This window comes from Coloeus monedula (assembly GCF_965178545.1).
Source record: "Coloeus monedula genome assembly, chromosome: 1".
Classification (NCBI taxonomy): domain Eukaryota; kingdom Metazoa; phylum Chordata; class Aves; order Passeriformes; family Corvidae; genus Coloeus; species Coloeus monedula.
Window position 1 is genome coordinate 125612207 of NC_138781.1, and position 123679 is coordinate 125735885.

At 41.0% G+C, this 123679-nt stretch overlaps 1 protein-coding gene across 1 annotated transcript; it reads right to left on the minus strand.

The window, feature by feature from the left end:
* Positions 1–427: 427 nt before the first annotated feature.
* Positions 428–78445, minus strand: SLCO5A1 (solute carrier organic anion transporter family member 5A1). Its single transcript, XM_082287936.1, has 9 exons — positions 77098–78445; positions 44434–44566; positions 36765–36985; positions 28282–28446; positions 23929–24127; positions 15940–16099; positions 12065–12306; positions 8790–8854; positions 428–7734 (listed from the first exon to the last, which is right to left on the minus strand). Exons 1-9 carry the CDS (start codon positions 78032–78034, stop codon positions 7289–7291), a joined length of 2568 nt encoding a protein of 855 aa, XP_082144062.1. The 5' UTR covers positions 78035–78445; the 3' UTR covers positions 428–7288.
* Positions 78446–123679: the final 45234 nt, after the last annotated feature.

Here is a 123679-nt window from a genome sequence, read left to right on the forward strand (position 1 = left end):
CCCAATCCTGTTTGCGTGCTCTAACATGATTTTTCAGTGAGAACTGATGTGCAGTAAACGGGGTACGAGCCAGAGAGTCATTTCAGAAAGGATGCGTGACACCCGAGGGGCCGCAGTCACAGCCGGACCCGCCCGGGGCTGCCTGGAGCCGCTCGGCAGCAGGGTCAGCGCAGAGCCTCTCCCGGAGCCGAGCCCCCGGGCTGCCAGCCGAGCGCTGCGTCCGGCCGGCCTTCAACCTGCAACAGCACCCACGCGGTGGTGTGCTACAAACCTAATGCCATCCACCTTCCCTGCCTTAACAGCTCTGGTCTTGGACACTGGCGACGTGCAGCGGGATCTGAGAGATGCTTTTTTGTCTGGTTACATGTATTGGAAATGAAAACACCTTAAGTCTTACTTTGAACTGGGAAAGAGGATGTGGACCCAATCAACATGATATGCTATTTTTTATTTCCAAGTATCAAGTATTCAAGAGTTTGTTTTGTAAACACATGTTTACAACAGATGCTGACAGTAGATGTCATTAAATCCTGGGTTATACAACTTTAAAATTATTCTAAGCTCTGCTGAGAAATAAATATCAATTTAAAAAAAACATACAGGAGCCTAAAGTATGCAAAAATACCCAGCATAAACCAATTATTCTCTTTTTACCACAGCACAGCAGCCACACATTCATACGGTCAGACATACTCTACAAATTTCCTTAATACTCTACACATTTGCTTAATAATGAGTTTTTTAAAAACTAAACAGTTACAGGCAGTGTGCCCACTCCATGCTCCTACTATACTACCCAGACTGTTGCTGTTCTGCACAAATCATTTGGTAGAGGTATGCACTGCAGCCAGGGGCCAAACTCCCATGTGCTCAGCTGGTGAAAAGAGCAGGAACCTTCCTTCAGGAAAGCCTCCACTCAACCATCGATCTCACTGATGCAAAATTTTCTTTTTTGCTCTGAAACTGAGCTTTGGATCATTTTGTACATATTTTTTTGTTTTGTTTTGAAATTTCCCTCCAAGTTTTCCAACATGGAGTTTGCTACAGAGGTAAAATTTCTGGCTTGTTAGTTGGAAGTGTGATTAGTGCTATTAGTGCTTTCAGTGCTACTGAGAATACAGACACCTGTCCTGCATGAGCAGCCCAGGTACAGTAACACAAAAAAATTATGATTCAGAATTCAAAATGGAAGGGAAAAAATTTTGTCTTCAAGATTGTAAAACCAAACCCCTCTGTTGTAAATCATAGCTCACTTCAAAGTCAACCAGGTTTGGCCTTTTTCCATTCCTAGAGATAGAATTTGCTCTTATTCTGCCCCTCTCTTTCCAATACTCCATGAACATTCACATTTCAGATCTCAATTCTCATTTTAATTCAAACCCTTGCTAACATTGCTTGGTTAAGTGGTTCCAGAATTTAGCCCAGTGTTTCTTATCATTAGTATAGAATTTATTTTTAGCCCCTGCTTAAGCAAAGCAACTAAATAAAGTAGCATGCTACAGCAGGCTGAATACATTGTACACAAGACTTCTCTGTGTAGCTTTTACTTTACCTGTTAGTGCTGGGCCAGATCCTACACAGACTCCTGAAAGTACTTTCCCACAGAAGAGCTAGGCAGGAATTGGCCCACCAGGAATTACAAACACTGTCTTTGTCGGAGCAGTCCAGACTTCAGGAACAGAAACACATGCACTTGCATCATTGACATGCCTTGAATATGTCATTTAACTCATAGTGGATACATCATAAAATACTTCAGTACCTATTAGCACCACAGTGTTGTTTAGTCATTTGTCCAGAGATTATGAAGCTGTCTCACCCTTCCTCAAGGTGAACAATGTTTTGGGTGTTTTTGTAGCCCTTCATTAATTCCACAGCTTTTCATCTATTCTATACAATGAACATAACATTGTTACAGAATAACATTGTGACAACTGCTTTGAGGTTGAAAAAATAAAAAAATACAATACACACAACGGATAATGCAATAATTAAAACAGTAGAATGGTACCTGGATAAATAAGCATCTGTTCTGTAACACTTGAAGTCAAGAAAACTTTGGAGCTACTTTGAAATTGCAGAGTTATGTCTGTGTTTAACAGGCTGTATTAATAAAAAAATACCTTAACTGAAGGACTGGAAGGGTGACTGCTAAAGTTACTAACTTTAGTTATTAACTGCAGTTTAATGTAATGGATATGGCCACAGGACATGGGTAGTGTTAACTTTCCTCCTTGATTTACACAATAAATTATGAGGAAGATACAGGAAAAATTTCCTTCCTGAGGATCAGGTAGGCTTTCAAACCTTTGGGCACACAGTAACATGTATTAGTGATACTCAGTGTAAAGAAGACAAATCATGTGAACCCTGGCCATACCCTGTCCTCACACTGAAGGTTCCACATCTCTACTCTGTGACAGTGTTTACATGCAATCTTTTTGAACTGTTATTTGTCAAACAAGATGTTAAAAGAAAAAAGAAGAAAGCCCTAATTCCCTGCCAAAGAATAAATCTACCACTGTGACGTTGACTGCTCACTTTCTAAGCACTCTAAAGAGATGAAAGTGTCCAAAAATCAAGTCCAGTATGTGAAATGTGTTGATTACAGGTTTAATATCCAAGTAGCAAAAACACTGTCCAAAGCAATGATTGTTACGGTCCAGGTAAATCTCTGCTACCAGGTGTTTTAAGCCCTGGAAAGCAACCACAGCTGGATAGCTTCAGCTGGCAGAAGCCAGATTCTGAAGCATGCAGCATGGCATCTCCTAAGCCAGTGGAGAAGACACATTATTGAGAAAACAGAAAAAGATAAACTTGTTCAGGAAGTTTTTTGTCTTTGATCTCTGAAAATAGTAGCAATAACCAGTGAATAGAGTATAAAAGCTAAACAAGCACTTGATGTTCCCTAGTTCACACACACTTGCTAAAGCACCAGCTTGTTAACTTCCAGCCCAAGGTATGGCCTAGTTCTTCAGCCTCAGCATTGACTGATGAGGCAAAGAATCTGGCTACAAAATAGCAGTAAGACACTTTGGACCTATTTATCATCAGTTTTGTATCAATATAACACCATGAAGTGGTATCACATGCACAGAAAAATGTAGTAAGGCAGCAATTATTCAGGCATTTTGGGGGAAAACCTGCAAGAACAGTGCAGAAGGTGCTGACCCCTGTCCCAGACATGCTCTCTGAAGCAGTGCTCTGCTCTGTGTGGAATACTGAGTTTGTCATCTGAACCTCTAGATCCAAATCCTGTGAAAGGGCACAACTTGAGTCTACAGCATTACTTGAGCAATTTCATTGGCTCTAAGGTCAGAAAGATGCCTTTATTTAAACTATCTCCCCATGTAACACACAGGTGTTCAGCCAGAAATTCATAAAATAAGTGAATTGCAGGAAGAGCTAGAATTAATCTTAGACAAATTCCCACAAAATATTTTGAATTTGAATTCTACTTGAAAATGACAGCCTTCCTCCATTGCTGGATATGTAAGCAGACACACCTGAATGCCACAGGAGAGTACTCAAGTGCTACTTTGTGCTATTCTGGTTACAATTACCACTGAACCATGCGAGGAAAAGCTCATCATAGAAATACTCTTTGGATAAAGGAATTCCTTTTTGAATGCAGACAGGATTCAGTCCCATACTTACATATGTGCATTATTTTTAAGTGCATGACTTAAGCATATAAATTTACCCACATATTTAAGTGTTCTGCTGGATCAGAGCCATAATGAATGCATAGCTAACAGTACAAATTAAGAAGCGATATTAAAAAAGAGAGGGAAGGTGGCAAAAATTACAGCCTAATAGAATTTTATGTTCTGTGGTGAGAGGATTTCACAGGAGGAAGACAGCATGGGCCCCTGCACTGGATGACAGGCAAAGTTCTCTTTAGTTCTTGTGAAGTCAGTTTAGCACCAAGTGTCGACTGTGACTACTGCCAGGGATGCACTCCATGTCTAGAGATTCTGTTTCCTCCAGCAGTGACAGCCTCAGAACACAGTGTTTGCTCAGCAGGTCACACCACCTGTGTGACAATGCTGGAACTGACATTTCTAGGAAGCTGATATGTTTCCCCTGCATACCTTTATTGGCTTCGTTTAGACTATTACAGCTTACTCACAAGAAACCCTCCTTCAGGAATCAATCAAAAACTGGCCAGAGTTTGGGTTTTCTTTCTTTCAGAGGACACTGACTTAATTGATTTTATAGAAATTTATTCGCATTGCCAAAATTATCTATATTCAAAAACAGGAACGAATTTGTTTGAAAAGTAAAGAATTACATTTTGTTTTGCCTATAATTCTCAAAGAAAAAATAAAATTAAAATTAAATTTTTAATTAAAAATATAAATTGAAATGATGTAAAGAAGGCTTTTTCAGATCTCTGAAGTTAGCCTCTTTCCTTCTACATTTCACTTTCTCAACCATTTAGAAAATACGAATGTTCTTAGAAGTTGAAGGGTCAGGATATCCTAAAAAATAGATGGTCTCCAGTGCAACAAGCTCTGAATTCCCTTGAAAGCTCAGAAGCAGCAGCAGCTGCAGAAGTGTCACTTTCATTGCTCTCATTCTTTAGTATCAGTGCCATTAGTTCCTGACAATTCTAATCTGCTCTCCCTTGGTTTTTGTATGGAACAGAAGCACACAAGGCATGAAATAGAAGAGATCAGGATAGATGATTAATCTTCAGTCTTTTACAATTCCCTATATGCTCTGTTTCTGAGGTATTTGAAAAGATTGTCAGTCTTCACTTCTCCCTGTGTTGATTAAAATGGGGAAGCGATAAAAATGGTTGAGAGCTGGGCTGCAATTACACCTTGTCCCACTACTTTGCCCATTTTTGCCATGGCAGAAAATTCTTGGTGCAACAAGTACTTGAGACTGAAACAAAAGGAAATATTTTTGTCATCTATTCTGATCTCCTACAGGAAATATATATATATATATATATATATATATATATATATATGCATATATATATATATATATATATATACACACACCAAACACCTTTGAGCCAAGGAAATTTATTTCTCGAGACAAGAAGTGTAGAAGTCAACATCTCAGAGAATGTGTGCTGACTGAGGACACGTTGTATCTGGTGGCTGCATAAAAGGAAAAAACATTCTCAGGCTTAACCCAAAAAAAGCTGTTAATACGGACAGAATAGTAGGAGGTGATCAAAAAATGTTTGGGGTAGAAAAATCTGAGTTTCCAGACAGAAAGAGTAAGAATTGTTACAAACTACATAAATGGACTGAGACATTCTGAAATAAGCAGCCCCATGGGTAGTCCCATGTGCTGGTCAAGAGAATCCAGGTCATGACAAAAGGCAGTTGGCAAAGGCAGAGAGGGAAATCTACTCTTCCCAGGACAACTCAGTGGATGCCAAGGATAGTACTGCCTTTATTTTCAAGGATGTGGTTCCATATAATGTTTGATCAATATACATATTCTAAATTGAAAAATTAAATCAGGAATAGCTCTGTTCAAAAATATGTAGAAGCTCTGCTCTTTCCTATTTATTTTCACACAAGTTCTTTACTCAGCAAAATCCAAACCAGACTATCACTGAGTCCTCTTAAAAGACTGCTTTTAATTTCCTACACTTCTAAGACTTCCCCTGCAGGGCACAACACAGCCTTGACTTCCTAGTGTCCAACTGAAATAATTTTCTGCCCTTTGAGACATCATTAGTACCTCATGAGCATGGCACCACAAAGCCTCCAGAGCAAGAAATGAAATGCCAAGCACGTTTGATTATTAAGTCTCAGCATCTCCCGGGGAGAGAACACACTACAGTAATTTGGAATAAGCAAAGGCCACATCACATCTGTGAGTCCACCCTTGCTGACAATTCCCATTAGCTCTTCACCTGGAAGGCCAAAGCAGAGACAAACTCACCCTTTGCCTTCACAGGAACTTTCAGAGAAGCTGAGAAAAGGAAAGGCTGCCATGTGTGGGACAAACCACACAACCAGGATCTCCAGGCCTGTCCGACCAGCCAGCCCAGCACCAAGCAGCCGGAGAGGCAGAAGTGTGGCAAAAAGAGAGGGTCTGAGCCAGCCCTCCCTTCCCAGCTGTCCTGGGTGCCAGGGTGCTCAGTGCCTCGGCGGTGCCAGGAGTGCAGGGAGAGCCTCCTAGCTGGCACCACGGTGGGCAGGCTGCTCGCAGCCCTCTGGAGGGGCTCCTCTGCTCTCTCCTGCAGCAGGTGGGAGCAGCACCCGCCTGAACTCTGCTGCTGCTGGCTGCGAGGGACCCACCAGGTCCCAGACACCAGACCAGGCCATTGGCTCTCCCTCGGGACTTTCCCACTGAAGCTGAACTAGACTGGCACAGAAGGACAGCCAAACTTCCTATCAAGCTATAACCAGCTGTTTTGTTCTTCAGGAAAGTATGGATTTGGTGCTAGTAACAGCCATCCAAATAACATCACAGAAATATGCACATATCTACTCTGGTATGTGTGTATGATTCCTACATCTTAATGTTACTATAAACCAATACTGAAGTTTTTTACTTCAAGCATTACAGTATCCTATATACTTTGTAAAGAATTACTACATCCCATCAAGTGAAAATTAATGCACATTTTGACAGGATAAAGATGTTACAACTCAACATTTGCAAACATTACCTGATGCATAACTCTTGTATGGCTTGACATGTTATTAACAGTACTTTAAACCCTATGTTATTTTTTAATTTAATGATTATGCCTGAAAATAGCCCCTTTCAAATTCAGTTGCAGTAATGTCTTTAAAAGCAAGCTTTAAACTTAATTTGCTGCACATACAATTATCCAAGTAAGTTGCATAGTTTAAATAAGTTCGGTTGTGCTTTGTAGCAGAACTCACAGTAATTACTCATCTCTTAGAAATACAATTTGAGGATATGAAGTTGACAATACATTTAAGCATTTTTCTGAGTCTAGACATCAACAATATGAGTTTTTGTCACTCTTCCACTGACTTCTGCTGTTCATAACACCTCAACTTTACAATGGTATTAGATCAGAGCATGGACATTTCATGGACACATCTGAAATAATTACAAACACAATTTTTAAAACTCCATTGTCAGGAGGGGAAAAATAAGAACTCGGGTTGGTTTGAGGTATCCAGCCCTCAGGAACATATTATGGTTGTTTGCATCAAGCTTTGTTGGTTTTATCACATGTTACATTTAGATTAAAAATAGAAGGCACAGGTGTTTTACAAGGCGCCGTAATTAAGTCAACCAACAAAACTAAGTATTACATTACCAAGCCAGGGGTCTATATCTCAACAGTGACTTCTTCCAATGCATTTTCATTTGAGGAATTTATTGCTTCTGAAAAAGGGCCGGGGTAGGTCTGTGCTATGCAGTTCATTCCTTGTGCTACACTGGTGTCTCCTCGGGAACTGAAGGTGGGGCAGGATCTAGTCCGTGCATAGTTTTGTTGGGGTCCAGCTTGTCCAACCATCTCACTCACAGTGTTCACCGGCGAAGCCCTCCAACTCTGTCTCTGCAGTTGTTCTTCTTTACACTTTATGGAATACCAGGCCAGGAAAATAAAAAAGAATCCCACAAACTTGAGAGCAGCTGCCAACCCAAAGTAGACAAAACGAAACGAGGTGACATCGTATTCCCAGCAAGATCCTTGTACTCCGCAATCCTGTTGCCAAAGCATGCACGTGGTGTCAATAACAGCCCCAAAATAAATTGGAGTGGGAATGTAAGCTGAAGCAAAAATAGCAAGAGAAATAATATGTGTTAGCATATTGTGGAAAACTTCTAAAGAAACTATATGCCTCAGCCAAAGAGTGTAGATTGAACATTTTCGAGATTTCTACACTGCTGTTCTCACATGAAATGTAAAACACGGAAAACCGGTCAGCCAGTCTTCCCACCAACACTATTTATCTCACACATGAAACCTACCACAAATGGAGAGAATTCAAACAAAGAAGCCCATGCAGCAGCACCTTCCAACAGGTACTTCAATCTGCTGTTTTTGAAGACAGATGTAAGTGGTAAGACCACTAGGATTATAAATTTCCTTTTAAATACATCTTCCTAAGAAACAGACTAACTTCTAAGGCAGCTAAAAATGCAGCCAGTCCACTGAATGCTCCCGCTTTCTCCAGAAATACGTCTTTAAGATGAGATTGAAACATCCTTCCTCAAACAAAACCTGAAGATACAGCTCTATGGGCTTCTCTTGTTATCTTACAATAGACCTTGCTTGCTCTAGTCATGTATTTCATAGTAGCTGAACACCTGGAGTGTTCTCTATAGGCAGTATTTTAGAAATTCAAGAGCTTGAAAGAGAATGCTTTGAAAAATAAGGACTTTTAACATTTATCCATTTTTGCTTTGAAACACTTGAAAGACATTATGTAATATTAGAAGAAAGACATTAAGATATTAAGTAACAAATGCTTATTTTAGAAATTAGAAAAACCTATTGTTATTGCTAAAAGCAACAAAAATCTGTTTCTGAAAGTTAAAAAATCCTTATAAAATAATATTTAGTAACTATTAAATTTTAAATACAATTTGGAGTTGTAAAAATGTATCTTTCTGGGACAACAGTGTTGTTCTAGAAAGTCAGTAACCAAAAAAAGTAAATTAACCACATTTTCAGATGCAATGTTTCCAGAAGCTATTAATTTTAGGTTCCTAATACAGTCAGTCAAGCAATTAGTTGCAGATTTATGGAATTTTAATACTTTTATGGTGCATTTAAGCTGAACATGGCCTTTATGGAAATGCTGAGCTACTGTAAGACTTACCAAGAGTTCTTAATAAAACAAACTGCATTCCTAGTGCAAAGGGCCGCTCCCCATCTTCCACAGACCTAGCAGGTGAACAGAAAACAGCAGTAAAGAAACAGTCATAACCAGTAATCATCCTGCTATGTTCTGGCTCTACCTCATGGCTTTTTTCTGAGCTATAGATAATCTTTGTCTAAATTTCTTCTCTTTAGCTTCTACTCCTATTGCTAGGAAAAAATACAGCCAGCCCCTCCTGAATCTGTTTAATCAAAATGTAAGTCATGGCCTTTTGATTTTTCTTTACCTGTGTAAGGCCTGAAGAATTTGATCCAAAACCATTCAGGAAATTTAGAGAATCTACACAAAATGTTTATGGCTTCTCATGATAGCCTTCTATTATTTCATATGTCTTAATTCATTTTTCTTAGTATTTTTGAGGTAAATTAAAATTCATGGATAACTAAATTGCTGAAAGCTGGACTCAGTTTCTGAATTTAACAGATCTTTTTTGTACCATAAGCATTTTGGAATTGCTTTAGGAAAAATATCAGTACAAACATCCAAACCATCTCTTAAATATCTTTTCAATTCAAATAATACAAGACTCCTTCCACTGGTTTCAAAAGAAAAATGTCAAGCTTAAAAAGACTAGATACAAAGTAACAAGATTCCACACTGCAACTACAATTTTAGTAAACCACAAATTACCTACTGCTTTTAAAATATTTTTAATTCTAAATCTAAAGGTCTTAAGATAGACAGCTTCTAATGACACTGAAATACACTATAAAAACACACAAAAAGTCTGCAGTCAAAGGGATGCAGCTGTAAAATCAAGTTTTGAAGTCAAGAAATTGAGAAATTGGAGAACCAACTTGGGCCACAGACCTTGGACTGATGCACAAAGCACTATACGTGGTTTGGGACAGCAGGTGTCACTGTCCATGTGTGTGAGCCACCAATTTTGGTACTGAACATTACAAAACCCTCTTGGAGATGTCCCTTACGTGACTTACGTCCCTCACTATTGTGAGGTTCACTGCTATATTTATCTTCATTTGCCTTTGCATAATTGCAATGCAAGGGCAACGTTTTTTAATTAGTATTGTTTTACATGTGGGAAATCCAGAGACAGAAGGAATAAAGTCAGAAGTCTCTGTATTATAATGATGCTGTGCACGCAAGAGTTGAGGTAAGGCTGAGCAGCTGGAATTCTGATGTGCCAGCCCCAAGCGCCTGACTTCAGTGTCCTAACAGTGATCTTTACACCCCTTCTGTGCATTTTTTGAAAAGCAAACTGGAAGACAAAATTCCACAATGTGACACAGCACAGTCCTCCATGTGTCAGCAGCAGGCTCCTGCATAAACCTCAGCCACCTGAGCTGAGAAAATGTCAGGAAGAGAGTGCTCGTCCTTGGAGGGGGTGAGACAAAGATTCCTGCCAGAGTGTTTCTCAGCTGTGCTCATGACTGAGCCTAAGGATACCAAAGCTGAGTCCTGACCTGCCTCATGTTTTCCAAGGTTCTGTGGCCTATTACAAAGATTTGCCATATTTATTATTTTTATAGGGGGCTAAATTTCTCCCAGAATATCAGAGTGAAGATCTAAAGACAACACTACCAGAAGGAAATCCCACTTGGTCGGGAGGACCATTCTCACAGAAATAAAAGGCCCAAGACTGGTTTTAAAAAAACCTCAATTTGAAGACAGATTTTACACAAAACCAGGACAAAAGATGTCTCTATGTTAGCAGTTAATGCAGCTAAACAGCTAGTGCTGAGACAGGGGACAGGTACACCACAAGTATTTCAAGCATTTGTAGGATTTACTTCAGATCAGCTCTAACCTGGTCTCATGGACAGGATGCCCATTTCCATCTGGATCATTCTGGGTGTGCTTCTGAAGAGTACCTCAAACACTGGAAGAGGCTTCCTAGAGAGGAAGCCGGCTCCATGCCTGTCAGTGCTTGGACAATGCCCTCACTAACAGGTTTTCATTTGTGCTCAGTCCTGCAGTGGTCAGGCAGCTGGACTGGATGATTAGAGTATTTACCAGAGCATGTAGGGACAGGACAAGGGGCAATGGCTTCAAACTGAAAGAGAGTAGGTTTAGATTAGATATTAGAAGAAAATTCTTCACTGTGAGGGGAATGAGGCACTGGAACAGACTGCCCAGAGAAAGTGGTGGATGCCCCATCCCTGGAAGTGTTCAAGGTCAGGCTGGATAGAGCTCTGAGCAACCTGGTCTAAGAAAGGTGTCCCTGTCCACAACAGCAAGTTGGAACTAGGTAATTTTTAATGTCCCTTCAAGTCCCTTCAGCTTCTACAAGTCTGTGCTCACTGTAGGTCCAACTGAACTATTTTATTCTATTTTTTCTATCTTCCATCTCGTCTTCATTTGAAAAGAACTTACTTCTTGAACTCTGAGCTCTTCATCTTCAGATCCCAAACCAAATAGATATCTTTAAACCATTCTTTGTCCTCCTGTTACCAGCAGAACCAATGCTTATGCGTACGCTTTGTAGATTCTAGCAAATAATTATATAATTTTCCTCTAATTTCTCCTTCTCTTTAAACAGCAGCAACATAGATTATACAAATACAGATTTTAGCAGTTTATATTATATTTATATAATATAACCATATTATATTTTTTCAGCTCACTTTTCTTTAAAAATCAGCAGAACTTCACTTACAGGAGCTGTATTTCAAATGGACAAAGATGTTACAGGGAATGATTATGTTTATCAACTTAGATGGCAGAGATGGGAAAAGCAAATCCAAAAATGAATGCTTTTTTTCAAATTGACAAATAAATGCCACTGCCTTTTTCCTACAAAGGCAGTGTGTTCTCTATCCTTAGAGTAGTGGCAATAACACCACTACTACAGTACAAGTTCAAAATTCTTGTGAAGATAAAAAAGGAAGACTCAAAACCAGGCATGTGGCAGGAATCAGCATTGTAAGAATGAGAAAAGGATAATTTTAAGTGCTAACTTTTTTCATTTGCATTTGAAAATCCAAAACCATCGCTCTAAGAAGGTTGAAAATTTTTCAGGAGTAATCATTTTCTTCCATGATGTTTTGCTTGTTTTCTCTTTATAGCACCTGGAATTCACTGCGCACTTCATGTTTCCTAAAGTGGATTATCATATCACATATTCTAAATACAAACAAGCTTCGCCCAATCCCTGTCAGCCCCATTCTATTCACTTTTTATGACACACAAGCTTGACAGGCACTGGTGATAGCAGGCATGGCAAAAATACTTACAGAACTCAAGTGAGCTCTCACCTGAGTGTCACTATGACTGCTGATGGCTGGGCACATGCTGTTATAAGGGTTACAATGAAGAGAAATACGAGGAATGGGATGAGCGTGTTGCAGGTTCGATCACACTTCCCAGACACCGCGTAGCCGTTCTCATTCAGGTAGGTTTTGACAATCACCAGCCGGAGCTGACTGCGCTGGCCCACTGTCGGCGGAGTGATCACCTGGCGACTCTGCACACAGGCACATTCTGTGTAATTTCTGACCTGGGAGAGCAAAAAAGAACATTTCCACATAAAAAATATGTGTAAGGAAGACATTGCATAGAGACATCGTATGACAGTCCTGTGGTACTTCTCAATTGAGAATCTTCTGCCTTCAGCATCATTACCCCAAGCACAAGCGAAGTTACGTCTCCAAGTAATTTTAAAGCTGGCCAGGACTCTCTGTGATGAGGTCGCCTTTCCATTGCTTTATTTAGTCTGAGTTTAAAAAAAATCTGGAATATATTTGGGAAATATTGACAAAACAATTCAATCACTTCCAGCAGGTAGGCTAGAGAAAAATATTGTTTCTACTGTACTACAAAAAATGTGAGGAAATGCTCTTCAGGCAGCAGTGACAATGCCATATTCTGAAACTTAGCAACTGCTGACTTTCATATTCAGGCAATGTCTTCTGCCATGTTAATGGAAGGCTACCCAGATCTGGTCAAAGAGCAACAAGCTGCACTTCATGCTTGAAGCTCAAGACCTTCCACCTGGATATGGGTGTGGATCTGGACAGGAGCTGAAACAGAGAATAAAGGGAACGCAGAGACTAAAACAGTGAGACTGGAGGACATGAGAGATTCCTGAATGAACAAAGAGAATGAAATTAAGATGAAGGACTGAATAAAGAAGTAGCATTTCACAGGCAAAGGGGACTCTGATCTGAGCAAGGTGAGGAAGAACTAGATCAGAAACAGCCATCTTTCACATTTATGCTACTTCTGTTTTCATCTGATCAAATGGCAAAGGGGTGTGTAGCAGATCAGAATATTCCAGTGCTACAGAAGAAGATCAGGGACATATGTGACATTATAGGAAGAAGTTTCTTGTTTCAATTTCTGCACTCATCAAACCTTAGACCACACATGCACAGGAGCTACAAAATCATCTCAAGATTGTAAATCTCAGCACTTAAGACATCAGGACGTATCCAAAACATGGCTGTTTTGTCAATTTTAATGTATACCTTTATATGCATCCGTGCCATCATGTAGCCTCATACTTTTTTCCCTATGGGACTTAGCTGAACATCTTAATAATGTATCTATTTATCCAGTATTTTACCTCCCATTTAAAAATGTGACTTCAGGTATTTTTTTCCTCACACTAAAAATACTCCGCTACAAAGATGGAATGACTCACAGGTCATTTGGATTTTTCTACAGCACTCACTATTATAGTTTAACTCTTTCAAAAAGGAGTCGTTTATCTTCAAAATTTATGAGGTATTGATGCTGCTATCTCTATTTATTTGATGTTGTTATCTCAGGAGTTAAGTAACTGAAACAGATCAAAAATTTCACAAACACAGGTGACTAATTTGAGACAACTGGATTCCTTTTTTTCAGAACATTTTCCATTATACCCAGCTAAATATATTCAAAATGTAACTTTTCATGCCTTCAAATACAGATTTAGGCAGTGCATCTACAAGTGGCACTTCTTACTGCTCATGTTCATCGTCCAGAACATGAAGAATACAAGACTTAAGACCAACTGGAGAAGTTTTGTTTAAGTAACTTGTCCAGTGTCGCTTAGAAACAAAGCCAATGACAGATTCTGGTTTCCCAAGGCAGCACTCCACTCTAATATCATGAGTATTTGATTTCTTTCTGCAGTACCTCACCCTAAACTCCTTACTGCTTCCAAATGAAAATGTCAAATAGGAATTCTACAGAAATTAGTCCTCTTTACTACACAATCTTGGTTCATCACCAGTGAAACCAAGTCTGTGTATTAGAGACAGACATATCATGGCAGAAATGTTAAGAGTATAGGAATAGATATATGTATAAATATATATTATATATATAAAACAGGTATGAACTGTCCACTGGTGTCCTTTCCTCTTAGTCTGAACTCCTGAATGGTTAATTTTGAAAACACTCTATGTCATAAACTTAAATCAAAATATTATACTTTAGCAACATTTTGTGTGTTACACAGTGGCACTAACCTACATTTATTGTTTTTAAAAGTACCCTACAAAAGGATTATTTAATTAAAAAAAAAAAAAAAGCCTTTTCCAAGCAATGTCAGCCCTATTCTGTTCACCATTAGCTACTGAGTTAAAACTTCAGGCCACAAAACGTCTTTTCTTAAATCATAAGATGCAAAAGTATGTTTCAAAATCTGTAGTGAAGACCACATATTCCCAGAGTATTTGCCTACTAAATAAATTAATAGTGCCAGTTTGATATTAAGTGAAACGCAACAAAGTTCAAGCCTATGTGTCAATTCAGGAAAACACAAATTAGATTACACAGACACTGAAATTTAACCACAGGCTCACACTGCAGGCTTTTCCAATTGGTCAAAACAATTTTCTACTAAAACTCAGCAGGATAATCTAAAAAGGAAAAAAAAAAACATTTAAAGGAAACTAATCTGTTCTCAGTGGCATCTATGTATGAATATGCTTTTTCAGACCACTATCCAGGTGACCTGAGAAAGCACAGTGCTGGACCTAACATCCTCCTGCTTCACAGGCTAGCTCAGGACTGCAGATCAGGAGGCTGATACTTCATAAGTAAGCTTTCTGGAAAGCACAATCAAGCCCTAAGAAAATCAATGTTTACATTACTTCTTGTCTTTCTTAACTATCCCTTTTTAAAGGACAGTTCCATAACAGAAGAATTAAAGAGTTCATTTTTTTAATGAAACTAATATGACCATAATGCTCTGTTGATACTCAATGCAGATTCTACTTTTCAACTGTCTTCCTGTGCCCAGTCCTGGAAACTGCCAAATTTCCATGGTTTGGTTTTACCAGCAGGATGTCCTCCTCCAGTTCAGCATAACTGGAATGCTGGGTTGTAACAAGTATTTCCAAGAAAGAAAGTGGATTATTAACATCCTTTCAGTTCTTGAGTTTCATGACAACTTTCATTTAGCCTGGAAGAGGTTTAGAAAAGGGCCATGGGACTGGTCAAACTGTTTTACAAGAGCACAATACACGGGCAGTCTTCACCTAGCCAGGCAAACCACAGACCTATCAGTGCACTGGTGCAGGTGCAAGACCTACTTGGGCAAAATGACAAGGCTGACACAAACACCAATGACTTTAAACACGTCCTAACTAAATTTAAACAGGAGTTGAAAATAATTCCAACTACCTGAAGAGTTAAGTTTTTCCTTCAATTCAGAGAGGGAGTCACAAAAAACCCCAAACTGCTCTGAAAGTAAGACTGAACTTGGAGAAAGACAGTTTGACGTGTTGGCAGAAAGCTGAATTAGATGACACTGACTCAAGGTACCCCCTCCAAGCCCTGAAGGAACAGCAGGCATGCAGGCCACTGCCACCAAGGTCTTCGGGGTCTCTACTGGAAACACCAGCCATCCCTATCTCATGGCATTTTGCACTCACTCAGCTGGAGCATTCACTTAGTACAAATGAATTTGCACCTCAAATTGGTACAAAACTAAAGGAAGTGGGTTGGGAACATGCAATAAAAGCATTGCCAGTCTTTCAAAACATGGAAAGGCTCAGAGATCAACGACTCAGCTGTAGAGAACTTATCTGAAGCTTACAAGAGGGATTCTTTAGCTAGGAACAGAGAAATCTTCGATCTGCAGCGGTCACGAGGGGCTACTCAGGGGTTGTGTGTGGATGGTGGGTGAAGCACTTACCCCTGTACTGTGGTTTCCACCACTGATGCAGCCAGCTAGGCAAGGATTAAAATAGGTTATTCCATCTGATCCACAGACAGGCTCGTACTCATGAATCTTACATCCACAGTTAACATTACAGCTTCCAGTCAGATTCCTGTGGGCCATGGCAAGAGTGGGACTGAGGAAAGGAAAAAGAACATGCTAGTAGAGCACGCACAGATATCCATATCATCCTGTACAGAGGGAGCAAACATCCTACTCATTAACTCTGGAACTGAGAGTTGATTCTTAGACAAAGACTGCATTAACTCTAGGTTATGTATGTGACTTAATATAGAAGAACACTCAAGTCATCCTTGCCATCAACTAAAAACAGGATAAAAAAAAAATACCAAAGTTTAGTATTTGTATTGTACTTGGCTAGGTAATAAGTGTATTTCCCCTCGGTCTTTTTTCCTCTGTGAGGTAAGACACCACTATTTGATAAGTCTGTTCTTAGCTGCAGCAATTTCTTGTTGATTACTAATGAAAGACTCGGTGACAAAATGTAAGGATTCTGTGAACTAATGTGAACTAATAGGCATCTGTTCCCACATACCAACAACTGTTCAGAAAACTTAATGCTTATATGAATATGTGAAATCTACAGGAAGCTCTCTAGATGTGAAATACTGCTGTGCTTTTACTAAATGTCTGTAAATGAACCACCACTCTGCTTCCCTAGACCATTCTCCAAAATGTGGCCAAAGCCCAAATCCCTTATGGATTTGGACATATTTCAAATGCTTCCTTCCCAACCTTGAATCAAGGCAGTTTAAACACCTGTACCTACATCGCTCCCTAAAACTATACAAATCTATGCTTGGTGTTGGAGAGCTCCGGCCAAAATGCAAACAATAGCTTACTTCACTTCAGTAGTCCTTGAGAATTGGAAACTATATTAATGTCTGAGAATTATACTGGAATGCACAACCACTCCACACCGGGCACTACAGTGTAATATTGAATTAACTGTTCTGCCTTGTTTGCGCTGCTCTTAGTACTGCTCAATAGGCACTGCTGTTTAAAACTACCTCAAGTACCTCTGCTCTAAGCAGATCAGTAGATATCCAGGGAATTTCAGCACCTCCTCAGCCAGGCAGGAACAGAATGGAATGTGGATTGGGTTTGTGGCTGCATCCTCAAGATCCTGTACATATCTCACAGACTGCCATGGCTGCAGAGCCTCACGAGGGCTGCTGTTGGCTTGTCTTCATATCCGTGATGCGCAGGCAGGGCCAGTGTGAACATAAACAACTACCAGCAGACTTACTGCATCTCAGCTACCCCAGGGACCACAAGGGATGTTCTTCTGCTCCCATCTTCTACCCCTGATGAGACCAGAGGTGAGGCTCAGAAGCCGTTCTGCACACAGAGACTGTCACCCCTGCTGTGTGCCACCTCACCTCCTGTCGCTAGTGACACTCAGTAGCACGACTGCTGCTCAGAGCATTCCACTTGACTGGTTTTCTTGTATTTATACACCACTATTTGCTTTTGCTGAATATGCTTGTCTTCCCAACTGTGCACTTTAGCAGACAATTAAATATTACTAAGTAGCTTTCAAATATTTATTGACTGTCTACTGATCACACAAATCAGGTTCACAAATTTAGCTCTTGGAGCTACTTTACACTTTATGGTCTAGTTGGATGCTAACCAAAGCCTTTCTGAGTGTTTTGTTTCTTGCTCCATAAACAAACAAGGTACACTTTTAGAAACAAGTTGCAGCTTGAGCAGGAAGTTAAATATCCAGGACTGGTAGTGGTTCTGCCACCTTCTGAGCTATCACCTGAAATTTGTCATATTATATCCTGCTGGATTTCAATAATCAGTGTGCAACAACACATCACATAGCAAAGGGCAGACTTTTCCAGTAGTCTCTCAACAGAACTTTTTCTCCAATGGAAAAAACACCAAATCATCAAAACATTCCTCAGGAACATACAGATTTCAGCAGCACAGTGAGGAAAGCTTTTCGCACCAACAGGAGAGGCAGCATTTGTGGAGTTTTACGAAATCCTAGTCAGCCTGCTGAGCTGGATGTCCCAGATGCCAGAATACTTGGCATAAGAAGAGACTGAAGGCCCTTGTGCCCATGTTCCTGTCGACAGCAGGGCTCTGCCACGTTGCACAGGATCAGGTCCAGGGACAGCCCAGACTGCCAGGAAAGGCACAGCTCGGGTTCCACACTCCAACCTCTCCCACCATGCAGGACACATTCTTCTGACCTCTTATCCCTCCACCACCTAAAACCCTTCTCAGCAACAGGTGGGTAGGGTTGTTCCCCAGGCAGGAGAACCCATTCCCCGTCTTGCTCTGCTTACATAGCTAACTCCCTGCAGCTGCACTGCTGAACATTACCATGACACAGAGGTTAGGAAACCAGCTTTAAAAAAAAGGTGAATGAAATCAGGCGTGCAAGAAATGAGAAGCATGAAACTGGAAACTGAACTGAGATCACTATGATAATTTAATCTCAGGGGCATTTTTTCCTTTGTCCTGGAAGAAGATTTAAGTTTACACAAAGCAAATATGCTCAAATTAGTAACAAGTTACTGCAAGCTCCATCTCTCCAGATTTCACCACCTTTTGCCCCCAGCATATCACCTATTTGAGGAATTTCTTTTTGTTACTTAGAGTAAATACCTTCCACACAGAGAGGTTTGTGTTTTTTCATCCTTTCAAGAACATGTAAAACACAAAATCATCTATTAATTGCATTTCCAAAAGTTCATTATCAGACAGTTGTACGAGGCTCATGCTTTCCTCTTCATTACCTTCTCTGTTTACTCATTGTTCACTCCTCTTTCAGTGGTGGCAAAAAAATGAAGGATGAAGGAGTTTCAGATGCTGGGGACATGAAATCTCTACTAACAAGTGTCTATGTAACCCCATTTTCATCATATGGGATCAACCACATAGCATATACTATAACAGTTTTCTTGAACACTTCTCTCAGGAAGGAATCATTTTTTCTTGAAGGTATGTCTTTTTCAGGAAGTAAGCTGAACCAAAGCACTCTACTAATCCTGCCTTCTGGCACTGGAAGGCTGCCTACTCTCCACAAAGGAAAACAGAGCATTTATCCCTGAATCACAGCACAGCACATCACAAATTTACCTGCATCTGCCATTAAGAGCAGGTTCTTAGGGAAATTGCACCACAGCTAGTTTGTCCTGCTCATGAGCTGATCTGTGGGAAAAAGCAGCCTAGTTTCAATGCAGCAGCTGCTGTAGAAACATGGGATGTCTGAGAAAGAGCTGCTCTGCTTGTTTCAGCAGGTGCAGATGATGCCAACTTGCAAAACTGCTTCACCTGAGCTGCCAAGGACACCAGTCACGCACGAGCACACGAAGAGAAACCAGCCCCAAATGACAGCACTTCCTGAATTATTCTTTCAACTACAAACAATGCTGCTGCTGCTTCCATTAATAAGATTCAACTAACTGCAAGTTTGCTAAACGTGTGCTGGGACAAAACCCAGAACCCCATCTGACAAATTGCATTTGTTCACTTCTCAGGGAGACTGTTCTGTGTCTCCATGACACAATGCTAGTAAAGCTGATAAAGAGAAGACCTTTATTAGATGTGACTAACAATGAAAAGGACTCTACTCTCTAGCATTTTTTTCTAAATCCTGTTTTCCTCTCCAACTATTAGTCCAGGCAAGGTTTGTGGTATGGGAGTAAAGGGAAAAAAGGGAAAATATGAGACTTATTGCCTGGAGTTTTTAGAGCTGTGACCTGTTATTTCACATACTTAGGCCTGGATGGAAACATCACTGTACTGGCAATCAATGAACATATATTGGGGGGAAAAAAAGTGGACCCTCTTCCCACAAGGCTACAATTTAAATTAAATGCAGTTTAAAATAAAAAAGTCTGACTATATTTTGGTAACATCTAAACAAATAATTGATTTTGCACATGGTTTTATTTGTATCACTGTAGTAACCTACAGGACCAAGGAAATACAAAGGGAAGGAGATAACCTCACCACATAATTTCTATAAGCTAAATATTGGGCTATATGATAAAAAGGATCATCTTAATTTGATAGCAATACTTTTGGTTTGGTATTGCAGGATATTCTGGATGGTAGAGATCTGCAGTCTCCTTGTTGGCAAGCAGCTGGAATTGTAGCAATGATGCAATTTTTGTGTAGCTGTCAAACAAGGGACCCTCTCACTGTGTTAGCTGGATTCCTTCTTTGTTGCTATTGTTCTGACCCAATTAGTCACTGCTTTCAAGTTACGGGATCCCACTGGCTGATTGGACTGAAATAGATACAAGAATAATAGATACTTGAACTGGTGGTACAAGAGGAAGAATATAAATATTTTTAATGTAAAATACATCAGTAAGTCAATTGCATGCTTTAACTAAACTTTAATTGCACCAAAACAACACAAAGCAATCAAAAAGAGTCTGCTTTAATTCATTACATATCAGAAATGTGAGAGATGGAACTGAACTAATCCAGGAATCTGTCACTATGAGTAAGCTCACCACGGAGGCTGTTTAGCTGCCTTATACCACAATACATGCAAGAGACAGGTCTGAAAAAAAACAAAGCAGCTGATGTCTGCTATTTCCCTTTTGTTCAGTACTGGTGAGGCCACACCTGCAGTGCTGGGTTCAGTTCTGGGCTCCCCAGTAAAAGAGAGACATGGACATACCAGAGAGAGACCAGTGCAAGTCCACTAAGATGATGAAAGGACTGGAGCATCTCTCTTCTGAGGAAAAGCTGAGAGAGCTGAGACTGTTCAGCCTGGAAAAGGCTCAGGGGGATTTCATCAATGCCTATAAACACCTGAAGGGATGATGCAAAGAGGATGGAGCCAGGCTCTTTTCAGTGGTGTCCAGGAACAGAGGCAATGGGCGCAAACTGAAACACAGGAGGTTCCCTATAAACACCAGGAAACAGTTTTCACTGTGAAGGTGACTGAGAGGTGACACAGGTTGCCCAGGGAGGCTGTGGAGCTTCCCTCCTTAGAAACATTTAAAAGCCATATGGACAAGAAGACAATTCACTGGTTCAGGGCTTCCCACCTGGGTGCTGTTACAGTGCAAGAGAAGGGATGCCATATTGTGGTCTGACATAAGGCTCCTTACACTGCAATTCAAATACCAAACATGCCTTCAGAACAAGGCAGGGGCATGGAACAATAGGTTCTAAAATGCTGAGTGTATAACACAAAGGTGCCCTTGATCTTCCTGATAACAGAAATGCTGATGACATGCCAACACCAGGAAAACTGCTTGTGTCCAACATAAAAGAGCAGAAAATCCTCTCTAATATATTCTAATCTGTGCATGCCTCCAGGTCCCATCCACTTCCTCAGAGCCAGAACAGTTAGAAAAATACTGAGTTATGAAATATACTGAATTATAAAATGTCATTGCCTACTTTTCTGAGTATTACTATCCACATACTTCTATATTAACTGAAACCCAGGTCATCCCTCTCCTTTGTAGTGGTTTACAGCTCAGTTCACCAAACTAAAAACTGTACGTTTAAATGTATATAGATTGTACACATAGATCTACATGTAAATGTAGAAATGAATATATTTGTCCAGAAATTATCCTGCAGGGTATGTCTACACTGCCCACTGCAGCTGAGATCTCTGGGTTGCTGCCAGTGCAGGTAGTTCAGGTATCAGGCCTGGCACTGCCATGTTAATGGCAATTAGAGCATCATGCAATACATTTATCCCAAACCAGGCAGCTATACTGCTTTCCCTATCCAATCCTGCCCATTGAACTGCCCTTGATGTCCATATGCTGCACTACATTCAAAGCAGAAAATGAAGTATGTGTTTTATTAAACCTCGAAATGAAAGCATGCTTTTTTATTCCATGACCAACAACATTCTTTGATGGCTGAGTTAAAGAATTGCCTACTAAGTAAGTGATTTGAAGATATCAAATGAGGATTAAGAGAATGTTTATCACATCAGATATTCAAGATTAATTTATGTGTAGTGCTGCCTTTTTATTATCATTTTGATAATAAATAAATTTCTGCATTACAAAAATCCGGCTGAACCATGCTTTATAACATGCTGATAATGCTCAATTTCTGATGACATTACAGCCAGTATGATTTTTATACTGATTTCATAGAACTTATTTACATCAAAATTTGTGAGAATTTCGCCATTACTATTTCTCATCTCTTTTCTCAGTAAGAACAGTAAGATGAACGTGGTAAGGAAGTAATGCTATTGCAGACTTGCACAACAGCTGTGAATTGATGCCTATTTCAATTCATGCTATGTATTTACTGCAAACACTATTACTTACTAAAAAAATATTAGATACTCTTACAATTCCAACAGGAAGGCTATATGTTCCACGGCAATAGTATGCCTTGTCTTCAGCTTAGAAATAGATTTAAACCAAATGGGACTTTTCCCCAAACAGAAAGGTACAGGCTTCTCATCAGTCAGGCAGGGATATTCTGACTTGCCACACAGATCGACTAATTCCTATCTGAAATTTATGTTTTCATTCCTATTAACTCTCATTTCTTCATCTACACCTACAGGCTGTCATAAACATTAACAGCAGGTGGACAATCAAAGCATTCCACCCCCTTCCCATCCCTCTTCTCTCCTTCAGCCCACTAAACTCAGATGAGGCTATATCACCATGCTACTTCCTTCTACTGACAGCCGCTCAGTAGCAAGCTTTAACTCTAGGTCTTAGGAATACAAAGGAGCAACAGCTTTTCATCAGCTCTTGACTTTGAGCTGCTGGTTTTCTTTGTGCTAGCATTAAGGTTTGACACCAGTGTAGTAACACCCAGCAACAAGCAATGCAAAACATTCTCTGTGTAAATAGTGCCTATTTTCTTCCTTCCTTGCTTCCCATTTTACCTCTTTGTTTTTCACTTGCTATCCCTCTGCCCCACTGTATTTTTCCTCCATTTCATCATCTCTTTTCCTGCTCCACACTCTTTAGTCTCTTCAAAATATTAAGAGTCCAGAGCTGAGCCCTAAAAGCAAATATACATATAGATCTGATACCCAGCACCCGGTCATAATTAAAAGGCAGACATGGCTCTGATGTAAAAGCAAAGGGAAATAACATTCCTTCAGACAGGTTCACACTCTCCAAACACTTACTCTGTTCCTGTGTTTAACCTACATGAACAAGGCAGTTTTGAGGAAAATCTCATGTACAAAGTAAGAAAGAAAATAAAAGCTCATGATCAGGCTTCTATGGAATCCCTTTCCAGTGAAAATGTCTCAAGTTTTACCACACTGCTTTCCCTCCTTTTTCTTTTTTTTTATGCCCTTCCATGCATTTCTTAATGCCAAGCCTAAATTCCTCACTCCCAAGTCCTTCCTATATCCACACCTTCTACCTCATTGCAGTTCTCTCCACTCTCTATGTAACTTTAGGGAATATGGTCCAGTTGCTGTCTTGATGATGATCCAGCAAGCGCTGGAGGACATTTACACAACTATTACGGAGTTCAGAAGCAGTGCACAACACTAAGGTTGACAGCACATGCCCAAGTGATTCCTCTCAAATAGGGACTGTAAACCTAAGACACTATTAAGGTGGTAATTAATAAACCCATTCAGAAATAATCTTCATAATCCACTTAGTTTTCTCACAATTTTTATGAGCAGAAAACATTTTGAAACACTAAGTAAATTCTAAGTAATCTACAGAGGACACTATTCTTATTTTTCTGCATCACTGAAGGCCATTCTAATGCATTTTCTCACCCCTCAAAAAGGTGAGTTACTACATAAACTACATAATAAACCAGATGTAAAAAACAAGGGCCACACACTCACAGCACATGTTTATATCACAATACTCACTAAATTCTCATATGAATATGTGGCTTCCTTAGTACACCAGCTATCAGCATTTTTTTACATTTCTAGATCAGGCTTACTGGAAAAAGCTGGTTTTGCCAGAGATAATCATCCAAGATACTTACCCAGTTGTGTAGGGTATATTTATTCCCCCTAGATTAATGCTTTCACATCCAACAATGAAGAGTGTTGAAAAGCACAGCAGAGAGACACCACTGCAGATCATAGCCAACTTTGCAGACTCTCTTGCACCGAGTTTCAGCTTTTTTATAATGTAGCCACCTAGGACAATACCAACACCAGCACTTGGGACAATAATCACACCTACCAGGAAGAAATTCAAACAGCATTAAAACAGGACCTACAGAAATTGTATAAAACATAAATATTGGTTTCATTCTGTAATTAGATGACTGCAAATGCTGCACTAAGGTCTCCATTGTCTGATTCTCTGCTAGCAAACTGAGTCAGGCTTTTCAAACCTCTGGAGTGTTGTCAAAGAATTTATAAAAGCCTCCTTATCATATCAGCAGCAGCCAAAGCACTATAAGAGAACTATTGTACTTACAAGCAGAAACATTGTTTTGTATTTATTTTAGAATGGGGAGAAGGGCTACATATAGGTCCAGTTTAACTAGTGAAAATTTGAAAAAATCCAGGTTTGGACACAAATGTTCCTCTTCCCACTCTCATGATTAATTCCAGTGAAATGCAAGCACTAACCCCAGGCAGGACCCCAGAACCCTGCCCAGCTGGGAGTGCACACGAGTCTGGCTGCAATTTCTGCCTTCCACATACTTTACTTAAGCTGAATAGCACTTTCATAGGCAACTAGCATCAGGACAAGAGGAAATGGCCTCAAGCTGGGCCAGGGGAGGTTCAGGCTGGACATCAGAAAGAACTTCTTCACTGAAAGGGTGGTTAAGCATTGGAACAGGCTGCCCAGGGAGGTGTTGGAGTCACCATCCCCAGAGGTGCTCAAGAAACGGCCAGAAGTGGCACTTGCTGCTATGGTTTATTGACATGGTGGTGTTTGGTCCAAGGTTGGACTTGATGGCCTTGGAGATCCTTTCCAACCTTAATGATTCTGTGATTCCACGATTCCTACCTCAGCACTCCATCTCAGCACAGTTATGTGGAGTGCAAACTGATCAAACACAATTAAAGAAATTAAGATAATAGAATTAGGGTACGTTTAAGACACAAAAGACGTGCCTATTAAACTTCTGTGGCTCTGCTGCTGCAGTTATAAAGTTCAGCAACACATCAACACTTGTCAGGTCCTGAGGTGGTGGCAAGTCAGCAAATGTCTTGCACTTTTCTTCCCTTTTTTTTTTGCTTCTCACTGGCATGTGAGAAGGTCTTTAAATAAGGGCTTTGCCAATAAAACCGCATTCCACAATAACATGGAATTTGAACTACTTTTGGCAGCTGCATCTACTGAGAAGCTAAACTTAATAATCTAAATTGTTAAAGATGCTGGTCTTTTAAAGAAGCCAGTAAGACTATCACTTGCAAATACCTTTAACATTACTGAAAAGCATACTCATTCTCTGCTAATATGTCTGAAGGTGAAAGGGACATTATATTTATCAAAATGTTGAGATTGTGGAAGCAAGAATAAGAGGGAAAAATAGGTGGCAAGTTAATTAACCACCAATGACATTACAGAATAAAATGTCATTACATGGCGAAGATTCTGAACAATAAGTCTTCACAGAATCAAAACCAGTCTTTCTCCCAAGAGCAGAAACTAAATGTAGAAGCTGCACAAGTTCAAGACATGAAGTTTGGCACACAGTGTTTTTTGATGATGATTAATGCCAGCGCCTTTTTAAAACAGAAAGAGATTGAGACTTAATTAAAAAATTGTTGCTTAGGAGACAAAAAATTACCAGTAAAATCTTTATCTGAAGAGATTCAGGAAGTATATGTACTCAGCTAGCAATGTATGTATTAAGCATAGATGTACAATGTAAGTAACATGTAAATTCTCCTTTTACTAATCAGAAAATCTGTGAACTTGTCATGTGTTTTACTGTATTAGCCAGTAGCAATCTAACACAGAATTTCCAAGTTTCCCTTTCCCATCCTTCCCACAAAAAATATTTATAAAATTCACAACTGTTGACTTCAATGCTAAGTTTAAGAGTTAGGATTGTAGAAGCAGTGCCCACTTGTCTATGTTGCACATCCAGCCTGATACATTTCATCTTCTTCTGGTTCATTATATAGTCTTTATCAAGTAATTTATAACAGGGGAAACAACAGATGTTAAGATCTTCACACTCTGGGCAAGCTCACACCAGTTTTCCAGTTTTAGCTCTTTTAATGTACTGGCTGTTGAGTGCTTTTTCTGACAGGAATGTTTCTGGTTTATCCTGAGAATGAAGCAAGCTATGGTGTAGCCATCCCATCAACACTCATTACAGCAGAACTCCTGTGTGTGTGGCTACCCTAAGCTTCAGAGAGCATCACGGTCTCGTGAGTCAGTGTTTCCTCCTTATATGCAGAACACAGGGATTTCATGCCCTAAAGAAAATCTCATCCCAGAAACTCTCAAATAGAAAGCACCACATGGTGCTTCTCTGACTTTTCCCCTCCACACTCCAGAAATTCCTTGCATTTCTTCCAGCTACTGCAAGCGACAAATTCTTCCCATGTGAGGCTTGTGTGCCTTCCTTCTTCCTTCTGCCACTTTTTGTCTTTTTTTTTGACAGATGTGCCTGTGCAGCTTCACCCCATACTTCACCTGTGTCCCCACAACTCACTCCAGTCCATCACTCCTTGGGCACAGTACCTGGAAGTATGAGGGAGCAAAGAACTAACCTGCCTAGCAATTAGCAGCCCTTCTATATGAAAAGCACTATGGAGAATTTAAAAAGATGTTTATAAAGACAAATGTCTTTGGTGCAGCTAGAGGAGGAGGAAACTCATCTGCACGACACAGGCCCCAATTTTGCACAATATTCTGGCCTCTTTTAGTAGCAAAGTTCCCATCTCTCCCAGTCACAGAGCAGTGTAAAGCTTAAAATTTTGTGGTCTGTAGTGCTATTAAAAGTTGGATGTGGCTGTATGTCGCAGCGGGGATTACTGCAACAAGTATGTTTCAAACCAGGAGTCCCGTGGAAATGAAGTATATATGGACAGATTCGTGGTAGATGTTTCAGAGATGTTTCTTTCTCCAGCCGCATGGCCGGGGCTCAGCTCAGGAACTCCCCCAGTCACGAGACCCGAGGGTCCTTGGCCACACCGGGAAACACAAACCAACCAATGGGGAATGAGGCTGACCAGGGGCAGGGAGACCCCGTGTCTCCTCCCCAGGGCCCCTCTCCCAGGGCTCCATGGCAGGGGAAGGGACCCCAACATCTCACCCATTTTATTTTAATAAAAGGAGAATGAAAACAATTGGATAAACATAACAAGAACAGTTTCAAGACAAAACAAGCCACCCTCCTGAGTCTTTAAATGTCCAAACAGATTCTGTGGAACATCTTAGGGCTGACAGAAGGGAGACAGAACTCTCCGGGCATGCTCTGTGGGGAAACTGAGGCAGGAGAGGGTTTAATTTCTTCCCTCCCTCTTTTCATCCCCCCCCCTCGGCATTGGAGAGGAATTGTAGGGAAATGGAATTGTATAGGGAAGCCATGGGGTGAAAAACGGATTAGGAATAAACTGGGGATAGGGCAAACTTAGGAAGGGGTTCATATTGGGTATAGGGTAAAAGGGGGAAGTAGGCTGTGGGTAGGGAAGTTGCTGGGATGGATATTGTTTATAATTTTGTGCATAACGGCTGCCTTTGACTGGAATACCCCCAGGCCCAGTAACATTTGCTGCTTGTAAACCCTTCTTTCCTTGCACTATATCAAATTGTACAGCTGTACACTGGCACAGCAGCGGAAGAACCACACCTACTGAATAGGGGTCTCCTGAAATGACAGGTAGGAGAGAATTTGGGGAGTTGTGCCTAGACTAGATTGCTGTCTCAATGTTACTAAGTAAATAAGGAAAAACCAGGACCCTGGAGGAGAGAGATAACTGAAGGATGGGACAGATAAACAACTTGTCACTGAGGGAAAAAAAGATAAAGATATTTTAAAGATCAAAGAGGAATTAAAATTCACAGAAAATAACAGTTTTAAGAGATCTTTTAAAGCACACAAATTGCAGTAATGTCTGTGTTTTTTCTAGATTGTTTTTGTTGGTTTTTTTCCCCCTTGGAGACCATCAACAAATGAGAAAACGTCTGGCTAGGCTTATGCAAAAAAAAATCCAGCCCTTTAACAATATAAATGGGTTCACATTTTACAAAATATGTGTAACAAACATCAAAAAATAGTCTGAATATCTAACCAAATGCAGAAAGCTGGATCCAATCACCTGTTCGAACAAACACATTTTTGGTTCACTCCTACATTGACTCATTCCATTAGCCAAAGCCAACCATTGCAAGGTAACACTATGTGGCAATGCCTTACCAGTGTAGATGCTGGCATTGGAAGCTGGGATGCCGAACTGTGACTCGATGAACTTGGGAATGAAGGTAATAAAAGCTGTGACAATGGCACTCTCAGCTGTGTATGACAAACTCACAAAAAGGAATGTCATGTTGCTTAAGATCCTGACAGCTGCTCTTGGAAGCTCTATAAAATGACAAAAATGACAAACGAATGTTATAAAGAATGAGCGAGAAACAAAAGCAAACTGAAACAAAACCAATTGATTTTCTTTGAGACAGACTGGCAATAATGGCTTGCTAGCAGCTGGTATGTTTGCTAGGCAGAAGGGAGAGTGCATACTTGGGATTGCAGCCCCTGCTCTCTGCTCTGACCCCATCTCACCGCCTCGCTCAGTGCCACGTTCCCACTTGGCACAAACACAACTGAGGTATGTATTAAAAAACTATCAGAAGAAACAGGGCTTACATAGGAACACCATAATAGGAAGAAAAACAGCAGAAAGATGTACTGATTTTGGAGCTATTCTGATATCTTATTTTGAGATTTTCTGTGAGGTAACACATATCACACCACTGAACTGACAGTACTGAGTTTTGCACTCCAGAAGAGGAAAAAAGATCATATACTCCCCCTGTTACTCTCTGCTTCAAGGACCATGCTTGGAAAGCTGGGGTAATAATACTCTAATTTGAAAGGGGAACCAAAATATTTTTAGTTAAACATTTTTCTACATGATTTAAAAGCATTTACAATGATGCAGACAAAGCATAATGAAAAATTACATCAATGATATCAAGGAATCTCAACATACATTACATACCACTCAATATTCTCAGAAGGGATAAAGCAATCAATTAAAAATGAGAATATGTCATTAACTTAAACTGAAAAAATATTCATAGATGTTGCAGTTATTCTCAAATCAAATACCAAACCCCCATGAAATTCAGCACTGTAGTTAAATTAAACACTTACATACTACTAATTTAGTCCTGAAGTGATGTCAAATTATCATCAACCTATTCAGCACTTAATTTTTTTCAGATTAGATGCTGTGATTTTAAACACATCTTCTTTTCCTTGGGGCTTTTTTTTACCCAAGATCAATTTTTTTTTAAGTGTTATATCTAATCTTCTATAGTTCAGATTTTTTCATTTGCTTTTCACTCAGTACAGAAATGGAATAGTGCTTGAATCAAAGCCAGTTGAATTCAATGACAAGAGCACCCATTAGAAATACATGTTGAACAAGAACAACTGAGTGAGAATTGTATTGATGTTGAAAGTTGTCAAGACAAAAATCTGTATCACTTTCTCCATTGACTCCAGTAGGTTATCTGTATAAAAGCAAACAGAATTTCACTTGTCATGTCAAAACTCATCAAGCTGCAAATTAGCACTTAAGTTGTCTGACTGCATCCAGTCTTAGCTTATGCCAGCTGTCAAAATTTACACTGAATTCATGATGAGTACTGGGTTTATAATTTTAATGTAGTCAAATGCTCTTCTGCTACCTCTATGAAGAAACATATTAAATGTTAAATACAAAATTTGGTGGAAATAACTAATGAATAAACCATATTAAGAAGCACTCATATATTTGAATTTTAATGTTTTTTACCACCTACAGCTTTAAAAAAAAAAAAAAAAAAAGGGCGCTGTTCACAATAGAAGCAACAGGAGCAAGCAGTTATGACCATGCTGATGCTGCTGTGAGAAAGGACTCAGGAAGCAGAAAGGAGGATTGGTCCTGCTGGAAACTGAGTTACTTAGAGGCAGCTGCTCACCTGAGTTGAAAATATGAGAGAAAATAAGGTATTATCACAGAGAGAAAGATAATTTTATTAGGATGATGAACTGAGTGCTCTTTGTAGAAATGAACTGGTAGTTCTTGGCCAAGAGCTGAACTCAAGATCTTTGCTAAATCCATTATTTTAAAGAGTCTGGTCCAGACATCATAATACCTGGTAAAGTTTAGCCCCTCCTGGTAAAACTGAGCTTCAGGGAAACGTCTGTTTTAGAATTTTCAGTCCTAAAAAGAATTTAAAGAATTAATTTGGCAAAGAACTGCAGAGCTAATGAACATTTTGCTCTGGTGTTTATATCTAGAGCTGTACTTCTGCTGACTCGTACTTACATCTCATCTGAGCACTCGGGCTAAAGGTCATTACTCGTTTCAAAACTAATTAGTATTTTGAAATGGGATTTCTACTGATAAGTAGATAAAATGTAGTGTCTTGGAAAAAGCATAAGTTCCCTTACACCCGTGTAGAGGGTTCTACAGAGAACAGCTTTGTTGATTACTGTGAATTTTGGCATGAAATAGTGAGTTTATTTCTGCATGCCACACTAATACACGCCACCTGGAGCACTTGAGAGTTGAAACTCTTCATGGTTTATAAACAGCAATTGTCTGGCATACAAGGGAAAGTTGCTATATAGTAAGATCTTGGAAATAAAAACACACATTCAGAGTTAGGCTTTCCCTGATTTCCTCCCATGATTACTGTCAAATCCTGTGTGACAGCATCTACACTACACTTCTGAATTTAAAAACGTATAATAAAAAGGTACTATTAAATAACTCATTATCTTTCAACCACGGTAATTGTAGTAAAAAGCAAGAATGCTAAAAACTTTAGGGATCCTTTATACTACATAATCAATCACGCTTTTAAAACATTTCTATGTCAAACTCCTTTTGTGTGGCTAGCCATAGGCCTAGGCTTTCATTTCAAGGCCATTATTAAACCTGTCAGGTTTGATTTTTAGGAAAGACATCTTCAAAAGACATTGCATGTTTTTGCACACATGCATCAGAAACAAACCTACAGGAACTTGCAATTTCCCTCATTCTGTCATCTAAACTAATAAACCTCTATTGATCACACTCCTAGAACTAAAACAATTTTTTAGCATGGCTGCAAACATGTTTCTATTTCTGTGCAGTAATTCAAATCTTAAACATCCTCGGGTTTTGGGTTTTTTTTCCCAATAACCTAACATATAACTAAGAGTAAACTGAAACTTGCCTTGCTGGACTGGTTTGCTAGTCTACTGGCAATTTTCTTCCTTTCATGATCTTTGACAGTATTTTTTCTCTGGTCAGTATTCATTTTTCTTTCACTCATGTGCTGGACCACTGCTTGATATATGGTAAGGGAAAAGCACATGAAAAATCTGCAGGTAATACAAGTATTCATAAATATTTCTCTAAGCACAACTTTTAAAGCACTGCAAACAGAATTTCAATAAAAATGCAAATAATTCTGACTTCACCTCCATTTTTCAACACTGAATATAGTTTATTTTATCCCTGTTTCTGCACACCCAGCCCAAGGCAATGCAATGAATACCATCAGGGGAATAAATCATCCCAGTCTACAGCCCTGTCCTTTTGCAGCCCATCAGAAAAGTCCCTTGTAAGGGTGAGGCAGATATTAGCTACAAGACCTCCTTCTGCTAGTGCTCCCAGTCTGGACAGCACTACCCAAGCCTGCAGCTTTGGAGAAGGCTGGTTCCACACCGAGGTTCTCAGGAGCGGATTCCACTGTTGTGCAGTACAAAGCAGAGCTGAGATGTGAGCCAGAATTTCTGGTTTGTTTATCAGAATGGAAACTAGCAAAGTGACACACAACTACTTCAAATATATCCTGCATGGAGCTAATCACTAATCTCTAGAATAGTATTTTGCCACTTCATTATCTACTCACACACCATTTAAACAACCTCATTCAACTCTCAGGACATGCCTTAAGCACCTGGGTGGTGGCTGCATCGTTGAATAACCCCTAATATCCCATCAAGAGTGGAGGGGTTCAGAACCAGTTTGATATGAATATTAGTTATTTAAATTTGATTTAGAGCAGGTCCTCGAGGCTCCAGTTAGCACTGCCCATCACTGCATGGAGCTATGCCAATCTTTTCTATTTTGAGCTCTTCAGGACGGCCTAAGAAAGGACAAGAGGGGAGCACCTTGCTCAAGGTCAGTGGCACTGCAGGATCTCCAGCCCGTGGGCTGCTGAACCCTCTGACATTTACAGTGCCCACCAAGCGCCCCCCACACACAGTCCACTGCTTCCCCTTCCCCTTCTGATCTCTGTCAACCAGTCTTCAGGTAGCACAGAAACTCCAATCCAGATCCTTGGAAAAGCACCTCAGTGGGCTTATCCTGCAACCATGAGCCCCTCAGGAGTTTCTTTTATGTCTGCTGATACTCTGACAATCATTATTATCCTGTCTCTGTCCTTCACAGGAACTCACTGAGAAAGGTATACGACAGCTGGTAGATGTGAAAAGGCAAATGGGAATATTCTACATTTAGGAAAGGGCTGTACATAGGGACAAAACAAAAAAACCCCAAAGGCTACAAAATATATGTAATTAATTAATTATTTAATTCAGATTAGATCAGCCTATTTTAAGAAATATATACATTTGCTTTCTTTACACTGCTCCTTAATTCAATTGCACATTAAGTTTAATTTATAGTAGTAAATGAAAGGGACTGCACATACAGTTTCCATGGTACAAAACCCGAAGGCTATAATAAATGAGAACAGTAGTTTTGTCTGCTCAGATTCATGTAGTATCTACACGTATGGGATTGAACCATAGTTTCTTCATTATAAAGCTCCTCTAGCTCATGTAATCCACACTACCTCTATTTTTCCCAATAAACTACATTCAATTTTCTTCCTCCTGTGACCTACTTACTGTTTTATTTAATACGTTTGATACCTGACTCAGAAGCATTCTTCAAACCGCATTTTCTACTTGAAACGTAAGTAAGAAAAGACTGAATTCCAAGCCCTAGCAACTTGAAACATGTGAAAAAGCAAAGTTGTATCTGTATTTTTATCCGATCTCAGCTCTACCATGGGCCAAAATAAAGCTCTGGTCACTGAAGTTTGAGGCTACTTGCAGATGGAGCCAGTTTTGGTTTATTTCTTCAGCCTATACTGGCAGTCAGTGCAGAAAAAAAGACTCTCATTATGACTTTTCGATACCTTTTCATTAGCCTAGGCAATTAATTAGGAAATTAGGACAAGTTACAACAACACAAAAATCATTTTGCCAGGCTTCCCAGGTAAGATGACATCATACTGGAAGAACAAAACGGTTACCTTCCTTACCAAAGCTGCATGGATTTCAGAGATTTGATGGCACTGACCTCTGTCATGGCAGACTATGACATCATTGACATTTATTAGTACAGAACAGAAGATATGACCTACTAAATCATCAGTCTCCTGGCTACTGCCTAAGTGGAGTTTCTGCCCATAGTGCTATAAAAAGATGAAGCTCTGAAATTCAATGGGAAGTATAAAATGTTCACTGCATCTCAGAAGAAGCAATGCTAAATGACTTAGACACATATGATCCTTTTTTCCTTCCCATTATAAACAAAATTACCTCAGCTGAGAAGCTTGAGGCATGATCTTATTCCATAAAGCCCACTTAAACCTGAAAAATAATTAAATGACAGTGCATTCCTGCTGCAGGCCTTCCTAGCTAGAGTAAATGACACCAAATGGGAAAGCTATCATCAGCTTATAGCAAAATACTTTTTTCTGCTTATCTCAACTCGCTTGCTATCTTTCTGGCATGTTTCTTTTCACTGTTCCACGTGGTCAAGTTTCTTCCCTAGAGAAACTTAAAAGTTTTGTATAGTAAAAGCGCTAATTTGGTAGCGCCATTAATATATTAATATAGAACTTTATAGAATGTATAGTATACTTTTAGATAGATACATACCAAAGAAACACTTGCCAAAATGAGACATACATAAGTTTTTCTTTCTGGAAAAAAAAGTCCTAGGAAACATTCTCCCAAGCAAATACTTGTTTTTTCTGTATCTGCTGTGCCTGCAGGGACAAAGTGGCCTGGAAGGTGAAATTATGCATCAAAACAGAGAACCACTGTTGGGGTTTTAGGAGCTCTCCTGGTTTGGTTTTTTTTTTTTTTTTTTTTCTGTTAAAGGAATTTTCCCCATACGTGTTGCTAGGGGGACAAATTGCTGGGTACTTCAGAAAAACAAAGACCTAGCCACTGCAGGTGGGGTGCACCTGGCTACTCTTTTGTTTCACCTGGGTGTGCGGTCAGTCGGTCCCTGGCGTTTGGACGGAGAGGGAGGCTGCTTTCTTTGGCTGCTTTTCCTTCTGCTGGAGAAGCCCCGGGATCCCAAGCCCGCCTTCCCTGCCCCGCTGGAGGCCGGGCTGTGGCTGCCCTGCCCCCGCCGCTGCTTCGAGCCTTCGCTACGCTGTAGCTCTGCTCGGTCTGCCTGCCCAGACCTCCGGGGGATTCCCCGTTTGGATACATCTCATCTGCCACCCGGGATTTGTGCTCGTCCCTGCTGTTCCAGCCTGCTGTTCCTGAGAGTCCAGCCGGACACTGGGATCGGCTGCCCAGCGGTTTGTGAAGCCTTTGTCCCATCCCTTCCCGGGATCCCAGGGCGCCATTGCCGCGTGCTCCCCGAGCTCGCTCCGGAGCGCCCCCTGCAGCCGCGGGGGAACCATCGCACCTGCCCTGCTCACCGGGAGCCGCCAGCGCCCCTGCCGGCTGCGAGCGGAACTGCACCCGAGGGGAAAGGGCCCGACAGCCGAGAAGGCTGGGACTGGGTTTGTGATTGTTTGCTGGTACTGCCATAGTTATTGCTGTTTGTTTGACTGGTTATACACATATAGATATATAATAGTAAAGAACTGTTATTCCTATTTCCCACATCTTTGCCTAAAAGCCCCTTGATTTCAAATTATAATAACTTGGAGGGAAGGGGGGTCGCATCTGCCATTCCAAGGGAGGCTCCTGCCTTCCTTAGCAGACACCTGTCTTTCAAACCACGACAACCACCATCAGCAAACTCACCCAGATGCAGTTTGTCTGTATACCTGTATCTTTATCAGGCACGTCTAACAGTGAAGCAGTCCCTCTGCTGTGACACTGCCTGCAATGATTAGGAAGGAGCCCAGCAAAGACTAGACTCACCCAATTCCCTAGGTTACTGAGAAAATCTTGACAGGAGTTAACTCTGAACTACTTCCACTAATCAGAAGCCAGTAGGTTTGAAGGCAAATAAAACCCACAATTAGTTGTATGGATTGTCAAGAAAATATTATGCATTGGGACTCAGAAATATGGAGAATAAAGAGTCTTCAAAGGAGGAAGGAACATGCTTTTCTTACTTCTCCCCCACGATTTCAACTACTTCGCCAACAACGGGTCTGAAAGATCTGATATTTGAGGTTCACTTTGCTTGCTCTGTGCTTGCTTTGTACCTTGATCAAGAAGTTGATTTGTAAGCTAATAAAATGACCCCAAGAAAGTTCTGGTATCCTCTTTTTCTTTATTTCTGTAGAAATTAACAGTAACTTTAGATACCCTGAAAAAAACAGTGCAAATGTAATGCAGAGCAAATCAATATGTAGGTTGCAAACATAACTTAAAATTACACTGGATTTAGTCTAAAAACACCTGGTTTTGCTAAGCCTTGTCTATTCAGCATAAAGAGTGATCATAAATGTGTCATTAAAAAGTCTGTCAATCATTATAGCCTGGACCAATATCCAAGTAAAAAATAACACTAATGTCTACTTCAACAAACAAAAGTTTTGAGTTCAGATTACATCTGATGGTACAATAGATATTTAATGGTTTCTCCCAGTCCCACTGCATTTATCAGGCTACCACAAAATGGCACAAACCAGCATTTGTATTATAGAATCCAAGGAGGACACAACAGCACTGACAACACATTGACATTAAGGCACATTCACTCTTGTCCTGTACTATTCAATTTTATGATATTGTTAAGTCTGTATTGTCCATTTAAATTGTATATGGTTCACATTAATCAATTTGTAGCAACACTGCCCTTCTTCCCCAGGCAATTTGTCAATAATTATTACTGTTAGATTTTACATTAATGGTTACTCCTTGATTAAAATAAAAATCTATGCTACTTGTCAATCTTTTGATCTCTTCTTCTTCCAAAATTAGCACAGGTTTTATTTGTCTCAGCCTTCAGAAAACAGCTTGCAGTACAAAACAGACAGGAAAGGAATATGAAACAAGTAATCTTTCTCTATGAACTTACCCAAATGCATGAATGTAATTGAACTCACATACCAGAATTCCTTCTATTTGTTTCACTTATATTGTAGAAGAGCACTTTATTCCATGAAATTCAGCTTATAAAGCAAGTGTGACAATTACGAACTCTAAGGTGCCCAAATACATGTGGTAATAGGGGTCCTACAGCTATAGAAATAGCCTACCTGTTTGTTAGAGGTACACAAACCCATCGACAATTGAAGGAAATGGATGTCCCACAATCATTGCTGCATTCTGTCATTTTAGAGGATGACCGTCTATTAAAATCTCAATAGCAAAACATAATAGCAAATATAGGATGTCAAAACTGCCTTCAGTTACACTCATACAATCCTAGATGACCCTACATACAAAATTTAAAGCACATAAAAATTAAAAACAAACTTTACCTTTAACATTCTCTCCAAATCCCATAGAGGCAGAAACTGAACTGTCTGTTTCTGTTTTGCTACTTGTTTTCTCCTTCATCACGTCATCATCACTTGAAACATCATCAGAGTTCATCTTTTTTTTCTTTTTTTTATGTCGAGGAGGGAGCTTTTTCGGAAAGGTAAACATGGGAAATATCACAAGGAGCATTGCAATGGCACAAAGGAGAAATCCACTCCACCTAATGCCAGGAAAACAGGAATGGAAATAAAAGCAAACACATTACATGAAATCAAAAATCAAAGTCACTATTAGAGGCTGCACTGGCTGGAAAGAGACATTTGCAAAATATGAAAAACTGATACTAAGAGTAAAGAACTGGAGTGGGAGACAGCCTTCACTGCCCTAAATTCCTTAATCAGAAGATGTTTCTGTTGGCTTATTTACTGAAAGGTATTTATCCAGAAGCCACCAAATTTTATTAAATAGTGTCAGCTTTAAGTTCCCACCATTTTTCAGTTTTGGTAATTATTCAGTACCAAGTGCTGAGAAGTAGATACTCACTTTGACTTAGCATTTCATGGATAATTCCCAGTAAAACAATACAGTATTTCTCTGGAGAACACAGAAAAATTATCCATGGCATGAGAAAATAAAATGTCCTGACAGATACACAAGGGCTAAATCTGTTCTGCTTTCCAGTGCCTACCTCTCACTGCCCTGACTGTCCAGTTCTCCCTTCACAATTGAAGAGTTCCCAAAGCCTGATTGTAAACAACTGATGTGCTACAATTCATGCCAGGATTTATGCTCAAAATACGGTTGGGTTGTGATCGCAACCTGAAATGGCTTTGACAAAGAATTTCCTTCTCTCTCTGTCTTTTAAATTTGGGATATAAAAAAACCCCTAAAATGATCCCTTGGCTCTCAGGGAATGACCTGGGACATACTCACAGAAGGGACAATGTGTGGGATACACAGAACAGAACTCTTCAGCTGCAGGCATACAGTTGTCCTCCCTGCAGCCAAAAAGCTTCATGGACTTCACCATGGCACCACAGATGGGCAAAAGGGCTGTACTAGAAAGCACTCTAGAGTTAACTAGAATCAGCAGCCAGAACACTGACAGTGTGTCAGATAACGTAATTTCTCCTCTGAGTTCTAACAGTGAAAGACTAAGGGAAACATAGCCTCACATAACTGGTTCCATAAAGAAGGACATCCACCCACAGAGTTCTTCTTACATACTGGAAGTGCAGTTTTCACTACAGACTCATCTCACTGTACCAGGTTTACGTGGCAAGGTTTTGGTAGCAAAGTGGGGACTGCAGGGCTGCTTTTGTGAGAAGACACAGTGAGCTGTCCTATGCTAGACAGAGACAACTCCAGCCAGTTTTAAAACAGATACACCACTAGTCAATGCTGAGCCCATGGGAATGCTTGTGGCACTTTGGTGTTCACTTATTTAAGAAAGGGAAAAAACACTGCACAGCAACTGTGTGAAGGGAATGAGAAAATATGGAAGAAACAGCCCTGCAGACCCAAGGTAAGAGAAAAAGAGGAGAAGGGTCGCCAGGCACAGAGATTCACCTGCAGGCCCAGAACAAGACCATGGTATCCACCTCCAGCCTGTGGAGAATCCACGCTGGAGCAGTCTCAAGCAGGAATTGTGGCCTGTGGAGAAAAGCTCCCACAGGAGCAGGTTTTTGGGCAGGACATGTCACCCGTGGGGGATGCTGCATGCTGGAGCATTCTGTTCCTGGAGGACTGCACCCCATGGAAAGGACCCATGCTGGAGCAGCTAGTAAAAGACTGTCTGAAGCAGAGAAGGAGCAACAGAGACAAGGTGTTATGAACTGACCACAACCCCCTTTCCATAACCCCCTATACCACTCCAGCAGAGGATGTAGAAGAGTCAGGAGCGAAGCTGAGCTTTGGGAGATGGAAGGAGCAGGCAGGAAGTGCTTGTAGATTTCTTTTTAATTCTTTCTATCCTACTCTGTTATTAATTGGTGATAAATTAATTTCCTCAAGTCAAGTCTGTCTGGCCCATGACAGAAATTAGTGAGGATTTTCCCTGTCCTTATCTCAATCTATGAGATTTTCATCATATTTTTCTCCCTGTTCTGCTGAGGAAGGGGAGTGAGACAACAGCTTGGTGGGCACCCAGCAGCCAAAGCCAACCCACCACACAAATCTACCCTAGTGCTTGGAAGTTCCAGTGAAGTCAATCACATTACTATAATATCCAACCACAACAATGAAAGCTTTTTCATTTGAAATCAAATTTCCAGAATCACAGTGCGTTGACCCTGGCTGGATGCCAGGTGCCCACCAAAGCCACTCTTATCACTCCCCATCCTTGACAGGACAGGGGAGAGACAATGTAACGAAAGGCTCCTACTAGCTGCAGGGGAATCTCTGCTCTGGCACCTGGAGCACCTCCACCTCCTCCTCCACCTCTTCCTCCTCCTCCTCCTTCAGCGATGTGGGGGTCTGCAGAGCTGTTTCTATTGCATATTCTCATTCCACTCTCTTCTGACTGCTGCTGGTGTTGCACCTGCCTTTTTTTTTCCCCCTTCTTAAACATGTTATCCCAAAGGTACTACCACCACCACTGATGGTCTCAATCTTGGCCAGCCTCCTCTTGGAGCCGGCTGACATTGGCTCACTTAGGCAGAGGGGAAGCTTCTGGCAGCTTCTCACAGAAGCCACCCCTATAGCCTTCCTGCTACCAAAACCTTGCCATGCAAACCCAAAACGAGAACAATTTTTACATATTTTTGTACAACCCTTACACTGTTAATTATATATTTGTTCAAACTTTAAACATTTAAAATTCTGAGTAGACAGTATTACTTGCACAAGAAACAAAAAGCATTTGGCCTCATATTTGTAATGCAAAAAGATATTGCAAACTTTATTTTTCAGTGAAGACAAATTCATATCCAGTGCTTTGTATGGTAAATGATTACACACAGGGAAACAATAAATAAACACCCATGTATAACACAATTTTTATTAGAAGCTTACAGGAAGCTTTTGCAAGGCAAATATTAAGTGACTGAAAGTTTTGACTAATTTTGATATTACGTAAACAGAAAATCCTCCATTCATTTTAGCTGATAACATACATGGATTAGAAAGCAGACTTTTAGGAGGATTAGTCAGCACTGTCAGACGGAATAAATCCGGAGTCTGTATAAAAATGTAGCAGGATCTCAAAGGCAGAAGCTGCAAAGGCTCTGATCAAAGAAACAGTCTGTGGCAATAATACACAGAAATCTGCAACCACCCCCTCAGGAGGAAGCAGCAAAGGAGACAGGGCCTGTAATGGAGCATGAGATGAAATTCAAATCCAAAGGGACCATTATGACAGCATACCAAATGCTGGAGATGTCACAAATGCAGCCCTGGATGCAATTATCTCACCATCTACACTTCACAACTTCCTGGAGAAATATCAAAGAATTGGAAAACAGACAAAAGACAGTATCAAAAATAACAAGGACACCTACAATGGGAAATCGAGAGGTCGGAACAGGAGCTATATTAATTTTAAAAGTCCTTGATTTTCTGTCTTCTAAAGTCAAAGAAAATATGCAGAAGAATACCTCAAAGGCATCCGCACAAGCCCTAGGACCTCAAATAAAGCAATTAAAGCTAAGGAAGGACCAGACAATGCTGAAGGAATTCCTTTAAACTTCTTGAGTGGAATGTTGATGAAAGACTATATAGGGAGATCCTAGTATTAAACAGATTCTGAACTAGGAAAATACTCAGAAAAGTGTCAGCAAAAGAAAATTTGATTCAAAGCACCTGACAGACCGCCAGGGGCTACTTCAAAGCTAATGAGATCCCTATATAGCACATTAACAGTTCTCAAAGAGAACAACATGATGAATGATTTCAAACAGATATCCCTACAGTTACCACATTTGAATAAAAAACAGTTTCAAACATTTGATGAGCTGGCATAGACAGCTGGCTTGCAATTTAGCCCAAAGCACCTACAGAAAGCCCAGGTGTGCAAAACCCAGGAGCAGAAATCCAAGTCCTGTGAAACTCAAGGAATAATCAGATCAGAAATAACCCTGAAAAATAACCATTTTACTTTACCGTGTTGCATGGGAGATAGACCAAATTACATGTCCTGCAGTATACCTCCTAGAAAGGAACAGCTTAAGGAAAAAAAAAATTACTATTTTTATTTTGGCCATATATCATAGTTGCTATACTCCCTATTTTGTCTGTAAGCATTGCCTCCTTTAACAATGGAAACTGTTAAATTGGGTTCCATTAGGAACCTTACAGCTATAATAAAGAAAAGATAGGAATCAAAGACACTAATTCACTTCAAAGGAAACAAGACTCAGAAATCTCATATATGACTTCCCATTAACTTATCACAATTGAACCATACTTTTGAAGCGTGTCAGCTGAAGTAAATGTTGGGCTACTCTTACATTTCAAATTGTTAGATTGCATAAATAAAAATAAACTTGACTACGCAGCACTTCCCTGCAAGGAGAAAATGTCACAGTCCCAGAAAACACATTTCAGTGGAATGAAAGTCTACACTTCATGAATTCTCTGCAACCAGGCAGTCAGTGAGTAGCAAGGGGCAAAGGTTTAACCCTCACACCATGGGAGTCTTGCTTTTAATGGGTAGACATAGCCTCAGAAAGAGAAAAGAGAGTAAGACACAAATGAACACCATTAAACTTTCATGAGAGGCCACCACAGATTGTGCAACAAATTATCAGAGATCTGATAGCAGTTGATACTCTTTATCAGAAGAGTATTTTTAAGAGAGAAAGAACTGACATAACCAAAAATGAAAGAGAAATAAGAAGACCTGGAATACCCTTCAGGGAAAGCCAGACCCTACAGATTTAACCAACATGATAGAAAAAGAAAACTTTGAATGACTTTTACTGACTTTGCTGCTTCGACTATTTTACTTTTGCTGAAGCTAAAACTCAGTTACATCAGTGGTTGTGTGTATTGGGTTGACCCTGAGTTGATGGACAGTCTTTAAGACCAATTACGCTTCTCACAATTTACATATTTAAGCCGCACAGAAAGGCGGGACTTCCCCTTTTGGTCGGAGCTCGCTTGCTGGAAGGTGGGGACAGCTCGGAGCCTCCCGGCCCCGCCGGGCCGGGCCGGGGCCACTGCCCTTTTCCCCCTCTCCCAATGCTGCGGCACGGACCCTGGGTGGCTGGGGGGGAACTGCCTCAGAGCCACAGGCAGCTAAACCCAGCCATGGACTGCTCACAGCTAAACCCAGCCATGGACTGCTCACAGCTAAACCCATCCAGCGCGGCTTCTGGGGACCGGCGGGTCCCTCTCCTCTCCATGCGGAGCCGGCGGAGTCAACGGGAGCCGGCAGAGCCTCCTGTCTGCAGCCAGCACACTTCGTGCTGAACTGAAGAAGACACCACGCAGCCAGCAGCACAAAGGGAGCGAGGCTTTCCCCACCGTAAAGCCTGAACAAAAACACTCTTCAGCATGGCGGCGTCAGAGTCAGAGAGAAAGAGAAGTGAGTCACGTGGGACGGAGCTGAGCATGGCGACGGGAGAAAAGAGGGCGGTGCCACGATTCTGGCGCGCAGCTTAAAAGAAACCTTCTTGCATGCCGTGGTAAGAAAGTGTAATACCACAAACTGTTTGTCTCTTTAATCCATTTGAAGAACATGGGGGGATGGAGTATCTTCGTGTGCCTGTGAAGATTGTGAAGAATGCCGATGCCAGGCTTTATAGTAGTAAGAGGCTGCTAGAGACTTGTGGCAAACAAAAAAAAGCTTTTGTGTGCAGGCCAAAAGAACCTATCCTTAAAAAGATGAATAACCCCATGTGATGGCCCATGTTTTGTAGTGTGAAGGAACTGTGAGATTTTTCATGGGAGAGATGTTCTACACACAGCAGATTGTTTGTTTCCGGGCGGATCTGCTGTTGGTGGCAGTTTGGGAACCACCTGCAACTGAAGGAAAAACCCTTTTTTCCCTTAAGCATAAGAGAGAGACTTTTCAAGAACTGGAACACTGACTAACATCCCATGTTCTGTTATCCTTGTGTGAGCTGGGTAAAAGGAGAGAAGTGCTGGAGGGGGGGGGGGGATTTGCTTTAATTTTGTTTTGTTATTGTCTCTTTACTTTTAATTCTATTAGTAATAAAACTCTTTCATTGTACTGCAACTGTTTAAGGTTTGTGACTGCTTTGCTTTTCTCCTAATTCTTATCTCACAGAAGGAAAATAAGTAAGTAATGAATATTTTGAACCAAAACCACTACATTTAATTGGTGTTTCTGCCCGGTTTCGAACTCAACCCGCTACATTGTGTTACAGATAAAGTCAAAAATTTATCCCACATTTATACAGCCCCACTGATTTCAATTAAAAAATATATTTATGGGCCTGTTCACAATTTCTGTCAAAAAGTACTGATCAGATTCTGATTACCGGTTCTGACAAGTAATTAGAAACACATGAAGTGTAGGAATTTTACAAAGAATGTATAATATTTTGCTTTGATTTCAAATCTTTTATCCTAAATAGTCCAAATTTTGACATTACTGCACACCCACGTAACAGATCTCTTCAGTGAGATAAGTCAGTAGATAAATCAGCACAGAGCTGTTAACCCCAAGGCTGCACTCAGCACTCAGCTTTGCCTTTCTCTCACTGAAAATTCAACAAAACAGTCCTGTGCAGCAATGCTCTTGGACTAAGTAAGACAAATAAAGCAAGACTAAATCTTAAAAGGTTTAAGAAGACTCCAAAGAGACAATTTTTTCGTATCAAACTGTCAGGAAAGATCACTGCAGAATAAACAGAAACAGACTGTCTGCAATGGCACAGTGACAAACACTAACCCAGGGCATGAGAGCTGACACTGCACCTTACACCAACAAATTCCTGGCATAATGAACTTCAGGTTTTTTCTGGGCTTGCATGAAAACTTCAAGGCTGATTTATGATTTATCTGAGAAAGGGCAGTTAAAGGCTCCTCAAGACCTACTTCCTCAAAGAGAAATTTCCAAGGAGGCCACATCTCAAAGGCTGCCTGAAGACATCAACTAACAATTCCAGCTGCTACATCTCAGAGCTGCTGCAAGCCTACTCCTTACTAGAGAATAATGTGTTGGTTTACAGCATCTGCTGCCTAAACACAAGCCATCACCCTGAGAAACAAAGACTGGAAAGGGCACATTTTGACCCATCCTATCTCCTTCACCTGAAATAAGATCAGTGAAGTCTACTGTTTCTCATCTGGGTAACAGAGTTCCATGTTTCATGCTGCCTCCTCTGGAAAACCAAAGAAAAGATTAATCCACCTTCCGGTAGGAAGGGGTTGGTTCTGGGCAGCAGGGATCCTCCATGGCCTCCTGCAATACCAGTATCCTGCCCTGCCATCCCTGTGCTGAGCACTGTCAGTCAGTGCCCACTGTGGTCAGGGACAGTCCTGGAACAGCCAAAAGTTGGGGGTTTCCCATGGACTGTTCCTGTGCACTCCTGTGGCAAACTCTTCCTCTGTCAGAGGCTAGTGTGTAGTAATCAATAGAAATATCATCTTCCTCTGCCTCCTACAACCTTAAACAAGTCCTCAAGGGATAAAATCTTCCAACCTGTCTTAATTCCCTACCAGCAACTGAGAGAATAGTTTTGAAAAATGCTTGATCCTTACCAGTTTCCAATGAATCGGGGATCGCTCTGGTCAATATACACAGTTGTCCTAGGATCAACGTAGAAACCAATAAGAAGTCCTCCTAATAAGTACCCAGCTGCAGGTCCAAGTGCTCCCATTACGTACATGATGGCTGAGGAAATAAAGGTCACAGTCATACATCAATAAAATTAATCTTTCATTATTTATTTACACATAAAACCACAAAGTAACTGATGCTTCTTTAAACAAGAATTTCTGCACCCTAAAACTTTTACGGACCTTTTTCGCAATGAAGGCAACAACTTCTGCCTAAGTCACATATTAGTGAGAAAATTACTGCTTTTTGTACATTTTCAGTCAAATTATGCAAATATACATTATTCTGATATTCTGGATGGAAAGCATACTTGACTTGCATAAAATTGTTCCTACTTGGTAACATTTCCTTTAAATCAAATCAAATCAAAATTATTTAACACATAAATTAAAAAAGGTCTAACTAATGGCAGGTAAACAGAAAAGCAAAAAATAAAAATTGTAATCAAAGAACAAAATACAACATTGTAATTTAGTTACCATTAGTGTAATACTGTGTATAAAAGAATGGTCCATTTTAAGAAATCAAATATCCCTATTTCAGAGATTGACAGAACATGGGTTCACAAAAGGAAAGTCCTGTTTAACTAACTTGATATCCTTCTATGGTAAGGGCACCCACCCAGTGGATGAAGAAAAGGTGATGGATGTGTTTTTTCTGGATTTTAGCAAGGCTTTTGATACTGTCCCTCAGAGCATCCTTCAGGACAACTTGTCCAGCTGTGGGGGATGAGTGGCTGCAGGCTGTGCTGGGTAAAGAACTGGGTGAAGGGCAGAGCTCAAAGGGTTGCAGTGAATGGGGCTACATGTGGCTGGCAACTGGTCACCAGTGGTGTTCCCCAGGGGTCAGTTCTAGGGCCAGTTCTGTTCAATACATTTACCAATAACCTGCAGGCAGGAGTTGAATCCACCATCAGCACATTTGCTGATGATCCCAAACTGGGAGGTGCTGCTGACTCTCTGGAGGGACAAGAGGCCTTGCAGAGGGATCTATGCAGACCAGAATGCTGGACAGTGATTAATGGCATGAAGTTTAACAAGTTAAAAATACCAGATTCTGCAGCTGGGATGGACTAATATCAGGCACAAGTATAAACTGGGAGAGGAGTGGCTGGAGAGCCTCTCTGCAGAAAGGGATCTGGGGGTGCTGGCTGGCAGCAGGCACAGCAAGAGTCAGCAGCGTGTCCTGGAAGCCAACAGGGCAAACCCCATGCTGGGGTGCATCAAACGCAGCACCACCAGCTCCTCAAGAAGGTGATTATCCCACTGTGTTCAGCATTGGTGCAGCCTCACCTGGAGCACTGTGTGCACTTCTGGGCACCATAATTTAAGAATGGTGTGAAGGTCCTTGAATGTGTCCAGATAAGGGCAACAAAGCTGGCGAGAGGGCTGGAAGGAATGACCTATGAGGGGCAGCTAAGGACTTTGGGCTTGTCTAGTTTGCAGAAAAGGAGACTGAGGGGCAACTTCATTGCTCTACAGCTTCCTGAAGAGTGGATCTTTTCTCTCTTGTATCCAGTGACAGGACACATGGCAATGGTTCAGAGCTTCACCAGGGGAGGTTGACACTGGATCTTAGGAAGGATCAAATCTCTTTATGGAGCGGGAGGTCAAACACTTGTGAAGGTTTCCTAGGGAGGTGCCAGACTTGTCAGTGTGTTCAACAGGCATTTGGACAATGCCCATAGTAACAGGTTTTAGCTTCTGATCAGCCCCAAAGCAGTCAGCCAGTTGGACAAATGATTATCGTAGGTCCCTTCCAACTGAAATGCTCTGTTCTATCCCACTCCATTCCATTCCCCTACAATATCTCTTTCCTTCCTTACTATATCCTGCAGTACCCATTCCTTTTAAGATGGTTCTGCCCTGCTTCCCATAGGTCTGGCTGTAGGTATAAAAGGCAAGAGGCCAGAAGGGTTGGTCTCTGCTGACCACTCACATATCTTGTACCACCGAAACCCAGGCTCCAGCACAGCAACACTTGCTCAGCTGCTGCAGATTCCCTACCAGCACATGAAAGACCTGATTATCTAATTCCCTGTAATTTTCTCTCTAGGCCCAGATGGTTACTGGACCAGTGCCTGCCCACAACAGGAGTATGCAGACTCCATCCTTTTTGGTCCCATCCTCAATCAGACATGCTGAATCCTAGACTGCAACAGCTGAAGAAGCGTAACTGAGTGGTTACGGCTTGAGTTTCCATGTTACCTGTTACAGTAAATTATATCTCATGGATAAAATAAGCAAAAAGAAATCACTAAATCTGCCTGATTAAACCAAAATAACTTGCACATTTCCATCTTATGTTTTGAAATAAGAGAATGAAGAAAAAGAGCATTCTCACAAGTAAAAAGAGAACTATATTGCAGCAAAAAAAAAAAAAAATCACAGAAGCTACCACAAAAGGTAAAACTGCCAATACTAAAAAATGCTTCCAAGACCACAAATTGATTACAGTTTTATCACTTTTAAGTCATTTTTTGAAAACACTTATTTTGTTTTTATGAAACTGCAATTTTGAATAAACAGATTTTGCTGAAGTCCCTTTCACATAATGGTTTTCAGAACTGTGTTCACTATTTAAATTTATTCCAGCCATGTTCCCTACTGAATTGATCGTAAACAATTCTCTGTATGCCTAAAATGCTCCATCTGACATTGAAACTCTGCTCCTTAGCAGCAAGTGGTTAGATAAATCCCACAGTAACTGTTATTTTCAAAATTCACATAATGAGCAGGGAAAAAAAACCCCAACAAACAAAAAACTATATCCACACTCCCACAACCAGTAATAAATTTTGTTCTACAAATGTTTGCTTGGAAAATTGATTCAGACAACTACAGCAAACTCAGATCTCTAAAATCTTTAGAGAGGAAACACAAAGGGAGTAAAGACTGACCTAATCCATTCACTTCAGTATTCAGAAAAAATACTTATCCTGAATTAATTCAGCTTTAGTTCCACCACTGAAAGCAGCAAAATGCAGCAACTGCTTAGGTTTCAAATCACTACACAAATAGTGTATTTTGTACACCTGGAAACTTCAGAGGGTTTTCCTTGTAAGCAGAAACACTGCACAATTAAGATAAAAATAACACTGTACATTGTTCTCCTTTAGAGGAAGAAATGCTGCCGACAATTTCAGCGGTATTTTAAAATTACTATATGCTGTTCAGGCTTCAAGATGTATTTCTTTTTAATAAACTTACAGGCAAAATGTCACTTTCTGAGTCTTTCAGAAAACACAGAGCCTCCATGTGCCTGGTCAACGGCAGGAGGAAACATGAGCAGGTAAGTTCTTAAAATTGCCATTTTAAGATACATTGCAGCCTCTCTTTCAGCATCTAATTATGGTCACTATCAGAAATCGGACACCAAGTGCAAGAAACTGTTTTAGACTTATAAATGGGACTAAACACAGAGCACGGCAAGCATAACATTTTGGTATTTCAAAATTGGGTACTTGAAAGAATCTGCCCCAAACTTTTAAACCGTGCTGTGGAAGCGAAGGGCAAACCAGCTCTATAAGTCACCCTGGCAGGCTACTCAAGGGTCCTGGACCCTTATAATTCTGGTCACAGCCCTCACGGCTATGTTCAGGAATAAAGATGGTTTTGATTTCCAAGTAGGCCACCAGGATGATATGGAATGGAAACTAAACTGGAAACAGGTTCAATCAGGGTGTCATCAAAAGTGTACCTGCTTCACAAATAAAAAGTCCTATGGAGAATAGTTTCAGAACTTTTTCTACTCTGAACACTAGAAGGGTGTAGGAGGTCATCACAAAGGCTCCAACTTTTGGATGAAAAAGGTTCAAAAACACGTAGATGATGTATGAGCACCTTCCTTTCAGCCTTCTGCCAGGGATTTCAGCTAACTCTTTTTGGTCCTCCCTCTTCAGGCCATAATCTGGGACACTGACCCAGGGAATTGCACAGATTTAACAGCCAAGAACTTTCAATGGAAATAACAAGCATTTTTATCAGGGGACATGCTGGAGTACTGTGATGCTGAGGCAGGATGCACAGTACCCAGATGATTTTTTAAACTGCACCTAAGGAAATCCAGGATTTGTCTTACAACCTCATAGCTGTAAGTCTGACTGGTGCTTATACTTGCAAGTTGCCTTACTATTTCTAAGTCATAAAAAGCTATGCAGTAAAATAGCAGTAATATGTCCTTTCCCATGATAAAACAGAGGTGATGTACATTCCGTTAAGAGTTAAAGCTCTACTCCAAACCATAAATCATCTTCAACAGATAAAATGAGGAAACTGTTGTTAATACAGACATATGGGCTACAATATCAACCTGAATCTCTTCTGATTGGGTTGCACTGAAACGTAGAATTGTACCCCTCTGAGTTCCAGCATTAGCCACACATGTTCAAAGCTGACAAGTCACAGTACAATTCTCTGGGAACATTGGTCTCTCTGGGAAAGCACATTTGCAGGTCACCCACTCCTACCTGACTTCACGGAACCACAATATTCTGAGCTGGAAGCCACCCACATTCCTAAGTGAACGGCCCACACAAGGATCAAACTCACAACCTTGGCATTAGTAGTACCATTCTCTAATCAACTGAGCTGATCTCAGGGTGACTTAGAGCCATCTGAGAGCTACTCATGACATTCAACACAACCAGCTCAGACTGGACCTGGCAGAAGTTTTCCCCAGAAGTCTGTTGTAGCTTGCTGCTGCTGTGATGTAGGATCCTAGGTCTTCAAAGGAAAGCACAGATTGGTTTACTAAAATTACACGGCCTTTAAACAAGACAAAGACCTTGTGGATTCTTTAAAGTTGCCCTCTTCTCCAAAACCTTAGTGTTGTGGTTAGGAGTTTCCATTACCAAGCATATCTCTTCCTATGGGTGTACCTTCTCTTCAGTGATGAGGGACAGCCTTTTCCCAGCCCTCCTAAACCTGGTCTTTCAGATCATAGCTCTACCTCTGACATAGACTGTAGGTAAGTAAAAATATCCTGGTTCAGACAGAGTTAAGTGCCCATTTTCACCCGAGATATCCAGCCATGGCTATTTTAATTCCTTGAAGCTTTGTACCAGAGGAGCTTCACTGCCTCACTATGTCCTCAGCATGGCATATCTCGGGCCCTACACCATACTAGCAAGGCTGTCTAGTTTCAAAATTGCAGCTAGCTGTGGCTAGCCAGGTTTAGCCATAAACTGCCATCACAGCTAAGATGCTGGATGGGAGAGAAAAGGGGAGTCATAGAATTAGTAACCTAATTACATACAAATTTACCTATCCATGTGAAATAAGATTAAGCAATGTCATTCTTCACCACAGAATAGTTTATCCTGGGACATGTTGCAATGAATAGTGCCATTCTCACAAAGTTTGACAAAATTATTACATTGCCTGTTGCTTTTATTCATCGGAGAAAGCTTTATGTACAGCCTATAGCAGCACAGTCTTTTTGACTACAATAAGATAGGCTGAATCCTCTATGGGTCTGAAAAATCTGTGTTCACACCAAATGCATGAAAAAACTCTGTTGCCAAAGAATTATTTTTTTTAATCTACCTACACTACCATGAGTGATGAGAGAGAGATCATAAAAATATTGTGTATGTCCTTTTCCTTTTCTAATCACACCAAAAGACATCTTCAGTAGGCTTATATATAACATATGTCCCTGTGTCACCCTCAAATGCATATGTGAACCCTCTGACTGTGCCTCTTTATATTAGCCATGCTAGTACCAGTTAAAGTCACAAGTCACATATTATGCCTAGAACAGAAACTACACATTAGTGAGCCACAAGGCTGGCTTCTGGGTTCTAAAAGACACACTTTGGTTTAAAAAGTAAAAACAAAGGCATATAGTGCTCAGTCCCTGTCATCTCCTCTGTGTGCACACACATGTCACCACACAAGAGTTTATCACTGGAGGAGGAGGAACATTTCTGAAAGACCCCATTGTCCAAATCTTGGCAGCACATCACCATAGTACAACTGTTCATTTCATACATGTGTAAGACAAGCAGAATTTGACCTTTATTCTATTTTCAATGGAACTTTAGAATTTGCAAGATCCTGCAAAAGCTACAGGGTGCATTCTGAAGGTATATTATATATATGTATACAAGTATGTATATGCATACATACATTTGCTCCTGTCAGAAGAGAACAGCAATTTTAATAGATTTTGCAGGACACTTTTTAGTAGTATAGAATTATAATCCTTTTATATCTGTAGATTTCAAATTTTTACTCCAAAACCTTAACTGTCATTAGTATGAGGGTATTGATTGGAAAACAGAGATACAAAAGACAAAATGAATCCCTTACAGTCATGAAGTAGAGTAGGAAGTCCAGAAGTGTAATTTACTTAATTGAAGCAATAATTCAATGTCCTACCTGCTGAACAACACTCTCATTAAAGAACAGCACAAAGAAGAATAAAAACAACAACAAAAAGAAAACATTCGTGTGAATTTTGCACGAAAAGCCCTGTGTTTACAGATTACTTGTTTACAATCTGAGGACTGAGCTTCAATGGAAATGCAAGATGAACTTTATATAATCCTGAATATTTATGTGTCAAGTAATTTAAAGGGCTATAGGTTAAAAAACATAGTTGCAGGGTTACTGATGCCTTTTCCTGGTCTTAAAATCAAGAGTCAAACATGGTTAGAAGGGGAAAAGGGATTTTACCTTGGTATTTATTTTAAGGATCCTTAGGTGCACTACGTCCAGGTCAAACGCACCAAAATGTACACTGCAAATCCCACCCAAAAGACCTGGTATAACATTATAGGTTTTACTAATTAGCATATCTATCAAAAATTCCCCAAGGAGAGGCTCAAGTGAGCCCCCCTCCCCAAGGAGCCTTCCCCTGGATGGCTCTATCTTAGTTTACAGAATGTGTTCTGGAGAGAACCTTGGGGTCTGGGACACACTGATCCCTAGCTACGAAGCTTCTAAAATGTTTAAGTCTCTCAGCTTGACAAACAAGTCCAAGAATGTAGGCAAAAAGCACTAGGAATACAGAAGTTGTAAAAAGGTATAACAGAGAAGAAAAGGCAAAAAATCTTCATGGCATCATTACCATGTGGAATTTTGCAAGCAAAGGAAGCATCACCATGCTATGGCACCATAGCATCCTCTCCACTGCTACCAGCAGCACATTTCCTTGGAAAGCTGTACTACGCTGTCACTGGAGAATGAGCAGTGCCATTATCTTTCTAGGGTATACAGCAGGTTTTGATTTCCCCACAGAGCAAAGCTGATAGGCAGAGGTTTCAAAGGGGAACAGGTCCCAGCTCTCCCCTGTTCCTCTCATGTCGCAGCACCGTGATGGGATAGCAAGGATCAAGCATAAAGGAGCTTTCAAAGAAACATCACTCACATTCAAAAAGGCGTATTTACCTCATTCTGTCTAATTTCACCCACACAGAAGCTACCCCAAAAAACATAAGGTTTAACCACTCTTTTGAGCCTAAGGACACAAAACTGAGTTGTGAGCAGAAGCCAGGCAGACTTCTCAAAAGCTTTTAAGTCAGGAAACCAGTTCACTTCCTTCTTTTCATCACGAACACACAATCAAACACATCTATACATGCTTTAGGATTTTTTTCTTAATGTGGTTATTTGCTCAGGAAAAAACAATGCTTTGAGCATTACTGCAGCTCAGATAATAATGTCCAGTTCAAATCTTTAAATCACTTCCTTTCAAAACATATTAGCGTTACCATGACTTTAATAGTCTCTCAGATCCAGTGTTCCACTCAAAACAATAAACAAAGCAACAAAACCACTTCAGCAGCCTCTCTTGATCTTTGTGTAGAATATATTTGTCACTGTTTTAACAAGCAGATTCCACAGACCTGGAAGACAAACCTATAGAGAAATATAACTAAAGCATAATTTTACATGCCTACCATGGAAAAGAAAATGAATGGTCCAGCATACCATTCCATTAAAAAAATGTTGGAAGTTAAATTTAAAAAAATATGTTTCAATTTTATTTTTTTATTTAAGTGACTTGCCAACACCAGATGAAAACCATTCAATTCTTAGTTTTCTCTTACAGCTTTATAACTAAGATATCATTTGTATTAAAACAGATATCATTTCCAGATTTAAACAGCTAAGCTGCTTCATGCTTTGTACTCACCCTCTGTGGTCATGTTCTAAAACATTATAATAATTTTCATTGGATCCAATTCTACTATATTCATAAACCCCCAGGAAAGTAAAAAAGCCCAAAGAAAACAAGCTAAAATAGGCAGTCTATCCTAAAGTGTACTTCTTGTATGCACTGTCACTGCAATGCTGCTCCAAGTCACTGCTATGCTGTGGAGCCACAGTGCCTTCAAAGCAATTCAACTTACACCACAATTTCATAGACTCAGTACTTGTCTTTTGGTTACACTACCAGGTGTGTGCATGCAATCCAAAATCTGAAAACATTGAAAATACCAAAGAAGAAAGGCTTATACTTGTACCATGGTATTTCAGCTTTACAGATACTTGGCTAAAGAAATGATTGCCCCAAGGAAAACTACTCCAGTGCTTAAAATGAATCTTTATTTCTTTATTCCTAAAAACTGAGAACTGTGGAAGTAGAAATCCCAGGGGCAACTGGAGACTGTCCCATTCTTTAGAGACAATTGTTTTGCTTGGAACACACAAATATTACTTGGGGGTTTTCATCAAAATCTGTCTTCTCTCTCTTTATATTCACCTATAAATAAACATTTGCTGATAATATTACCAAGAACGACTTTGTGGTTAGCAAGTAAATATGGAAAAGACACATCTGCTGTAAAAGATTAGTGAAAACAGCTGCAATTTCTGAGTGCAATTTCCTATCAGTGTGGTTAACTGAATTTAGACACCATGCACAAGGAAATTCTTAGATCAGATAATTAGGCAAATCAGGTTTTATCAGCTTTATAAGTTCTTATACCAATTCTAACACAAGAACCTTCTGGTGATGTTATTCCAAAAGCACATACAACTAATTTTAAGCATACGGATAGTACCCACTGATGTGAATTGTTTGCATGACCAAAGATAAACATATCTGTGCTTGCTTGATCAGAACCTAAACTGAAATCAAAGATGTTCTGATATTCTTTCTATGAAGTCAAAGGCATCGGTTATCTAAATAGATGTTTGGGATTTTTTTAAAATAGAAGTGTCAACAACTGTCTAAATGCATGATAACAGTGATCGAAACCGTCTTTCTTAAAACTCCTAATTTTTTTTTTCCACATGTAGGAAATTTTGATATGGAAAAGTACTGTTACTGAAATTCAGGTCTCAGACAGATGCACACACTACTTGTGCTGAACAGAATCAGAATGTCCAAAGATGCAACAGAAGGCACAACTCTGCTCTTGGCTGTTACTTTCTGGAAATCAGCTCTCAAAAACACTCCACATCTTCAAGTGTTTTAAGTTTCTGTTGGTATGTTGCATTATAAACACAAGGTAACCTATCCCAAGAAGTTGAGTAGGCATGAATTCCCAAACCCTGACTTTTCAAAAGAGCATGTTTCTTAAAAATGTTTTCTTTTGGGAATAGTATGACAACTAGACAGAGACATTGACCAACCATGTTAACACCTACTGAGTGACAGTGCCTTCTGAATTCTTGGTATGTCAGCATCCCAAAGTTTTGATTACTCCAAAGAACAAAACAATGAAATGTCATAGAAGTAGTGTCCATTTCCATACAGAAAATGATCTACTGAATATAACTATTATCAACTAAATCATAAGCAAACTACTACTCCAAATTATTTTTAAAACCTTTAACTAATAACTGGTTAGATAATTTCACTGTATTATTTCCCATTCATTCAAACAGTGGGAGCTAAATCCACACTAGTGAATTAAACATTCATATTACAAGTATTCTTGAAGCCCGTGTGACTACTCTCATGAAGCAGGCAGGATTAGGCACTTCTGTACTAATACTCGGTGGTGTTCCTACTAAAAGGACATTGAAGTTGTTGGCTGTCTTCAAGATACTAAAGCAGCCTCTTGACTCATAGGCATTCTTTCCATTACATCACGTCAAATGGCAATATCTCATCTCTGCCTTGTTAATTGCTTGGCTTTGGGATTTTTTTAATGGTTTGGCAGTTGAAGCTACACATATACATTTAATTTTCACTAGGGATTATCCCTAGGCACGTGCTTATAGACTCTGTTGATCTCAGCTTCTTAAAACTAATTTTCATGTCTTTAGCATTACTTCTAACTACACTAGAGTGGGGCGGGGTTGTTCACTTGCATGTCATCCCCTGTTCTTCAGGCTATCATAAGTGAAAAATATCAAGCTGTGAAAGCTGAAATTTGGCCTTCAAGCAGACCTCAACAGGTAAATCCCAAATAAAAAAATGAAAAAAAAAAAAAAAAAAAGAGGGGTCACATTTAAAATCACAGCTGGAAAGGTCCATAGCTACAAGACCAGCAGAACCAGCCCAGAAGAGTATTTCAGAATATTTCTACTATGTTTTATTTGTAATTTGTTTTAAATCATGTTCAGGTAGTCTAAGAGCACAAGCCAACAGAAACATATTATTCAGGTCCTCTCATGTCTCTGAGTTGGGAGAATGCACCCACTCCCAGAGGAAAAGCAGGGTGAAATTCATCAGACACAGAACCAGATGTTAAGAGTATGCCATCGTGAACCATCGGAAGAACCAGGAATAAGTACCAATTCTTCAGCAAAATCTATATACACTAAATACCCAGTGTCTATGGATGTCAGCTTTACCAGTTATTGTGCACAAACCAGCTAATGGCACACAAATACCTGTTTTTCAGAAGCAGGTTTGACATGCATTCTTTTATACTTCATCATTATTCAAAGCCAGGTCCTTTGTGCCTAAGAAAGAAAATGTGAGGAAGCAGCGGAAATAGACCAAATATCTACTGAAAGGGAAGGTTAGGTGCTGATAGTAAGAGCACTTATATATAGATCTTCATGTTTGCTTTGTCCCACCAGCAAGATAACAGAACAGAGAAGGAAATGGGGAAATGACTTCAATCATATTCCCTCAGAATTAATTTCCTTTCAAAAATTGGTTTCTGCCTAGGAGGCGTAGGTTAATTATTGAAAATGTTGGTGATCGTTTTTCCCTTCACTACCTCTTGCTAATAGACTGCAAAGAAGGGCAAGCCAAACACAATTTCTTCTTGTTTTCTTTGTAAATTGCACTTACATTTTCATCTTTCAACTGAAACAACAGTAATTACACTTCATTACTCATATCTGACTGAAAATCTGCCTGTAAGCAAAAGCACATTATTCCAGTAATTTGCAGATGACCCTGTGAGTTTTGTTAACATCTATTGTATTGCTAAAAAGTTATTTTTCTACATTCACAAAAGTTGAAAGCTGCAACAGCTTCAATAAAAAATACATTAAATAACAACTGGCAAAGTGAAATGCAGAGCTGTATAGTCATATTCGAAGCAATATTGAAAATATTATTACAGATCAAAGAGTCTGGAAAACATTTCCATCCATGTGTAACAGTTATAAATAGAGGAGACTGTTTATTTTAGCTAAAGGACAACACCACTATTTTATGAAAATCTCCAAAGCTTCAGAATATGGTCTTTATCTTCATAGGAACAACACTGTTTGGGCACTTTCATGAAACTGGAATTACACTGAAATGTTTGAGTCTGGAAAGAAAACTTGAGCTTTGCGTTCTGGGTAAGGATCTCTCCTCTGTTTTCCACAGAGGGATCATAAGATAGAACAGCTCATTCAATTCCATGCTCTGCTTGGGGACATAAGAGTTTCTTGCTGTAGCACCAAACTGAATCTCTTCATCCCAGCTATGGAAAAATGTCATGAAGCAATGCCCCAACAAATCCTTCCTTCCCCATGGTTAAGGAGCTAATGGGTACCCCATGGAGAAACAAATTGTTCCCAAATGACCCTGACACTCCCGACACAGCTCCATGAAATAGGATACAGAAGCACAGAGCTGCTGCTGCAGATCCCTGAAAAGATCCTCCTAAACCTGATAAAGGGACATGAATTGTCAGAGATATTCAAGAAAATCAGAGAAAATGAAATTGAGATCACAGAGAGTTACAGAAAAAAGAGGTGAATACAGTTCTGTAAGTAACCAAAAGGCAGGAAATTAATTTATACTTTTGTTTTGTACAGAAAACTGCCACAGACATCATTTGTTAGTAACAAACTGATTCTATAAATAAATATAACTCTATAAATGTATTTGCTTAGACCAATTTTAGTCAGGTCCTGAAAGAAACAAATGTATGCCTCATGGGGAAAGGCAGATATTGACATGCAAAGCCAATAATAAAAGAAAATTAAAAATTGTGAAAATATTTTGGTTTGACATGATAAGTAATGTGTGTTTTACATGGTTTGTTTTGGTTCGATTTTGCCTATGTGTCAAGTAAAAAAAAAAAAGTATTTTTTAAAATGCTTATCTGTGCTCCTACATAAAGATCAAAATAATTCAATATAACTTAAATATTTCAACATGATCAAAATAATCTTCCCTACACAAAAAAACCCCTAAATCAATATATCCCTATAATCAAGATTTAATTATATCATAATTTGTCAGAGCAAGACCATCACAACATTTTTCAGTGCTATTAAATGGCATAGCTCAAACACCATATGCAGCATTAAAAAGTTACTCTAACAAAAGGTTCTCCTATTACAAATGCTAATATTATACCTACATTTGTCTTTCTAAGATATAAATTGTCATTGTGATTTACAGCTCCATTTGCAGCTCATTCCCAGTTCCACTAAGATATGTTAATATGTTAATAAAATACTGAAGTATTACTATCTTGTAGTGTTGGCATTTTCAAGAGAAAACTATTTATATTACAGGGATCCTTCGAAGATATTTCAAAACACCATATATGGTTGACTTAGAAAATCTGAAAAATTTCTAATCAGCTAAAGTTACTTTCACTAATTTGGTAATTTAATTATTCAGCTGACATGTTTTAGAGAAAATTCACCGATATCCTTTCATTTAGTCTGCAATTTTTAAAAATAAAGATTGTTCATTCTGGCTTTTTCTTTCTTCTGTGAGCGGAATTAGACATGACAGTAGTTTCTCAACTACTTAGATTAACAGATTATTAAGCGTATTCTTGTTCTTCAATAGTAAAAGATGCTTTCACAGACATGAAAAACGTGGTGGCTAGAGGCTACGTAGAAATGACTTTCCACCTACTTTAGACACACTTTCACGGCAGTAACTTTTTTAACGAGATAGTTAACTCTATTACATTCCTAGGGACATGGCAGTTTCTCTCTAACCATGAGTGCTTTGTTTTAAGCTATATGGTTTTATATAAATAGAGCTTTGGACAGGGATAACACTGTAATGAAATCTGATTGAACACAAATGTCAAAGTAAATGAACATAACAGTCCTTTCTGGCCCAATAAAGCATGAAATTATCCCACCAATTCTCTTTTCGTCTGTAACACAGATTTTGCAGAAACAGACGTCACCCTCTGCAAAGAAGGATGCCAAAAGACAAGAAGCCTCTTCACCTTTCCTTTCTGGCTATGCTGCCTCGAGGCGTCATTTCCAAAGGCATTACCCTGGTAAGGGAAGGGCCAGAGCCCGCCCTGTGCACTTTACCATTTCACAGGTGCATCAGCTGAGCACTTAGCAGAGATAGCCCCAGCATGGGTAGTGGCCTCGGTACTGGATGAGGCAGCCAAGGAACCTCGAGGCTGTCCTGAGACACCCCTGGGCACCCCTCTCTGTCAGGGTAACTCTGAGAGCACCAAAGAACAAGAATGCCCCAGAAGAACTACTGAAGCTGGTACTGAACACATAGACACTCCCCAGGCAGACTCAGGAAATAAGGTATGAAGTACCAATGAAAATAAAATGTATTTCCTGACAGATTTTGCTCACTCAAGCAACTCAGTGACCCTTTCTGTCTAGTACCTTTGTCCATTTGCATCCATTCTCATAGGGAACACGTTTTCAGTTATTTACACTAGGAAGATTCAATTGGAAGATTACACTTATGTACACAATCTGCAAACTATCACAGCTTTCAATCAATTTACCACAAATAAGCTATCTGTTGAAACTTTAATCTTATGTTTGCAAAGAAAATTGAATTTGAGCCCTAAATCCCATTGAAATTCACTGAAAGTCGGGTCCCTTGACTTCCTTAGACTCCTTGGGAAATCTTAACCTCAGTTATTAAACTATTCTGACAGAGAAAGAAAGACTGACAGGGAGGGCCTCAAGGAATGATACTGGAGCTGCTTGGAATAACCGTGATTGCAAGTGTTACCAGTGGTCTCTGCTGCTGTCAGAGCTTTTCCAGGTCTAATGAAAATTGATCTGGCATCTTTACAGAGACTCTATGGGAGTTTCCTACAACATGTGACAGAAGAGATGTGTCTTCTTCACACACTGTTGGATCCTTAACTACATGCTCAGATTCATACTGGTGAATTTGCCACCATAACAAGTGGAAGCCCACAGCTCATAGACAAAGAGTAAAAATGTCCATCACCAAAAACTGAACACCTAGTACTCCACCAAAGAGCAAATACAAAGCATGTAATACATTTCTATGCTGCATGTTATACCTAACTGCAATTGTTATCCATTGTAGTGATGATCATTTTAAGAAACTATATTGTCATGAGATTAATTTACGACAGTACAGACTGAGTTTCAGTAGAGCACTCACAAATATTTATTAAACACATACATTTGAAGGTGCAGTGCAAGCCTTCATCTGTCTCTTGTAAAATGACTGGTTATAATGTGAAAGTTGAAAGAATCAAAAGCAACACTAGCAAGAAGGCTCTTAAATTTTCAATCACTGTTTAAATAATACTTGATTCTAACAAACTTTATAATTTTGTAATAACTTTTGTAACTTTATAAATTTTGTAAATAAAAACACAATGTACAATAAAAAAATTGCCTCAAGAACAAAAATCTATCACATTCCCTTGAACTAAAAATGTTGTATAAATTATTTATATATGCTAATATAACATGCTTAGATCCATACGTTTATATCATTACACTGATAATTGTATCTGACACATTCTTATCCCTAATCTAAATTGCAAGTCTCTAATAAATTTTCAAAAACATCCCAAGATTACAAGTCTACTTCTGCCATCAGTGTTGACACTATATTCAGACCACAAATGGCTCAGACAAAACAAAAGTTTAAAAAGGGTCTTTGCAGAACTTTTGAGAATTGCACACCTTCATCTCCTGTAACGTCTTACACAGGACAAATTCTTAGGCTGCTTCTATGAAGCATATCATGGTACCACTCATACACACAACACAGGACTCAAAACATTGAATATATCACACAGTAAATTCAGTTTTGAGATCTCTCATGGTAATTTCCTTTTCCACCATGCAGATCACCTGCTGCATGCCTACGGTCACCACGTGTTACACTGGAGCAACATGTCCTTGCCTAGAGGTCAATTCTAACCCCAAAACTGTGTAAACCCGTACCAAACACATCACGGCTGCTCCATTTGTGCTCCCAAACACCATAGCTACTTTGTAAGTGCTTTGTGGAGATTTTCAGAGCCAGAGACATGCTTACAGAACCAAGGCTGTTTCTGGTTCAATCGCATTTGAATCACCATCTGCTAACTCATAAAATAAACCATTCAGGCAAATGTTTCTTTCAGAACAGACAAATGATAGTAACACAGCATTATGCTTTTCAAACACTAAAACTGTTGGGAAAAGATTAGCAACTGAAAGATCAAAACAGTGCAGTGACAACACCAGCAGAGATGCGGCAGCAGAATCAGACACTTGTTTGTAGCTAACACAGCTGAATAACCAAACTAAAATGTTACTTCTCAGCTTCATACCTGTGAAACTGTGTCGGTAACTCTTAACAGCATGCATCTCCTTTTCCAGTGGAGGAACAATTCAGAGGTACTGCCCCAGGCTTTTCTCTTCGGGATATTTAGCACACAGCTAATGGACACTGTCTTCCCTAGCCATTTTTGTGAATACATCCATTCATTTCTGTTGTACCTTTACAAATGACCACAGAGAAAATATTTTGACACAGTCATTTTTTTTGTTTCCATAAAATCACAGAAAATATGTAATGTTTCAATTATAGAACGGACTCAAAAGATGCACTAAAAAACTATTTGAATAGTTTTAAAAGAAAACAAAAAGTAAAAAGCTTAGATCACAGTATGTTCTCCTTTACGCTAATGTGAACAAGAGAAAAAACCCCACAGAAATCAATGAAATGTCTTCAGATTGACACAGAAGAAACAAAATTAGAAAACAGCCTTCTCTTCCTTATTGCCCAGTTTCAGGAATATCCTGAAGACTCTTAGGTGGAAAATAGGAGCACTAATTTGTGGAACTATTTAGAACCAAGCTATTCAGTGAGCTAACCTGAACAATATGTTTTATGTGTTATGTCTACTGTTGCTACTTTATTCCACTCAAAAGAAAAGAAAAAATAGGCGGTTTTCATTTCTGTAGAGATTTTCTTGTAGGAAACAAACATTTACAACAATTCTAAAATATTTTAGCTATTATTACTGACTGTTTAATTTCCTTTCCAAAGTCCTCCACTGTTATGGCACCACTGCACAGCTTCACAGAGGTCCTCCCGTGCCACAGGCCAAGAATGTCATCACTCAAATAATACAACTTCATCTATCTGTGGCCAGGGAAGAGTTAAAGGAAGGCCAAACAATCAAGTCTTAATCCCGAAGAATGGAGCTATTCCCCCATCTGCATTTATAATACATAAAATAAAACCAAGCTAAAAGCACAGGCAGCCCTGTGACAGTGGAGATATTGATCTCTGCAGAGACTCATCAGCTAAACTGATGAGGAGAAAGAAAAGCCAGGCTTGAAAACAAGCCCTTCCCCAATGGTGGGGTTCAGCACTGGTTCCCTTTAGCACTGGTGTGTGGTGATATTCTGTCTTGTGCCTTCACACAGCTTTTTCAGCTAACATTTCTGCAGGATCACCTACTTCCATTTATTGCCTTTTCTAAAAAACAGAATGCATTACTCTGTCTTCCTATTCTATTCATTTCTAAGTGAAAATTATTTGACCTTGCATTGTAAGAATAATGTATTTGGAATCAAAAGAAATACCTTATTGGATTGCAACATCCATCTCCCTATGTGCTACTCAGTGAAAGAACAGCACTTAATCTCAAAGGTTATTCTACACTATTTAATATTTTTTTTAGATCAGATTCATCATCGCAATATCCAAAAGCAGATTACAGACACTTTAGCATGAATATAATTTCTCCTGGTTTTAAGAAAAGAAAATGAAATGTTTGAGGTAAGGGAGAACAATTTGAGTTTGGTAGAATCCTGGGGAGATGTCTGCTTGTCTGTTCAAAATGCAGGGAGAGAAACTCCTACTGCAAAGGAAAGAAAGGGAGCACGTCTATTATGAGGGGTGACCAATCCCTATTATCTTTCCTTCATTTATCACTTTATCATTTATTTTCAATACTTAATACTGTGTAAGACCAAATGGCTTTTATATTTGGCTTCTATTCTACACAAGCACCACATTATGAATAATGTATTACAATTTATTACAACATAACCCTGAAAATTTGTATTTACAAGTGTGTAAGAAGCTTATCGATGGATAATGTCACTGTTAGTTACAGTGTGGGAGTTTCAAACAGTCGCAATAATAGAGGAGAAAAAACCTTTAGAGAAAATATTCCACTGAAAGGAATGTCAATGAGGAAGTCATCATTCCAAATATGATATTAAAGAAAAATCCTCTCTTCCAAAGTATTAAAAATACATGCGCTATTCAGCTAAACACCTCTCATTTCAAGCAAGTCTCTGACTAAAGGAATGAAAGTTTCAGGCAGCTGTTAAAAATTCAGACGTCTGTTGCAGCCGCCTCCTCTGTGGCTCAGATGCTGTGCGCAGCCTGCTGGACCCGATGGCTCCGAGGGCCACCCCCTCCCCGGCTGCCCTGGCTGTCCCCCTCCATCCCATGAAAGCCGGCAGACACCGACACGCTGCAGACCTGGCCCGAACCTGGCCCTGCCAGCCGTGGAGAGGGAGTTCCGTGTCAGAGCAGCTGGAGGTGTGCTCCGTGCCACAGTCACAAAGCCCTTGAAGCCAGCACCAGGGAAGGGCAGCAGCAGGCACCCACAGCACAGGGAAAGGAGCAGCGCGGTCACAGACCGCCCTCCAGGCAGCACATCACATGAAAGAGCATCTGCTGCTGACAAAAGCCAAGGGACAGCCCTCAGGGAAGGCAGCCTCCAGCTAAACTAGCACTGCAACGCTCAGCTAACGTTGGACTCCATGATCTTAAAGGTCTTTTCCACTCTAAATGATTCCATGAACCTATGTACCACACATGTAAGATACTACTTTAGCAGTAACAACATTCAGCTGGGGAGTCCCAGAAGACTAAGGAAACAAAAAGCCATGCACTTAAAAATCCATCAAAATGGGTAAATCCAAACGTTTCTGTTCAGCTTTCTTCTTGTAATATAAATAATAATCAAAGGCTGTGACCTTAATCCAGCACTTTTGATTTATTCCTTGGAGATAGTATAGATTAATTACCTTGTTATGCAAGTCCTGGGTGATACAGTAATGTGCCGTAAGAATACTTTACTCACACAAAAACTGCACTAACAGGCAGTGAGTGTGATAAAACACTGTATTAACTGCAATGTGATATGGAAGTTTGCTCCCAAAATGGAATAATAAAGCCGTTTATACAGATAACCACTGACAGTAGAGGTGACATAGGGACATCTAAACACAAGCAATATCTAAACAAAACTAAACTTTGTAGATTACAACTCAAACTGGATTATATTGGTGCTCCTCCGCAAAGAGTAAATCATCACAGAGATCATCCTTTTATTAACACAAACTGCTGAAACCCATCAGGGAAACATTTATAAATGTTACATTTATAAATGAAACATTTATAAAAACACATAAGCCTGAAGCTACAGAGCTGGGATTCTCGTGAGGAGCAAATGGAAAAAGTAATCCTCCCCAGTGTACCAGAGTCTAGGTATGTCTTGAATGATGGACTAGAAGAAAACAGAAGCAAAAGTTACATAGAGAGCGATTTTCAACCAAACGGGATTTTACTTGTATTTTCCACCCAAGAATGAATGGAAGTTGAAATGAGTAAAAATTGAGAATTAAATACCAAAATGCATCTCAAAAGTGTCATGCTATGCAAATAAGTATACACTGATGGCTAACCACTTTTTCCATCAAAAGTAGTTTTGCCATCAAACTCAGATTAATGAAAATGATACCTGCCCAAAACTTTGGGGGGGGGGAAAAAAAAAAGGCTTATTTCTCCATAATTGGTTTTGTGACTTGAAAAATGTTTAATAAATGACATGCCTTTCCATTATTTCAGATTACTTAAACAAATGTGGTACAAAAATCCCAAGAGGCCTTGTTATGTGTTTAAAAATGAAAAAGGTTTACAGATCAGACCCTGCTCCCATTCAGTATCAGGTGCACTAAGGGGAATGTGCCACAGTTAGTTGTAATTTATTAACTTTTCTGGAAAGCTTTACTAAATCTAATGTTCATTAGGTGTCAGGTTTGAGAACCACAAGAGGAAGGCAGCAGTAACCTACCACAACTCTGGCCCTCATAAGCACAAAAGCATTAGTATTAATTAAACACCTCCAGACCTCCCTTTCTGCTCTGTGCTTGCTCTCAAGCTAATTGCTTCTCTCCTCCAGCACAGCTTATCATGTCTGCCCTGCTACAGAGCAGCCAACTTCATGTTTTCTAAATGGGATGAACAGCCTGCAGACAGTAACTCTGATTGCTTCAGATCTTTTCAGGGCTCCTTTAAGACAATTGAAATGTTTCGTGTAGACTAAATGATCTTCAAATTTTTCTTCATCTTAAGTTTTCACATTAGGAAATGAGCTGAATTTTAAAACTCAAAATCTCTGTGGCCTTTTTAAAGCAAGTGCATCAATTACAAAGATGAACAGGAAAGTCTTGATATCAGCTGACATCACTATTGTGAAACATGAACATTTGCAGGACTTAGAAGAAGGACTTATTTAATATAAAGAAGTACTAAAAGAATCTAGGCGATATGAATGACAATTATGTTTATAAAAAAAAAATCTCGGAACTGATGGCACTGACTTGTGCTCTATTATTACTTACTTGACAATCCCACGTAAGAAGATTACTGTCTATTTTGGCACGATGTATAACAAGAATATAAAGCACATCACCAAGGGATTGTATGAAGAGGCTGCCTCGTATCATCACACCCACACATATTCTTCAAGTAAAATCTCCCACATCAGAAAACCACCAGCTGTCAGTTCCCTGACACAGCTCCACACCATTTTGTTACTCAAGAAAAGGAGGGGGAAAAAGCAAAAAGGTCAAGAAGTCTTTTTAACAGGAGTGCAACCCAGACTAAATTAAGGGCAGAATTGTTGTATCATTCTTTGACCCCCTGCACATACAAATAACCATGTTGCTCCTCACACTCTGTATCCTGATTCAATAGAAAAGCAGCAGACAGCAGTCCTAAGAGCAGCCAGAGACTGACAGAGTCACAAGGGTAACACTACCCCTTCTTTTCTAATGCTATGCTACTAATTCTTCTAATAGCTCCAAACAGGCCATGAAAACTGGGATAAATCCAGTGCTAAAAGAGTTGCTTTGCCCAGCGGTTGTATTTTGAAGAAATCCTAATGCTCAGACCACACAATAATTGATCTGAGCATCTTATTAAACTAGACAAGGGAAATGTACTACATTCCTAATATACTACACCATTTTTTTCCTGTCAGGCACAATTCAAACAAAATGCAGCTGGCTCACAGTGTAGGATGCCTACCTGCTAATACAAACCTTATGGCTATCAAACTGTTCTACCACAACCACTCATCAGTCCCCTCTCACTGTGTGTACCAGTTACATCTACTCTTCCTAGAGGAAAATGGTCAACCTTGGCCCCCGGCAGTCAGTAAAAGATTTCAGTATGCCAACTTGGGCAAACCATGAGATGTTATTTCTCACATATCCTGAAACTGCAACACACGATCGATCCCTTCCTCAGTCTGTAATACTCAAGGTAAGTATAAACACACAATACAAATCTGAGAACCAAAACATGGAGTTTTCTTGAAAGTGTGGCACTGCATCAGACCCGTGGTAAGCTCTTCTTTCTGCAGGATTTAAATTTGGAGTGTGGGGATGCAGGGGAGGATGAAGAGGGGAATAAGCATGAAAGGAAGTTAATTACAGATCTATCTGATCATACACAGCTCTCTTTCACCCTGTCCAAATACTCAAAATTTATTATTAGTTACAGAAAGGAGTAATAGCTGCTCTAATGACAGTGCAGGAACTTAAAATTATGTTAATTCATACATTCCTCCCTTTTTATCTGGTTAATTGAATAGCTTATCCTTAGTGAAGCTCAGAAGGCATATATGAAGCTTCTGACTCACCAGGTTTAAAAGCTCTTTTCAATTTCTTTCCCATTAGCTGGTCTGGCCAATATTAATGAATCAGTTTTACCTCATTTCTCATAGAAGCCTGATCTTTTAATTATCACAAATGCATGGGGGCAGTAGCCTTAACCACTCTTTTTGTTTTGCCTTTCCAGGCCACATGCATTCCTATTTGCTGTCTGTGTCCTACTTGCTTCTGAGTGTCCAAAGCTAGTGCAAATAACTATAAATTCAATAAGAACAATAAATGACCCCATCTAAGCAAAAATCAATTGCTAACAAATATTGGAAAAGACAAGAAGCAAAAGCTAACAAGGAAAGGTCTTTTTTTATACTTCTCCACAGGTTCAGTCACAGAGGTACTCCTAAAAGCAGAGGGCATTCTGAGAAGTGCTCATCTTCCTCCTCCCAGAGGTTCTGGAGAAGCCATAGGAGTAAACACATGGATACTACTGCCTACTTTGCTTCTGCAGTCAAAGAAATTCACGCCAGCCAGCTCTATCCTTGACATTATAATCACAATCTCTTTCAACAGTTCAGTCACTGAGGTCAATGACCATACAGAACTTCTACATATGAAAATAGTGCAATAGCTACTTAGGAGCTATAATTTAGAGTACAGCTCTTCCTTCAAGCATCAACTCAGTCCTCAGCCATGCTTTTGAAAAATTATTTACAGCATGGCATTTTATTACAAAAAAGTAGTGCTAAGTTCAGAGTCTTTTTACTCTCATTGTGTAACAGGACTAATATTCCTCCAGTAACACAATGGAGGTGTGGTAACAAACTAACAGTTATTTGTCTGAGATAACCCCAAAATCCCACTTCTTTCCCTAGGTCTTCCCTAGCAGAAGAAACAGTTTTTTGAAATTCTTATTTTAGGCAAATTATATAACTTACCAGATAAATGCCTACATTGATCTGCCTCAGCACTACTATACTGCAGACTCAAAAAGCTTATGTGCTATTTTCTCCTGTGACTATAAAAATTCCCTAGGGATACCTTCAATATTTCTGTCACTAGACAGCTGTATTAAATCAAGTTGATATACACTGCCCATCATATTTACAAAAATTACATACTCTAATATTATGTAACAAATTTTTTACTTTTTTTAAACGAGAGGATTATTACTGAAGCTATTTCCACTCTAGAAGGTTATACTCTTCATTAAATCTCTTTTTGCCTCACTGGGGTGAATTAACAAGCAGAAACACAAGTTTATATTTAAAAAATCACAAAATGAAAAAACTATTTTGCTACTATTTCTTAAATTCAAACTACTGAAATGGCAGGGACCAATGAATGGCATGAAGAGGCACTTTGGGCAAAAGCAGAAAATGCTGTTCTGTGAAGGTGCGAAGAAGAAAAAGCGTGGCAGAAGCAAAGCTTCTCTGCTCTCTGCATTGCCAAAACTCCCCAGCCTTGTTAGGGACTTTCCTGCACTACACAGACACTTACAGCACCTTCAGCCCTTCCAGGCTCCACCTGGAACTCTCCCTGGCAGGTACCTCCTCACCAGAGTCCATTCTGGCTTTGTCCCTCACTGCCTTGGACCACACAAAAGAGGCACTGACAGTCCCATGCTGCTGGCACTTAACCTCTTCTCCTTTACTCTTCCTGGGGCTTTTTCAGCTGAAAGTTCCCACCTAACCAGCATCCACAGGTTATTCTGCTCATGAAGTTCACATGGGTTTGACCTCTGCACCTATGAGCTGATTTCTTTGGAACTTTTGATGGAAAAGGTAGTGTTTTCAGTTGTCTTATACAAAGCAAAATCTACTGAGTCAACAGCTCAGCTGAACACAGCAATTTCTCTTTAACTACAGGGAGAGCTTAACACACAGCAATGTCAGGTAATATCTTCCAGAGTATTTCCTTTAGATAGCTGTAGATGCAAATGAGGCGTGCTTGACACATTTCATTTAAGTAATCACAGGTTAGCAACTACCACAGCAGAGCTCACAACTACTTCCCTGTCTACTCTGGCTTGCCTACAAAAATGCGTTACTCGAAATGACTGCTGGGGAGATCCGGTATTCAGATTTTAATCTAATCAGAGACTAAAAAAAGGAGAAGTAGGAACCCAGGTGTGATTGAAAGCACTTGGCTTCATGAGCACACCAGCACTTTTCAGTGCCTGCATGACACCTGAAGTCAACAGCTGTGAAGAAATCCAGGACAAACACCAGGATAAACTACAATTTAAGTATAAAATAGCAAATCAGAAGATATCAGAAAATACACTCAGCTAATATATGCATTATCTGAAATACTCTGACTCTAGAGGATAGCTTACTTAATACAGAAAGAAAAGGGTGCAATCACAGAGGAACCCTGCCAGGATTTAATTTTTGTCACTTTGAAGAAGTTGACTGAAAACAGGTAAATATGGAAAGTTGTCACTAATTCACAAAAGCTTGCTAAATTCAAACAACTGAAGAGCTGGTAGCTGATTTTGGGGCAGCTGGATTTTAAGAAAAATCAATGCTGAGACACTCTTGAGGATTTCATTCTAATCCAGTAAACATCAAAGATAAAAGGTGCAGAGGGCAACCACCAGATTGAGGTCCTACTGTGCATGATGCAATGTAAGTAGTGTTAACGTCAATATAAGCAAGGAAGTAAGTGGAAACACTAAGAAAAATATCCTGACAAGCTAATGAAAAGGAAGCAAGCTGCTGAAAAGACACCTGTACTGAAAATGGGGAAGAGAATCAAAGATGAAAAGCACAGGAACATACAATTAGTGGACATGCAGTACTGCTTTGCAAACTTCATGTGACACAACTCATGTATCTGCTTGTTCAAATTACAAGGAAAAATATACATGTTTTTTTTCTGACTGTATCTCCTTCAAACTCACCACAAAATGTAATTCATACCAGAGCATGATGCTTTTCCCTGGTGTAATTAATTTGTCTTTGCTGCCAAGTAAGCTGTTTACCTACATGAGAGCTAATACTTTCTGATTAGACAATTGGGTCTAATGGCAGCATAAAATAACAGTCGAGCTTCTGTGTCTGCACTTCCTCATTTCTCAGGTAAGAAAAAATTCCTCGTGGCAGAAAAGAAGGGAAGTGGAAAGACCCAGGTTCGTTAGCTTTCTCGTTAATGCTGTGCAGTGTCTGAATTTCTGGCCTTGTGACAGCACAACAGATGCCCAAACTCCCAACTGCTCAGCAGCAGAGCAGGACACAGCCCATACATCTCCACACTGCCAAGCACTGATATATTTTTTCCCATCACAGGAAATGTCCTGTTTTTTTCTGGGCACTTGGAAGGAGTTAGAGTATAGATTTGGCTGACTCAGGTGCAATTAGCCTGCATGCGCACTGCAGAGCTGTCTGCTGTCATAAATTTGCTAGCTCCAGCCCATGTGCAGATTGTCCAACTGAGTTGAGGTAAAAGCATCACGGCGCTTGAATAAAAGCATGGACACGAGGAATCAGAAAGCCAACAGTTTGCTCCCTGTGCAGAGCCCACACTTCTAGGGCTTTCCCTCTTCCAACTGTACCACCTCAAAGCTTTCTGATTACAGCCCTAACAAGTCCCAGCGTCCCTGTAGCTGCTGAGGGGGTTGCAGAGACACCCTTGGACTTGGAGCTGAAATTCTGACAGCTCTGGTGACGATTCACAGGATGACAGGTGACCAGCTTGCCCTGCCCTCAGAGTCCATGTGGCACTGCCCCATCCATCAGCAGCCAAGTCAGAGCTAGTGCTTACTTTGACCCTTCCAGTCCAGAGCAGCAGCAACCGCCAGAGGGGACCAGCTGAAGTACGTGCCATTTTTGCATGGTAGCTTCTCAACTGTTTTCAAAATTCTACACAAAATAAATAGGAAAGGCATGTAAAAACAACAAAAAAGGAAAACAGAGTTCATTCTTCACAGGAAACAAGGATAAAAAAAAAATCATAGGATTAAAAAGAGAGCGTGAGAGTTTAATATGATTGAGTTACTTTTCTGTTCTTTTAAAAACCATGGATAAATTCCACTCATTTACTTTCCTCTAAAAACTCTGAGTCTTTAGATGCTGGCCTTCAGGATGAAACAGAATGCTGAGACTCATTTATATAATTGCCTGTATTTCCTGCACAACCAAGACAGAAACCCATGTATCTTTGAATGACAGTAGAGAGAAATCCAGTCTCCTTTCTTTTGACTGCATAAGCACTTTCACAGCAATTAAGTCCTCCCAGGTGAGGCGGCCACTGAATGAAAGTTAAGGGAAAATGGATGAAACACAAAGCATCTCTAATCCACCTGCAACAGGAGTAGTTACAGTGATCCTTTAGAAAACAGTCGGGGCATCCAGCAGACAGCTAAAGTTTCCAGCCCCCAGGTAATCAGACACTAGATCCCAAGCCTTCAGTTCCTGGCAAAAGCTACGAACAAGCTGTTACTTAAAGGCCACTTTCATGTCTAGGTTTCCAAGCTGCTCCGGGACCACAGCAGGTGGAGACACTTGTCTGCACAAACCAGCCCTGTAGCAGAGCTTGACAGAGAAGGGAGCCACTCTCCAAGAAAACATTATTCCCAAGCTCAAGCGGGTGAAAAGGGCACTGTCAACCTCAGAAACAAAATGCTAACCATTTTGACAAATGCTAAGCAAGGGAAACAACTGGACCTGGGAATTCAGTGAGTTTCAGAACCCTGGATCCAATCCAGTTTTTGTCCTTTAATATGAAGAGAAAGAGACAAGGGAAGCATATGCCTAAGTCTCTTCTTGCTCTTAAGAAGGGCAAAGTGCATTTTGCCAGTTACTGGAAGTGATGCTTTGTCAATACAGCTGCTTGTGAACAATGCCATGGCTCATGGCAAGGACACAACTGGAGAGATGCAGAAAGCATCCCTAAGGGACATGACACTGGCAGAGCAAGTGAAGATCTATCACTCACAACACTAAATCCTGCAGGCAGAAAACTTCAGAGCAAAGGCTGCCCCCGACTCTTCACTGAACTCACTGTATGAACACATTGCTTAAATGGACAAAAAACCCCCAACCACCCAGCTTCTCTAAATGCTTAAGAAAATTGTATCTAGGATCACAGTACGAAAAAGAAGTATCAGTCCACCTATGAACTAGGAAACTAAAGCGGACAAGAAAAGTAAAATCTTTCTAGCTCCTCGGTTATACGAAAGGACAATAAAACTGCACAGTGCTACTGTAAGTAATTATTAGGAACTATGCAGGAACTGTGCCTGCTGCCTGATCAGCATTTTAACCAAAAAAAAAGATGCTACAGAGTGCCAGAGAAGCACAATACTGCACCCTCTGAGTGTTAAATCATCTGTGTGAGAAAGCATTATAATCCATATGCACAAATAGAGCTGCAGTCACTTCACCTGCATCCCAAGATGCTCCCTACCCCCAGCCGAGCACAGCCTTCTGCTAGTGCTGCCCAGCTGAGTGTTCAAACAAAACAAGCATGTGTTTCACAGAATCATGGAATCACAGAATATGCTGAGCTGGAAGGGACCCACAAGGATCATCAAGTCCAGCTTGTAGCCCTGCACAGGACCATCCCCAAGAGTCACACCATGTGCCCGAGAGCATCATGCAAACACTTCTTGAACTCTGTCAAGAGTTCTGTCCCCACTTCCCTGGGGAGCCTGTTCCAGTACCCCATCACCCTCTGGGAGACAACTTTTCTTCTAATATCCAACCTAAACCTCCTCTGACACAATTTCAGGCCATACCCTCAGGTCCTGTCACTGGTCACCAAAGAGAAGAGAGCAGTGCCTGCCCTTCCTCTTCCCCTCACATGAAAGTTGTAACTGCAGTGAGGTTTCCCCTCAGCCTCCTCCTCACAGACACAGTGACCTCAACCACTCCTCATACGACTTCCCCTCAAGGCCCTTCACCATTTTCACTGCCCTCCTTTGGACACTCTCTAATAGCACGCAAAACTGCACACGATGTTCAAGGTGAGGCCACCCTAGTGCAGAGCAGATGGGGACAATCCCCTCCCTTGCCCAGCTGTGCCTGATGCACCCTAGGTTTGTACAAAACCAAATTGCTGATAGATCAAGTCTTAATGCTTGCCTGTGGACAAAACAAGATGTGGCCTTCTCTCAGATAAAGTAAAATCATGTATCTGAGAAATAAGCTTGGCACACTTCCCCTTTACGAGGAATACAGAGCAAGCAATAAAAAATACTGGTGAAGCCCTTTGGCTTCAATTTTTGATTCATAAAATCCTGCCTCCTCACAGGCATGCTGTAAAAATAAACATACTATTTCTGTAGGGTTTACCAACTATAGGGATCAATGCTGAGAAAACCCTGTAAGAAACTAACTTTTTTGGATATCAGGAAGCAGGAAGCATATTCCAAAAGTAAACCAAAAGTGGTCATAAGCTGAATGGTGAGAATAAAATTAAATGCTGGTCAGCTGTTTCCCTGCTGCTTGATGGTCCCTCCTGCTCAGCTAGAAAGTTGATCCTGTCTCAGAAAACCTCAATAACCTTGTAGCATCCACATAGAGGACCTGTTGCCCTCGGGAGGCTCCAGTTCCTGTCTCCCAGGGACATTCGTAACCCCAGAAACAGCCAGACCAAAATGGGTCAAAGTGGCACAAAAATCCAATGCTTCCTGTGCCGACATCCAAGCAGTGGCATGTAACAGAGATCTAGCTTCTTTGGCCACTGCTGTGGGACCCAGCAAGTAGAGGTGGCGGGTTTCTGATGGAGTGTGTGAAGCTACTCCTCCTGCCCTCTCCTTCCAAGTGAGATGTGGATATAGGGGTAGATTTAACTAGAAGTACAACAAATACAATCATCATACATACATATATAAAGACTTTGAGGAAGTCTGTAACAAAAACATGAGGGGTACACAGAACATCAGTCTGTAAAATGCTGGAATAAGGAGGTGTTTTCCAAACAGAACGTAGTCACAGAATTATACCACAGTAACTGTTTACCTAATAATAGAAACAGCAACCCACAAACAATCCTCATGAAAACAAAGCAAGAGTTCAAAATGTTTTGAAACTTGTCTAAATATTTATTCTTTTTCCAGGTTATGAAATGATTTTATTTCCCTGGCTTTCAGCAATTATCTGTACCAAGCCCATTTGCACAGGTTTATCCAATTTTTCAGCCATTATCTCATAAAACCTTTATGAATTTTGTGATTACAGTTTGTTCCAAAACTTAGGAACAGTCTGCATGAAATTAAACTGAGACACTTTTCTCATATCATATCCTAACCAGCCTATAGTATTCTGGAAAATGAAATAAAATATCCTTAGCACAATGACTGATTTGTCCACTAGTCATTTTGGGGGGGTACTGGTAGAAGCCATTCCTGAATGTTAGAATATTTCATTAATGCAGTGTTTCTGTTAAACCTAATACTGCCTCTCTACGTGTGAATTTTTAGGGTAAATTCCTTTTTTATTACAATATCCAATTGCAAAAGAAGAAAAATATTTTTAAATTATTCAGGTACTGTAATGCCACTACTAAAACTTCTAAGTGCCACACTTAATTTTGAAGAACTGCTTTTAAAAGTCCTGATACAATCATACGGCAAACTCAGATTCAAGACAAACTGTTGGATCCCTAAAAAAACCCCACAGTGTTTAGAAAAATCACAGTGTTTTAAGTGCTAGAATTTGACAAGTAGCAGAAACACCACCAAGTGTACAAAACAAGACTCATGAAGTCCAATTCAGCTTCAAACTGAATTGCAATTAATTTAATTGGATAAATACTTGAAAGAAGAACCTGCACACATCAGGCAGCTGACAACAGACATGTCACAGTACAGCTGAGCACAGAAGAGAGAGACTTTGGAGGAGACAAAGACCACTTAGTGACTGCCCAGTTTTTATATAGTGTGCAACTTCCCTTTTGGATTATCTGTGATTAAGGGAACCAGTTCTTACATTTCCTAGGCACCTGTTACAATCAGGATTTGTTTCCAAGCCTGATGTCACACATTTCTCAAAGTTAGCATCAAGGGCATCAAAGTGTTGTCAAGTTTAAGGGACGGGAGGACCCGGAGGTGGCATTGCTTCACAAGGAAGGAACATCCCACAGAAGAGCTCACATACTGCTATGCAGGCAGCCCAAATACACATCCCTGCTTGGCACCTTTGTCCTACTAAAAACGACACAGCACCTTGTAAACTGGCACCATGCCATTCTGACAGATGGACTTATGTGTAGGCAGCCAAGAGACTATGTATAAGCATCAAATATGCTTTTTGAGAGGAGGACTTCCAGCCAGGAATGTTAAAACAGCTGTCCACATTGAGCTTGCATGCCTACACTTAAGAGGATATGCTATCGCCACTAGAGCCCTGAGCTGGATTAACTTGAAAAATAAGTAAGATAGCTTCCACAGCCACATAAGGTGAGTTTTTGCAGAATCAGGATTAGTGATACTCAGGGGGGCTTTACTGACCTACTGTTAGTGGGCACACTTGCAGGGTCAAAAAGCTCACCAGTTCTGCAGCCCAGTGAACTTTTTATCAGGTGCAAGCCTATATATATTTATTTTCCTTTGGGAGAAAAACATAGAATGCAATACCAGCATGATTATGAACAAACAGGTTAGTGTCCTTCCATTTTGTGTTAGAGAATACTTTATTAATTACTATCCACACTCAAACACATGTCTGTGTGACTGGGATTTCTGTCACTGGGCTTTCTTCTCTTTTTAAAACCTCAACCGCCATGGCCCCCACTCTGAGACTTTTTGTTAGCTCATGCCTACACACAAACATACATTTTACATTTTAACATCACTTGCATAGTTTTCCCCAGTAATAGAATCACACCAGCTGGAGAACGAGGCATTACATAATACAGGATGTGAGGTGGCAGGCCTGCAGAGCCATGCCCAGGCCACTTCTATTCCATCCCTGCACCTGGCTGGGCTGTCTGCTGCCCACAAATCCCTCTCCTCAAGGACATGCAACATTCCAAACCATTGAGAAGATCCAACAAAAACATGTTTGCTCACATCAACGTGCCAGTGTTCTTTTTCCCCCAAAACCTCAGACTCTACTGCTGCCCCTCAAAAAGTCATAGGCCTAAGCCTAAAGTAAGGCAAATACTCAAACATTAGGAAGTAAAAAGCTTCCTCAGACATCCACACTATTTAAAAAAGATAATGCCAGGATTTCCAACACCAGACAACATTGCTTCTAGCCCTGAGTAGCTTCAAGACTGAATGGAGGTGATGGTATGTTTTATTCAATGTTTAAACACACTTTGTGTTCATTTTAATTCTCCCTGTGGTCACAATCAAATCACAGGCATACATTTTTCACGTACACTGTAGCTGCTCGTACTCATCTTTGTTCTTATGAATCACTAGAAATGAGCTTCAACTCTACAAGCGTCCTCCCAGTATAGATCAAAGCTGCCTTCGGTGCCTGGCGGGCACAGGGTCACATGGAGTCTACCCAGCTGCTGGTGCCTTTTACCTTCGTTAACTTTGCAGCAGTTAAAGTTACCTGAGTCACTTCTTTACAATTTCCTGTTCTAGAAGCGCGTCAGTGGTAAGCATCATTTCTCCTGCACAGTGAGGATTTCCCCCCATTGACCTTGCCTTCCCCTCTGTTGAAGAAAGATTTCCTCCTCTCACACCGTTCACCTCTTTTACCCTTCATTCTTCACCTACAGCATTTCCATATCCTTCTTTTTTCCGTGTTTTTGAGGACTGTGTGAGATCACCTACTTGCAAAAGTTCCAAACTACAATTTAGTAACCTCAGTAACGAGCTGTTTTGTTTTTTCATACTACCAATAAAGTCGATGCTAGGTTAATCTTAATTTCCATACCACTTAACCTTTCTCAGATGGGAGAAGAGAGGGAAAACACTCTGTCAAATACTTCATCATGCAGATTAGCAATGAAGTGAATACTTCTCCCTCCTTCCAAAAACTGCCCCAGGCTTTTTCAAGACACTGTCTGTGGACTGTGTATGGCTTTAAAACGGTTCAGGGAACAGTCAAATTGCCAAAGAACAGTTCAGAAGGAATAAAAACACTGATCCGGATCACTACTTTTGCTTAGTAAAGTAGTTATGCACGCACCCCACAAGTGTATTACTTTCATAAATGTGTGTTTTACACGCAATTATTATCTCCATGGCTATTGTAAAGTCAAAGTAAATTGAACTGCAAATGGTAATGCTGAGTATCCAAAACCTCTTGACAGCTCTCTCAGCCCCCTAAGTGCCTCTCGTTATATGAAAACAATTTGAAGGGGTACATGAGGTTCATTTCTCACAGAAGCTTGTAAGGTGCTAATGCAAAGTCAGAGAGCAGCCAATCTTCTTATACATTACAAAAACTATCATGATCAAACTCCAATAAAGTTTAGTACCCAGTTATCTGAGACACTTCTTCCTCCCACCACCGCACAACTATCAGAAAGACTTGTCTGTACCTGCTGAAAAACCTGTGCCAGATTAGACTCTCATTTCGTTGTGCTCCTTGAGCTACCCTAACCAAACTCAACCCTAAAGGTTTTCCATGCTGGTTTATCGATGGGTTTTTAACTCTAAGATGCCAGATGATGTATCAATGCCAGTCAAAATTCATTGCTAGTTAAAGGCAAATGAATGCTGGAAAAGTAAAATGAAGCATGCCAAAAATCTCTTGAAGTGCTTATCGAACATTAACATTACAGAGACTTTACTCTAAAGGCACACTAACCAGAATTTAGAAATATAAAGCTTCTGAGTTTTGAAAGGGCACGGCAAATTTTAACACTGCTTTCTGAAAAAGTCGCCGGCTACTGCCAAGTGCTGAAAAGCACTACAGAAGACGACTTTTTCTGCTGTTCTATTCCCTGTGCAGGAGAGTGTGAGTACAACCGCTTTTACGCACACTGTATTAGCCTCACCTGTTACTACTGTTCACCATGCCACAAAACATTTTAGAACAGGAAAGAATGGCAATTTTACTTCAAAAAGTCATTTGAAAAGGAAAACATAGCACAGATGTTCAGCAGGACCAAGGCAGAGAAGTACCTGTAACTGGCCCCTCAGAGAGATTGGGGTTCAGCATTCAAAGTACCCAGGTACTTAAGTTGCCTTACCTAGGTACAGCGAGGCGTTTTCTTTCTTGACATTGTCATCTAAGTAGGTTGGTCCCAAGGTATAGATGGGTGTCGAGCCCATGCCAATGAGGATTTGGGCACAAATGAATAAAGCTACATAGAGAGAGTGGTCATTTCCACCGGTGTCCTTGATGCAGGCCGACGAGTCCCACTGCTCTTTGGCAGTGCCATTGCCGGCCACGCACAAGCCCTCGTTACTGACGGAGGAGTTCAGTTCCTGGATCTGGTACGGCGGAGAGATGAAGTGAGGTAAGGAGAAGAGCGCAGCGCCCAGGGCGATGAAAAGCCCCCCTACGGCCAGCCAGAGCGGCCTCCGCCCGCGACCCCCGAAGTAGCTGATGAAGACCACCACCACCAGGCTCCCGATGTCGAAGCAGCTGACCAGCAGCCCCGACTCCGAGCTCTTCAGGCTGTATCTCCGCTCGATGGTGGTGATGACGCTGCTCAGGTAGCCGGAGACCATGAGGGACTGGATGAAGGTCAGGAAGCACATGCACACCAGGAAGAAGCGCGAGTCCGCCAGCACTGTCCGCAGGCACGCTCTGCCCGGGGGGCCCGCCAGCAGCAGCGCCGGCGGCGGCGGTGGCAGCAGCAGCGGGGGGCCCAGGGATACCCCTCGGCCGGGCGCCGCCGGCTGGCCGCCCTCCGTCCTCCAGGGGAAGCTCCCGCTGCCGCTGGCGGCGGAGGGGGGCCGGGCAGCCTCGGCGACGGCAGCGGCGCCCTCGCCCCGCTCGGCCTCGGGAGCCGGTCCCGCGGCGGGACTCGGCGGGCCGCCGCCGCCGCCCCCCCCGGCCGCCAGGGGGGAGCCGAGCGCGGGCAGACTGCGGCACCGCGGCGCCTCCGCCCGGCCCCCCGCCGCCGCCGCCGGCCGCTCCGCCCCGGGGAGCCGCTGCTCCGGGGTCCCCGCCGAGGCCATGCTGAGTCCGGCGGCGGCCTCAGAGGAGCCCGGCCGGCTCCATCGCCGCCGTGCGTCGAGCGCGCTGAGGGGCCCGGCGAGAGAGCAGCATAGCGAGGAGGGGAGGAGGGAGGGGAGGGGGGTGGCCCTAGCCGCGGCCGCCGGCCGCCCCGCCGCACGTGTCAGCCAAACTCCTTTGTGGCTCCATCCACCCTCAGTCTCGCTCGAGGGGCCGCCCGCCCGCCGGGGCGCCCGCGCTACCGGCGACTCCCGCTCCCCGTCGCCGCATGCCCGCGGCGCCGCGCTCAGCAGCCGCCCGCCGGGGCCCCGCGGACAGCCCGCCCGCCGCGGGGCAGCGCCGCCCGCTCCGCCGCCCGCATGCTCCTCTCTTGCCGCCGACGCCGGTGACAGAGCTCCGGGGGATTGCTGCCGATCTGCGGGGCGGAGAGCAAGCACGGGAGGTCAGCGGTGCCGGCCCCAGGGGCCCCGTCCCTCCCCGCCGCCCCGGCCTCTGCCCGCCCGACACCGCAGTCTGCTCTGAGCTCCGGGGAGAGCCTCCGTCCCCGTGGGGGCTGGATCACGGCAGCGCCCCGAGGACCGCGCGTCCTTGGGGACAGCACATGGATTTACATAAGAGCTGGGGCGGCCTCGGCCAGAGCGCGACCCTTTTATTTGGCGCCGGATGCGACAGCCAAAGGTCGCCGTGCCAAGCCTTTTATTTTCCAGCCTAAAAATAAATGCGCTGAAATAAATACTCCGCTACAACTCGGCGGCTCGGGGAGCGGCGGCAGGCGGAGGCAAGGGGAACAAAGCAGGAGCCGGGAAGCGGCGGCGGCGGGCACCCCAGGACCCGGCACCCCGGGGCCGACCTCGCCGCCCCAGCTCGCTCGGGTGGACCTCGGGACCGCGGACACCCGGGACTGCCGGGCGCAGAGCACTGCCCAGACATCCCTACCCCGGCAGCGGAACACGCCTTTTGCCTCCTTTGTCCGCTTTTGTCTCCCCGCCGCCTCCTGCTCGCTGCGGCCCCGCGGAGGGGCGGGCGGGGGAGGCAACGGCACCCGGGCAACCGCGCCCCGGCGGCGGATCTCCCCCACCCCCGGGGGGTGGGCAGCGGGCAGGACGGCGGAGCCTGCGGGGCGCACCGGGCTTTCCTCCCGGCCGCCGCGAAGAAAAACGACGGGGCTACTCACCGAGCGTGCGGCGCGGGGGGCCGGCCGGCCGCGGCCCTGCGCCCCCGCCCCGCCTGTCACCCAGCGCCGGGTCCCCCTCGGCCGCCCCCGCCTCCCCGGGCGCCGGAGCGCAGGCGCGCCCGCCGCAGCCTCCGGGCCGGCCGGTGCCGCCGGGCGCTCGCGTGCCCTCCGACCTGCCCTCGCCGCTGCGCCGGCCCGCGGTTACCGGGCTGCACCTCCTCGCCAGGGAGGCCGGGCCCCCGCGGGACGGTGAGCAGTGAGGGGCTTCATCCAGGGCAGGAGAGGAGCCAGCCCTTCCCTCCCCTCTGGAGGAGGGTGTGCTCGGTCGGTGCCCTTGCTCACCCGTGGAGCTGCTGAGGGCTGCAACTCTGCCCTCGTGGCTGAGAAGGTCCGCGGAGCGCCACGGTTGGCAGCCCCGGGCGGCGTTTAGGATGCTTAGGATAGTGTTTGTATCGCCTTGTGCAAAAGGCGGAAATATTCGGAAGACAGGACCTCAATTACATCATCGGCTGAAAAGTGAGAAGAACGAAGGGATGATTTTCAAAAATTGTTAATTTTAAGGAAAATAGGCAGATCACCTGATGATCCTTTTTGCCCAGGGTCTTTTCTCCAATGCAAACCATCTCCAAAACTGAGAAGCACATGCGAAATACAGGAGAAGTAGTTTGGAGTTCACTCCTCATAGAGTTTTCTCCTAAATCCCTTTTTTAGGTTTGTCTAGTGTCTTGAATTGCACTGTTTTGTTTTTCTCTCAAGTCCCTGTGTTTAAACCTGTAATATCAGGATAAGGCTAAATAGTACTGCAAATTATTTTATTTGTTGTGGCTTGATAGAGTGTGAACTATTGAGGTATTTGTCCTTTTGCCCAAAATTTTTCCATAAAATAATACCAATAAATAGACCAAAGAAGTATATTTTCCTACTACACATTTTTGAATAGTTAGTGGTTTTCTGGCAGGATGGAAGATTTACCATTGATTTTTTTCCCCTCCTTTAAAAAAAGTGTGTAAGACTGACTCATCACATTTGTTTAGTATTTTATAGTCTGGATCAACAAGATAGTTCCACATAATAAAAGATACCATTTTCCAGTTCTATAAAGCTATTATCAAGAGGTATTTTGATACCTCTTTGTACTCGCTTAACAGTTCAACTGCTCAAACTCAACACAGCCAAAATATCTTTTTTTTTCTTTGTATTTCAACCACAGTTTTCCTGTTAAGGAGCTGTCCCAAGTTTAGTGCTTGTCTAGGCCTGTAGTTCTAGTATTCCATTTGAGGTTTGCGCAGTTTAGTATTCCCCAGTTAGGTTTTCAAGGATTCTTGAAAAACTCATCCTAATGATTCTTTCTTGCTACATAAGGTCCTTATGACAGTTTCTTTTATTTCATTATCCCACAGCCAGTTGTTACTGCAGCTCCTCTCTCCTGCCTCTTCCACTGTCAGCTTCCCACGGCCACAGTTTCTGTCACTGCAGCTCTGGCACTCACCTCAGTGCACAGTAAGCTGAATAAACTCACTGAGGCAGCAGAAAACCAATCCAAGGGGGAAAAAAGGGGTTTACTGGTTTTATGAGCTGAATCACTTCACCGAGGATGGGAGCACAAGAACTTGAAAAAAGAAAAAAATAAAGGGGGGAAAAAAAGAGGTCCATGGGGATAGAGGAAAGAGCATAATCCATTTCAACAAGAACAAGCTCTTCATTCAACCCCATCATCTCACATACATGTAATTCACCTGGTAGGCAGTATCCCTTCAGTCACTCCTTTGCACTTGAACTGGTACATGAACCAGTAACTGCAGTTTTAAGTCTGATGGATCATATCTGTGGCATCTCAGTGCTGGCTTCTGTCCTTGGTTCACAACAACCCCATGCAACACTGCAGACATGGGGAAGAGTGGCTGGAAAGTTGCCTGGCAGAAAAGAATCTGGGGGTGCTAGTCAACAGCTGGTTGAACATGAGCCCATGTGTGACCAGGTGGCCAAGAAGGCCAATGGCATCCTGGCCTGTATCAGTAATAGTGTGGCCAGCAGGACCAAGGCAGTGATTGCCCCCCTGTACTCAGCACTGGTGATGCTGCACCTCAAGTACTGTGTTCAGTTTTGGGCTCTCACTGCAAGAATGACATTGAGGTGCTGGAGCATGTCCTGAGAAGGGCAGCAGGGCTAGTAAAGGGTCTGGAGCACAAGTTTCATGAGGAGCAGCTGAAGGAGCTGAAGTTGTTTCGCCTGGAGAAAAGGAGAATGAGGCAATACCTTATCGCTCTCTACAACTACATGAAAAGAAGTTGTAGCCAGGGGGGAGTCAGTCTCTTCTCCCCAGTAACAAGTGATAGGATGAGAGAAAATGGCCTCAAGTTGCACCAGGGGAGGTTTAGAATGGATATTATGAAAAAAATCTTCACCAAAAGGATTGTGAGGCACTGAAAAAGACTGCTCAGGGAAGTAGTGGAGTCACCATTCTTGGAGGTATTTGAAAGACATGTAGATGTGGTGCTTTAGGACATGGTTTTGTGGTGGACTTGGCAGTGCTGAGGTAACAGTTGGACTCAATGATCTTAAAGTTCTTTTCCAACCTAAACAATTCTATGATTTTTACATCAGCTTTGGGATCTTGTTCTATGACTAGAATTCCTAGCCATTACTGTGTTAAACCAACCATAACTTTTGTGAGATTGCAGAATAGGAATAAATACACAAAAGCATTCTTCATTCCCATGGGAAAATATAAGGGCACAGCATTCTCAGCTTTCACAGCATTTGCAAATAGTACAGCCTGCAAGCAGGTACAATTTCAATTCTTTCTGCAGTGGCAAACCTGTCAAGAGAGAAACTTGTTCTTAGGACTATGTGAAGAAGTTTGTTTTCAGAAGTTACTCCACCTGACCACAGGTTCTAAAATGTTTGACTTCCCTGCTTACTTTTGAGTCTGAATAGTTAAATAATGGGTTGGCTGCAGTGGGTATGAGCATCCAGCACCAAATGATGAATGGGAAATCAATATTACTCTCTTCACTTGACAGGTTGATTACAGAAGGCATAACAGTGGTACCCAAATTCACAATAAAATAGAAATATATAAAACTTACTCTACAAAATTTCTCCCTTTAAAGTTTTATCATAGTGAATTTAAAATACACAATATCTCTCAAACACAAGCAATCACTTGGTTGTTGCAGACCAGCCTGTTTATGGCTACAACTGCAAAAGAACATAGTTCCCATTTTGCTAGATTAAGGACATGGGTAGACATCCTATTTTGATTTATCTGTGTTAATGAAAGACATGAAGTCAGGAATAGTGAAAGGCATCTTAAGAGTTCCTAAGTTCCCGGCTGACAACCTCCTTCCCTCATGGGCTGCCCTACTGCAGTGGCAAGCGCTCACACAGCGTTCTCAGCTGCTGTTCTGTGAGGGACAGGACCTTAAGTTACAGCTTGGTCTCATGAACTCATCAGTTCCAAAAGAGATGGTACCAGAGCTACCAAGGCACCATCTTTTTAAGGTCATGCTTTAGTTGGTGATAGTTTTGAGGGTTTACATAGTACTTCCTTGATAGTTCAGGAAGCTGGTGATGCCCAAGAAGTACCTCAGCCTAGTCTATTTCAGGCCACAAAGAGAGGAAAAAATTCAGCTGAAGGCTGGCATGAGTTGATGGCTCTGCTTTTCCTTCAGTGTTTCACATTTCCAGCCAGGTTTTCCACTCGATGAAATGTCACAAATGCAGTAAATCAACACACTTCTCTTCCTTCCCCTTTTTTCTCACACTGCTGCCATTTTTGGGCAACATTTGTTCTTCATTCCCAGCCCAATATTAGTAAAGGAATAAGCAAAACAGGATGTGCATTAGGAGGCTAATGGACTTTAGATTCTCCAGGAGCATGAGCATTGGGAAGCATAAAGCAAAAGGCCAAGAAGTGTCACTCCTCAGGGACCCTCACCAAGCTAGTGTCCTAATGAACTCCCGAGGGCAGCTCACTGCTGGGAGACAACAGCTCATTATTTTTATTTGAGATGTCAGAGAGAGCACTTGTAACAGCAGATCCTATACTAAAGAGCTCGTTTAGTGCAAGAAATGAGCTTAACCACAGTCAGATACTGTTGGGAGACATCCACATTAATGTTTGTCAGTCTCCAGAGAAGAACTAGCTACAGTCTCACGAATGAAATAAAGAAACCATGAATGCCGGGGAGGTGCAAAGCAATAAGGGAAAGGGAAAGGAAGAAAAGAGAAAATCTCAGAAATAATGGTTGAACTTAAAGGTGACAGCTATCAGTATTAACACTATACATACCAGAGAAGAAAGGACTACCTTTTCTCACTGAAGTCATTCTTCTACACTATAGCCTGCCTCTGCCATGCACTCCCATGCAGAGAGCAGCCCCGCTATCCACAGTGGGACCAGGGCAGTGGGAGTCATGGATTTGGTTGGCCATCCAGGGATCATCAGGCATGGAGAGGTGGTGAAGCAGCATATGTTAGGGTGGGGGCCCAGTCAGAAGCAACAGTGGTAAAAACACCTGCGAAGGGAAGGCTCCGACATGCCTTGCTCATTGCAGGGCTGAATGCAGCACCATGCCAGTAACATGGGCTCTCCTTTGAGTGCCTAGTAGTAAGATAAAGCCCATGACACCTATATTAGTCACAGCAATGGTTCTGCAGGGCTTACTGTTTTATTTTAGAAGATGCCAAGACTCAGGAAGTAAGTCACAGTGAATCTGCTTGAGATAATTTTAACAGTTGTGTTCAAAATTAGACTTTCCTTCTCAAGCAAAAGCCCAATGTTTAAGTGTGTCTAAAAAAGCTAGGCAAGCATCTTAAAAGTGGGACTGACTCTTATTTATATCTGTCTCCTATGCAAGCACACACAGATAACCTCTTATTTTGAAAAATAAACTGAAGTGTTGTAAGTTTCAGGGTTTATACATAAGGAGTGTAAAGAATAAAATAAAATTTAGAAATTATAAACCATAAAGACACGAGGAGCAGCTAACATGTTTTCTTTTAATACATACCATTAATGTCTTGAGATCATATTGATAAATGCTAAGTAACAAAGCAGGAGGCAGGGGCAGGAAGAGGCTCTAATTCCCAGTCTTGCAACATGTCAGACTGTGCTAGGAATTTGTCTGGTGGGGCAGAGGTAAGGGGGTGATGCAGGAAGCTTTCAGAGTCAGCACAGGACCTTCATCTGGGAAGTGTCTCAGGTCTGAGGAAAGCAGTGAGGGCTTCATCCAGGGAAGGAGAGGAGCCAGCCCTGCCCTCCCCTCTGGAGCCAGCCAGGCTGGAACCCCTCACTCAAGCACCACGGGCTCTGGGCAGCTTTGAGCCACCACTCATTCGGCAGCACAGTGCTCTAAGTGCTGCACTCTAGCCCCAAGCAAGAAATATCTAAAGGCAGATAATCCACCAGCTAATCATCAAAGATATCTTTTTTTCCAAGTTATTTACAACCAAGACATACCAGATTATTGAACACCAGGTTACTTTGTTAGGAATGTAAACAGGGCCATGGTAGCCTAGTGGCAATAAGATGAGATATGATTATATGCAAAGACACATTTGGTGCTTGTAATTGTTTCCTAAGCCCTATACCTCTGGTTTTAAGCCTTTTTTTTCCTACTGCCACAGCAGTATCAGGTATTAAGGAGACATGAGATACTCAGACTATGTACATGGGAGAGGAAGAAGGGAGTTGTACTGTGCCTTTTATGTAATTTCACTCTTTGTGTTCACATCTTTTCCCTGAAAGTCCCAGTCCCTCTACTACATCCTGCTTTTAAAATGATATAAACATTAATCCAAAACTGTGAAAGCATTGTTTGAACCAAGGATCAAAGCTATAAACAAAGACTAAACCAGACTTGCCTCTCGCTCATTCACAAAGATCTCATTTCTCAGCATCTGCCGCTTTATTTCAATGTCACCTTTCAGCAGCCCTTTGGCAAGAGTTCTGTATTTATTTATAAGCTAGTGCATTTATGTTTGACTAGTATATGCATTATGACATTAAACAACCTTAAACATTATTCTTCTTTCTAAACTTATATGCCTTTACATGTGCTAGTTTTAAATGTTAAGTGACAAAGTCAAAATACTTGGAAATAACTGCTTAAATCTGTTTGAATTCTTTGCTCATGTGCAAATTCAAAATTCCTTATTAGAATAGAACATTTGCTCATTGGTTTTTTTCCCCCACCTGATCATTAGTTTCTCTCAGGGGAAACACACTGGCGAAATCACAAAATAGCAGTGCCACAATAGAAGAAACATGGAAAAATGCCAGTGAGTAAAAATATCCTCCCCAAAAGCCAGTACACAGAAACATAAATATATCTGGGAACTCCTGGGTCATCATCCCCCAAGGCCAGTCACCAGGACATGATAGGCTTTTAATCTACTGTGGGGCACAGTGTGGCCTGACCACAAATATCAATAACTGCAAAATGTAGGGGGTTTAGTACAAAACACTGAGAAACCCACAAAATCTATAATGCACCATTAAACAGCGAACAAGAAAAAAAATCAATTTCATTGCCAGCTTCTAAATAAATCTATTGTTTGTCTAGAGGTAGACACATCAAAGACATTTTCCTGGCCCCCTCAGTGTCCGAATTGGTGCTCCAAGGTGTCACCCATCAAGTCACCTTGGACGGGAATCAGCAATGTGCCACCTAGAATCAGCACTTCTGCCTTCACACAAAGAGAAAGAGCATTTTTCCAGGCAAAGTGCATGCCATTCAGAATCAATATCTTTAAATAAAATCATGAGCAAGTTTAATTAGTGAGTAGCAATACAGTAATTGAACATTCATTAATATAGAGAAAGGTAGCACAAAATAAGAGTAGCACAAGAAGGAGTGATGAGAACAGACTCTCATGAAACACTGGCATCTAAAATGTAATTTAATACAATCGGTTCAGTAAACCTGAGAATATTAAAAACATTCTTCAATTGCCAGTGGAGAAGAAGCTAGCTCCGTTTCAATAGACCTGAAAAGGGAACAAAGTGCTGAAATGAGACGAATTACACTCTGAGATAAGTCCATAAGACTTCTGCTACCTACCTGCTACCTACCTCCTGAATGGCAAAGCCATTTCATAGCCCTTAGGCTACTGTGCACCCCCACACTTAAACCGAATTCTCTACCTGGAATATGAAAACCAGAAAGGAATGTAGTGAGCTACTTACATTTACCTGGTCTGAAGCAATACAGTGTAAAAAGAGTTACAAAAAGCTAGCCAGGAATGCAGCTGATAAATAGGTACCAGTGTTCGAAACAAATTTAAGCCAGATATGAGAGCAGGGTTTTGTTGGTTTTTAGGAAGAATAATTTGTCCAGTAAGGCATATTTTATAGCCTTAGGGTCCCTATACAAATAAAACAAGCAGATCTCATAGAGGAATGCATGCAAAATTATTCTGAAGTTATGTGTTTATTATTATAAGGCTGAAAGAAGAACCGAAGGAAATGCTTTAAGAGGAACCATATGATGAAGCATTATTCACCTTTTATCCTCAAAAACATGTTTTTAATGTGGGCACTCTGAAGGCTCATTTCAACAAGCAGTAGCCTCTGCAGCTGCTGACCCAATAAAGCTTTTAGGCATGGCAGTCGTGGAGACTTATTTATGAAATCCATCAGTAAATTTAAACTATTGCAGCCTCCCATTCCATGTTAAAGACTACCCTGCTATTGCCCTGAGCTCTGATATGTGTGGCCCAAATTCTCTTCTGAGTTAAAAGAAAAAGTGATTCCCTATGGTTCAGGAAAATACTGTTGGGTTTGTTCTACCCATAGGACTGAGATCAGCCACTTAGCTGTCACTGAGGATAAACAGAGACTTTAATCCAGTGTTCATCGCTTGGGCGGGGACTGGGAAGCCTTCTTGCACTGGAGCTGAAGTGAGAGGCAGCACAGCAGAGATATGGTGACTGTTGATCTGAGGGGTCCTGCACGCCACGGGGATTGGGATTTTTAGTGTTCCCCACAAGGGACAGGTGGACATGCGTTGGGATGAAAGGATACCTCCTCAAAGAGGGAAAAGCAAGCTAGCCCCGTGTTTTCCCCAGTCAATTTTCTGCTCTCAGTGTCATACTGCAGATTCTACTGCTTACTCCAGATGTGACCCAGCAACCTCACTGCTGTCAAGAAGAGGAAGGTGATTGTTCCAGTGGTTCTTTAAATGATAATTACCTTTAAAGGCTAACCTAAGTCACTAGCCTATATAGCTCTTCAGCTTAGGGTCACAGACACTTGTAAAATATTTATTGTCATGACATTTTGTGGAAGACCTGTTCTAATTTTAGCTTTAGCTAGCAGGTTAAATCCTAGCAGGAAGATGGGAGATTTTCATTAGAAATACTGTCTGGAGTAGTGAGGCATTGCCAGACGTCAGCCCTTCTGCAAATACAGTTTCCACACAACTGTGAAGGGAGGAGGCTTTATCTGCTCCCTTTCTCCACTCACCCTGACTGGCAATATGGTCCTGGCCTGGATACTAAGTATGTGTTATTTTCTCTGTTATATCTGTGGTCAGTAATACAACTTGCAAAAAAGTTAGGGACCAAGCAGTATGTGAAGGCTGTTGACTGAAGTTTGCCTCTGAGCACGAGTCCTCTCAGCCAAATCAAGACACTACAGACCCCCTTTCACCCAGATGGTGATCTTTTATTTTATTACTTGCAAAAAAAAAAAGCTTTGTATTGATTTTTATGTTATTATGAGATGTCTGTGGGGACCATTAAGATCTGGACATTGTGTAGGATGTTGCTCAAGGACACACTGCCGAGTGTGACCTCAAGGCTCTCATGATGGGCTTGATGTCATGTAGGACATCTCTGGACTGCTGCTGCCACTGTCAGCAGGAGCAAACACTGAGTTTCTAATTGTCTTTACTAGTCCTCAGAAACCCTTTGGTGCCACAAGGACAGAGCTTGTGTTTGCACAAGAGATGCTGCAGACCGTTCACTTTCAATATGCAACATTACTTGTTGTGAATGAAATTCAATTATTTTACCTATAAAATGGCTATGTAAAATTAATCATAGACAGTTTTAAAAGAAAATCCTGCCTATAATGTAGCTCATAAACCAGATTTTCACTCAGGTGTTTTTAGTCTGTCATTTTTGCCCCTGCAGCTATTATTGCTGGATCTGAAATGTCAGAAAATGGACTTCCTATCCATCACCTAAAGGAACAGTTGCTTCCAGCATAAGGACAAGACAAAATAAGTAAATCTTCAAAGGCAGTGGTAGCAGGTTTCTTTAGATATTAAAAATCTTGTTAAGAAATATTACTCAACAAAATGAAAGAGAATACTAGTAAAAACTATTATTATTTACATTCACATATGCATGCACGCAGGCACACTCATACACAAACTACTCTCATACTAGTGCCAAATAAAAGGAAAGAGTTGAACAGAAAAAAACTGCAAGAAAGGGTGTGGCTCAATACAGGGCATGGAGCTGTATAAAACCACTGGAGAAGGCAATCCAAGCTGCTTTCTCCACATATGGTGCCCAGTGCTACCTCTTGTACTCTCACTGTGCACGCAGAAATTCCCACTGATGTGTTGGTTTGTGTTCTGTGAATTAGATGTGGGCAGTGGTGAATTCAACAAGGGCTTTTTTTTAATGTTAGCTATACCCTAGAGGTGACATGCTGTCCAAAGGCAAAGGGTAAAATCCTGGCCCCACAAAATTCAGTGGTAAAATTTCATTTGCCAGGCACCTATTCTCCAGGTTATTGACACCTTTAACCCATCATATTGTCTTCTGAGAAGCAAAGAACTGTGCATCTGAAACCTCTTTACATAGTGTCTTTGACTCTCTATGTGTTCCTATAGGAGCGTGTTAGGAGGGGTCCTCTTCTGAGAAGTTTGATATTCCCATTCCCTCCTTGGCCTTGGATCAACAATTACATTTCAGCAACAAGAATTTCATTCAAACAGGAAGAGAAATATGGCCCCTAGAAGGATGACTTGATAGCAAAAATCAAAAATAATATTTGAAATTTTCAATTGTTTGAAGATGGTAGCAGTTTGAATGTTATGCAGGAGTTGTAGACCAAGAAATCACATGGTCCAGCAATCCTTAAGAAGATTAAGTCTGTAAATTCAACAGTATTTTGAAATGTTTTGTATTGTTTAGACATGTAAGGTAGAAAAATTCTGTCTCTACACATAGCTTTTTACACTTAGCTGCCTCGGGGAGAAGTTTTCCCTGTTGTGTCTTCAGAGAGAATTAAAACTAAAGTCCTCAGGTGCAAATTATTTCCTCAGTGCTGCTCTCTCAAGCTCCATCATTTACAATTTGTCATGTCTTCCTGCATATTTCCAACTTTTCTACCTTGTCTCCATAGAAAGATGCCCATAATAGAGGTGTAAGGAAATTTCCCTGTCTGACCATCTAGGGGCCACACTGGCACCACCTAAGCTGGAACTAAGGCCCCTTCATAGCTACACATCCCACACTCACATGGTCAGACCACGTTTCCTCACCATCTTGACCCCAGGTTTCCTGCAACAGACTCAGACATCTCGATCCTTAAGAGAATGTCATTGTGGTGAAATAAGAAAATAACAGCTCGAACTGGGTGCCTCCAAGGGAGGACCTGGAACAAGGGAGACCCTGGGCTTTTATACCATCACAGTCTAAGTGCTCAAGAGTCTGGAGGTCGTGGCTCCTGCTGCATCTCTGCGTGTCCCTCACCTGGCTGAGCCACAGGTCCCCACGTCCTTTGTTATGCAAAGGGTCAGCACTTGTCAGGCTCTTTTCTGGGCTTCCATCACCCAGAGCTCAACCTGCAGCTCGCACTGCAGCTGCATACCGAGCTACCTGCACCAAACATCTTCCTCAACACAGGGGACCCCTTGCACTCATAAAAGAGAATTCCCCTGCTGTCAAATGCTCTTTCTTGGAAGACCAGCAACAATTTTGGAACAGAGGACACGATAATATGCCCATTGTTCATAATCTGAATAACAATGTGCAGCATCAGCTTCTAAATGTCAAGGTCATTTGTGGTATTTCTATTTTGAGTAAAATGGCTCCTTACAGTTTCCATGGTTTCACCTGAAATATGTACTGAGCCTTATTGTTAAGAACCTTGAAACCCAACCATTCTAATAAGAGAAAAGAGATCCTCTTCTGTAGGTAGTCGATTTGACTTTTAAATGTAAAGCAGTCTGTATTTGCCCTGGATAGGTTTATGGAGCTTTACACTGCATTTGTGAACAAAACCAGATGTTTGGATTATCCAATTTGCCCTTCTTTTGGGCATATTGCACAACAATAAATTTAATTATTTCCACATCATAGATTTTTTTTTCTACAGTGGAAAGATTGGCTTTATTGTTTACTACACATAAGGAAATATCAGCTTTATTAAAATAAACTATTGAGAAAACATAGTAGGTCACGGTCATAATGAAAATGCAAAAGAAACACAATATGCTTTAGACAGAGATTTTAAAAGTTTAGCATTGCTTCAGATTGTATTCTGTATGTCACATTCAGCTGTGGAAATAGTAACAGTTATTAGAAATGCCAAATTTTGCAGAATGAGATGGTAATTTTTCTATTATTGCTGTTATTTAATAAGTATTAATCAGAAACAGAATGCTGGAAGGAGAATGAAGAGTGACTCAGATAAATAAGGCAAGGAATAGTTTAATGAATTTTAAAACCTCAAAATGAAAAATTTAAACTGTGGATACTAAAAGACAGAAGATTTCCATATTAAGGCCTCCAGCACAGTTTTTGTTGCGTTGCTAGTTTCAGAATGCTCCTCTTTGCAATATTACTGGCATAAACACTGTGTTTTGTCACCAAAATGGGGTGATTCATTACAGTGATGTAGCTGCACTGATATAGATAGGATTGGAGCAGACACTGCATAGCAAGGAAGTCCATTGTCTCATTAAATGGACACCTTTACAGCCCATTATAAGAATATGGAACCAGGTCATTATTTAAATTTGTCCTTCTTTCTTCTTTCCTTTCTTTCTTTCTTTTGAAGACTATCTATTAGTAGACTGTCATCTGAAGCTCTCGTTCTGAAGCTGAAGCTCTCGTCATTCACATGACATCAGTCTGTGATATTCTTCTCATCTGCTAGTTACTCTTTTTACAGCCATAGAAGACACAGAAAATGTAGAACATAGCGGAAAATTGCCATTTTATCTCTGATAAATTGCAGTTTCATGTTGTGGAAAGTCTGTTCATTTTCCCCTTATCAAGCCAAGAGATTTTTAAAAGCAGTAAATGGGATCTAACTCACCCAGCTGTATTTGTCTTAGATGTGGCAAATCATGCTAGGTTCATGGACTGGACTCTATATACAGCAATACAGAGAGAATTCAGTGGTTGCCCTCTAGATATCTTTTGTTCTTTACTTTAGATACATACAACAAATAGTTAGCTACTCCAATGTGAAAATCCTTAGAATGTCTGCACAATGACATAGCTCTGAACAGTTTTGGTTAGCGTCAACAGAATTTTATACAAAACAGAAATGTATGAGGACTTAAGACTTTGGCTACCTATTTTGTATCATTTAAAGAGCTTACTTATATTTCTATATCCTTCAGTGTTATTTCTTGGTTGATAAATTTCTCGTATGTGGGATTTTAGAGTCCTTACGGTTTTAGTTATTAGAGAGGAGGAAAAAGAAGAAAATTAAAACTTTGCATACCATGTATATTTTCCTACTCTCGTTTCATTAGAAATCCTAAACAAAACTGTAGAAAACTACAATAATTAGTGTCAGGCTTGCTTGCATCCTCCACTCTTCCTATCCATCCCTATTGCCTTCCTCATCCATCCTTCCTAAAGGGTTTGTCCCACTGTCCTGCGAGCTATGCCAGAAGTCACCTCGTAGCCGTGCAGAAAACATCCAGCTCCTAGAGTGTGTGGTCTCTGCATCACAAGGGAGTGGGTGCAGACCACAGAAGGATTAATTGTTCCTGTCATTCTCACTTCGGTATGATGGCTTGGTTCTGTACTCTCCTCATCTTGTTCAGTCAAACCAGCTGGCCTGAATCTAGCTTTTGGAGCAAAACTAAATTGGTCAAGCAGAGCTTTTGCCAGATCATCAAAGAGGCACCAAGATGTGACAAAGCATTGCATCTGGTACAACAGATGTGTTAGTAAGTGCTTGGGTTTTTTTAATTACAGAGAGATCTTATAAATATGCAAGATCTGCCATATCCTTTCTTATACCTCAAAACACAAGAGAAATGCACAAGTTAGAAAGTATTCCCAGCGCTTAGACACTTCAAATTCCTTCATAGCTTTAATGTCTAGGAGATTAACAGGTGAAAAACACTATCTACAGTGCTCTAAAGTAACAGAAATTACTGAAAGCTACCACATCCTAACACATCCAAATAAAACCATAGGATGTTGCAACCAGTTAAGACTGTGACAACAGTATGAATATTTCAGAGACTGATCTATCTTAGGCAAGCTTACACTTGGGGCAAGGTGCTTGAAAATCTTTTTTTTTTCTTTTTTTTTTTTCACAACTTTTTTCCTTCACCTTCAAAAAACTCTTTCTTAAAGCTCAGAATATGCATGGTGCATGAGTATTAAACTTCGTATCTTTTGCTAGTTTTGCAAAAGGCCACATGTTGTGTTCTTTTGATCAGAGTTGCCAACCCTTGGAGAAAGAAAGATTTTCTACAGTCACTTGGCCTATCTTGCCTGCAAAATAAAATCTGTGCATCCAAGAGTTTCAGTCAAGAATTTATAGGGAAAGCTTCAAAGCACTGTAGACAGAGAAAAATTTCAAGTATCTCTTAGCTATACAGAGCCCTTACTCTTCCCTAAAAGACCATACGGTTGGTGCTCTGCTGCCAATTCAATGAGTGGTAAGAAAGCACAGATTTTTAATCAGCTGTGTTAAAACTCAAGCAATATTCTGTGGCTGCTTTTAGTATTAAAGAATGTAAATATTTTTGAATGGGTTTTACATAAATAACATGAGAATACGTTTTTTAAAAGTTGATGCATTTTAGTGTCTAGAGCATAGAATCATAGAATGATTTGGGTTGGAAGGGGCCTAAAAGATCATCTTGTTCTAACCCACAGTGACAGTTATCTACATATTGTCTAAGTTTAGAATTCCTTCTCTAGTCACTGAAGGTAAACTTCTTGACTCATTTCCCAAATGTAGATACCAAGTGCCATTGGACATGCCACAGGACACCTGGGAGCACTGCACAAAGGTGACAGATGTTGCACACATTACAGAGGAGACCCATGACTCTCCAAGCTTCAGTGGGACACCAGGCAGGATGCTCAGAGGGCATTAGGCAAACTCAGTAGGGTTTGGATCTCCTCATGCAGGCTGCTGTTTGAGGGTGACTTGAAGAGCTCAGAGCAGTGGGCAGTCTGTCAGCTGCCTTGGTTAGGTTTCCATTGAGTGTGACGAAGTTTAGACAGCTCGTTCCCATGTAGTTAGCTCCATCTAGGTACCTAAATCTTAATGTCTGTGACCTGCCACTGAGTCTCACCATGGATGTGCAAGTAAGAACACAAAGTTGTTGGGATTTTTAGAGAGATCAAGTAAAATGTGCTGTGCATCAGGTAATACTGATGTTCTATGGAACAGCAATTTCCAGAATTAAACAACACCTGGAATAAGCTGATGGATAAGGAACCTCTCCAGAAAAGTATTTACCATTAAGCATGCAAAAAGCTTTGTCTTTATTCAATGAAGCACTGCAGCATACTCTGGGAATTCAGGATGTGCTTAACAGGTCTTCTGGTTCAGGACTCTAGCTCCATCTGCATACACACATCCTGCATTAAATCTTGTGCTTGTGCACAAGGCTTTGCAACCCCTGCCCACTGTGCATAACCTTTGTGGAAATAGGGAAAAAAGTCAAATAAGTGGATTTCTCAGCACAGCCGTAGGATAACTAGAAAATCACATCCTCATCATGTTCAAGCACTCATGGTAGCTGCCAGTTTGCTGACATACAGCAGCTGATGAAATTGCCCTTGCCTGAACATCACAGGGGTTTGCCTTCAGTTACATGGCCTTAGTTCTGCAGTACCCATGCAATTCAGAAACATGTTTTTGAGTAAGGAGTATTTGAAGTGGAATTCAGTTTTAGGAAGCTTGCAGACCATAATTGATTGGCAAAAGAGGTAGAAACATCTCTTACCAAGAGGTTTTCTGTGGGTTTTGGAGGCTATGAAATCAGCTTTTACCAAAAAAAAAAAAAAAAAAAAAGGATATAAAAAGCATTTAACTGTGGGATGCTTTTATAGTCAATGGGAACTTTGTAATAAAAATATTCATTTATTCTTAGTTCACCCAGGATTTCACTACGGTGAACTTAGATAAAATTCAGATCTCTTCACTCCCAGGGCTGAACTGAAAGATTACAAAAATAAATGGCCCTGTTCTCATGAAACAACCATTTTCTAGTATCAAGTATATGGCAAAGAAAAAAATACTAGTAATTTAACCGAATTTTTAAAAATAAACTTGTCTTATTATCTAACTTAAGTATGGCTCCTTATCAGAGCTGAAAAGATCCTTGTCTTGAATAGGTTCTCTAGACCTTTCTGAGCCCTTAGACCTGATTTGCTTTTTCAGGATCTGTGTAATTGGCTTAAAATTGAGAGAGGAGGGGGGAATGAGACACGTGGGAGGACGCATGATAGATACACATGATACTGGCAAGCTTCAAGTAGGAATATTTTATTATTTTATTTTATTTTATGTAAAAAGTCCACTCCACAGTAAAATGTCTTAACAAAAATGTCCATCTTCCCAAAACAAAATGTGTTTTGTTTTTAAACTTCCTTTTTAAACCAAAGCCAAGCTTTGCTTTTTTTGGCCTCCACCAACGGTTTTTCTACATTGAACTGAACTGCCAAATGCATTTTCAGTGAATAAGTTATCCAGAAGCTTTGCTGTTAATTCTACTGAAATAACAAGAGGATGCTGATCTGCTCGCCTTTTCACTGTGCTCCCCAGACAGCTTTTGCCCAACCTCTCATTAAAAGATTATTTCTTTAATTTACCTGTTACAGTGAAATATCTGGTTGTTTCCCAGATCTTATTGTTATCTTAAGCTGTGAACTCCATAAGCATGAGAACAACCATTAATACAATTTCACACTACATAATTACATTAAATCAGTAAAATACTGTTAATACAACCCAAAAATACACTATCAATTGAAGTGCAAAAGTCCGAAAACACCTGGTGAAGGACAAAGGTGGAAGGACTCAAGCACTAGTACAATCCACTAAGGTTCAAACATCTAAAGGGACCTTGCTACTTGTGATGTGTGGTCTACTCTATTTTATTAAATCCTGGTCCTGTAGCTGTGGCTCTGGCATTTTCAAGACAAATCCTTCATCAGCATTATAAAATTGGGCTAAACTGGGTGACAGTCTGATCCAAACTAATCCTCCAGAAACATTAACAAGTCTCAAAAGCAGCTGCTATTAGTAGCTGATCTGTTTGAAGGAAGATGGACCAAGTATGATGAAGAGGTTAAAAATAAAGTCAACAACCTGCGTGCTTGGCCATGCAGCTTTCTGTCTCTGTTATCTAACATGATCACCTTGGAAGAAATCTCTGATTTAATTAGAAGTACCAATCTGGAATTCGTGCACTTACATAACAAATCACTTTGGGAAAAAGACCTTTCACTTTTAAAAAAAGACCTTTCTACCAGGAATACTATCCCCAAATATTAATTATTTATGCTTGTAATAATTACAGCATGGAACTGCACAACTAGACAGCTCACAGTTTTGGATATGCTGAATTACAATAGTTGCAGACAACGAAGGCCAGAACCTGAGTGATAATGATCATACTACAGAAATATTATGTGTTTCTTCTACCTTTCATTACTCCCTGCTATAATGAAACTTCTTCTATTTTCTAAAATATATTCTGGCCATTGTATTTTTATTATTTTTTCTCACCAGATGATCTGCCATCTAGCCAGAAGCTGAAACTGGTTTAGCTTCTATTTTTAAATCTCTGCATTTGAATTATATTTTCTTGGTTTGTTTGGTTTGTTGTTTTTTTTCCTAAACTCACATCTGCCACTTAAAAAAAAAAAAAAAAAAAAAAAGCAAAAAAGAAAAGGCCACAGTTCAATTCAGTGGATTTATTTCAAATCCTGGCAGGTTAGCTTGACACGTTTTTGCAGAACACGTAGGACATTTGGGATTAAAGTTACTCCTTGTAACTGTGTCATTAGCATTGTAGCAGCGTGCAGGCACTGATTATGCTCTCTCTGCCTCGCCTCCACACCTCTAATCTCAGAGCTGACCCGATTTATATCACTAGCTTTACATGAGCTTGTACATATTGAAATCCAGGAGAGGGAAAAGGGCTGAGACTCCCTGAAAATAAACTCAGCTGGCAAAGAGATTAACCCATTTATAAATGCATTTTTGCCTGTTGCTGAGTGTGCAGAGTTTCATCCATTTACGGAACATCGGCCTAAATCCAGATACTAGCGCTGCTTGGAAAGGGAGAAGAAAGAAATAGATTAAATGGTATTTTAAATTGATCTGTTGCCAGCACACCAATTCAAATGATTTGGGGATTTTTTGGGAGAGAGGGAAGGGAGGAAACAGAACAGTGAATTTGGAGTCAACATCTCAGAGAAATCATCTGCAGTAGTTGGTGTAAGAAAATATTCTTTTCCTTTCCAAGTACCACTCATCATTAGTATCTTTGGAAAACCTGATGTCCTCTTAAAAGCATTCCCAAAGTAGGTGCAATCAGTCATCAGTGGCAGAGGTTTATGTAATCTCCCATTTACAGTGAGGAAAGCAATTTATGGAGGAGCATAAACATGAGACAGAGTGGCCCTCAGGCCTTTGTCAAAGGATTCCCAGAAAACAACTTAGCTGACACAGAAATTACAAGTACACTTCACAAGAGTACTTGTACCCTTCTGAGCACCAAGAATCTTACCCATCTGATGATCCCAGTTCTAAATGCAGGTCCTTCTGACATTTAAAACACAGAACACCATATATTCATATGAAGACCATTTTCTGCCTTTCTAGAAAAAGCTTCTGCTGAAGCATCAAATACACAGGACTAGATTTAAAAACAGTGCTTTGAGAATTACATTCACACATAATACCAGGAAACAGTGAGACATGCAAGGTATTCCCTGAGCAGTTTATGCCAGATGTGAGTGGATGAGAAGTGCAGATGCCAGATGTGCACATGAGATCTCTTTGTGCATGGGGAGATTTTAACAAGTGGGGATCCATGGCTGGGCAGGCAAAGCATCCATGGAGCTCCGTTGAGCTTCTGGAGTTTCAGCTCTTTTGCACCTCTGACTCTGCTCCCCTCTTCTGGATTGAAGGCAAGTCCAGAACATTTATAGCTCTAAACTGTGTTTTAGGCACTGTAATGTCATCCCCAAGAGCACACATGACCGTGGAACTTCAACACTCTGCTTGATAAGTCAAGGTGCATCTTCCGAGATTGTGGATGGGAGCAGGGATGAGAGCCTGTGGATGAGAGCCATTCTTTCCTTGGGCCCTGGGACTAAGGCAGTAGCTGTGCCTGGAGCAAGCACACTGTGTTTATTTGCTGATTCCTTACAGTGACAGAGCAGTACAGGTCACTGCACCAAAAATACTGGGATTATCCTCATTTTTTACCTAAAAATATCTAGCAGTAAGATCTTCTTAAATTCCTGATAGTCCAAAGCAGGAGAATGATTTTTTCCAAGAGGCGATTCAGATAGACCCCTAACATAGGTACTTAGAATTAACTTCCAGCACTTCTAAGTCAGATCAAAACCAGAATAAAATTGGTATAGGGTTAGGAAGAATTGAGTGTGACCACAACTCTTATAAAAATCAACTACCCTGAGACTGTAGGAAGAATCATCCTGCCCTTGTCAACCAGAAAACTGTCATGATTGTATCGCTGTCAAATCTTTCTCTAAATTAAGAGTGTCAAGTTTAATTTTGTACCTGTTACTATTGCACGACTGGTGTGTTTTAAATATGTGCAAAATTCCATCTCAAGAGAAATTTTGATTTAAAAAGGAAGAAAAAGGTAAAATGAGTTTTAATGTGATAAAAAGAATAAGCAAATGAAAAGAAATTGGGTAGGAGATGAGGTAACAATCTTATTTAGATGCTTTGTTATGAGTCCATAGCCAAGGGATTTTTCAGACACTTCCTTCATATATAAATGTAAATATTCAATAAATATAAATACTGTATTGTCTCTGAAGGGTAATAGAAGAGACACACAAGACAGTATAATGATCAGTTCAGAAATCTATTCTATATTTAAGTGGATTTAAGGTTGAAAGCACTTGTCAATAATTCAAGGGTAAAATACATTAAGGGACTGCTGTAATTATCCAAAGCTCAGGCAATATAAGCTGGGAAACTGAGAATCAAGGAACTGATTATGGAACATCCAGCCATGCAATCATCAGGATTTTGTGGTTACTGTATATTATTATGACAGAGCAGAGTTAAGGATAGCTGCCTGCCTCTGTTGTGCCTGCTTTGTCTACATGTATGTTGATTATTTTTGGTGTAAAGTAGCTATATATTTAAATGTAGTTGTTTGCTGACCCTGGTGCCTCTACTAAGAAGCAGTCAGCACTTCCAGTGACTGTCAGAACACAAATAAGGTTGTTCTCCTATCCATGCAAACATAAACAACATACTTCAGTGAATTGGAGCAAGAAAGGTTCAATTAAAAGACAACCCCTGGTCTCTGACAGCTGTGTCTCCTTTCCCTCACACAGCCCAAAACAGGACATCTTGTGTGTTTGAAAATAGCCTAAAAGAAAGTGATCTGTGTGTAAGATCATAGAAATGATCTGTGTGTAAAATCACAGAAAACAGGCTGAAAGGGATCTCAGGAGTCCTGCCTAACATATTGCTACACCCTAACCCCATGCAGTGACTCTTTCAGTAGGTCTCTGTCATAGATAGCAGCAAAAGGAGATTGCTCTTTCTTAATGCTTTGCCTTCTTAGCTATGGCTATTTAGGAGAAAATACCCTTTAAATATAAAGAAGTGAAGAAGTTCTCTGGGGAAAGTTATCAAATAAAATAAAGCCTGTGTTATGGGCATTAGTCATCCATTCTGCATGTGTCCAATCTGTTCAAAATGACAGAGGATGCCTTCGGCTCACTTTGGCATTAGAAAAGAACTGTGATTCCACTTTTGACTTGTTTTCTTAGTCAGATGGTCTACATACGCTCAAACAAATCTGAATAGCTGGGAAAAAAAGAGAAATAATAAACATATTTTTGCTTTCTTCACCACCATTCACTGTGCATCTCAAATCAAGGCTAATTAATTCTTACAATTCATGTTTTCTTCCTGGAGAATGTGCTGCCAGATCAGACCAAAACAAAGAAACAAAAAATCCCCACCTGGAATGCAGCCTCATTCAAACAACACTGACACAGACTGGCCCTGCACAGTGCCACGACAGCTGTGTGCCTTATGCAGAGCACACAGCTGGTGGCAAAACAGAAACAGGAGTGGCACGAACTGAAAACCATCCACTCTGTTTAGTCCGTGGCTGTATGGTTACCAGGAGTAAAAGAATATTCTGGTTGCTTTCCTCCCTGCTATCTTCACCCAGACCCTTTCAATGACTGCTCTGAAGCAGGTTGTCACAGTAATACTCTTGCCTCTCTCTGCCTTCCAGCTGCTGGCTGCTTGCTGCAGAGCTCAGCTCTGACACCTGCCAAGGGCAGGTTCCCTCTGTTCTACTGGCAGTGAGTACCTGACCTCACCAGTCCCCAGGTCATCCTAGAAGCCTGGCAAAGAGTGCTTTTACTTTGTCCCTCCCTCTGCCCCAGGCTAGGTGGTAGGAAGTTTAGGATAGGCCAGCTTGGCTGTAGATTTGCTGTTCCTATCATGTTTGTTACATAACTTGGAGAACGCTTTTATTGCTAGATCTTCTACAAACAGACTAAATCAAACTTATTCTATTAAAGTACTGGGCTAAGGGCTGGGCTGAAAACTGAATGCTGAGTTATAAAGAGTTCAAGTGATCAAATGGATTATGAATTTCTAATTAGCATGTTGGCTTCATCTCTCACCCTTGACAAGCCATAGACAGAATAGTGAATATGTTCCTGGCCAGCATTTCCTTGACTTTGGTCATTTATTTTGTATTCTTCCTAACTTAGGAACACAATGAGTTCAAAAAAGCATAAAGATAAATCTCACCATTCTTCTGGTCTTTTGGGGATAGGAGAGCATCCTAGCTTCATGTATGTCTTCTTCTGTTCTTGCTATTCTGTTCATGGAGTTTGTTGTGTGTTAATAGGAATGGAAATGGAGCAATTTTTTTCTCCTAGATCAGCCAGTCTGAGTAATGCTTAACTTCTAATGTAAGTGCTGGGAATGGATTCTTTATACTTCATTGTACTTAAATTATTTCATTAGCCAGAGTTCTTTATTTTGTTACAGAACACCAAAAAACATATAAGGTTTTCCTGAGCTTCACCCACTGGGGTTTTACATTCCAGTGGCATTCCACTTTGAGTCTCAGAAAAATGACAAGCAGGATATGGAAACTATGTCCATTGTAAAACCTCTTGAACAAAAATGGAAGTTGAACCATTTTTATAAGTAATTAGGCTGGATAGAAAGGAATCATTGTAGCCCCTTGTATTACAGCTATGAGGTATGTTATATGCAAAGGACATACAACTGGGAATTTTCAAATTGGGAATTTTCTCTGTATGTCCTGATAATAGACCTGAAGTCCACTGGCCAGAAGCTATGCAGGTAAAGTTGAACCACCTGCAGCTCTGAGACAGGTTTGATTGATTAACTGTGCCCTCTTTTCTGTCTGTGATTAAACTCTGAGAAATGGGATTTACTTGCTGTGGCAACAAGACTTCATGCACTGCAAGGCCTGTGTTTGCCTCCCTTGCTTACTGTTTTGCATCCCTGCTCTGCCAGTTACTCATTTGGCTTTTCCCCATGCAGACTCCAGTTCCATGTCTGCAGATACTCAGCCAGTGCTTCTCTAAAAAGCCCTGGGCCCAGGGACTCACAGCTGCATTTGTGGGGGACATGGGGACTTCTTCTGCAATGTGCTTGTTTTCATCCCCTTTATCTCTGTGGCCAGATAACACAAGCCTCCACTGTAAGAAAGCAACTGTTCTGCATCTTTAACTCACTGCTAGTATAGGAATCTACCACTTATATACCAGTGAAAGTTGTTCCTCAAACCTCGGAGCAGTTAGTCCTAATGTTTATCCCAGGTCACGAAGCAGCCTTTTGTGGTGCTCTGTCATGTTTCAGGAACCACATAGCACAGGTTGTCTAACCATAATGGATAAAGCAGGCTGAAATTAACAGAACTGCTACAAGCCCAAAATTCATGAGCTTGTATGATATGATGCTGCCTAGAGGTGCTCAAACCGGATTTGGCATGTCTAGACCCATAGCAAGACTTGTTAGCTGTGCTTTTCTATCCTAGTTCCCAGATGACAAACAGCACCCAAATTCTTCCCAAGTAATACGTGAGGAGGAAAGACATTCAGGAGATACTTGTTCGAGCTTGGGGAGGGCAGCCTGGTACAACAGTTACGCAGTTAATGCTCCTGGCATAGACTCCCTAAAGATCACCTGTACAAATAAGATGGTGAAGCATCCAGGCCTTTGGGCCAGATCCAGCATCACCAGTTCCAACAGAAAGCTCCTGCTCATCTCAATGGATTCTAAATTAAGCCCTCAGGCCCTGAAAGGCAGCTGCTCAGAAAATTATGCTAGGTCATGGCTAGAGACCAGGCACTGCAGTCCTGGGGATTACTGAATATTTTATGATTCAGTTATTAAAAAACATGTGTATCAGACATCTATCAGGTTGGGCATCCATAACCCTGGCTGCTCCTGGGGAATTGAGGGAGGATATTAGCAGAAGAGCTATTTCAGGACTGCAGGAGTCTGCCTCCAATAAGCCAATACTTTGGTGCAGCAAGGGACTTTGCTGGATATTCTTGTATCTGTCAGTAGGTGTGGGGCTGACTCACGCTCTGCTGCAGTAACAGATTATTCAGGGGTGAGCTACCCCGTGCATGTCCCTGGCCTTCTGGGGACAGATCAAGGCAGGGCCAGGGCAGACAGCTGAGAGCAACCACCTCCTCCCAGGCTTGTGTACACACGGGGTCGAGGCCTTCTGGGTGTGAAACAGAAGGAAAAATCTTTTGGAAAGAGAATGGCTGCAGGGAGCCGTGCACAGCGAGGGCAGGTTTCAACAGGCATCGCAGGGTACAGCTGTGATTTCAGCAGTCAGTTCATCCAAACTGAATCAAGCTGTTCCCAACACAACCTTAGACGTATTGCCATCAAAGAGCAGCTGGATAACAATCTACTTGAAAAGTAGATAGCACAGTTACATAGGTTTTCTTCAATACAATATGTAAACAAGCTAAATCACTGTTAATTACTTTTTAATGTTAATCCTGCTATGATATGAAATGCCAATCAGTTTGCTGTTTCTCAGATTCTTGAGGAGAATAGCAATGCCTACTTGATTAATTCTTGTCGTAACTTAGCTGATCCAAGATGAATAGCAAAGGAGATGTGAGAAATTAAGCCTATATTAAAAAAAAAAGAAGAAAAATATTTTTGCTGTTTTAGTCTTTGTGCCTCATATCAATGTTTTCTGAGACAATGAAAGATTTCACATGTAGATGCATGTAGTCAAAGAAAGCTGAAAATACACCAGAGCAGTAAAGTACCTCTGATTTCTTTCCCAGTCTGACTTGCTGAAAATAAAAACTTTTGGGATGAATCTCACAAGAACGACTGTGAACTCCACCTTGAGGTCATCTGTAGGGAAACCTGATGTTACTGAGAAAAGTGATTTAGATTGTTATATGCCAGTCTGCAATGTTCATTAAGCCAAAAGTGACAGTGACAGTGTTAAACAGACTTTAACACCTGGTAATATTTGTCTGTCCTCTGATTTTCACTTCTGCTCAGGAACAGTTACTGCAAACACTGATGCTTTGGAAATTGTGGCTAGAAGGAGTGGATCAGACTGAGGAGAACCATACCAACAGAAGCAGCCATCATTTTCTTCAAGTAGTGCTACAAGATAAAGGAATCTGGCCCAGTATCTTTATTATAAGTAGTAGTAATGCTGTGTACTCTGATTTAAATGTACCACCACAGCATTGCAGTCATCCTTACAAAAGCATTGTACTTTCTGCCTGAAAGACAAAGGGCAGAGAAAGCAAACAGGGTTGGATTCTTCTCCCAAGTGCTCTACTTTGAAACACATTTGGGTTCATGACATTTATTCAGCTTCAGACCTAGGAGGGCTGGGTGCTGTTATCAACTAAAGAAAGTGTTCAGGCAAGTGGTAACTGCAGTTAGTGGTCCTGTTCCCCTCCCATGTCACAAGGCAAAATAACATGAACAGAAGCAATGGCACTCAGCTCTCTCTAGACACTGGTGTGCATGTGGGAGGGAAAACAAAATGTGCTTCCTGTGCACTTCTCAAACAAAACTGTCCCACACTGCCACCAGACTCCATGCTACCTTCAGATAAGGGACACCCTGGATATGCTGTCCAGCACTGCCAGGGGCCACCCAGGACAGTGGTCCTCTGCCACGCCAGCACAGGAGGGAGCTGAGAGCTTCTCTAAAAGCCATCCAACACATAATAAGAGGCCTGTCCCACCTCAGCAACAGCAGGCAAAGCTAAGTCAGGATTCTGTTACCCCCAAATGAGGGAGTGCTGTGGGTACCCAAGGGCTGATTTCACACCCACTGAACCAGGGTGAGAAGCGATGCAGCCAGGGTTGCATGGCGTTGTGTCACAGTAACTAAACCTCTAGAAACAAATAGACTGAGTGTTCATCTTAATTAAACTGTTTTAAAGGTCAGACACTACACTTCCTAAGTGCAACTCCTGGATGTCAAAGCTCATCCTGTAGCAATCAATCCTTTAATGACCTCCCTCAGCACCGGTTACTGCCCTCACTCACGCCAGTTGCCCGGCTGTTCAGGCTGGCTGGGATGAGGCAGACAGCTCATCCATCTGGACACCATCTGCCTCACCAGAGCACCGAGTCATGCTGCTGAGGGCTGAGGCGACCCCGTGCAAGCTGTGATGTGGAGAACACACACAGGCAAAGAATATCCATCTGCAATCCCTGCAAGGACACCACAGGTTTTGTCCTAAATCTCTACTGCAACAGGTGGTTATGCTGACCCGGGACACCCGCAGGGTCTTGCCCCCTGTTTGAAGTGATAGAGGGAACTCTGCATTTTTTGTGCGGCTCAGTGTGTGCATCTCTTCTGGATGACAGGCTGGTGTCTGCCTCACAGCTGACAGACGGAAAGGAGATTTGATTATTTGCCAGATGGAAAAAGCAACAGTGATCCTCTCTTTCAGTCTCTGGAGAGGTGAAGGGGTAGTGTCTGCTCTTAATTATAGCCTTCAGACTGGATGGTGTCCTGAGAAGCTGAGAGCAGGATGATACATATACATATACTTGTAAGTCACTCTAAAAGTGACTCTGTCTTGGCATTTGTGGAGACAAAAAAAAAAAAAGTAAACTAACATGGCAACATTGTACTTCATTCATTGTAGCCTGCATTATTTCACTGTGCATCAAACGTGCAAGAGACGTGTAGAAAGGATTTCCAGAAAAACACCTCTCTCTCAACTGGCCTTTGGTGTCTCATGGCTGCAATGTCTCTCACCATGTCTTGCACAGGTAGAGAACCCTGACCACCCTACACAACACAAGTGTCAACCTGACCCAGTGAAGCCAAGAGAAGAAAAGCAGAAATTAATGCATTTAGGAAGTCTGAGTATTTTCAGATGGTTGCATTAAGGAAAATGAAATGTGTTCAAAGGATATTTTTAAAGCTTGTTTTCATTAAAAATAAAAACCTCTGTGATCTTTTAAAGGGCAGTGGTAGCGTGGTAGACATAACTGGTCAATAACTGCAATAGCAAAACAAAGTCTTTGTAAATGCTATGAATCATTTAAATTACCATTAAAAAATAGCATTATAACCACACTCCCTAATTCTGGAAATATTCATGAGGAAGGAACTCAAAGTGCAGTTAACTGTTTGCTGGACTATCGTCAGGAACCTGGTTCTCCTGCCACAGGAACTGATCAAACTTTTGCCAGTATTTTCTGCAAGTTTGCAATCCCTGCAAGAAGGGTCTGTGCTCCACAGTCACTCCCTGACTTTGTTGGACAATCTAAAGAGGATCCAGCTCACCTAATTCAACCCATCTATAAGTCAGGGTTGCAGCCTAAGCTGGCTTTGTGAGCTTCTTTGTCAGTCAGTGGAAAGAAATAGGCGCTTGAGGAAGGCAGTTCATCTTACTCTAGGCACTGTTTAAGGTAGGATGACACATCCTGTGGAAATGTTTACCCTCTGCTGATTGTAGGATCTAGATGCTCCTACTCAATTTTAAGGGAATAGATGAACTAGGTAAGATGAGAACCTTCCCTTCATAACCTTGCAAAATGGAAGGAATCACAGGCGCAAATAGACAGCAGCATTGCCCAGGTGGACAAGTCATACTTCAGTACCTTCTGCCTTGCTCTGGTTTCTCCTGCCAGCCCTGGAGTGAGCCCAAAAACTGAGTCACCAGTAGTGTTATTCCATGTTGCCTACAGAGCCTGCTCCCCTATGGTTCTGGTTGTCCAGTCTGACCTCTGAGCTTTGTGTCCGGGCAATTGTTTTGGCAGTCCCACGCTGAAATACAATACCTCGCATAAGGAGCACTGAGGACAGATGATTTACTAGCTCCCTTGCCTAAGTCAAAATTTAAATTATTGTTTTGATGTTAAAAAAAGTGTTGGTATCTTTTTCTTAATGAACTGATTTTCTTAGAATTTGGATCTTACATGTGAAAAACTTTCACTGTCAAAAATGTGGGGGCTGAGTTCTCATCTTCAACTGCCCCTAGGTTTTTTCACTTATGGGCTCCTCATGTGAGTAAAGAGCACAGTTTTCTTATGTTTAGACTTCCCTAGACAACACCTGTCATCATAACCTTTGAAATCACTACCTGGCCAAAAGCTCACAGGGAGAGCATGAGGGAAACATGAATACACACACACATATGATTGTATCATTGCTATAGACCTTTGTTTGGTCTATTGTAGAACAGGGGGAAAGTTAATTTCATGAGGTCTAAATGAAACTCTGTCTCAACAGAAAAAATCTGAAATGTTGCTCTGTAAACATGCAATTCTTTTTTTAATGAGACCTTTGCTCAATGGTCTCAAAATGTAAATCATCTGGCATTATTTTGTGAATTAAAATGCCTGTTTTTCAAAAGGAAAGGGAAATATCTGAGTAGTCTTCCTCCAACTAGCTTATATCCTAGTTTTTTGTCTGAATTTCTTTTTCAGATTGAAGGCACAAGCAAATCCACTCCAAGTAAAAAGGCTATATCCTACAGAACCATCGCTACAATTACCCTATAGTTGCTCTCAGTCAAATGCCAACGTGGCACAACAGGGACACAGAAACCCTTAGGACTTGATATCCAGATTTACAGCAGAGCAGATTTATGTTCATGACCACAGACAGCAAGTCAGAAAACAGATTTTGAACGTGCCCCAAGGAGTCATGTCTCTTGACAGGGTATTGATTGCTTATACACGCTATCTGATCTCAGAACTGAATGTATAGATCTGCCTCACATTCTTTGTCTGCTCATAAATATGTCCAGAACCCATCTATGTTTTCATTAGGCATATATTACATATGACTGGTCAAATTATTCAATATAATTGTTGCTTGTACATAAAGTTTATAGCTAAATTAGAAAAATGTTTTATTCACCATAAAATTTTCCCCTTCCTGTACTTAAATGGTGGGTGATTTTCATTATTCTGATCTATAACCTAGTCTGAATTACTTTGACAGCTCTTTTCTATCAACATGTTATATTATTGTGCCATCATTTCATTTGTTTTAAACTTTTTCTTGCTGGGCTCCAGAAACATGAACACTTCTGCATGTTTGAATGTGCACTGTTGACCAGAGCAGAACAGGAGGAAGAAAACAATGCCAATTTTCTGCTCTGTTTTAGAAAGAGCTGGTGTCCTTTCATCCCCTCTTCCTGCTGACTGGTAAGAAACAGTGATAACCCTCTTTAAAAAGATTAGAAAGTTGACTGCATTGCATTAAATATACCTTTCCCACCCCAGCTGTAGTTGTACCTGCAGCTAAATATTTGACCCATCTGTCCTGCTTTGACTAAGAAAATGAAGACATGAAAAGACGTTGGCAAAATCAGCAGCCGCTCTTATTGGGACTGTTTACTGTTTGTTGCTGACTTCTTTGAAAGATGTGCAAATCCTGGTGTTTTCACTAGTGCTAACACCATTCAGGAAGGTACCAGACACCGTTCTACCTATTACAGTATTTTCCCACTTATTAGATCTAGAGTGTTGGGCATCTAGTCCAGAAGTCTGAAATGTGGAGGTGTGAGCTGCTAAGTGTTATCTTCGCAGCCTTCCATGCAGTGATAACAGTGCTCTCAGCAAACCATTTAGACAGCAGATTTCCACTCTGTTACCTGGAATGCTGGAACGTTCGTTGTATACAGCTGACCTGGAAGCATTGTCCTCAGAACATTATTTGCAGGGAGGATGTCATAAACAACAGCAAATAGAAACAATTACTGGAGAAATTGCTTCCAAGTGCACTTCTCTGACTTACCAAACAAAAAGCTTCTCTTTAGGAGAGATGCTGGAAATATCTCATCAAGGGAGATATTGGAGTAACAACTCAAAATCATAATAGCTACATGTTGCTCTGGTGTTTGAAGAATATGGACATTTTTTCTCTAGATCTGCTATCCATACCAGTGAGTCAACCCAAATTTCTGTTGAAGTCATGCACCAACGTTATCCTTGGAGTCACACCACGCTGATCAGCTGGAGAGAAAAAATCTTCAACTGGTTCTGGGAAGAGAGAGAATTGGTTTCCTAATGTTCACCAAAAGACAAAAAGAATATATAGAGATATGCAGTGACCCTATTTCACCTGCATAGAAAGTAGACCATCTGTGAATAATGAATTCCACATTCAGCAATAGCTACTTGGAAGCTCTCAGATTTTGGGACTTTATGAAACAGATACTGCAAGTAAAACATTTTACATTAGACTAAGCAGGCCAGATAAGGCTGAATTATTTTTTAAAGGTGAACATTCCAAGACTGTGGTATGTTAAGTTCCTTGCTTAGAGACCGTAGACCCTTTACAATAAATTGCCACATAACCAGTTCAAACACAGCTTCCAGGCTCACAGCAATCTCCACAACAGTACGGTTACAACAAATGTGCCACGGTGTCAGGACAAAAAGAAACTCCTGAAGAATCAAGGTATTACATACACAGAGGCCTTTTGACTCTGACAAGAGAAAGGTCACACAGTAACAGAATAGCTGGGGTGGGAAGGGATCTCTGGGGACAATCTGGTCCCAACCACCTGCTCAAGCAGAACCATCTACAGCGAGTTGCTCAGGATCATCTCCAGATGGCCTTCGAGTTTCTCCAAGCATAGGGACTCCATGACCTCTCTGGGCAATCTGGGCCAGTGCTCGCTCGTCCTCGCACTGAAAAGTGTTTCCTTGATGTTCAGAGGGAACATCCTGTGTTTCAGTTTGTGCCCATTGCCTCTGGTCTTAGCACTGGGCACCAATAAAAACAGCCTCTCTAAAAACAGGCTCTCTCTTCTTTGGTCCTTCCCTTCAGGTATTTATATACTCTGATGAGCTCCCCTGAGCCTTCTCTTCTCCAGACTGGACAGTCCCAGCTGTCTTGATCTTTCATAGACAAGAGATGCTCCAGTCCTTAAATGACTTTAACTGACCTTCACTGGACTCCCTCCAGTATGTTCTTGTGCTGAGAAAGACCTTGGTAACAGTGGGCAACAGCCCTCTCTGAGAGGCAGGAGCCTCAGCAGCTCCTTCAGCATCTTGCTGACACTGGGTCTCTGACTGCAATATTGGAAGAAATCCTAGATTTAGTCCCTCACTAGAAGAGTACTTCCTTCTTCAACTCATTGCAGAATGGCTCCAGTCCAAAGCAAACATCTGTTGCCCCTGAGTTCTGTTTCCAAGCTGTCCTCTGCTGCTGTAGGGATAAAAACTGGCCTTTTTGTAGACAAACATTTGAATGATGCTATATACTCCAAAAGTGAGACACAAATCAGAAATTCATCTTCATTCATCCAGACTGGTATGTTCTACAGCATGCAATGGCAAGTACTTTCCATAGAATATTTCCCCATAAAGTTAAAAAAACCCAATGAAATGAGGGGGAATTTGGTTATAAGCTATAATGGGCTCCACTGCATTTCAGGAATAGCCTCCATGTGGGTTGTGCATATTAAATGTAATCATAGTCTTGAAAAAGAAGAGTGCATTCAGCATTCGGCACTCCAGGAAGAGGACAGGCAAGGCAGTGGACAGGGACAAACTGACCTCAAGTGTAAATTACTAGCTTGGGAATTTTAATAATGTAGATTATACTGTCTATTTCCCCAATTTTAACGCAAGTATCAAGATTTTATTTTATTCATAAAGATCCATCTCTTGAAAACAAGCAAATATGCAGCATTCTGACCTTTTTTTCTTCTTATGAAAGTACAAGATCTTTTCCATTTATTGTTTAGGATTTTTGGTTTTATTCATAGAATAGTACCTTAGAAAATTCACTTAAAGAGAAGAAGACGGAGGAAAGGAAAAACCATCTCAGTTTGTGTCACTGTGCTGATTTTTTGGCTCTTAACTTAGACTTCCCAGCAGTTGCCTTACATCCTATAAGGGTTATATCCTATAAGAGTTATATCCTGTAAGTGTTACATCCTATAACCCTATATCCAGCAACATTAATTTGTGGTTATTTGCAGCACGTGCCTGCATTCCTGCATAGGAAAAGCCTTGTGCCGTCCGTTCTCGGTGGCCTAAAGCATGAATTGGCGAGGCTGAGGGAAATCAGCGCCCCGGCTGAGGAGGCACCAGCGCTTGGTACTTCCAGCCGCGGGGAGATGGGGAAGCACCCGCAGTGTTGCATCCAGGCATCCCCGCGGGGGACACGGAGCTGTGGCTGCTGCTCTCGGCACTCTGCTGCTGCCACAGAGCTCTCCCCCGCCTGAGTGACCGTGCCTGGCGGTCGGTAGCTGCTCCCACCCGAGCCATCCCCGCCTTCCCGCCCGAGCAAGGCTTGGCTGCTCTCCTGAAGCTCGACCAAAAAAAGCCATTTCCATCTTTGGCCAGAAGAGGGCAATATTACGTCATCTAAACCACCCAGAGGCCGCGCTGCCTCCGCGGGGTCAGAAGCCTTGCGAGATCAAGGGAGGGCGGAGCCGCAGAACCGTGGAATGGCAGAATCCTGGAGCGCTTAGGGTTGGAAGGGACCTCTTTAGACCAGCTGGTCCAATCCCCCTGCATTGAGCAGGGACGTTCTCAGCTCAGCCAGGTTGCTGAGAGCCCTGTCCAAGCTGACCTCGAATGTTTCCAGGGATGGAGCACATACAGCATCTCTGGGGCAACCTGTGCCAGTGTTATATCACCCTCATTGTAAAGAATTTCTTCCTTCTATATAATAAAAAGCTACCCTCTTTTAGTTTAAGGAAGGGGTATTAAAGGTAGGTTAAAAAGTCCTATTCCAATGGGCCTTGATAAAATGTCTGTCTCCATCTTTCTCATAAGTCCCCTTTAGGCATGGAAAAATTGCAGTGAGGTCTCCCTGGAGTTTCTCCAGGATGAGCAATGCCAACTGTCTAGCCTGTCTTCATAAGGCAGGTGCTCCATAACATTTTATACCAATATAATACAGCTTTTCTACTCCTTTGTGCAACTCTATTGTGTTTCACTGCTTTATATGGTTCATAGCAGGTCCCGTTAGACCTCTACTCACCATAGGACACCTCAGCCTCCCAACCCCAAGCCTGCTGAAGATGCCACCTGAGGGTGTGAAGCTCAGTGATTTATCTGCAGAGAGCAGAGGTTATTGTAAAGTATATGTGCAAATACACTTGAAGAAAGGCAGAAACAAGCAAAAAATTTTATTTAGGTTTTTGAAAGTTCAGAAATGAGAACAGTGGTCTCTGTAGAGGAGTTCAGCTCTCACACTGCTGTACTGGCAGGGCAGACCTACATGTGTGTTGAGAGGCAGTGACCACGTGAACGCAGCCACCTCATCCATCCCTTCATACCCCACTTCTGTTTTCTGCCTCTTTGGCTTTCTGCCTCCATTTCCAACCAGTCTGTCCTGCTGGTCTTCTTGTCACAGGCTTGTGCACACTCTGGGTGCCTCTATGTTCCCCTCTGCATCCAGTTCAAGTACTTTCAGCAGTGTCACTTCCTGCTTCAGCACTTACCCTGTGAACTCTAACCTGTGGACATCGGGGGAATGTATTGCTCTGTGCTTCTTCTTAACACTTCTTCTGCTTCCCTATTTCAAAATTTTGGGGCAAATATCTCCCTTACAGACCCTGAGGAACAGGCTCTGAGCCATAAAACCACTGTGAGGGGGATCCTCTTAAAGGTTTTTCGCAAGCCCTCTGGATGTTATTAATGCATTATTTTGTGACAACTTTGGCAGCTCAGAAAATCTCCGTTCACTCAATTAGGGAAGTGAGTAAAGTAATTTATTCATGTTCTCAGTGTTTTTCCAGTGCAATGAGGACCAAGGGGAGGTTTCCTATGTCGAGCCAGTGGTCAGGAAGGCAGACAAATGGCACAGATGAGCACTCACCCCACACCCAAATATTTCTTTGGAAGCACCTCGTATTCAAACAATTTTTGCCAAATCTGGGGCAAGTTTCCTGGCAGACTGTGCCAGGGTTTCGATATAGCACTCACCCACCACAGATGATCTTTAGATTACCCCAGGACAGAGCAGACAGACAGCGTCCTCTGAACAATTTACTGGTTTCCATCTGTCTAATATTTTCTTCATATCAAAAAGTCAAATCTCACACAATTTCCTGCAGAAATGTTGCTTGCTGACTAACTATAAGCAAAACACCATGCCTAGATTCTTCTAAAATTTTTTTCATGTGACCTTTAGTTGTTCTGAGTAACAAGAAACCAAGTAACCTACTCCTGCAGAAGCACTGTACACCGTTAACAGCCATGGCTTGAGTGATTTGCACCTTGTGTGCTTCAAAGAGCTGACAAGAGTTTTATAAACACTAAGTAATGAAGTACTTCAGCTATACTGACTAATATAACCAAGGAAAAAGAAGGCTCAGCTGACATACTGCAGAAATCCATCTCCCCCTTAAAAATTAAAAGGGATTTTACTTAGTCCAAAGACACGTAGTTTGACCTAGATGCTTCTTTGAATAGCTCCTTGGTTTTCAGCTACAGTAAAACCAAGAACCTATTCACTTTCATCCCATCAGACTCATCAAAGAAGTCATCGTGGGATAGTGGCTTACATGGAAGAGAGCTGCCTATTGTGTCACCAGCTGCCACAGCATCTCAGCAAACACATGAGTCTAACTAGGATCAGCTTGGCTAATCCAAGTGCTCTCGCGAGGTCACAGCACAGGCAGTAAGACTGCTGTCTGGAACTTGGGAGGGCGTTGGTGTCAGCAAACATTTCCTTGACCGTTTGCATTTCATGGAAATGCCTTCATGGGTAACAGTGAAGCTGCTGTATTGATGCATTTGCACCTGCATAAAGGAGGACTCAGGCAATGTGAGCTAGCTATGGACCACACTAATAGAAATCATGGCATTTCCCCAGCAAGGTCTGCACTACCAGAAAACTCAAAGTCATGTTGGTGGTAAGACTAGGCAGTTTCCTGGATTTGTGCTGTTGTTACACAGACATGTAAGAAGGTTCAGTCTGTTGGTGAGAAGGTAAATAAGATCCCTAGGCAGAGCTAGTAAGTTGTTCTCTTATTTATTTTATACTTCCATTTTTCTTAAGAGCAGGAGGCGTAATACAACTGCAGTGTCTTTCCTTGTGTCAGTCCTCTCACTTCTGGTGATGTGTGAATTTCTTGATCAATTGTCCTCATAGACTGGGAGATATAAAGGCCTCAAAGATCGTATGTTGATGCAGTTTGCCCAATAACTGCAGTGTGGCTGGAGAGAAAGGAGACCAAACCATCCTCCCACCGAGGAAAGGTAGCACACAGCAGCTCCTGTTCTCACTCAGCAGTCATGGACTTAGTGCAGCAACAGCGTGGGACCTGGACAATACTGGATGTGGAAGATTGGAAGACCCACATCACACCTCCACTGGAAAGCAAGCTTAGAGTTATTTATAAAATTCACTATCCTTAGATAACACTGTCCTTTTTGCCTTGGACTGATACAATGTACACATTTTTATTGGTTTCTTGCATTTTGCTTTCCATATCCTGACATCCAGCACCTGAAATCTACTTAACTGTGGTTTATCTCCTGTTGCAATAAACCTCTATTAAATTTACTGAAATCATGAAAGTTAAGTTTGCCTAAAATATCTCAACTCCATCTTTTTTACTAGTTTGAGGCTGGTTTGTGCCTTTATATGTATAATGAGCTAGCCAGCTATATTAACTTGGCCCTGAGTGATTCAGTGTGTATTTCCAGGTCTCTGAGAGACAAAGCTAACATTTTGTATACAGTACAAATGGCACTGCTGATTGCTCTTCTTCTGGTTGGAGACATCTACATTTTCCTGTCTATAAATTTAGAAGCAGAAAATCATTAGTTTTCCTCAAAGAGTTCAATGATTTTGAGTCACCCAAACCAAACAACATAAAAAACAGTATTCTGACCACGGCTCACTGGAGTCATAGGGCCTTGGCCGCAGTTTATTGTCATAATGGCATGTATTGTGGCAATAGGGAGCTCATGTGACTCCCTCTTCTGTACATCATGATTGCTCCTTAAGACTGTGCAGTGAACACTTGAGGGACCTGCTAAAGATTCAATTATAATTTCTTTGCACCTGAGAGAGGGAAGATATCACTGGAATCTCCACACGGGGTGTAGCTGAAAGCAAAGTGGTTAACTGATTGCAGACAGACTATTATACTATAAAACATACAGCACAAAAAAAAAGGCAAGAAAAAAATAATTAAAATTCAAGTATTCTTCTGCAAATTTGAGATAATATTGCAACTTGATCAATTATAGGATGAAATCTTCAAATCCAGTTGGACAAAATCAATGAAAGTTCAATCCTTAGTTTTTCCTTTTTTTTTTTTTTTGACATTTTTCCGTATGTATCGATACAGATGTACAATTGATGGTTTATCATGGCATAATAGCCATGTCAGCTAACAAATTATTTCACTGATTGAAAAATATCTATTTGTGAGTGGTACTGCTATAGTGGTTTGTGGGAGCCAGGAAAGTGCTAATTCTGATCCCACAGAGCCATTGACCAATGTCTGCGGTCAGATAACTTGACCTTCTCTTCCCTCAGTCATCCCAGCTGGAAAGTGTGTTAAATGCATCGCCCCTGGAAAATGACAGCGTGTGTTCATGCTTTAATGTGTGTTTTACTGCGTATAGGATGTTGCACTTCTCCTTCCCCTTCAGTTTGGGGTTTCTGGTTTCCTAAAGTGTTATGCAGAATCCTGTGCAAGTGACATTTTACATTTCCTAAACCTTTTATATCCTTGAAGTTTAAGAAATTAGATAGTATTATCTTTCCTCACTTGGATTTCTAAAGACATTTCAGGCTTGTCTTTTATCTAAATCATTTTATGGCCCATTAATTGAATAGATAATGTTTCTCAGCAATGTCTGAACGGTCATTTAGCATTTTCAGCATGACACAGTATATTTTCAGCCAGGGATGATTTTTAGTTTACAGTTTTAGCACCAACAAGTGAGCCAGGTTTTGATACCCACTGTTCTTGATACATGTAAATCTTTGTGCTGAAATTTAAGCAGAAGGAATAGGATTTTGGTTGAAATGGCATGTCATCTAATGCCATCATTGAAAATTCTGAAAAGGCAAGGGAGACATTAACTACTGCTTTTAATGAGACAGGATAAAATCCCCCAAAGGTCTAGCCATTAGTTCTCACAGAATTCAGAGAAAGCCTTAATATGTTAGTAGTAAAATAGGTATTTTCAAAGAAAAAACCTGGTTATACTACACATTTTAACTCAAAGTCAGTTTTGTAAGCCAGTTTAATCTCTGCTAATGACCTTTGTTAATCACCCAGTTCAAAGTGCTGCCAGTAGTGGCCTGGTGGCATGAGGAGCCCTGTTGCCCTATGGCACAGTCAGAGAAATCCAAAGAGATAAGTCAAACTTCTTACAGTTATTAATATTATTCTGAACTTTGGGCAGTATCCAAAGCAGTCAATGCAAGCTATGTTGAGTCTACTGAGCCATTAGTTGTACCACATACCAAGGACAGGGGAAGGTGCATCCTCCTCAAGGCTCTTCTGCCACTGCCAACTGGGACCCAGTCCTGTAAGGCCTTGGAAACACACTGCTGCACACACCTTTTCCAGGCAGACATGGACAGGAGGATAAAATCCTGTTGATCAACTAGTTGGATATTTTGTGTTTGGAGTCTATAAGACTTCTTGGCTTTTGGTAAAATAAAAGGAAAACTAGGCTTAGTGATTCAAAAAGGTCTGCAAGTCTAGCATCAGACCTTTAGCTCATCATAGAAGCATAGAAAGGTTTGGTTTGGAGGGGACCTTAAGGATCATCTAGTTCCAATCCTCCGCCATGGGCAGGGACACCTTCCACTAGACAAGGTTGCTTAAATAATTATCCTTTCTAAATTAAATGAGAATAATTGCATTCTGTAGTACTTCTTCTGTGGACAGTCTTTGCACCTGAGTTGTCATAATTTGTGGTGGGTCTTTAATTTCTTAATTATTTAGTAGCTACTTTTGTGGAGGATATTTTTTTAAAGAGGTTGAGCTGAGGAGGGAGAAAGAGAGCTGGTAATTCATATGTATATACATTTTTATATAATATATATATATAAATACCTATAACTAATTGTTAACAGCTACTTTAAATCTTTAGTGGCCACATTCGACAACTACAACCTAAGAGTATGGCAGATTATAGTCCATTACATAATTTTAAGTCATGATAATTTCAGGGTGTGTTTTGAAAGACTGTGAGCTCTCTTGGCAAATAGCAAGTAACTGCACTTCATTTCTAGAATTAATTCCTATTGTTGCAGTTCAGGTGGAAGAGTTCATAACTGTGTACCCACCTCTTACTCCTCCTTATGGTACCATTGCTCCAGGGACTACTTATGAATTCACACTCTTTATTAAGCAGATCACTCAGAGCTTTCACTTCTATTTCAGTTCCTGCCATGTCACAAAGAAACAGCAGGGCAAAACAGGGAAGAAGCATCACAACATGTAATGTTATTTTCTCTTTCATGACTGCAGGTGCTAACATAGGGCTTAGATTCTCTGTGAAATGAGAACAATAGATGACTAAGTTGTGCCAAGAGGTGTCAGGGTGCCAAAAGAAAATTCTGTACACTTATGATCTTGTAGAGTGGATGAGGGCACTCAGAAGAACTAATCAGCTTTTAAAGTCATCTCTATCTCCAAATTACTGCAGGCCCTGAAATAACTTTTCCTGCATATCTGTTTTTGATTAGCACCAACACAAAAGAAGAACCTCAAAGGAGCATTTGCCCCACATGCTCAGAAATCCTTAGTGTAGTAAAATTACCCAGAAGGCTCATGTGAATAAGGCCTTGTGTAGCACCTTTTACTCTGAAAATATTACTTGCCTCCCAAGGAACAGGAAAGTCTTGGTTTTTTTAAATACTAGTGATATGACTGCATGCTCAAGTTGGAAGCTGTGCAGTCCATTCTCAATCCATGAGCCCACCAAAATAGTTGTCAATATCACCTCCAACCATAAAAGACAAGAAGTAAGAAGTTACAGAAGGATAATTTGGGTTGTTGTAGCCAACAGCTGCCTGAGCATGACATGGGGCAGATTCTCTAGGAATGAATGTTTCTGATTCCATATGAATGAATGACACCTGATTTCATGTAGGATTTAATGCCCAGGCAATAAAGGAACTTGGCATCCAATACAAAGTAAGTTGGTGCCTATGCTAGTCCTTCTAGAAACGTGGTTACAGCAATGTAATCATTGAAAGAACTGAAAGACTGAGTATGTCTGAGCTTTGTAAAGTTATCAAATAGTGCATTTTTAATGTTTTTTAACAAAAAGCTTCATGTATAATATAGCTTAATATAAGAAGAAGAAATAGTAACAAAGTTATTAGGCAGACTGCACAAGGTGCTGCCATTGTGAGCAGGCTTGACTCTCTAAGCGAGGGCAGCAGCCTAATACCAACAGATAGATACTTCCTGGGGGGAACATAAAGAGTCAAAGGAAGGACTAGTGGGAGAAGAAGAGTTTAAAAAGAGCATTCATGGACTCCTACACCCATTTTACAAACAGTAGAAAATATGATGCATCTTGCTCATATTGCATGATTCGGGCAGTAGAAGGAATCACAAAAGCAGCCAAAGCAGGGCTGACTAAGCATCCAGAGACATATGGATGTGCATATTTTCAACTGTGTGCATATTTTTACCTTGTTCAGCTCATTGGTTCTTTGTTCTAATCCTCTTTCTTTCACTCCCTCTCTCTTTCCCTCTGCTTTTCTCCCCGCTAGCCACTATACCTAACAATGTTTGCTGTCATCCTGCAGCTAACTGTGCTGTCTCATGATTTCCTTTTTCTCCCTGTCCACTTATCTCATCCATTTGCATTTAAAGGTCTCTGGGACAGGGGACACTCAAGCATTGTGTTTTCCCAATACCTTTAGACCAGCTCTGGTTCCCGTACTGATTTATAGGGTGCTAATCTACTCACTATAAGAAGCTACAGAGTACCTTAACTGATAGCACATTTAAAATAGATTATAACCACTCACTGCTGAGTTTGACACCAAAACAACAGTGTACCTACTTCCTGTGACAGTCGTGAGAATACTTGCAGTGTATCTTTTAAATGTCAAAATAAAAGAGGCTCTTTTCTCATAATTTCTTGCTTACGTATATATCTTTTTTTCTTTTTTTTTTTTTTTTTTTGCAAGGACCATAGAGGACTGAAGTCCTTTAAGGAAAACATTTCTACCGTGAAATGGAGCTCCTCTCTCTTTTTGATCAGGAGCATTAGCAACAAGTCCACGTGCAGTTTTTCAAAAATTAAATAGGCAGATGATTTGTTAGTAGTGGGGTAAAGGCTTGCAACCCCACATTAAATATTTTTATGGGAAAAAGGCTATGAGACAAGTCAGAATCAAACTCCTCAGAACTTGGAGGGAGCTTGTGGCCTCCTGGTGAACACCCAGTGAGGTCCTGCTCTCAGTGGAAGTAGGTAGAATTAAATTAGAGACTAGCAGTAGGTCAATTAGATGAGAGAAACACAATATGAGATAAGTGATCAAAGAAGCAAACCCATTCCATTAAAAATGTGAAACTAAAAAATATGAGCTCAAGTACATTTCCTTTCTAAGGATAAGTCTGTGTTTCAATCAGAATTGTGGCTTCAGCCACATGCACAGACCTTTACCTTTGAACTAGCCAGGTGTTGATATCCATGGAGTCCAGCAGGAGCCACCAGATACCAGGACAACCTTGAGTTTACCATCTGTTGATTACGCCAGTGGTCTAAGCTACCACAGCACTGAGTTCTTATTCATTTGTTACCACAGTGGCCTCAGTTAAGGCAGTTATCTGTAGCTAAGGGATTTGACAAACCATGGTGTTGTCCTAGAGACTTTTCAGGTTCTTCCATATTGGAACTTCTGCCCCTGAAGGCAGAGGATGATGGCAGAGAAGGAATGGATGGCGAGAGCAGTTGCACAATTTATATGAAACTGTGAATGCAGTTATACTGCCATTTTCTCTGGGGCAAAAAGGTCTTGAGAAGTTTCTGGTTCTCATTTTTTCACCCCTCTTGACTTCACAGAATTTGCTTCCAGTGCTGCAGGTTAGAGCCCGCCACAGCATACTAATGCAACTCTGTGGGGCAATGCTGTGAACAAAATCACACAAGGCTGGAGCCTCCCAGACTGGCTCTGACAACAAAGTAGAGTACTTATACAAAGAAAGCAGAGTATCGATAACGTGTGTCTATTTCTCCTACCAGAACTTTTACAATTGTATGGGTTGATTTAAAATCAGTTTTTCTCTTATTGTGGGAGCCAGTGTAGGAAACCTTGATGCCTAAATTAGACCACTGCTGTAGATGAACTTGAGGCTTCTGTAGTCTTATATGTGCTTATCTTGACCAAGTTTGCAAGCTCAGGCTTGCCTGTCTTATTTTCCCAAATTTGAGGATGGTAATGCAAACATTTATCAGAGAACAGTGCATAAGGAAAAATCAATTAAGACTTTGTGAAGTGCAGTATTCTACCCCAGGAGTTTGCATCTTTTGATTCATGAGGAAAATTTTAAATAAACAAGATCTCTGTATACGCTTGCTCCTCCTCTATATTTAAAAGACAGTCCTGTCATTTATAATTGTATTTTTGTATTATTGTTCGACCATATCTTCCAGCTCTTGGAAGCACTAGATTTCAAAGGCCTGTGTGACCAAAAACTTGTCTCACTGATATTTATATAATACTGGACAAAGCTGGGACGTACACAAGCTTTATGACGAAATCATTTCTGTTGTGTCCTTATTTGAATTTCTGTATTTACTTAACAAAAGGTTTCACTGGGGCTTTTCAGTCCTTATTTACATAGATCCATCAAAGATGGCATAGTTAGACACAGGATGTAGTTGAAAATAGACAATAGCACAGCAGGGTTAAGGTATTGGGCTGCAGCTAAAGTGTTTTGTTAGGAAGATCTGATAAGTGCTTAGACTTTTTGCTAAAATAAAGACCCTAACAACAGTGGGAATTCAACAGGGTAATCACACTTAATGCAGACTGTTTAGTGCAATTAGAGGTGATTGGCAGTGTCTTAGAGCCGTTAAACAGAAACAACATATAAAAAGAACTGACTTCAATTGGATTTCAGCTTCATTGCCAGTTTCAGTTTAATGTATTATATCTACCATTGATGTACATAAGAATAAAGAGTTTTTTATTGGTACTGTAAGGTATGGTACCGAGACTTTCTATGCCATGGAAATAGCAAAACACTCCACGTGATATGCAGCCCTATCAGTAGACAGTGTAAATAAAGAGTTCGTACTTGCCAAGGGATAAATCTCTCTTCCCTGATGTCCATGAGGTGTTTATCAATGAATGGATCAGGAATGCTGCGGGGGAAGGCAGGGAGACAGTGACAGATGATCCAAAGGCAGAATGGACTGCAAAGTGTGTTTTTAATGCAAAACCAAAGTTTGCAAAGACTCACTTACAAACAACCGTGTATTTGTGCTTATAAATAACACAGAGATATTTAATCTTCAGTGGGTGAGATACTCTGGTTTAAATCTCTGCAGACATACTGAAGTCACTGCAATGAGGCTGACTTTTCATTTCCCAAAGATTTAGCTCATAGCTCTAAGTGGAACCGGCTAATGTAATGAATTGCCAAGGCAGTTACACACATCTTAGGAGCCCTGGCAGGATTTCTGTGATAGCGTCTTTATGACAAAATTTGCTAAGCATGACACCCACTGATGTTGCCAAATGTTGAGTACTAGGCTGGCCTTGGTAGAAGAGATGTTTGAATTTAAAAAGTCACACTTATCCAGAGACAGGGTATGTCCAGAAAGACAAAACATCTACCTGGAACAGTTTAAATTATGTCAGCCTAGGTAAGAATTGCCATGTCTTCATCTGAAATACACAGCTAGAATAGTCATGTGCTCCCATGTCATTGCAGTGCAGAAGCTGGGTATCTTAAAAAAGACTTAAAACCTTCATTTAGGAGGCAGCAGCTTTTTAAAACATGCTGTCCTGATAACTTTTGAATGTCTAATGCCACCCAAGTTTTTAATATGTTTTTTATATTTATGTTATTTATAGTTATCCAATGGTCATTTGCATAAGATGTCTTGTGTTCATCTAACTTAATCTGTTCTGAAAATATCTGTATTACTATATTGCCACCATTGTAGCAGTATATCTGTAACTAGGGTGTTGGAGTGTCTGTGGAGTGATGTGGTCAGGGAACAACCATTCTGTCATGACAGTCGCCCCAGCCAGTACTTTTTGGTCTCTAAGGGGAAGGGGCAATGCTGAAATAAAGATCTGGGTACACTGCTTTAGCAGCAAAATTTATGCAATGTAATTTGTGTATTTTCACAAATGCAAAATAATGACCCAAGGGAGCAATAACCCTCTGCCAGTTTGAATGCACAGTGAGGTGAGTATACACCAAGAGCCTTTCTCTGGACAAAATTAACAGAAAATGAAGATTTGCTCACAGACTGCATTATGACAGACGGCAAAGAAAGCTGCTGGTTTAGCTTTCTTAATCAGAGCCCTAAGTTTAATCAGTAGTCAAGTAATCCCATCTACACAAGGCTGGGAATTGCCTTGGTTTAGCCACCCAACAGATAAGCCTTTCTTTAAGTCTGACCCACTCACCTGGACTCCCTCCACGGCCAGGGGAGACAGAATAGGCACCTTCACAGAGGTATTCCTCCCACCCCAGGAAGGCATGTAAACGGAGTAGGACAAGAGGATGTCCACAGTGACTGCCTGCAAGAAGGACATACACGATTAACTCATTGCAGGTACTGAGCTTGCAGTGATTAAAGTTTAGGTAAATGTTTGCACAGGGTGTATAGCACGGTCAGATACAGTCAGATAGAGAGACAAATCCCTCATCCTCCACCTATAGATACTAGAAAGCCTTTCCTCTGCTTTCAGATCCAGTAGAAGCAGAGTTTTCTCTTGCAGTTGTAGCAAACCTACCTGCACGCATATGTAACTCCTCAGCCATTTGCTTGTTTCACTTTGTTCCTTACTGGTTATAAGCCAGATGTCTGAAATCTCTGCTTGTGTACACATCTTATGAAAGAACAGGTAATAAATATTTCATATGGTTTCTACATTAGGAAAAATAATGTTCCATTATTTTATTACATAAAAAAAGAAAAAAAAATTGAAATTAAAATACTCTTCCAAAGACAAGCTCTCAAAAATGGAGAAACATCATCATTTTGGTTGCTTGGCTAGTGGCATAATTTTGAAGCTTTTTGCTTTACAAACATCGAGTTTTGTTTCCACTTTTAATACATTAACTGGAGGCACAAGCTTATGGCTACTTAGAATGCTAGTTAATTAAAACAATGTTAAATTACTATCCTTTTCCTTGCCATGGGGAGCAAACAGCCAGAAGATAATGAGTTTTATTAACCCTCATAATGTCAGTGTTGATTGCATCCAAATATTGGATCTATTATTTGTCAGTCCCCAAAGAACCACCTAGAGAAGCAAATGGGTCAGGGATTAATTGATCAGTGAGAGGGTCTCTCCTTCCAGTCACGATTTTGCTACTGTGCTATTTATATGCGGAGGAGAAGAGAGTAAAGGTGTTTAGAGGCTGGGTTACCTCTGCACAGCACCAATTACTCTCCTTTTGCTTGGCTTCTCCAGTTGATGTTGTATGTCAGAGACATTCCTGCAACCTTTCAGCAGCTGCCAAGTATCTTTACAAAAACACTGGTCTCAACTGGCAACTATCTATCGAGGAATTTTCTAAGCAAACTTTTGGATTTCTTGTTTTGCTTTGTTTCTTAAACCTCATGCTAATTTGTGGAGTTGGAGTCATTACCTGGGAATGTACCCCCCTCCAGGAAATTCACACCAGGAAAGGACTCTCTAGCACAGAATTTCGGAGAGAAATCTTCAGCCCAGACTAAGGAATAGATCAGTGATTAGGACACTTGACTGCGATGTTGAAGACCTATTCTTCCTCTGCCCCAGTTTTGCATTAGCCCTGGGCTACTGCAAGAGGAAGGGAATTTTCCTCAATCTCCTCCAAGGGTTTTCCACTTGGAATAAATAAACCTTTGCTTGCTGGGTGATGAAAACTGTGTCATTTCATAGTATAAATAAATTTGTCAAACATCTGTTTGCTATTCATGTAGCTCCTGCAAAAGCTTTTTCATGGAATTCCTTCTTATCTGCAACATCAGGAACATTTCCTTGGCTCCATGTTCATGGGTGAATACTAAGTCTACAAAAATTTCTGCTTTCTCAGTTGTCTGTAGGGAATCCAAGAACCAATGGTACCAGCACAAAGAAAGCAGAGCACAACCAGGAATGAAGGGGCAAAACTGGTTTTCTGGTAGCAAGTAACCCTTAGTTCATTTCATGTGCATTAAGTGATCATATCACATCTTGACATTTCTCTTGACTCTGTTTGCCTCTTTTTTTGAGGGGAAGGAAATTGGATTTTGATTTCTTTTATTCTTTTAAAAAAGACTTGGTTTTACCTCACTGAGGAAAAGGTTGGGAAGAAACATTGTTCAGCAATTTTCCATGGTAGAGATTAGTGGGGAT

Bases quoted from the DNA above. Each gene is read 5' to 3' on its own strand.
- SLCO5A1 (XM_082287936.1), bottom strand. From the start codon at position 78,034: ATGGCCTCGGCGGGGACCCCGGAGCAGCGGCTCCCCGGGGCGGAGCGG. The intron at 12,307-15,939 runs GTAAGTGCTTCA...TTGCTCTCCCAG, and splicing joins GTGGAAACCACAGTACAGGG to GTCAGAAATTACACAGAATG. The intron at 7,735-8,789 runs GTAAGTCTTACA...TTTTTGCTTCAG, and splicing joins TGTTTTATTAAGAACTCTTG to CTTACATTCCCACTCCAATT.